At 41.6% G+C, this 109,451-nt stretch overlaps 1 protein-coding gene and 1 long non-coding RNA gene across 2 annotated transcripts; both read right to left on the bottom strand.

The window, feature by feature from the left end:
- Positions 1 to 14,409: 14,409 nt before the first annotated feature.
- LOC106605336 (uncharacterized) lies at positions 14,410 to 15,695 on the bottom strand. Its single transcript, XR_001328832.2, has 2 exons — positions 15,378 to 15,695; positions 14,410 to 15,014 (listed from the first exon to the last, which is right to left on the bottom strand). It is a non-coding gene; the product is annotated as an uncharacterized lncRNA (long non-coding RNA).
- A 25,018-nt stretch (positions 15,696 to 40,713) lies between these two features.
- On the bottom strand, positions 40,714 to 109,139 carry LOC106604920 (heparan sulfate glucosamine 3-O-sulfotransferase 1). The gene is made up of 2 exons (XM_014200059.2): positions 108,829 to 109,139; positions 40,714 to 42,598 (listed from the first exon to the last, which is right to left on the bottom strand). The coding sequence occupies exon 2, from the start codon at positions 42,401 to 42,403 to the stop codon at positions 41,498 to 41,500; it is 906 nt and encodes a 301-aa protein (XP_014055534.1). The 5' UTR covers positions 42,404 to 42,598; positions 108,829 to 109,139; the 3' UTR covers positions 40,714 to 41,497.
- Between the last annotated feature and the right edge of the window lie 312 nt (positions 109,140 to 109,451).

Below are 109,451 nucleotides of genomic sequence, written 5' to 3'. Positions count from 1 at the left end.
AGTAGGCTATATTATGCAATTATGAAACATTATAGTGATTTTGGTGTCCTGATGAGACCGGCGATGAATTAAATTTAGGAACTGCATTAAAGCCTGGTATGGAACATGGTCACCAGTTTCACAATGCGCCGGGGGCTTATAGCAAATGCCTATTCAAATTCACAAGTAAACAGAGATCAAATGTGGTTCTCTCACTTTCCGTTTAGGCGTGCTGCTAGCAATCATACCCACTTTGTCAGAGAGCCAATTGGTCTTCATCAGCAATCAGCTTCACGTTGGCGAGCAGACCGCTGGGCGCTTCTGTCTACATCTGGAACAATGGTCTCACAAAGGCATCGCCGGTCTCATCAGTAGACCAAAATCACTATAATGTTTCATAATTGCATAATATAGCCTACTGTATTTGCCCTCCACATTTTAGCTATATGTCAGTATTTATCTGTATGGGTGGTTTTGTGATCCTAGCCTACCTCCTTAAAATGAACACACTTTAATTGATCCGTTCATGGTCCCATAGAATATCAGTCGCAAAGAGAATTTAACGTATAGAAAAAAGCCCATATGCCAGCATAAGGGTATGTCACATTAAGCAATGCATTTTTAGGTGATATTTGCATTGCATGGGCATACCTTCCCTATAAAAATAAGATGAATGTAGCCTATCAATAAATCATGCCAATGCTATTGACACATTTTATTTACTTTTCCAAATGAAACAATGTATTATAATCATATATAGCTTTGTTCACACCCCAGTCTACTCGAATCTCGTATAGGCCTATAATGAAGTCATACTCTTAAAGAAATGACTGACATACATAAATAATGTAGTTATCAGATGGGCAACTAAGAGGCTATACCTGCACAACGGAATTTGATAGCCTGCACAGACATGGTGGCGCCGGGTGATATCAACGAGGCTATTGAACGTGTGAAAACCCACAACGGCAACATCTATTCATTTCAGTTACACCGACCAAGTTTGTATCGTTCCGTTGAGAACCCTTTACATATGCAAATACTGTGGGGTGTCTCCTATATAGAGCGAGGTCCCGAGTCAAGAGGCCTACAACAGACCACCTGCGAGCTAACTAGACCGCACGCCGCACACCATGGCGAAATTCTCAGTAGAATGGCTATCTCAAACGTTTTTACAACACTTCAACGGAACGAGTGGACGTCGAAGAAGGCACACAATATGGCAGACATGGCATTACAAGGTCTCGCATGCCTTGTGTAGTTGTTCCTCGGCTTCCATCAACCTATAAAGAGGTTTCAGTTGAGCCGAAAGTACCTACTGAAGTGATACTTCATGTCAACATTGAAGAACTTGCTAAAGAGTCGACTAAAGACTACACTCCATCATCTCCAAACAGTAAGTGTACACTTACTCCATCATCTCCAAACAGTAAGTGTATACTTTCCTTGTCAAAACAATCAATTTGAGCATTTCATGGTGGAGTGTGTTCCAATAGGCACTTGTGATTTCTGGATTATTGACAATGTTTTTTTTAAAACCTTTCCAGATAGCTGTGGCTACACGACAGGTTCTGAGAGCGAGGTGGGGGACGATAGTGAGGGCGAGTCTGCACTACACCGCAGGATGAGAACCAAGTTCACCTCTGATCAGATCTGCAGGCTAGAACAGACCTTCAACAAACACAAGTACCTCGGTGCAACTCAGAGGAGAAAGAATGCTGATAAACTGAATCTCTCTGAAACTCAGGCGAAGACAGACGCTAGAGCACGAAAAGCGATGTAATGTCTTCAAGACTTGGATGTATGATATGATCAAGAACAACATTACAAAGTTAGCATTCACCAATGTATCATAATGGTATGCCTTCCTTTCAGGTGAAAACATGGTTTCAAAACAGAAGGATGAAGCTGAAGCGCGAAGTCCAAGACATGGGCCCAGAATTCTTCGCTCCTCCAGCATCTCTGCTTCCACCACTGGTCTACGCAGCCGCTCCGTCATTACAGCACATTGCGCTTGGTGGACAGCTCCCGACCCTCGCCCAGAGCACACAAGTGCTGTACCCGCATCACATTGAGCGAGTTCCCATGCAGCCAATCCACCCCATGATGCTGGCGCCCTTTTACTACTGATTGGACTGCAATCCTAAAGACGGATTCTTATAATTCAACTTCTGTTTTATTATTGAACTTCTGTTTTATTATTTGAGTCACATCTGGTTGATTGGGGGAATTCGTATCTAGAATCTAGATGTGTTTTCATCATTTTCCTTTTTGAGAGGATTTTAGACATTGTTATTAATTGCAAAGAACTAAGTTATATTTATATAATTATCAATATATGTAAACATTTGGAAATGCGCATTTTTACTAGCTTGCTGGTTTTTGCTTGTTTTCGCCATTATGCATGGACTATTCCACATTAGCTTCGGTTCAGTCCTTGAAATAGCCTAATTGTATTTTTACAATCTCCTTAATTCTATTATTACTATCTCCTTAAATGAAAAAAAGAAGTTTGCTTGCATCCTGGATTGGTCGTGTATGAAAGAACACAATGCCTTAGTGTTTAATAAACCCCTGTCATTACCGCCATGAATAAGGTCAAGCAACAAACTGTATAATTTCAGCAAACTTTTGATATGTAATCGCCATAAGTAATCAAATGTATTTATATAGCCCTTCTTACATCAGCTGATATCTCAAAGTGCTGTACAGAAACCCAGCCTAAAACCCCAAACAGCAAGCAATACAGGTGTAGAAGCACGGTGGCTAGGAAAAACTCCGTAGAAAGGCCAAAACCTAGGAAGAAACCTAGAGAGGAACCAGGCTATGAGGGGTGGCCAGTCCTCTTCTGGCTGTGCTGGGTGGAGATTATAACAGCACATGGCCAAGATGTTCAAATGTTCATAAATGACCAGCATGGTCAAATAATAATAATCACAGTTGTTGTCGAGGGTGCAACAAGTCAGTAACACAAGAGTAAGTGTCAGTTGGCTTTTTCATAGCCGATCTTTGAGAGTATCTCTACCACTCCTGCTGTCTCTAGAGAGTTGAAAACAGCAGGTCTGGGACAGGTAGCACGTCCGGTGAACAGGTCAGGGTTCCAGCAGGTCTGGGACAGCAGGTCTGGGACAGGTAGCACGTCCGGTGAACAGGTCAGGGTTCCATAGCCGCAGGCAGAACAGTTGGAACTGGAGCAGCAGCAATGCCAGGTGGACTGGGGACAGCAAGGAGTCATCAAGCCAGGTAGTCCTGAGGCATGGTCCTAGGGCTCAGGTCCTCCAAGAGAGAGAAAGAAAGAGAGAAAGAGAGAATTAGAGAGAGCATATTTAAATTCACACAGGACACCGGAAAAGACAAGAGAAATACTCCAGATGTGACAGACTGACCCTAGCCCCCCGACACATAAACTACTGCAGCATAAATACTGGAGGCTGAGACAGGAGGGGTCAGGAGACACTGTGGCCCCATCCTATGAAACCGCCGGACAGGGCCAAACAGGTAGGATATAACCCCACCCACTTTGCCAAAGCACAGCCCCCACACCACTGGAGGGATATCTCCAACCACCAACTTACCATCCCGAGACAAGGCCGAGTACAGCCCACAAAGATCTCCGCCACGGCGCCAACCCAGACAGGAAGACCACGCCAGTGACTCAACCCACTCAAGTGACGCACCCCTCCCAGGGAGGGCATGGAAGAACACCAGTAAGCCAGTGACTCAGCCCCTGTAATAGGGGTAGAGGCAGAGAATCCCAGTGGAGAGAGGGGAAACCGGCCAAGCAGAGCCAGCAAGAGCGGTTCGTTGCTCCAGCCTTTCCGTTCACCTTCACACCCCTGGGCCAGACTACACTTAATCATAGGACCTACTGAAGAGATGTGTCTTCAGTAAAGACTTAAAGGTTGAGACTGAGTCTGCGTCTCTCACATGGGTAGGCAGACTATTCCATAAAAATGCAGCTCTATAGGAGAAAGCCCTGCCTCCAGCTGTTTGTTTAGAAATTCTAGGGACAATTAGGAGGCCCACGTCTTGTGACCGTAGCGTACGTGTAGGTATGTATGGCAGGACCAAATCGGAAAGATAGGTAGGAGCAAGCCCATGTAATGCTTTGTAGGTTAGCAGTAAAACCTTGAAATCAGCCATTGCCTTAACAGGAAGCCAGTGTAGGGAGGCTAGCACTGGAGTAATATGATCACATTTTTGGGTTCTAGTCAGGATTCTAGCAGCCGTATTTAGCACTAACTGAAGTTTATTTAATGCTTTATCCCGGTAGCCGCAAAGTAGAGCATTGCAGTAGTCCAACCTAGAAGTAACAAAGGCATGGATTAATTTTTCTGCGTCATTTTTGGACAGAAAGTTTCGGATTTTTGCAATGTTACATAGATGGAAAAAAGCTGTCCTTGAAACAGTCTTGATATCTTATGCTGATTTTGTATCGCCCATGGCATCTATAGGTTTAGCAAATATAATGTCCAGCTGGCATGACTGGGTGCCTTCTCAAAGGGAAGAATGAAGTGGGGGGCGGGTGTATGTGGTGCGTTTCTTCAACCCACCTTTTTACGGACACATGAGCATAATTATCCTCAATGGTAAGAGAGGACCTATCAATAACGGATTATATTGATGGATATCTTTTTTGATGTATTATTTTTGTAACAAATTATGTTATGTATTTTAGGAACACATACAAAAACACTAAATATTTGCAATTTCACAGCTCAAGAAAATAGCAATTTGTTACATGATCTAATACCGACTTTAAGGGTGCACTTCAACGTTTGATATATGGCAGTATGGTTCATTCCGTCTGTTAAGAGCAGCATGTAGCTGCATTTGGATGCGTCTGTTTGCCTAATGCTGTAGGCAAATATTTCCCGATGGCGTCGGGTGTTGTGGCACCGAGCCTTGACTGCATCTTCAGAGAGGCTGAAAGAGACATCAAAGAGGAGGTAACTACAAGATCATTGAGCTTTATTGTCTCTCAATCGGAAGATTCGCACTTACTAGAGAGACACCAGGGAACGGCGCCCTAATGTCTGCAAGAGGTATAGGACTATATTGCCTCACCTCAATGTCATTAGTTGATACCAGCTAAATAGGTGGCTGATTGTGTCATTCAGTCATAAACAATTCTGGACTTATTTGATTGTCCAAACCATTCACCAATGGAAAATGCATGTTGAAACAGGTCTCATTAAGTGACCTCTTATCGGATGATGCTTAATGTATCTCAACCAGTTCTGAGTGGAGTTGTTTTAAAACACCCAAACATCTTACACTACACTCAAGGCGCGCAGTGCATCTGAGGCCAAACATGACCAGATAGGAATCAGGGCCTACCCAGATAGGAATCAGGGCCGGGGGCTATGTTTAAGGCATGCCTAGGTACAGTGCATTCGGAAGGTATTCAGACCCCTTGTCATTTTACAGCCTTCTTCTAAAATGGATTAAATAAAACAATTTCCTCAGCAAATCTACACACAAAACCACATAATGACAAAGGCGAAAACAGGCTAGAAATGTTTACAAATGTATTAAAAACAAAAAACAGAAATACCTTATTTACAATGTGGAAAAAGTCAAGGGGCCTGAAAACTTTACATTGGTTTTGGAAAGGACTCAGACCACTTGACATTTTCCACATTTTGTTAGGTTACAGCCTTATTCTAAAATTTATTAAATTGTTTCCCCCTCATCATTCTACTCACGATACCTCAACGACAAAGCAAAAACAGGTTTTAGAAATGTTTGCAAATTTATAAAAAAGGAAAAAATATGAAATTATCACATTTACAAGGATCGGACCCTTTTTTTCAATTTCCGCCTAAAATGTAGGAGAATATAACACATTAGATCTGGTAAAAGATAATACAAACCAAAAAACATGCGGTTTCAATTTTTTGGGGGGGTTCCATCATCTTTGAAATGCAAGAGAAAGGTCATACATTGAGATAGGATTATAGGTGTCATTTAGATGTTGTCCACAAGATGGCAGCAATGTGTGTGCAACGTTTCAGACTGATCCAGGGAAGAATAACATCACTACACAATATTTTGTATCAAGTCTGCCAGGAGTTTGCCCAAATGTGCCGAATTGGTCAATTTATACATTTTCAAGTACATAACTATAGAGAACATACAACAATGCTATGGTAATAAAAAAAATGAAGTTTACACACTCCCAGGAATATCATTCATAATGGATCAAATCAAATTTGTGGCTCAGTTAGTAGAGCATGGTGTTTGCAACGCCAGCATGGTATATGCAACGCCAGGGTTGTGGGTTTGATTCCCACGGGGGGCCAGTACAAAAAAAGAAAAAAAATGCATGAAATGAAAATGAAATGTATGTATTCACTACTGTAAGTCGCTCTGGATAAGAGCGTCTGCTAAATGACTAAAATGTAAAATGTACATTTTATTAGTCACATTCGCCAAACACAACAGGTCACCTTACAGTGAAATGCTTACTTACGAGCCCCTAACCAACAATGCAGATAAACATTTAAAAAAAAATCTGAATAACAAATAAAAGTAACAAGTTTTTAAAGAGCAGCAGTTAAATAACAATAGCAAGACTATATAGAGGGGGGTACCGGTACAGAGTCAATTGGTGTTTCCTGTCTCTCTGTGCCAGTTCGTCTTGTATGTTTCCAAGTCAACCAGCGTTTTTCCCTTTCTCCTGATTTTTTGCATTCTCCTTTTTCTAGTCCTCCCGGTTTTGACCCTTGCCTGTTTTCTGGACTTTGTACCTGCCTGCCTGACCATTCTGCCTGCCTTGACCACGAGCCTGTCTGCCACTCTGTACCTCCTGGACACTTATCTGGTTTTGACCTTTTTTGCCTGTTCACGACCATTCTCTTGCCTACCCCTTTGGATTAATAAACATTGTAAGACTCCAACCATCTGCCTCCTGTGTCTGCATTTGGGTCTCGCCTTGTGCCTTCAGAGCAAGATTACTGAATGTAAGTAGATTATTTACCTTCAGAGGTGAATGTATCAAACCAGTTGCCATGATAAAAGTGATTTGTTGTTGTGCACTATCCTCATACAATAGCTTGGTATTATTTTTGCTGTAATAGCTACTGTAAATTAGACACTGCAGTTAGATTAACAAGGATTTAGGCTTTCTGCCTATAAAATACATGTCTATTTCCCGGAAAGTTAGCTGTTGTATACAATGTCATTCTAGTCTCATTGTCACATATTGAGCAACAACTGTCCCGGGTTAGGGACACCAATCCCGTAGAGTATAAGTATTCATACCCTTTACTCAGTACTTTGAAGCACCTTTGGCAGCGATTATAGCTTCGAGTCTTATTGGGTATAACGCTACAAGCTTGGCACACCTGTATTTGGGGAGTTTCTCCCATTCTTCTCTGCAGATCCACTCAAGCTTTGTCAGGTTGGATGGGGAGCGTAGCTGCACAGCTATTTTCAGGTCTCTCCAGAGATGTTCGATTGGGTTCAAGTCCGACCATGGCTGGGCCACTCAAGGACAATGATACTTGTCCTGAAGCCACTCCTGCATTGTCTTGGCTGTGTGCTTAGGGTCGTTGTCTTGTTGAGAGGTGAACCTTTGCCCCGGTCTGAGGTCCTGAGCGTTCTGGAGCAGGTTTTCATCAAGGATCTATCTCACTTTGCTCCGTTCATCATTCACTCGATCCTTACTAGTCTCCCAGTCCCTGGCGCTGAAAAACATCCCCACAGCATTATGCTGCCACCACCATGCCTCACTGTAGGTTGGCATTCAGGCCAAGGAGTTCAATCTTGGTTTCATCAGACCAAAGAATCTTGGTTCTCATGGTCTGAGAGTCATTTAGGTGCCCTTTGGCAAACTCCAAGCGAGCGGTCATGTGCCTTTTACTAGCAGTGGCTTCCGTCTGGCCACTCTACCATAAAGGTCTGATTGGTGGAGTGCTGCATAGATGGTTGTCCTTCTGGAAGGGTCTCCCATCTCCACAGAGGAACTCTGGTGCTCTGTCAGAGTGCCCTGTCAGAGTGACCATTGGATTCTTGGTCACCTGCCTGACCAAGGCCTTCTCCCCTGATTGCTAAATTTGGCCGGCCAGGCCAGCTCTAGGAATAGTCTTGGTGGTTCCAAACTTCTTCCATTTAAGAATGATGGAGGCCACAGCGCTCTTGGAGACCTTCAATGCTGCAGACATTAGACATGTGTGTGCCTTTCCAAATCATGTCCCATCAATTGAATTTACCACAAGTGGACTCCAATCAAGTTGTAGAAACATCTTAAGGATGATCAATGGAAACGGGATGGACCTGAGCTCGATTTCGAGTCTCACAACAAAGTTTATGTAAATAATATGTTTCTGTTTTCTAATTTTTAATAAATGTGCAAACATTTCTAAAAATCTGTTTTCGCTTTGACGTTATGGGGTATTGTGTGTAGATTGATGAGGATTTAAAAATATATATATATTTTAGAATAAGGCTGTAATGTAGCGAAATGTGGAAAAAAGGAAGGGGTAGAATACTTTCCGAATGCACTGTACATTTTGTAGCCTACATATGATGTTATGGACAAGTGGGCAGTCCTGCAAAATCACAGCTCTGGTATTGAGTCCCTGACTGTGCACTCAGTTAAACAAACACATGTTGAGTTTCATGTTTCCAAACAATAGGCCTAAATGATATTTTTTGCATAAACCATTGATGGATCTGAGGGATACTGACACCTATTGCAATTGGATATTGGGCCATTAAAGACAAGACTGGTATTGGGCTCTGCAAAAAAAATCTCATAAACAGTTTTCTATAGTTCAGCTTCTTGCATTCGTTTGGATTGACACAGATAACAACCAATGAGTCAATCTTTTGTTCCTTTCCCCTCTTGTCTGTAGACTGAGAGTAACTATTTTTGTACATGACTAAAATGGCAATTGTGATCTGCAGATAAGAGTGGTGTTGCGGCACTCAAGGAAAACTGGCTAGCTACTGAAAGTAACTTTGATTGACATTCATTCGCAGCCATAAAATATGATAGTATTGTATTGGCTAAATGTAAAGCGTAGGTCTTTAGGTAAAAATAAAAGTGACTGTATTTGTATTGTTAGTTTTGATAAAATTGTTTTGATAAAATTGCGTTATGCACACACGCAGGGTTGGGTAGGTTACTTTCTAAATGTAATTTGTTACATTTACTAGTTACCTGTCCAAAATTGTAATCGGTAACGTAACTTTCAGATTACCCAAACTCAGTAACGTAATCTGATTATTCAGTTACTTTTAGATTACTTTACCCTTAAGAGGCATTCGAAGACAAAAATGTATGTTACCAATTGACCGACATCTATTGCAGGATAAATCAATGTTAAAGTTCACATAGCTGGCCATATATGGATGTACAATTTTACTTTATGGGTTGGTTATGTAGGCTTCTTCTAACTCATCGCTTTCTACTAAATATAATACGATTAAATTCTATATTTACATAAAAAAAAACAGAATTCCATGTTATACCTCTTGATCTTCAAGAATAGCACTTGGAAATTAGGGATTCGATCCAGCAACTTTTCGGTTATTTCCTCAACACACTATCCACTACGCTACCTGCCGCCCCAAAATGTAACCACTCTCAGATTAATAGAGTGGTCAGAGCAGCAGGTAGCCTAGTGGTTAGAGTGTTGAACAAGTAACCAAAAGGTTGCAAGATCGAATCCCCGAGCTGACAAGGTTAAAATCTGTCGTTCTGCCCCTGAACAAGGCAGTTAACCCACTGTTCCTAGGTTGTCATTGAAAACAATTATTTGTTCTTAACTGACTTGTCTAGTTAAAGAAAGGTAAAATAAGAAAATAGACATAGCTATGGATGCAAGGACTGACCATCCATGATATCAAAATTATTGTTTTAATCATGTTATGAGGCAATACAGTGTTCTTTACATTTACAACGTTTACAAACGTTGGAGGAAAAACAAACTTATTTTTGGGGTTCTTATGGAGTGTGACAGTTGAACTAAGCTCATGAGGCATTTATAAGTTATATTCTTCAAGAATAAATGGATATAAATATTATATATATATAGTTGAAATCAGAAGTTTACATACTCTTAGGTTGGAGTCATTAAAAGTTGTTTTTCAACGACTCCACACATTTCTTGTTAACAAACTATAGTTTTGGTCGGTTAGGACATCTACTTTGTACATGACACAAGTAATCTTTCCAACAATTGTTTACAGACAGATTATTTCACTTATGAGTCACTGTATCACAATTCCAGTGGGTCAGAAGTTTACATACACTAAGTTGACTGTGCCTTTAAACAGCTTGGAAAATTCCAGAAAAATGTCATGGCTTTAGAAGCTTCTGACAGGCTAATTGACATCTTTTGAGTCAATTGGAGGATGTATTTCAAGGCCTACCTTCAAACTCAGTGCCTCTTTGCTTGACATCATGGGAAAATCATAAGAAATCAGCTCCACAGGTCTGGTTCATCATTGGGAGCAATTTCCAAACGCTTGAAGGTACCACGTTCATCTGTACAAACAATAGTACGCAAGTATAAACACCACGGGACCACGCAGTCGTCATACCATTCAGGAAGGAGACGCATTCTGTCTCCTAGAGATGAACGTACTTTGTTGCGGAAAGTGCAAATCAATCCCAGAACAACAGCAAAGGACCTTGTGAAGATGCTGGAGGAAACAGGTACAAAAGTATCCTTATCCACAGTAAAGCGAGTCCTATATCAACACAACCTGAAAGGCCAGACTACAGTTTGCAACTGCACAAGGGGACAAAGATCGTACTTTTTGGAGAAATGTCCTCTGGTCTGATGAAACAAAAATAGAACTGTTTGGCCATAATGACCATCGTTATGTTTGGAGGAAAAAGGGGGAGGCTTGCAAGCCAAAGAACACCATCCCAACTGTGAAGCACGGGCGTGGCAGCATCATGTTGTGGGTGTGCTTTGCTGCGGTTGGGACTGGTGCACTTCACAAAATAGATGGCATCATGAGGAAGCAAAACCATGTGGATATATTGAAGCAACATCTCAAGACATCAGTCAGGAAGTTAAAGCTTGGTCTCAAATGGGTCTTCCAAATGGACAATGACCTCAAGCATACTTACAAAGTTGTGGCAAAATGGCTTAAGGACAACAAAGTCAAGGTATTGGAGTGGCATCACAAAGCCCTGACCTCAATCCTATAGAACATTTGTGGGTATTAATGAAAAAGCGTGTGCAAGCAAGGAGGCCTATAAAACCTAACTCAGTTACACCAGCTCTGTCAGGAGGAATGGGCCAAAATTCACCCAACTTATTGTGGGAAGCGTGTGGAAGGCTACCCGAAACGTGTGACCCAAGTTAAACATTTTAAAGGCATTGCTACGAAATATTAATTGAGTGTATGTAAACTTCTGACCCACTGGGAATGTGATGAAAGAAATAAAAGCTGGAATAAATCACTCTCACTACTATTATTCTGACATTTCACATTCTTAAAATAAAGTGGTGATCCTAACTGACCTAAGACAGGGAATTTTTACTAGGATTAAATGTCAGGAATTGTGAAAAACTGAGTTTAAATGTATTTGGCTAAGGTGTATGTAAACTTCCGACTTCAACTGTACATGGTCCAATATGTTATTTGGCCCATTTCTGGAGGTGGAAATTTTATTTTGACTTCAACTGTATATATATATATATATATATATATATATATATATATATATATATATATATATATATATATATATATATATATATAACAATATATAAATCCAATAATGGACTTATAATTGCAGATTGCCCCTTAATGGACAGTGCGAGTTTGAGCATCTGTCCATTAGGCCTGTGGATAATATTTTTTTATCAGCATTAATTAGATTGAGCAATAAAATCCCCACTTTAATTCCATATGCTGGGATCCGCACTATGCAGCTGTTGCAAGAGCGCATTTTTCACTGGCTGTCCACTGGTTTCAAAAACAATGATTGATAGGCAACTTAAACGACTTGAATTCAACCATCATTGGGTTCAAATACACATTAAGATTTGTGAATAGCCATCCACAACAACCACAATCCTTAAAGCGCAAATAACTAAATGAGAGAGCAGCAGTGTGATTCACATCAATACGCTATGTAGACATTAATAATAAGTTAAAGCCGTATCGCTGTAGACCACACCACTGCTGTCATCCTTACCTCCAAGCGTTAATTCAAGATGGATAATCTTTGAAAGCAGTCACACCATTGGAAGACATGCCTTGGACTGTACCCTACAAAAGCCTATTCCTGCTCTTTTCCCGTGATCCATCAAACACATTTGGTGTGTCATCATAGTGGTCTCTGACTTGTGTTAAGACTTGCTCAGGTGGAACAAATGTAAACTTTTGGCTTTTTTCAATGCTGATTTGAATGTCACCGAGAAGACAGAGAAGTGTCAAAGATTTTTTCCCCCAAACATCCTTTCTGAATTTAAAAGTAATCCTCGAAATAATCTAGTTTTTCTAAAGTATCTGTAATCTGATTATAACATTATGCTGGTAACTTAATGGATACAGTTACCGTTTTTTTTCTATCAGTCAAATGTATTTATAAAGCCCTTTTTACATCAGCCAATGTCACAAAGTGCTGTACAGAAACCCAGCCTGAAACAGCAAGCAATGCAGATGTAGAAGCACATTGGCTAGGAAAAGCTCCCTAGAAAGGCCAGCACCTAGGAAGAAACCTAGAGAGGAACCAGGCTCTGAGGGGTGGCCAGTCCTCTTCTGGCTGTGCCAGGTAGAGATTATAACAGAACATGGCCAAGATGTTCAAATGTTCATAGATGACCAGCAGGGTCAAATAATAATAATCACAGTGGTGGTAGAGGGTGCAACAGGTCAGCATCTCAGGAGTAAATGTCAGTTGGCTTTTCATAGCCAATCATTCAGAGTTAGAGACAGCAGGTGCGGAAGAGAGAGAGTCCAAAACAGCAGGTCCGGGACAAGGTAGCACATCCAGTGAACAGGTCAGGGTTCCATAGTCGCAGGCAGATCAGTTGAAACTGGAGCAGCAGCAGCATGACCAGGTGGACTGGGGACAGCAAGGAGTCATATCAGGCCAGGTAGTCCTGAGGCATGGTCCTAGGGTTCAGGTCCTCCGAGAGAAAGAGAGAGAGAGAATGACAATGAGAAAGAGAAAATTAGAGGGAGCATACTTAAATTCCCACAGGACACCGGATAAGACTGGAGAAATACTCCAGATATAACAGAATGACACTAGCCCCCCGACACAAAATATTGCAGCATAAATAATCCCTTACACGTGATCCGTTACTCCCCAACCCTGCACACACGTTACAATATAGTGAAGTAAATGACAGATACTACAAACTGCCCTCCACCCTCCCAAGCAGGGACATGATGTCCACAATTTTACATAACTAATTGACAGATTAGCGCACAGCCATACACCGAATAAAATATATGGTAGTCCATACTTCCCATCCACATGTATGAAGGCATACATTGGGCATGTTTGAATAATAACTGTTTCAGTGATCCATAGTTAGGGAATAATCAGACGATACATTGCAGGTAAAATACCACAATACCACCTTGTACTTAAAGCATGCAGAAATGACCTTAAGGTTTTTAACATTATTTAAGATTTTGAGGAATGGCAAGCCTTTTAAGGTCAAGGGCTTTGCAAAAGATGGTTTAGATTCCAGTAAAGTCCCCCAGTTGTTATTCAAACATGCCTAATGCACGCCTTCATACATGTGGACGGGAAATAGGGATTACTGTACATTTTTATTCAGTGAACGGCATGTTAGTGGCAATCAGGTGAGGATGTGCTAACTGCCCTGCTAAGAGCTCTGTGGCTGATAGACCCAATGATAGACCCAATGGCTGTTTGCTGCATAATGTACACTTTTGTCTTTTTCCCATCATTCACTCTTCCATCTTATCCTAGGCTACAGATGCTCTGATACAGGAGACATTCTGCAAGTACAATCAACTAGTGCCATCGGAATTATCAGAATCAAAAGGCAAGATTCTGAGAACCATGCATAGTTCTTAGAACCTCGCATAGTTTTTAGAACTTCACATCATTTTGGCAAATCACTGAAATTCCTGTTTTGTGGGAAATGTGACTGATAAGATCAGAACCACACTATTTCAAACGTTTCTCTTTACCATTACCTCTTTATGTGGGTATGCTTCCTAAAATCTCATAGGATTGAGGAAAAATGACTGTATAATTATTCAAGTATAACCTTTCCATAGCTTAGCTAATGGGGGACTTTACTGGGATCTAAACCATCTTTTGCAAAGCCCTTGACCTTAAAAGGGTTGCCATTCTTTGAAATCTTGTTCGGTAAAATGTTCCGTTAAAAACCTTATATCGTAATTCCTGCATACTTTAAATACAAGGTCGTATGGTGGTATTTATTTTTAAGTCATAGAATAACTACAATGTAAATCTTTTAAAGATTTTATTATCACTAACTATTCAGGGTCATTCAGTTTAAAGGATACATCTGTACTATAATAGAAAATAAGACAAACATTTGAAGATCATTAATTGTTTTTTTTTTTTTTTTTTTTTTACACACTTTGTTACTGAACATCAACAGGCAGACAATTCCACCCACTAGGTGGACAACAAACACTGCAAAACATTAATTCGTATAAAAAGTCAGCAATACAGCAACAGCTTGGACAGCTACGAAATGTACTACAGCACTATCATCATAAATAAAGGAGCTATCCGATGACAACAGAACGTTTCAGGACATTGTAAAATCCAGTCTCTCCTTACGAGGTATGGTCTCTCCACTGAGTTCAGGGTGTGGTCTTGTTGCGGTCTTTTTATTCTGGAGTCCTCTAGATCAGGTCCAACAGGGAGAACTCGGGGCTGTGGTAGTTGACCAATCAGGGGTAGTTTGGTCGGTGAAATACCTCTGCAGCCCCATTTTCCCATGCCCTATGCCTCTTTAAAGCTAGATCTCAAAGCGGTATATGCATAGGAAAAAGGAACAGCGAGTGCAGATACCCCTCTCGAATCCACTGCTGTTGTGAACCTGAAAGGGAGAGACACAGACAACCTCACAGAATGAACACTTTGAATATTAAACCTTATACAATGATATTTAAAGAAAAACATTAAAACAAGTCATTCCTATTTTATCATGTACAGCTGATTTTGCACAAGTAACTTATACTTTAGAATACGCAAAACAATATTTTCAGGACTTCAATCATTTGGATAAGACAATAACTGCAAATTGACAAATTCTTAATCATTTAATAATTATACTTTAATCATTTGCTAAACAGCAAATGTGAAAAACATTAAAGAGACTTTATATTCTGTGTGAGCCTGTTTGAGGTTTTAGTTCTATAAAATGCATCAGGTGAAGATCCTATAAATAAAGCTGACTTACCCTGTACAGCTCCAGAGCTGTCTCCCTAAAGCAAACACCTCCTCAGGGGCATTTATTCCTCCCCAGAGACCTTGAAGATGTTTGAGAAAGATAGAGTAGCTGTTTTTTGTTCTCTGTCAGCACTCAGCCCACCTCCTTGGTTTCAGGCCATGGCATATCATGCACTTGCAGGGGCCAGCGCAACCCTCTAAAAAAAAATAAAAAAACATTAGAAATTAACAAGCAACAAACATGACAAAGCCTCAGTGTCTCGGCTAAGGTTGATTGGCTGTCGTTGCTCACCATTGTAGCGCAGGGTGAACTTGCTACATAACGAGCTGCTATCTTCTTCTCAGATGTCAACAGCACAGTGAGGAAAGAGGGAAAAAGTTAGAACACCTAGTTCCTACCAGTGAAAAGTTTCTTATCGGTTCAGGGTCTCTTTCTCTCCCTCTCCCAGGAGGGGCCCCATGCTTTAGCCTCCTCAAGGTCTTCAGACAAGGACTCTCAGGGTGTGCTGAAGTGAGACATTCACACACACACACACACACACACCAACTTAGTACACACAAGCATACACAGACACACACAGACAAATGTACACTCAAGCATACACAGACACACATGCATTGCACACGCACTGAGGCTCTCACACACACACACACACTGTAAAAGTGGGATGTTCTGGCATGTCAAGGCCAGAGGCCAGTACAAACCCTCTTACCAGCTAGAAATGAAACTGTGTGAAACCACACTCCTCTTCTGATTTTGCACTAAGGGAGGTGGACATGTATCATAGGAGTTAATAAAGGAAGTCCTGTCATACATGACCATATCCTTACATGACCATACCCTTGCCTAACCAGTCCAGTAAAGTATGTCCAAGTTTAGCTTCTGAATCGCAGTGTGGGGAACTCTTTAGAATTAACTCTGTCAGACTAAGAACAGGGTTTAAACAGTTATGGGCATACCATGTCTTGGAGTCAATATATTAAGGCCTATTGTAGTGATATGTAGATTTATTCGATTTCACAGTGGACATTTGTGTGCATCATAACAAGCTGGGAAAATATCCCCATATAGAATAATACAACTACATTGTATCTGAATACCTTTTTCAGATATGAATGTGTCAGTCTACTCAGGAACTTAATAAGACCCTTGGTAAGACACATATACCATGTTGTGAAAACCACTTGGCTGAACTCATTCTCCACCATCCACAATGTTCAACATTTGACCCAGCTTTCCACGAGCACCACTAGGGGGCAGCAGCTTCAAGCCCTGGATAACAGCGTTGCTCTTATGCAGAGTGTAAAATTCTCTGGAAAAAATTGCAGCGTTACAGTTCTTTTTTTTTTTTATTGCTAGGACCCATTCCTCAATACTTAGGTCACTTTTTCAAAACTCTTCACACAGCGCGCACAACAGCAGTCTATCTGGGCTAAACTGTGGATCATTTTTCATTGCTTTGGCACAAAATGCATTCAATGACTACATCTTTCAAATGTCATGAATTATTTTCTCACTCAGACACAACCACCACCAAAACTCTATGTACCTACATGCCAATTTGCACATGTTTACATACTCTTTTCAAAACTGTTAAACTTAAGTTCAAAACCTAACATTATACAAAATTGAATAAGACAGCAATCTGCTACAGTAATATCGTATTGAAATCTATTCAAATATAAAAAATTAAATACTATCAAAACAATTAGACCAACCACGGCTGATTCCCATTGTAGCTGAACACCTACCCAGGTGTTACTCTTTCAATTTCATTACCATCTATACAAAAGGGGACATCTTAGGAATAATGCTGTACTGTAATGTAAACATGGACCCAGACAGAGATAGAGAAGTGGCTGCCAGAGGAAGAAGAGTGGCTGGGAGAGGGAGAGGAGTACGTATGCGTGGTGGAAGAAGACTGAGAGGAAGATCAAGAGCTGTAGTCTCAGGTGAGATTAGGGCTACTATAATTTATCATGTAATAAATCATGGTCTATCAATGAGCGACACTGGTCTGAGAGTGCAATCCAAATCTGTAACGCTCAACAGTGGCATCTATTGTGAGAAATTTCTGGCAAAACAACAAGTAAGATGTGCATTTTGCAAGGGCATCTGACTGAACTGCACATTACAGAAGTAAATTGAGCAAAGCCTCCAAACCCACTTGTGTGTAATTGTTTTTGCATTTCGGCTTAGGACCCAACAGTTACCTCCCATAGGCGGGAGAGGTAGGATTTTCACTGCTGTGCAGGAAACTGCAATCGTTGATATGGTCATCAGAAAGAATGGCATAAAACTCACAGAGATTCGGGACAGTTGGCAGCCAACATTACATTTGGAAATATTCACAATGTAAGCATAACAACTATTTCTAGAGTCCTGAAACAACATCAAATCAGGATGAAGCAGTTGTACACTGTCCCCTTTGAGAGGAACTCTGAACGGGTCAAGCAACTCAGGTCCAATATGTCCAGGTAAGATGACTATAAAATACACAACTGGTTTTGAACAAAACCAAACAGGGCAGAGACACACAATGGCATTGTTTTAGGTATAATGTAAACTACCATAATAGCCTAACTCTTATGTTGCCTTGTGGATTTATTTTAGATAGTCATGGAGATTGAAGCCAGGCAAACACCCCACATATTCATCTTTGTGGATGAGGCTGGTTTCAACTTGGCCAAAACATGGCGGCGAGGAAGGAATGTGATTGGGAAAAGAGCCACAGTGGATGTCCCGGGCCAGAGGGGTGCCAACATCACAATGTGTGCAGCAATATCCTCTGATGGATTGCTGTTACACAAACCGCTAATTGGGCCATACAACACCGAGCGTCTCATTTCATTCCTGGATGACCTCTATGGAAGAGTTGTGCCAGGTGAGGAAAGGATTGCTGTGAGGCGAAATTGGCCAACGTTTGTAATTGTATGGGACAATGTGGTATTTCACCACTCCCGTGCAGTCACAGAGCAGTATGCAGCCCATCCCAGAATGGTGTCACTTTTCCTCATGGGGCAAGGAGCCAACTGCAGTAATGCTTAGAGGGAAAAGTTGAGAGTGGACAGAGACTAGGGTGCCCGAGTCAAACCTGGTAAAACATTGTTCTTCTTGAAGTCTTGTTCAGAGAGAGAGCAATTGTACTTAGGTGAAAGATCAATAGGAGAACATGTCAACCTCTAACTTTAGGCTAAGCTTCAGTGATTAAGCTGAAACTCATGACCTCATGAAATTAAGTAAATGAGGGGTGGTAATGGGTACAGTGTTCTCATAGCTCGGCCTTTCGAGTGAACCGTTCTTAAACTCATTATGCAGTCTGATGAATGGGTCACTGACTTAATATATTAATAATGTAGCTGCTTTCTTATAAATACTTGTCCTTTTTCATGTCCCTTCTCTGTTGGCCTCATTGTAGTTCATTGAATTTATGCCGCTAGCAGAAGCTTTTATCCAAAGCTACTTCCAGGAAAGTACATTTTTATTTTATGTGATCCCTGTGGGAATTGAACCGACAACCTTGCTAGGCCATGCTCTTACCAACTGAGCCACATTAGTTCACTTCATGTTGAAGTCGAAATAAGGCAATGTCTAACCCCTGGCTGTGTTCATGATATCAGCAACACTGATACTGTATACTCCCCTTGCTAACATTGCAGACAATACCTTCTTTCTCCCTGGCTGAGTTAATGTTACTACTTCTTGTCCACAATACCCCTATTCCCTTCTCTTCCTCCGGTCCCCTCTTTCCTTAGTTAACAAAACATTGTTACCCAAGGCTGTAAGACACATTACATGTAATATTAATTTAACCAAAGGCCTTGCCTGAGGGAAAAATATTTGCAGGCCCTCATTTAGATAGGTCATGGTCAAGTTTGGTTTCTGGCTCATTCACTTGACATTGGTCCTCACCACCACTACCAGACTAAACCAAATCCCTGTCTGTACACTACCGGTCCAACTGTGTTCAATTTGGTGGAGGATGTTGTGATTTGTGAAAGCAGCTCGGCGGCTTGCCTTTCTCACACTTCCTGCCCAAAGGTGGTTCAGACAGACAACACTTGTCAGTCACCAGTCAGACATTTACATTTCTTCAAAAGGCAGTGGGTCCCCAGGTTTCACCTGGAGCACAAGGCTCGGTACACTGTCTATCTCCTCCCACTGTTCAACAATGCTGAGGAGTGCCTTGGCACCCCTGTGGCACAACTGTCGGTCCCCATCCAAAACAAAAGACTCTCAGATGGAAACAGGAGCACACCGAATTATTCTGTATGAATTGAATAACATCTCACTTGTACTGTACCGCATGGAATATTTCTGACGTTTTACAGCAAGAAATATACATGTGGAGACAATTTGAATAGTCAACATCTTTATTATGTGATCGATAGCGGTGATTGCTGTATAAAAGTCACATGTTGACCATGAAATACATGTGAGGTTGTCTCTTATCTAATGTATTATTCAATCAAAACCTGTAACCAGATTTCTGGAAGAACTCAATAGCATCGTCCTTCCTGTGCAGTGAGAAATAATATTTTCTCAATTACATGACAGTCTTTGCTTCACACAGCAGATGTATTTTTGAGGAGATAAATTCCAACTTTTTGCGATTGAACAAGAGCCTCCGATGCTACAGTGTGAGAGAGATGGGAACGACCTTGCCACGAGTGTAGTGAAGTGCGAACATGTGACTACTTGGTGTAAAATGATAGACAGTAGCCGTTCTACACCATCCCTTGGTTTACACAAGAGCAAAGGGAAGCTCCAAAATGCTTATACATTTTTATTTAACTAGGAAAGTCAGTTAAGAACAAATTCCTATTTACAATGACGGTCTAGCCGGCCAAACCTGAACGACGCCGGGCCATTTGTGCGCCGCCCTACGGAACTCCCAATCACAGCCGGATGTGATACAGCCTTGATGCGAATGCTAATCCATAAGGTTCCCAACACAGGCCTACCAAATGAATGAGAACACAAAAATACAAAAAAAAAAAGCTTTTATTTGGGATGTAACTGATGAGCAATAGTAAGCTGTTTATATTTGATTGGTTAATCTTTTTAAAATGACAACTTTATGTTTCAGTACTAAAAACAGTGGATGGCATTTCACTTCTAAAATGAATGACATGACATGACAACAAAAAAACATCAATACATTTGACCATTTACACCATCCAAGCTTGCAAATGTTTTGTAAGAACTATTAGATAGTTACAAAATAAATATTTTTTATAGTTACACCAGTCACAAGATATTTCTTAACACCTAGGAAAGGACAAATTAAATGAATTTCCTTTACCCTCTCAATAATATAAATTAACCTGTGGGAAATTGTAAGCCAACCTTCAAGAAGACACATTCATTCAACAAACAATTCTGGCACATGGCACCACAGGAGGCTCTCATGTAAAAAGGCTTACTTCCGCTTCCCTTATAAAGGCTGGCCCAATACCTGAAACAGTGCCACCACTGGTAGACCTCTCATGGTTCAACATGCTACATTGGCATGCTATGTAACTGAACGATAGATAGTTTGTGAAGGTATCCTATTACATCAGATTCACCATGCTGCCTGTGTTCGTTCCTGTTCAACTAGATGAAATGGTTTGATCTTTGCTAATAGCACTGTAATGCTACAATTAAAGATAAAACATTGATTAATGAAATATTAAGTGTTCACAAGTCCTACAGTCTAGCTTGCTCTTTCCGCCTGTAAGCCTTTGACTAAGCGACATTATATTGCAAACACCCCTGTCCTATGATCTCTCATTTCCCTCTCCCTATGCAACATCATTTTAATAGTACATTATTTGAATGTATTCTGTTTCAGATGTGTTCAGTGCACTAAAGGTATGTGAATGAAGACATCAACAGAACAATCAAGTGGTTGTTGGAAATATTTCTCTCTCTGCATGTATCCCTCTCTCTTCCCTCCTGTGCTGGGGTTGAAGAGGGGAGATGTGAAGGTCGCAGGCTGTTTTGACTTTTTTTTCTCTCTCTCAGAATGCTGGAGTACAGAGTCAAATTGTAATGTTAACTTCATTGTCCAAGTACATATGGCGAGGACTGTAGAAATGAAAATGCTTCCTTCATTGGTGGGAACCTGGAGGTGGCAGAGATAAGGGTGGTCTGGGTGGTCTCCAGGGAACAGGGCATCCTGGGACTCTGATAGTGGTGGTGCTTAGAGGAAGGCAGGCCTGGATAGGTGGTGACACCATTCCCAAGTGTGTGTGTGTGTGTCTATGCGTGTGGGTACATAACATTATCAGGGCTGTTTCACAAAATAAAAGAGATCACTCTTGCAGTTCAGTTCATAACATCGTTCCCTCCGCTTTCTGCGGAGCTGCACAGACTTGACATTGCCCATCAAATCTGCTTTTGGATTGAGGAATTCAGTCCCATATCCTTGAAAATACACAACTGGCAACAACTTGTGAACTTACATAACCAATCAAGGCTAGTCAAAGCATAGGTCAGGATGACCCTGCACAGAACAACCTCTCGAGGCCGGCCTCAGTGTGATGTTCTCTTTTCGTCTCTCTCAATAGCCTCGTTTATACTTGGCACTAACATGTGTACTGTGTCTTGATCTTGTCCACATTGTGATTTTGCAAATGATTTGACAGATATTCTTTCAAAATAATATGTATTTATTCTAAGACACATATTGATGCCATAAGTCAGTAATGCTACCTATCAATGATTTTGTCGGACGGGATAAAATGGTTTCACTGTTCAAATCCATCTACACGTAAGATATCCAGACACAATGGTTGCATTTACACAGGCATCCCAATTCAGTTTTTTTGCCCAATCATTAGCAAAAGAGCTGATCTGATTGGTCAAAAAAACTATTGATGGAAAAAGATCTGAATTTAATTGTCTACACCTGTCTAAATATTTGGGCACAAATAGATTGTGGACAAAACCAGGACAAAGGATGCATGTTAGAACCAGGTATAAATGGGGATAATGTTAAGTCCTTCATGTAAGGCATCTGAAAACCTGTCAAAAAAACATTACTTTGATTTCAGATGCTTTCTCCCTTTCCAATGTTGTTAATGAGCTGTCAAATTACCAAGTTTGATCCACAGCCTACAGTTTCAGGGATGTATGTGTTATTGCTCTACTACAGGGATAATCTAGTAAATTGAGCCGCGTGCTGATTTTTTCTTGAGCGGCTTGGCAGGGGGGCGAAACATAATTACAAGTTGACTGCAAATTCACCCCAAGAAGCCCACAACAATTAATCTGACTAAAACTTAAGAATTTCAAACCTTGCTTACATTTGTACAGTGGGGGAAAAAGTATTTGATCCCCTGCTGATTTTGTACGTTTGCACACTTACAAAGAAATGATCAGTCTATAATTTTAATAGTAGGTTTATTTGAACAGTGCGAGACAGAATAACAAAAAAATCCTGAAAAATGCATGTCAAAAATGTTATAAAATGATTTGCATTTTAATGAGGGAAATAAGTATTTGACCCCTCTGCAAAACATGACTTAGTACTTGGTGGCAAAACCCTTGTTGGCAATCACAGAGGTCAGACGTTTCTTGTAGTTGGCCACCAGGTTTGCACACATCTCAGGAGAGATTTTGTCCCACTCCTCTTTGCAGATCTTGTCCAAGTCATTAAGGTTTCGAGGCTGACGTTTGGCAACTCGAACCTTCAGCTCCCTCCACAGATTTTTTATGGGATTAAGGTCTGGAGACTGGCTAGGCCACTCCAGGACCTTAATGTGCTTCTTCTTGAGCCACTCCTTTGTTGCCTTGGCCGTGTGTTTTGGGTCATTGTCATGCTGGAATACCCATCCACGACCCATTTTCAATGCCCTGGCTGAGGGAAGGAGGTTCTCACCCAAGATTTGACGGTACATGGCCCAGTCCATCGTCCCTTTGATGCGGTGAAGTTGTCCTGTCCCCTTAGCAGAAAAACACCCCCATGTTTGACGGTGGAGATGGTGTTCTTGGGGTCATAGGCAGCATTCCTCCTCCTCCAAACACGCGAGTTGAGTTGATGTCAAAGAGCTCCATTTTGGTCTGATCTGACCACAACACTTTCACCAGTTGTCCTCTGAGTCATTCAGATGTTCATTGGCAAACTTCAGACGGGCATGTATATGTATTCTTGAGCAGGGGGACCTTGCGGGCACTGCAGGATTTCAGTCCTTCACGGCGTAGTGTGTTAGCAATTGTTTTCTTGGTGACTATGGTCCCAGCTGCCTTGAGATCATTGACAAGATCCTCTCGTGTAGTTCTGGGCTGATTCCTCACCGTTCTCATGATCATTGCAACTCCACGAGGTGAGATCTTGCATGGAGCCCCAGGGCGAGGGATATTGACAGTTCTTTTGTGTTTCTTCCATTTGCGAATAATCGCACCAAATGTCACCTTCTCCCCAAGCTGCTTGCGATGGTCTTGTAGCCCATTCCAGCCTTGTGTAGGTCTACAATCTTGTCCCTGACATCCTTGGAGAGCTCTTTGGTCTTGGCCATGGTGGAGAGTTTGGAATCTGATTGATTGATTGCTTCTGTGGACAGGTGTCTTTTTTACAGGTAACAAGCTGCGGTTAGGAGCACTCCCTTTAAGAGTGTGCTCCTAATCTCAGCTCGATACCTGTATAAAAGACAACTGGGAGCCAGAAATCTTTCTGATTGAGAGGGGGTCAAATATTTATTTCCCTCATTAAAATGCAAATCAATTTAGAACATTTTTGACATGCGTTTTTCTGGATATTTTTGTTATTCTGTCTCTCACTGTTCAAATAAACCTACCATTAGACTGATCCTTTCATTGTCAGTGGGCAAACGTACAAAATCAACAGGGGATCAAATACTTTTTTCCCCCCCACTGTATACAGTCACATGTGTCTACCAAACCTGCAACTGGAATGACTTCTGGCTTTGTTCACAAAAACCAACAAAATGTGTGTCTGTTTAGTTGATCTCGTATAGCATATTCACAGTGTAGGTGGGAGGCATTCACAGTGTAGGTGGGAGGCATTCACAGTGTAGGTGGGAGGCATTCACAGTGTAGGTGGGAGGCATTCACAGTGTAGGTGGGAGGCTGGGTGGAATTAACACTGTTGGAGTCTCCCTGTCTCTGACACATCCTCTCATTATTACATACAAGGCCTCCTGCTGGGTAGGCCAGGTGTTACTGGGGCTGTCACAGAGACACATCAAATAGAGCTACCCTCATCACACACATGTGCATACACACAGTAATAGTAAGAGGTGCTGGTAAGGACAGCTGCCATATCTTACGTATTCCATCATTTCCTTTGCCTAAAAAGGTTGAATTGCAAGATCTTGGTTGGAAAAATGCAGTCTTCAACCAGCACATCCTAAAATAGGAGCACAGATAATACTATTTTTCTGTGTGTGCGTGCGTGCATGTGCGTGTTTTTGTGAGGGTGCATGCATGTGCACATGCAGACGTGCACATACGTGTGTGTGCGTGTAACTTCTCAACCTGGCTGGATCGGGTTGAGAAGTCAGCAGCCTGCCAAGCGTATCTATTAATCAGAGGAGAGTAAAACAGAGGCTAACTTCGAACTCCCTGGCTGTCAGATGGGTTTAGGGCCCTGGATCAGTGGTGTGATTAACAAAATTCTCTCCTCTTCTCCTCTCAGCTCATAAAAGGGGAAGAGCCTGCTTAACCACAGCTCAGCAATAAACAGTAAAGTCAGGCAGTGAGACGTTTTTCTGTCTGAGCTTTCTTTTCTGGATTTTGATAATTAGCGGGTATTGTATTCTCGCTCTCTCTTGTTAACGCGGAGAAGGGAAAATAAATAAACATGAATATGGGTTGTATTCACAATGGTGTTTGTTCTTCACCGTTTGCCCTTTTCTTGTGGCAACAGGTCACAAATCTTGCTGCTGTGATGGCACACTGATATTTCACCCAAATGATACGGGAGTTTATCAAAATTGGAATTGTTTTCCCGAACTCTTTGTGGGTCTGTGTAATCTGAGGGAAATATTTTGTCTTTAATATGGTCATACATTTGGCAGGATGTTAGTAAGTGCAGCTCAGTTTCCACCTCATTTTGTGGGCAGTGTGCACAGAGTCTGTCTTCTCTTTAGAGCCAGGTCTGCCTACAGCAGCCTGTGTCTGTACATAGTCAAAGCTTTCCTTAATTTTCGGTCAGTCATAGTGTTTAGGGCCAAATAGCATTCTAGTTTGCTTAGTTTTTTTTGTTAATTCCTTCCAATGTGTCAAGTAATTATCTTTTGGTTTTCTCATGATTTGGTTGGGTCTAATTGTGTTGCTGTCCTGGGGCTCTCTTTGTGTTTGTGAACAGAGCACCAGGACCAGCTTGCTTAGGGGACTCTTCTCCAGGTTCATCTCTCTGTAGGTGATGGCTTTGTTATGGAAGGTTTGGGACTCGCTTCCTTTTAGGTGGTTGTAAAAATTAACGTCTCTTTTCTGGATTTGGATAATTAGCGGGTATCGCCTAATTTTGCTCTGCATGCATTATTTGGTGTTTTACGTTGTACACAGAGGATATATTTGCAGAGATCGGCTTGCAGAGTCTCAATTTGGTGTTTGTCCCATTTTGTGTATTCCTGGTTGGTGAGCGGACCCCAGACCTCACAACCATATAGGGCCATGGGTTCTATAACAGATTCAAGTATTTTTAGCCAGATCCTAATTGGTATGTTGAATGTTATGTTCCTTTCTATGGCATATAAGGCCCTTCTTGGCTTGTCTCTCAGATCGTTCAGCTTTGTGGAACCTGTGGTGCTGATGTTTATGTATAATTTTTTGTGTGCTCTAGGGCAACAGTGTCTAGATGAAATTTGTATTTGTGGTCCTGGCAACTGGACCTTTTTTGGAACACCATTAGTTTGTCTAACTGAGATTTACTAATCAGGGCCCAGGTCTGACAGGGCCCAGGTCTATCAGGGCCCAGGTCTGACAGAATCTGTGCAGAATATCTAGGTGCTGCTGTAGGCCCTCTTTGGCTGGGTACAGAAGCACCAGATCATCAGCAAACAGTAGACATTTGACTTCAGATTCTAGTAGGGTGAGGCTGGGTGCTGTAGCCTGTTCTAGTGCCTTTGCCAATTCGTTGATACCCTGTACCTGTCAAAAGTTTGGACACACCTACTCATTCCAGGGCTTTTCTTTGACTGGTACTGTATATGTTAAAGAGGGTGGGGCTTAAACTCTGTTCCTGTCTCACACCACAGCCAAGTGGAAAGAAATGTGTTTTTCTGCCCATTTTAACCACACACTTGTTTGTGTACATGGATTTTATAATGTATGTTTTCCCCCCCCCAACACCACTTTCCATCAATAAGTATAGCAGACCCTGCAAATCTGGTGCAGTCCATGAGGAGGAGATGCACTGCAGTACTTAATGTAGCTGGTGGCCACTTATGTTCATACAAATATTTACACATGTTAAGTTTGCTGAAAATAAACGCAGTTGACAGTGAGAGGACGTTTCTTTTTTTGCTGAGTGTATGTGTCTCTATGGTCATACATTTGACAGAAGATTAGTAAGGGCAGCTCAATTTCCACCTAATTCTCTCTTTCTTTAGTTTTGTTACTTTTCATTCTGATGAGCCAATGCGGAAAATGATCTTTTGTAATATTCTCAAAGCGTGTGTGTGTGTGTGTGTATGTGTGTGTGCGCGCGCTTAGTAACATAATATGACATCCTCCTTCTCCATGACAAAACAACAGGGCAAATCAGTTCGTTTTGACAACACTCCTCAAGTCACTGGACACATTTTGGGCAATGTATTTTGGTCCTGTGTGGCTCAGTTGGTGGAGCATGGTGCTTGCAATGCTATGGTTGTGATTCCCACGGGGAAACAGTACAAAATAGTATGAAAAAGCTACGCATGAGTGGAGATCTGAGAGCAGCAGGGTAGTAATCTGAAATGCAGTGGGAAAAGGAAATCATACAACTCACATGAGAACGTTTCAACTTAATCAAGTGACTCTGTTCTAATAACGAAGCCAGCTCAGAACTCCCTTGATTTCTAGTCCAATACAAAAGGTCGCAGTTGTAAATGAGAACTTGTTCCTAACTGGCCTACCTGGATTAATAAAGGTGAAATAAAAAACAAAACGTTAGAGGGCCCTCTTGTGTCCTGACTGTAATTGCATCTAGTACTGCATAATTAATGCCGCACTGCATAGGAATGGATAGACTTAGTCCAGCAAAATAAAAAAAGTATCCCCTGAATCCCCTTTACTGGTAGGTCTAACTCAAGGATTTTCAACCCGCTAATGTAAGTCACTCTGGATAAGAGTGTCTGCTAAATGACTGAACATTGAAACTGTTATTTTGTCATAGGAACAACAACGGGTGGCTTTGATGGCTACTGGCCCAGTTATAAAAGCAAACTGAGTTCCTTTCCTCCCATCAAGTTCAACATGTTCATCTTTTAGATGACCAATGAGGTCAATCAATGCTGGGTTGTGTTGACAGTGAAGCCCACACTGAGATTCATTGTTGGTAGAAAACATGTCAGGGTATGTTTGATGTGTATGAGACCAAACTAGTGGGGGTTTGTTTGTAAGGCCATGAATATCTAGATGTTTAATGTCTCATGTGCTTTAGTGGTTGTGTAATACAGTGGTCTTCTGTACTGCACTAATCTGCGCTGATCATTGATGCTAGGACACCCTCTTGTCATTTTAACCCTGATATATGGCTGTAGACTCCCATGGCTTCTAACAGGAGGGTCCATGGAGTCTACAGCCAGGTGTCAGTATCAGTGTTCTTTATGCCTGTGTAACACCTTTTATTTCCCTCCCTTTCTGTGAGAGAGTATAACCTTTTGTTCACTTGCCAATTTCCTGTCTCAAAACGTAATGCCATGCCACCTAGTCCAGTGGATAAGTGACCTGCCTAGGAGAAACACTGACAGTTCACTTTAAAAAAAGACTACATGGAGCCAAAGATGTTATATCATCCAAAAAGCATTGATGTTTCCTTTGAACATACTATATCTTCATACAAGAAGCAGGGGTCTAAGTTTCTGGAAAAGCTTAGTAATTGGAAAAACAACCATACAGAATCAGATATAAACAGAAAGCCGACCACATCTGACCCCTGTTTACACCCAAAGACAGTGTAATATCCAGACAGTGACTAACAAAATGTCATAAGGATGAAAATCGCAACCTAACCCTCACAGGCTTCAGCCGAAGAACCTAAAAAAAAAGGAGAGTAGAAAGAGAGAGAAAAAAACATTGACAGAAAGGGAGGTAGACCTGGGGAGTGTCTCAGAGTAGAAGTGCTGAACTAGGATCAGGTCCCCCTTTGTCCATGTAACCTTATTAATTGTGATCTTAAAGGAAAAACTGATCCTAAATCAGCACTCCTACTCTGAGATACTTCCTCAACAACTTGGATGGAAAATTACTGAGGATAATAGGGGACACTATTGCCACTCCTATTTTCCATATCCTCAATTTAAGCATACTAGAAAGTGTGTGCCCTCGGGCCTGGAGGAAAGCAAAAGTCATTACCCTACCTAAGAATAGTAAAGCCCCCTTTACTGGCTCAAATAGCCGACCAATCAGCCTGTTAACAACCCTTAGTAAACTTTTTGAAAAAATTGTGTTTGACCAGATACAATGCTATTTTACGGTAAGCAAATTGACAAGACTTTCAGCACGCTTATAGGGAAGGACATTCAACAAGCACAGCACTTACACAAATGACTGATGATTGGCTGAGAGAAATTAATGATAAAAAGATTGCTGGGGCTGTTTTGTTAGACTTCAGTCCAGCATTTGACATTATCGATCATAGTTTGCTGCTGGATGTATGTGTTATGGCTTTACACCTGCTGCTATATTGTGGATAAAGAGTTACCAGTCAAACAAAACACAGAGGGTGTTCTTTACTGGAAGCCTATCCAACATAATCCAGGTAGAATCAGGAATTCCCCAGGGCAGCTGTCTAGGCCCTTTACTTTTTTTCAATCTTTACTAACGACATCTCACTGGCTTTGAGTAAAGCCACTGTGTCTATGTATGCGGATGACTCATCACTATACACTATATCAGCTACTACAGCGACTGAAATGACTGCAACACTTAACCAACAGCTGCAGTTAGTTCCAGAATGGGTGGCAAGAAATAAGTTAGTCCTAAATATTACAAAAACTAAAAACATTGTATTTGGGACAGATCATTCATTAAAATGAATAATGTGGAAATTGAGCAAGTTGAGGTGACTAAACTGCTTGGAGCAACCCTGGATTGTAAACTGTCATGGTCAAAACATATTGATACAACAGTAGCTAAGATTGGGAGAAATCTGTCTATAATAAAGCGCTGTTCTGCCTTCTTAACAGCACTATCAACAAGGCAGGTCCTACAGGCCCTAGTTTTGTTGCACCTGGACTACTGTTCAGTTGTTTAGTCAGGTGCCACAAAGAGGGACTAAGGAAAATTGCAATTGGCTCAGAACAGGCCAGCACAGCTGGCCCTTGGATGTACAGAGAGCTAACATTAATAATATGCATGTCAATCTCTCCTGGCTCAAAGTAAAGGTATTGACATGTTGAATGTACCGAGCTGTCTGTTTGAACTACTGGCACACAATTTAGACACCCATGCATACCCCACAAGACATGCCACCAGCATTCTCTTCACAGTCCAAGTCCAGAACAGACAATGGGAGGCGCACAGAACTACATAGAGCCATGACTACATGGAACTCTATTCCACATACGTAACTCATGCAAGCAGTAAAATTAGATGGGGAAAAAAACAAAAAGACACCTTATGGAACAGCGGGGACTGTGAAGCAACACAAACATACAGTATGCACAGACACATGCATACAAACACACAATAACATACGCACTATACACACACACACACATACAAATTGACTTTGTATTGTAGATATGTGGTAGTAGAGTAAGGGCCTTAGGGCACACAATGTGTTGTGAAATCTGCTGTGAATGTATTGTAATGTTTCTACATTTTATAACGGTCCTAATTTTGCTGGACCCCAGGAAGAGTAACTGCTGCCTTGGCAGCAGCTAATGGGGATCCATAATAAATAGAAATTCATAAAACAATACATTTGAGAAGCACTCACACTCTCCCTACTGTATTACCTCATGCTTCACCTTCCCATTCACAGAACCTTCTTCCAAGATATACACGAAGCAAAAATGTTACTTCATAATTATCAGCTAGATATGTGAATTCTAATAATCTAGCTAACCAGTTAGTTAAACAGGCAAAAATGAGAAAAAACTAAATGTTATGCAAGGTAAATGTACATTTTCATGGGACAGCTACCAATTCTTCATGGCTAGCTAGCTAGCTAGCCAGCCAGTTAGCCCAATTGACTTACCCATTCACTGAACCGTCTTCCAGCCAGGACAACAATGGCAATAGAGACAAAGAAAGATATACACAAAGCAACCGTTTTACTTCATAACTATCAGCTAGCTATATGTGAATCGTAACAATGTAGCTAACCAGACAATTTAACATGCAAAAATGACCTAAAACTGATATTATGCAAGATAGATGTCAATTCTTCGTTCTTCTTACAAATCTTCGTGGCTATCTGGCTAGCTAACAGTACTAGCAGCTAGCCCTATTGACTTATTATGGGCTTGCGATCTATGGTACGTAGGCAGATAAACATGCCAAAATAAACAGCATATTTTTATTAATGTATCAAAATAAAATATTGTAGTCAGGCAACATATGAGATGTGACTAGATAACATTTAATTTTGAAGTCGGAGTGTTTCTCTCTTCAGCTCAAATAAGTAAAATTACTTACGTACACTACCATTCAAAACTTTGGGGTCACTTAGAAATGTCCTTGTTTTTAAAGAAAAGCAAATTCTGTCCATTAAAATAACATCAAATTTATCAGAAACAGTGTAGACATTGTTAATGTTGTAAATGACTGTTGTAGCTGGAAACGGCTGGTTTTTAATGGAATATCTACATTGGCGTACAGAGGCCCATTATCAGCAACCATCACTCCTGTGTTCCAACGGCACAATGTGTTAACCAATCCAAGTTCATAATTTTTAAAGCCTAATTGATCATTAGAAAACCTTTTTGCAATTATGTTAGAACAGCTGAAAACTGTTGTCCTGATTAAAGAAGCAATAAAACTGGCCTTATTTAGACTAGTTGAGTATCTGGTGTATAAGCATTTGTGAGTTCGATTACAGGCTCAAAATGGCCAGAAACAAAGAACTTTCTTCTGAAACTCGTCAGTCTATTCTTGTTCTGAGAAATGAAGGCATTCCATGCGAGAAATTGCCAAGAAACTGAAGATCTCGTACAACGCTGTGTACTACTCCCTTCACACAACAGCGCAAACTGGCTCTAACCAGAATAGAAAGAGTGGGAGGCCCTGGTGCACAACTGAGCAAGAGGACATTTTTTGGAATACATTATAGCTTTACAGAAACATAGCTTTAGACATATTCCAAACAACAAGGTTTAATTAGACCATATTGCTGCAGAACTATTATGTCATGTCTGTTGCCAGTTCATCCACTGTGCTCATTTAAACTCAGCAAAAAAAGAAACGTCCATTTTTCAGGACCCTATCTTTCAAAGATAATTCGTAAAAATCCAAATAACTTCACAGATCTTCATTCTAAAAGGTCTAAACACTGTTTCCCATGTTTGTTCAATGAACCATAAACAATTAATGAACATGCACATGTGGAACGGTCGTTAAGACACTAACAGTTTGCAGACGGTAGGCAATTAAGGTCAGTTAAGAAAACTTAGGACACTAAAGAGGCCTTTCTACTGACTCTGAAAAACACCAAAAGAAAGATGCCCAGGGTCCCTGCTCATCTGCGTGAACGTGCCTTGGGCATGCTGCAAGGGGGCATGAGGACTGCAGATGTGGCCAGGGCAATAAATTGCAATGTCCATATTGTGAGACGCCTAAGACAGCGCTACAGGGAGACAGGATGGACAGCTGATCGTCCTCGCAGTGGCAGACCACGTGTAACAATACCTGCACAGGATCGGTACATCCGAACATCACATCTGCGGGACAGGTACAGGATGGCAACAACAACTGCCCGAGTTACACCAGGAATGCACAATCCCTCAATCAGTGCTCAGAATGTTTGCAATAGGCTGAGAGAGGCTGGACTAAGGGCTTGTAGGCCTGTTGTAAGGCAGACATCACTGGCAACAATGTCACCTATGGGCACAAACCCACCGTCGCTGGACCAGACAGGACTGGCAAGAAGTGCTCTTCACTGATGAGTTGCAGTTTTGTCTCACCAGGGGTGATGGTCAGATTCGCATTTATCATCGAAGGAACGAGCGTTACACTGAGGCCTGTACTCTGGAGCGGGATCGATTTGGAGGTGGAGGGTCCGTCATGGTCTGGGGCAGTGTGTCACAGCATCATCGGACTGAGCTTGTTGTCATTGCAGCAAATCTCAACGCTGTGTGTTACAGGGAAGACATCCTCCTCCCTCATGCGGTACCCTTCCTGCAGGCTCATCCTGACATGACCCTCCAGCATGACAATGCCACCAGCCATACTGCTCGTTCTGTGCATGATTTCCTGCAAGACAGAAATGTCAATGTTATGCCATGGCCAGCGAAGAGCCCGGATCTCAATCCCATTGAGCACGTCTGGGACCTATTGGATCGGAGGGTGAAGCCTAGGGCCATTCCCCCAGAAATGTCCAGGAACTTGCAGGTGCCTTGGTGGAAGAGTGGCGTAACATCTCACAGCAAGAACTGGCAAATTTGGTGCAGTCCATGAGGAGGAGATGCACTGCAGGACTTAATGCAGCTGGTGGCCACACCAGATACTGACTGTTACTTTTGATTTTGACCCCCCCCCCTCCTTTGTTCAGGGACACATTATTCCATTTGTTTGTCACGTCTGTGGAACTTGTTCAGTTTATGTTTCAGTTGTTGAATCTTATGTTGATAAATATTTACACATGTTAAAACCTGTTGGGGCTAGGGGGCAGTATTGAGAATTTTGAAAAAAATATGTGCCCATTTTTAACTGCCTCCTACACCAACTCAGAAGCTAGAATATGCATATTATCGTTCAGGTTTGGATAGAAAACACTCTGAATTTTCTAAAACTGTTTGAATGGTGTCTGTAAGTATAACAGAACTCATATGGCAGTCAAAACCCTGAGACAAATTCTGACAGGAAGTGGATACCTGATGTGTTGAATTACCTTTAAGCCTATGCCATTGAAACACACAGGGGCTTATTAATTGTTGAGCACTTCCTATGGCTTCCACTAGATGTCACCAGTCTTTAGAAAGTGTTTTGAGTCTTATACTGTGAGAACTGAACGAACAAGAGCCTTGGAACGGTGGTGGCCGATTAGACTCTGACGCGCGAGTTCATGTTGGGTACTCTCGTTCCAAAACGTTTTAAAAGAGAATGCAAACGTCCGCCTTGAATATTATTCATGTTCTGGTTAAAAAAGGCACTAATGATTTATGCTATACAACGTTTGAGATGTTTGAACGAACGTAAATATTTTTTTTCCCCTCGTTCATGACGAGAAGTCCGGCTGGCATAGATCATGTGCTAACAACACGGAGCTTTTTGGACATAAATTATGAGCTTTTTCGAACAAAACTACATTTGTTATGGACCTGGGATTCCTGGAAGTGACATCTGATGAAGAGAATCAAAGGTAATAGATTATTTACATAGTATTTTCGATTTTAGATCTCTCCAACATGGCGGTTAGTCTGTATCACAAAGCGTATTTTTCTGGGCGCAGTGCTCAGATTATTGCAAAGTGTGATTTCCCAGTAAGGTTATTTTTAAATCTGGCAATCCGGTTGCGTTCAAGAGATGTAAATCTATAATTCTTTGAATGACAATATAATATTTTACCAATGTTTTCGAATAGTAATTATTTAATGTGTTGTGCTGCTTGACTGGCGGTTATTGGAGGGAAACGATTTCCTCAACATCAACGCCATAGTAAAACGCTGTTTTTGGATATAAATATGAACTTGATAGAACAAAAAATGCATGCATTGTCTAACATAATGTCCTAGAAGTGTCATCTGATGGAGATTGTCAAAGGTTAGTGCATCATTTTAGCTGGTTTTCTGCTTTTAGTGACGTCTGTCTTTGAATTGACAAAACATTACACACAGCTATTGTCAATGTACTCTCCTAAAATAATCTAACTTTATGCTTTTGCCGTAAAGCCATTTTGAAATCGGACAACGTGGTTAGATTAAGGAGATGTTTATCTTTCAAAGGGTGTAAGATAGTTGTATGTTTGAGAAATTTGAATTATGACATTTAATTGTTTTCAAATTTGGCGCTCTTGATATTTCACCTGTTGTTGATTGGGTGTACCAGGGGTGGGACGCTTGCGTCCCACATAGCCCATAGAGGTTAAGTTTACTGAAAATACACGCAGTTGACAGTGAGGACATTTCTTTTTTTGCTGAGTTTAGTAACATCGACAGGGCTGTAGTGGAGCGGGTCGAGAGTTAAGTTCCTTGGTGTCCACATCACCAACGAACTATCATGGTCCAAACATACCAAGACAGTCGTGAAGAGAGCACGACAAAACCTTTTCCCCCTCAGGAGACTGAAAGGATTTGGCATGGGTCCCCAGATCCTCAAAAGGTTCTACAGCTGCACCATCGAGAGCATCCTGACCAGTTGCATCACCGCCTGGTATGGCAACTGCTCGGCATCTGACCATAAGGCGCTACAGAGGGTAGTGCAAACAGCCCAGTAAATCACTGGGGCCAAGCTTCCTGCCATCCAGGACCTATATAATAGGCGGTGTCAGAGGAAAGCCCATAAAATTGTCAGAGACTCCAGTCACCCAAGTTGTAGACTGTTTTGTCTGCTGCCGCACAGCATGCAGTACCGGAGCGCCATGTCTAGGACCAAAAGGCTCCTCAACAGCTTCTACCCCCAAGCCATAAGACTGCTGAACAATTAATAAAATCGCCACCGGACATTTTACATTGACTGACCCCCCCCCCCCCAATCATTTTGTACACTGCTGGTACTCACTGTTTATTATCTATGCATAGTCACTTCACCCCTACCTACATGAACAAATTACCTCAACTAAACTGTACCTCCGCACACTGACTCGGTACCGGTGCCCCCTGTATATAGCCTTGTTATTGTTATGCCTCGTTATTGTTATTCCTATTGTGTTACTTTTTATTTTACTTGGTAAATCTTTTCTTAACTCTTCTTGAACTGCACTGTTGGTTAAGGGCTTGTAAGTAAGTATTTCACTGTAAAGTCTACACTTGTTGTATTCGGCACATGTGACAAATAAAGTTTGATTTGATTGACATGGAGGTCATTAATTCACATGAAGGACACGGCAGTATTAGACTTGTATCATGCATTTACAGTGTGGCGGTTGGTGTGCAAACAGCTTAGCTAGCAGTGAACGCTACCTTGCCGTTGATTCAATGGTAAGTACTATACATACATCACAATTCAGGATTGATCATTAGAGGCCTCTGAAATGATTAAATAGGCCAAGGCAGTTACGCCAAAGAAATAATGATTATCTTATCAAATACTCTATAAACCTCTAATTACACTGGAGGTGGACACTGGACGGTATAGATTTATTTTAAACATCCAGTGCTAATTCATTTGCATCAATAACTTTTGTACCTTTTCATGTCACCCGGATTTACCAAGCATTTGCAACAGGTAAAAAGTTTAGAACAAAATAAAAAAATAAAATAAAAAGTACATTCAAGTTAGAATAAGGAATACTACATTAGGTAACATGTAAATAAATATAGTTTTATGTTTAAGATTTGTTTAGGTGTTAAATCCCTTCCAAAAAAACAGACACGTAGTATATCTGGACGACTACAGACCTAGTACAGTACCTTTTTGCTGTGAGACATCACAAAAAAAAGTATGTTAAAAGTGATCTTCACACTGTGGAACCAGTGTATTCCCTAAGCGTGACACAGTGAGTGTGTGTCTACAGTCAGAAATGGGGTTGCTGGGCGGGTGCTGGATGGTCTGGAAGCATGCATACACGGCTGAGATGGCTCTGTGACCTGGACAGCACATCCCTGTAAGGAAGGATGGGGATTTTCTGGCAAGTGACCAGACACACACAGGACGGGGCAGGACTTGGCAATGGTCAGATCCCTGTCGCAGCCTCTTAACCTGCACATACTTATAAAGGTAGAATCCTCGAAAGAGCATGTCCAGACACATCGCCTCATGCTATTCTTGAAGGACCTATATGCCCCCTAGTGAATACAAAACAAAGGGTAATAACAGCCCTGGGCCTGTCACGCTAAATAGTGTCCACTTGCCAAAATGTGTCCACCCCTGCGTCACAATGGGATTAGATTAGTGTCCGTGGAAGAATTTGGCAAATTCTGCCTGGGCTATGTAATGACAGAAAAAAAATTGATCGTATTCGTTTCTATGTTCTGAGGTGCATGGAGAGAGAGGCACATGCAGTCAAAAGACAGCGGTAAAATGCGATCGAAGTTACAGGTTATTTACGAGTTGTTTTAGCTTTTAATCTTACCGATTTTTGTTGGATAAAGTACTAAACATGATCCATGCGCGGTCATTGATGTTTGGAAAAGTGGTCTACCTCACAAACCTTGATATAGGTAGTACGAGCATGCTGCAAACGTTGGATGCAAACACTATTGCGAGGTAAAACCACTTTTCCAAATCTCTTTATTTAGCTCGCTAACTAACTAGATATGATTTATTTTGTATTGTGTCATTTGTTTTTGTAGAAAATCAGTTGAGTTAAATAGCTAAGGCCCATTACTGTAATAACAAATTACATTTGTAACACTACCATCTCCTCGAAGACAAAAGAGCATGCTGAGTTGGCAACTCTTTAGTTGAAGCATAGCGTCATAACACCTTATAACAGTCATAACAGCTGACATAACTTGTCAATATTGTCATAACACTATGACACATTTTTAGAATTGTGACATTTGCATTATTTTATGACTGTTATGACACCTACATAAGAGTGTAAAACCATAGAATTAGGAGTTAGAATACTAGAATGGACATGAACCTTCTTATGATGGGATAAAGATCAGCCATTTTAGTCAGGGAGTTGGTCAACCATGGTTTGCCCGTGCTGTGATAAGATAGTGTAAAATAATGAATTTGAAGAATTTATCTGCACTGTATGTTTGTTAGCTAGTAGCAAGCCAGACAGTTCCATACATTTTTCAAATGAACTGCCAATATGCCAACATTCCACTCAAACAATGCAGTCAATCCACAGCCATACACTGGCTGAAATCAGTTGATGATAGGACATAGACAAGTTGTAAATGCAACAAGTTCTGATATTGTATCATATAATAGCACTTACAGCTTTACAAGAAAACACTCTGATATTTATGGTCTGTTTACATATATTTTAGAGACCATTTACACAGAACGTGTATAAAACCTGTATAAACTGTATTTATAATTATATTACACCATTTCTGATACATCACATACCTTACTTTTATTTTCCTGCATAAGTCAAATCAGGATTCTGCCTCTACTGCCATTAATTCCAATTAGACTGGTTTGGATTTCTCTGACCAATGTGGTTGACATTTTTCACTCCAGTCTGGAACTTTGAGGGTTTATGTTGATGACATAGCCCCTCTAGTTTGGGGGGGGGGCAGGTAGCCTAATGTTTAGCGCGTTGGGCCAGTAACCGAAAGGTTGCTAGAACGAATCCCTGAGCTGACAAGTTAAAAATCTGTCGTTCTTCCCCTGAACAAGGCACTGTTCCTAGGCCGTCGTTGTAAATAAGAATTTGTTCTTAACTGACTTGCCTAGTTAAATATTTTATTTTTTATTTAATAGGATCTCTATGGTCAAAACCCACAAGCACACCACCCACAAAAAAAAGGCTTCAGAAAAGGTGTTTCAGGAAACAGATCCGCAAAGTTTCAACATCATTATGTAGATCATTTTATGAACATGAACACTGTGATTCAAAACTTGTAAAAAGGTTGCACATTAATTAAATATTATAAATCAAAGGTAACATTTCTATATCATACCGCATTTTGGGTAATTCCCCTAGCAACATTATGAGGTTGCTAGGTTACATCTTCGTTACAATTTTTACAGAGATTCCATTCTCTATGCGTGCAGAAAGGAAAGTATACTGAGCTCCAAAAGTATTGGGACAGTGACATTTGTTGTTTTGGCTCTGCACTTTGGATTTGAAATGACATTCTATTCTTATTGTAAATAAGAGTAGAATATGTTTTCAAATACTTCTACGTTTAATGTGGATTTTACCATGACTACGGATACTCCTGAATGAACTGTGAATAATGATGAGTGAGGAAGTTAGACGCACAAATATCATACACCCCAAAAATGCTAACCTCCCCTGTTATTGTAATGGTGAGAGGTTAACATGTCTTGGGGGTATGATATTTGTGTGTCTAACTTTCTCATCATTATTCATGATTCATTCAGGACTATACGTAATCATGATAGCATTCACATAAATATAGAACTTTTTAGAAACATACTTGATTCTTTAGAAAAAAAAAGTGACTCCAAAATGACACTGTACATTATTTACCATGGATTTCTATTATGCACAAAATAATCTGAAACAACCAAAACAAACAGCAAATGCGTCCAACAGACGTGTAGAGTCACAAACTTGATGTAGTCATTGTGTGCTATGAATATGGGACCATATATTACACTTTCGAGTACTTTAATACACATAAGTGAACTTGTCCCAATACTTTTGATACTCTAAAATGGGGGGACTGTGTACAAAAAATGCTGTAATTTCTAAACGGCTCACCAGATATGGATAAAAAAATACACTCAAATTAAAGCTGACAGTCTGCACTTTAACCTCATAATCATTGTATAATTTCAAATCCAAAGTGGTGTAGTAGTGCCAAAACAACAAAACATTTGCACTGTCCAAATACTTGGAGCCCACTGAATGTACCGGACGAATCCTGAAATATTATGAGATAAGAAGCTATTGAAACGTGCTAAATAGATTTTTCTCAGATGCTAGAACAGCTGTCGGGACCTTGAATGTTTTGAGCGCTGTGTTAGCTAGCAAAATTGTGCTGTCTTTAGTTTGGCTAGCAGGCAAAAACAAGGATGGCCCTATAGGCTAAATACATCTGCCAAAACGTCTTCTATTAACTGAGAAAACCACTGCAAATGGTTCAAACATATTTCCTCGTTTAGGGGCTCATCTGGATCAGTGAAGGACTGATAAAAATGCAAGGACGAAAATCAAAACGCACAAATCGTTTTGTGTTCTGTACGTCAGATTACAACAGAAGTAACCAAGGTGAAACTACCTAAATGCGCTGTAATTTCGATGCTTAATATCATGACTTTGATTAAAGATAAAAAATGTATGTGCAACTTTTACAAGTTTGGAATCAGACAGTGTTACTGTTCATAACATTATCTACATAATGTTTACATTTCGCAGATCCGTTTTCTGGGTCACGGAACAACAGAGTTTTGGTGGGTGGCCCTTGGACTATTATGTCAGTCATCGTCAGTCACAAAGAGGGTGTCTTGTCCTGCTCCTGCTCCCAAATACAATCATCAGCAACAGAGCGTTAGGTAGGTACAATTCGGACACCAATGTGTGTGCAATTGCAACGGTAATAATATGGCTAAATGGTTTGCCTTGAGTGGTAGGTTTTGACACCCTTATGTAGGTGTCATAACTAGCCATAAAAGAATGCATGTAACAGGTCTAAATGTAGGCGTCATGACATTGTTATGACAAGTTATGTCAGCTCTTATGACATGGTTATGACCGTATTAGATGTTATGACACTATAAAGTAAAGTGCTACCGCTGAGTTTAGAGTATTCTGATGTGCTGGATGGAGCCGTAGAACAAAAGTATGGCTGCATAAACTAATATGACACATCAATAAAACATAATACAGCATCAGTAAATAGGATATGGCAAGACGGAGTGTGAAAAACATTGCTTGTATCGAACTTCATATTTTAGTGTGGACAGACCAACATACCCCTCCTGCTGGCAAGGGATAGAGCCGGCAGCATTGATGTCTGACCCCCTTGGAGAACGGGTGCACTCTTTTAGCATCTGACAGAGCCACCAGACAGAAGGGAGATCACATAAGCACCAGTGGTGTCTCTCCAGACAGGCAGCTTTGGCTGCTGTTTAAAGCCTGATCAATGAGGAAACATGACCCGTGACAATCTGAAATGTGCCGATTCTCTGTGGCATGGAATGGCAAGTGATCTGACAGAATGGTTCTAAGAAAACACAAAGTATCCATCCATAATAACCATGATGAACATAGTAATATGTTTCTCTGCTGTTTATGTTGAATAATCACACTTGTGAAACGGCATCTTACATACAGCACAACTCCTGTGAGAACTGCTACGATAAGCATATGATTTACTGGCTGCCTCTACAGCCTAATCAAACCGTTGAACACTGAACAGTGGTAAAATACAGGAAGAGCTCTTTGACTTCAGCTTGCTGACTCTTGTGATTTCGGCCCCTTTTGCTGCAGGCACTACCTTCAACGTCCAAATCCATTAGTGATTTCTGTACTACTAAAGCGGCGCTCGAGGGAAACCATTTCCCTGCATTAATGTCCTTCCACCGCAGCGAATCAAACGCTTTGCCTAATGCCTCAGTCTACCTTAGCATGCTCTCTAAATAACTCAGGTTAGGAGCTGGAGAGCAGCACAAAGAACCAAGGGTGAAAAAGATCCCATTCCACCGTTACATTTTTAAAGCAAAACTATTTATTATCAAGTACAGTAATATCAAACGAAAGTTAAATCAGGTTCACAAATGAGTTTTTCCACAATCTGCATCACTTCACTTTTGGCAGGTACAGTACAGAGAACTACTTCAATCTTGGGGATTTTTCCATGTTAGTTTGTAAGTTCTTGCTTCGTAAATGTGGAACTGCTCTGCTGACACCAGAGCAGAGTAAAAGGCGATTGACAGGGGTGCTTGGGTGTCAGAGTTCGTAAAGTGCTTCTCCCCCTATAACACTGGTCAGTCAGTCCTTGAACAGTCATATGTGGGCTAGGGGAAACTAGTCCTCATAGGTAGAGGGGTGAACTGCCTTACTGCCAGTCAAAGGAGCGCTTCACCAGCCGGTAGAAGTTATGGTTGTGCTCCCGTAGGAAGGAGCGTAGCTGCTGCAGCACGGTACCGTTGACGGCCGGGTGGGGACGCCCTTTGGACTCGTGCAGGCAGCGCTCTCGCCCTTCACTCCGGATGCAGTAGAACCCCTTGGTCTGGTTGAAGTAGAAGTTGGAGGACATTATCCTGGGGGCCAGGTTGAGAAAACGCTCCACCTTCTGTAGCTCAGGCAACGGGTCCCGGATCAAAGTATCCCCATCCACGATGTGGATCTGCTCTAGGGGGAAATAGCGCAACCAGTTGCGCATGTGCATGTCGTAGAGGCTCCGCTGGATGGCCTTATAGCGGATGTTGAGGGCTCCGCTGCGCACCAGCAGGTTCTCAATGGCCTGCACTGGCTTGTGGTTCTCCAGGCGGTTGAAGTAGACCTGGGTGTAGTCTGAGATGACACGTTCAGTTGGGTCCCGCAAGATCAGCAGCAGCTTGATGGAGGAGTTCATGGCACGGATGCGTTCTGGCGCCAAGGCAGAGGTGAAGTAGCCTGGCGTCTTCTCCACTGTGATCTGGTGTGGGTAGGAATATGGCATCAGCTCACGGTACCAGTCAAAGCCCTTAGCGTAGTTCTCGTCCCAGTCGAAAAAGTGCACCTCTGTGGCAGCGGCAGCGACCTCAGGGTGGATGTCCAGCATTTCCAGCAGGGCGCGTGTGCCCCCCTTGCGCACCCCAATGATGATGCTGTGGGGGGCACATTTACTAGTCCCCAGGGGTGGAGACAGAGTGTCATTAGCTGCGAGTCCAGGGCCTAGATCCAAACTCTGAAGAAAATCTAGTGGGGCAGCATATGCCTGGAAAACCAAGAGGAACACTGCTACCAGCAAGCAGGCCATGGTGAGGGAGGGTGATGAGAAGATGGTCAGAGAGAGAGAGGAGATCAGAGAAGGATGTCCTGTTGTTTAGCTGTGGATCAGAGCCATCTCTCTGAGATCAAAGATGACAGGAAAGGAGAAGGGAGCGGTTTTCATCTGCCATTGAACATCAGAAGGAGGATGAGGAGGAGAAACCACAGCCAGTCCGAAGCACATCTGGAGAGACAGAAGACAAGAAGAAAAGAAATGGACTTAGATCTTCCCATCTGAATAGCTAGCATAGGCCCAAAGCACTTTCTTATTTTACCTGACAAAGCTTTCTAGTAATTCATAGAATGTATGTCTGACTCAAGTGATTCCTCTCCTTCGGTTATCATTATTCATCTCCCTTCGCGTCTCTCATTTTGTCCTTCTATCTCCCTCTCAGATCTCTCCTTCCCATATCAAGAGTCACTTACGTTTAGTTCTATGCTGTAATTTCACAGGAATATATCATTTTTTTGCTCATTACAAAATGTGGGCCAGATATGTGAGAGCGTGACTCGGGGTCAAAACACAGAGGTCACACTACTTCATCTTGTTTTACCGGGTCATAATCCTCACTCAAATCAATACAGTCAATATCCGCCCTGGAACATTTCAATCCAGACAGCTGAGGTAGGTTTTAAGGACAAATTGTGGCTGTAGAAATAAGAGGAGTTTTCAGTTCTGGATAACTTAGACTTTCCATACACGTGAAGCAAGATCAAAAGCAAGGCCAAGTGAAGGATGTTATGTATTGGGACAAAGTATTTATGTTCTAGTGGGTTTCCGTAGCCTTAGTTCTAACGCTAAGTATCATGGGCATTGAAGTGGGTTGTTGAGAGTAGACTTCCTGAAGTAATGTAAGATGCACAACTTTCCAGTACATACGCTCGTTGCATCTAAAACGATTTCTCCATCCTCATTCCTGCGTGAGTCTAAACTTAATCTGAAGAGTCAAGATACCTTTTTGTTGTAAGACTAGGACGGGAGGACTAGGATTTAAAATACTGGATATACTGAACAGTTGAATCCTTCTGACCTTAAAAGTCTTCTCAAATACTTTCACGAGGAAAACATTTCTCCATGACAGTCAAAATAACTGCTCTGCTGCATAAACATCCAACAAAAACCAAAAGGTCATGGTAAGTCTCTATAAATATTACTTTATTATTTCCACTTTGCTGTTTCCCAATATTTAGTCAACCACTACCATGGCTATGATTGAATAAACACAAAGCTATTGCTAAGGAACAACAACAGTCACAGCTCACTCTGGATGAAGCCTCCCACTCCCTAAACAGCAGAGGACAAATCTGTTCCCCACTTCCCAGAGGGTTGTCTGTTCCCACAGAGCCACTACCAGCCTCCCCCTCTCTCTAATCAGCTCTTCCCATTGCAGACTGAAGGGAGTGATACCTGGACCGCCATAAAGCTCCAATCTCTGGCCAGGGGGCTGTGGATGTTAAGTATGGGGCTGGGTATGGGGTTATGGATGGAGATAGAGCTGGGGCTAGGTAGCTGTGGGTATGGGAATAAGGCTGGGGGCTCGGCCAAGATGTGGAGTTGAGGGCTTGGGCTAGGTATAAGGTCTGGGGCCGGGGTTAAGAATGAGGGCTGGGGCATGGACTAGGTATGGGGGCTAGGGCTATAGGGGATGCAGCCCTGGGGACTGGACCTTCCCAGAAGCACTGTGGATAAAGAAAAGGTGCTCTACTCTGAATGTCAGCGCAGGGAGCCACTTACGCGCTGTGACAGGCACGACTGCCTGTCAGCGCTTCCATGGCGGAGAGCTGCCAAGTCCAATGCTAACAGCCAGGCAGTCAGGCGACCTTCCTGTCTTATCCAATTCCCCTCACTCCCTCAGCACACCGCCACCTGGAATGAGCCATTGTTTCACATCCCACTGAGCCGCATTGCTTTATTCAAGACTTGATGCATATCTTCAGGTTTTCATTCATCACACAGCCGGCCCGGCACACTGTCAGCATCTGGCAGAGCCTTTAACTAAAAATATTGGACTATTGGAGATAGAAACGGAATACCGGCAGATTACAGACAAGAGACTGGCAATATACTTAGTACAGAACTAAGTAGGAAGTCACATTGCAGTTGGCTGAATAAAACAAGATATTGAATATACTTGCCATTGTAAAAAAAATTAAAAAAAACATGAAATAAAAATGCCCATTAACACCTGCATGCTTTACATCTGCAATCATTTAGCTATGCCTACCTACGTCTATCACACACGCGGCGCTGATCTTCTGTGATCTCAGGCTTATTACCTCATAGCATTATCACGGAGAGCCTGAGCTAGTGTAGGTCATGGTTCGACCCTATTATTCATCATCCTAGGAGGCACAGAGGGAGAAGCCACAGGTTTCCTGCTCCACAGGAAGCCAACTCCCACTAATTAGTCAAACCAGCCAGTCATCTATATCTAAGGCACGGTCTAGAATAGATCCCGACCGATATGCGATTTTTGGGTCCGATACCAATTTTAGGGAGGCAAAAGTCACCGATGACCAATGTATCTCCTGATATGTTTTTTAGAGGTGGAATGAAAAACCTCTATCAATTGAGCTCTAAAGGATTAAAATGTATATTACATCACCAAATGTATGTGGACACCTGCTTGTCGAACATCTCATTCCAAAATCATGGGCATTAATATGGAGTTGGTCCACCCTTTGCTGCTGTAACAGCCTCCACTCATCTGGGAAGGCTTTCCACTAGATGTTGGAACATTGCTGTGGGGACTTGACACCATTCAGCCACAAGAGCCTTAGTGACGTTGGGCAATGATGTTGGGTGATTAGGCCTGGCTCACAGTTGGCGTTCCAGTTCATCCCAAAGGTGTTGGATGGGGTTGAGGTCAGGGCTCTGTGCAGGCCAGTTGATTTCTTCCACACCGATATCTACAAAACATTTCTGTATGGACCTCTGCACGGGGGCATTGTCAAGGTGAAACAGGAAAGGGCCTTCCCCAAACTGTTGCCACAAAGTTGGAAGCACAGAACCGTCTAGAATGTCACTAATTTGAAGGGGTGTCCACATACTTCTGCATATACAGTATAGTGTACACTAAATTATGATTTCAATAGTAACATATTTGTGGTTTACAGGATATACACCAAAAATAAACTATATCCTCTATAAATACGACAGTAAAAGTTTAGTGCACCTTCTTAGGTACAACTTAAAGATGTGTCTTTCTATGGTAGTGGATAAGAAGTATCCAAAAGTCTTTGTGCTAAACCACCACAAGGGTTGGTTGGCTGATTGAATTAAACTGTCTCAAAGTAAATCTGCACTGCTCACAAATAAGCATAAGCATTGAAATGCAGTAACAGCCTCCACTCATCTGGGAAGGCTTTCCACTAGATGTTGGAACATTGCTGTGGGGACTTGACACCATTCAGCCACAAGAGCCTTAGTGACGTTGGGCAATGATGTTGGGTGATTAGGCCTGGCTCACAGTTGGCGTTCCAGTTCATCCCAAAGGTGTTGGATGGGGTTGAGGTCAGGGCTCTGTGCAGGCCAGTTGATTTCTTCCACACCGATATCTACAAAACATTTCTGTATGGACCTCTGCACGGGGGCATTGTCAAGGTGAAACAGGAAAGGGCCTTCCCCAAACTGTTGCCACAAAGTTGGAAGCACAGAACCGTCTAGAATGTCACTAATTTGAAGGGGTGTCCACATACTTCTGCATATACAGTATAGTGTACACTAAATTATGATTTCAATAGTAACATATTTGTGGTTTACAGGATATACACCAAAAATAAACTATATCCTCTATAAATACGACAGTAAAAGTTTAGTGCACCTTCTTAGGTACAATTTAAAGATGTGTCTTTCTGTGGATAAGAAGTATCCAAAAGTCTTTGTGCTAAACCACCACAAGGGTTGGTTGGCTGATTGAATTAAACTGTCTCAAAGTAAATCTGCACTGCTCACAAATAAGCATAAGCATTGAAATGCAGTAACATGGCGTTCATAATAGGTGTCAGCATCAGCATTTGCTTCGAGTAGATCTACTACAGTTTTCAAAACAGCCAAAGGTCATGTAAACACAGTGGCGTGTATTCATGAATGCCAAGGGAAGCCAGGCATCTCCAAAAAATAAAAAAAGAATGTATATCGTCTATCTGTGTTTCATACATTTCCTTCAATTCGCAAGAGGCTGAATGTACCCCACTGGAGATAACATCCAGGCTAACGAAACAGCACCCCTCTGTCTCAGTATGTGTTGCGTATCTGATGCTGTCTGGCCAAAAAGAGGATGACATTGCTGCTGTCCATAGCATTGAATTCAAGGGAAGCCAGCGGGCATTTGGCCTCGCTTGATAAAAAAAAAAAAAAAATAACAACCAATCAGCATTGGGGCAAACTGAGTGTGAATTTAGCTGTGAATGATCCTGGCGCACAAAAAAAAAAAAAAAAAATATAACTCAAGGGAAGCCAGTTTGGATTCAGACCATTGACGACATATCAGAAGTCAAACGTCATTAACAGAAAAAAAACGTGAATTGTTGCATCTCGTTGTGTTGTTGTACACCGGAGGCTAGCTAAAATTGTCCCTTTCCTAAATTAGCCATGGATGGAGATAGGGATTTGGACTTGTGGTTTTACTTAATTCTCCATACAGACCAATGATTATAATGGCGATTCTGAACCAACCATTACATTCATACACTGTTTCCCTAACCTGAGAGGATGGAAGTGCAACATGTAGCTAGATGTAGCATGCTAATTTAAACTAGTTGGCCTGGCGCATCGTTGCCCATGAAAGGAAGCTAGGCTTGTGAGCAAGCATTTTAGCCAGGTAGCCTAGTACAACAAAAATGTAAAGCCTTTAAAGCCTGTAGTCCTAGACCATTTAGGCAACATGACACACATATTGAACTTATGTTGACTGGACTAAATTGTTTTTGGTATATTTTAGTTGTCACTATTAGACTAAGCAATAGTTGTTTAGTAGTCCGAAAGTGTTGGAAATATTACCTTGCTTGACCATGCTGTAGGTCAAGTAACTGTTTGTTACATGCAAAATGTTTTGTGGACTTCACCAGACAGATGTTTCTCTCCAGTTTTGTAATGAAACAAATGTGTGGATGAATTTATTCTGCCACTGTCTTCTTATTGTCTCCACCTTAGGCCTGTATATCACGGTGTCAAGGCATATGAACACATAGCTTGTACTATGGCTTTTTTTCTGGCTTGGCTTCACCAGTGATTTTACCCACGCACCGCCACTGTGTAAACAAAGACTTTATGCAACCTTGCAATGAGAGGGTCAGTGCTATGCGGGGTCCTTGGGAAGTACCCTAAACCCTTACTCTAAACTTAACCCTTACCTAACCCTAACCTTAACTATTTAAAAAGTCAACTTAACGAGTACCGTTTGGAACATCCCAAGGATTCCGCATAGCACAGACCATGAGAGTATGCTATGACAAGCTAGCGGTTTATTACGACAATGTTTTCTTACAGAACCCATGTGTACTGTACATTAAAATGTTTAGCCAATACATTTTGTATTGAATAACAGTGCATCTTCAAATGACGTGTTGATGACTGAAAATATTTATGTAGGCAAATGCTTGCCACACTCCTTTAAGTCACACGTTCTAATTAAGCTAGCTAATTTTCCCCCAACACCGGACTAACTTCGGACACTCTCTAGCGGTTAAAGGTTTAAATCACCTCGAGCTCAACATTTAAATGGACTGGAAAATAACGGTAAGTTTTGCGACTAAAGACACCCTTCTAGCTGGCTGACCACTGATTTTCATTGCAATTAGTGAGACACACAAAGCATCCAATGCTGCTTTTTGACTAACAACAGTGTTACACCAGTGTATACACCCTTATATTATACTAGGGAAATCGTTTCCATAGCTAGTGCTGGCAGTGAGGACTTGTGAAGAGCAGAATCAACAACCTCTGCATAAATCAAAACAGCTGCTTTGTGAGAAGATATTCAAGTTCACAGTTAGCCATTTTTATGTAAATGCAGGCTGAAAAGTACCAGCGGCCTGACTGACTGCAAGTGAGAGCAGGTCCTGAGCCTTTTGGGTAACACACTGAGATAAATCCTGTATGGAAATAGGCCACATAAGTAGAAGTGCTGATCTAGGATCAGGTCGCACCAGGCAAAATAATTTGATCTTTTATGATCTAAAATTAAAAACGGATCCTAGATCAGCACTTTGTGCGAACTCTTTGTGAATACTGGTCTAGATAAGACAAGTTGACCCTAGAACCCTGGCACATAAACTATTGCAGAATAATTACTGGGGACTGAAACAGGGGAGTTGGGAGACACTGTGACCCTGTCCAATGTCACCCCTGGACAGGGCCAGCCAGGAAGGAGCTTACCCAACCACTCTGAGGTAGTGGCTGTGTGGCTAGCAGAGCCAGACGTCTGCTTAGCAGATCTGATAGAGGCACAACGTTATTTGAATGACAATTCAGTCCACTTGACAATTCAAACAGAATTAGGTATCCTTCATGCTGATGATTTGTAAAATTTGAGACAGAAAACAATACAGTACAAATACATTAAAACAAACTTTGCAATGTAACAGATACAGATGTGCATGAGGTGGTTTAAAATAATACAATTACAGATTGTTACAGTGGTTCTTCCTTTAAAAGTTGCATCATACTGCAATACACCTTGCAGGCTGCAGCAGAATTCTATGGCACGTTATTTAAGTGTCAGCCATTGTTGCCATTAATGCTAGTTTGACCACCAGAGGGCATCTTTGAGAACTATTTGACAGTTTTTAATATTGGCTGTACTAGAGAATTTAAAACCTTTTTTGTAAGAACATAGTATATGGGATTGATTTTAAGAAATGTAATTAATTTTATTAATATTATAGTGTTTCTATTCCAAGAAAAACGAAACCATTAAGGGCTGTACAATGTGACCGTTCGGGAGTAGGCTACTAAGAGCAAAATACTACTACTATTACCACACCCTGATTGTAGGCTAACCAATACCCAAACAGAGATTAATAAAAAATAAAAATCTAATTGATTTATCAAGACCAGTCCGAAATGGTGCTGAAATAGTTGACCACACGCATGTAGGCTATTGCTTCAAATCCTATTATAACAATTGGATGACTTTGGGTGTTCCAGTCAGCAACAATTTGTTGCCTTCACTAGCCTACTTTACTCTGAAAAATTCATCTGTAACTTGAGAAACTGACGATACAACAACGCAACAAATACATTGATCTCAGCAAGGTTTTACTCATGGTCGTGGAGCTGAGGGAATGTGCAACTTAAATGTAGCTGAGATGTGCTGTACAGGAGTTGAAATAAACATCTGCATTTTGAAAGTATTTATCGTTATTTTATTAACGAAAGCATAAAGATGTCGATGAACAGATACTGTGTAAAACTTTAGAGCACTTAAGCATCGTATACATTGCAAGTCGGGGGGATTTTCACCCCTATAGCAGCCAGGCTATTAAACTAATCGCTGGATAACAGATCGGCCCTCGGAACTATCTTCAATATGCTTTAAATTCCACAATGTCACAAATAATTGAACACACAACATGAGCAGATTAACTTGATTAAAAAAATAACTATATTTTGGAGAAGATTGTTTCAAATAACCGAATGTGAGAGTTGGAATCTGAATAAAGGGAAAAAGGCCATTCTTGAACATGGGGTGAGACATTCTTATTAATTTGTAAATAAAGCCAGTTGGTTATTTACAATAATTTATGTTTTTAGGGGGAGAGAAACCAAAAGTCATCCGTGCCTATTTAAATTTTTTTTTATAATTGTCAGTCCACATGTCAAGTGAGATACCCCATTGCATTTACCCAAGTTCTCTTAACTCCAGGACCACCGACAGTTTTTGTTGTTGATGCCTGATGCAGGACTCTAGTGCCAGAGGAGAGACTCAGACTGAAAACTCCTCCATTAATTGCCACAGTTTAGACTACCGATAGATGAGCATTCTAACTCCCTCTTGTGATAGTGTGGTGCAATGACAGAATGCCACCATCTACTACAAACGGTCGCGGCATAAGCTCGTAACTTTTAAAGGAAGAACCACTGTAGCTCTATCCATGCTTTACCTGAAAATGTTTATCTGATATTATAGCTAGCTAATTGATGTTGTTCTAGCTAGCTCACCCAATGATCATGATGTTGTGGCTGTAGCATTTAACAGACACTAGAAAAACAACAAGCTAGCTGTAGCAGACAGACATTTTCAAAAGCAGCTCATATAGCAAGCCAATAAAATGAACAGCATTGGTTTGACATTGACATCTCAGGGCCATTCAAGATTAAAAAAAAAAAAAAGATTTCTCAGATTCTATTTCTGTAGCAGGTAGCTTATCTCGTCTGGGCACTGCATCAGCCAAATGAAGCAACTGCACATTTAATGTTCTTCCCCATCTCCTCTCGTCTTGATGCTACAGGGAGCTAGCCTGTTCTCCTCAAAAACATTATTAGCAACCTAGATAACATTAGCTATCTTGAGCACAGATCTCAGCTTGCTAACTAGCTAAGCCAACCAACTACACACCACATATACACAGAGCAAACAATTATTTTCTAAACTAATTTGTCTCAACCAAATGACATGTACATAGCCAGACCTATTGCACTGTTACACAACATAAGAACCACTAGATACAGGCTAGCCAGAAATCTCTAATGCTAGCTAACTAAAGGGATACTTTGGGATTTCGGCAGAGGCCCTTTATCTACTTCCCTAGAGTCAGATGAACTAGTGGATACAATTTTTGTGTCTCTGTGTCCAGTATTAAGTAAGTTAGAGGTAGTTTTGTGAGCCAATGCTAACTAGCGCAATGACTGGAAGTCTATGGATATCTACTAGCAAATACCCATAGACTTCGTCATTGCGCTAATGCTAGTTAGCAATTGCACTAACGCTAGTTAGAAACATCCATCAAAATCCCAAAGTATCTCTGGGGTATTACTATTCATATGTAGGTATGCAGATATACCCTTTTCAATGCAAAGACTAATCAAACAGTGGAATCTGACTGGAATAGGATCAAGGACCTCATTGTTGTGGTTCCGGAGCCGTCTTGGAGCAGAGATACAGATACCTTCCCTGAATAGTAAAGTTCGTGGACTTGTATTGTTAATAAGTCTGCAGCAAAGCAAAGTCTTATTAGGGCAGAGGATCCTGTGTTGGACATACAGTGGCTGAACAGAGAGTGATATGGGGAAACGCTCTGTAACACACTGCTAGACTGACTTACGCTTTACATTTTACTTTACTAGCCCTCGGCCTGGCTCCGGGGGCTTGTTACAGTGTTGCCGTGGTGAGCAGTAGCCTAGCGGAGTGGACACCAACTGATTATAGATAGGTGGGACTGAAGTCCAATCAAACGCACCACTGCTCCTCCTGCTGAGGAAACCAACTGCAGCACACACACAGTGAGGTAAGGCCATGGAGCTATCCTTCTTCATAACTCCATCTTTCTCCCCCTCCATCTCGTTCATTTTGTCGTCACTCTGTCACCTGCATTGGGAGTATTAGTATTAGGGAGTATTAGACCTCAAACCCACTGTCCCTTTACCTAGAGTAAAAGAGACTCATCCTCAGCTTTCTCTATATTTCAAACACCCTATTGTTCTCCCTCTCAAATGCCTGATGGCCGGTTCAAACACATATGGAAATCCCACAAACACGCAATGCCTTTATCTGAGATAAAATGCAGTCCTTGACCCTAACTGTCTATTTTCAATTGCCGTCGCTCCCTCTGTCTCCCCTCGTCTCTCCGTCTATCCCATACTTTAACTGCATAAACAGGGTGGAACAAATTTGACTCCACTCCAGTTATCCCTCCCACACTCTTTCACAAACTCTGTGAGACCATATCAACAGTATGGCTTTTAAATAATGGATACATTATTTGCAGAGCGATCACTGGGTATAATAAACAAATTCTCTATGACCTCCCTAGCTTAAATTGTATGATGTAGAACGAATCATATATTCTTTCTCACACACACACCGAATGTGTTCCTTTATATGAATATATACAAATAAAAAATAAAAAACTTACATTGGCAGGCAAATCTACTTTGTTCTGCCAGTGATGTCACAAATTCCTCCTAAACTGGGTACAAAACATTATTCAAAGCACAATGAATAATTCAGTTTTATTTTCCAGGTTTATGACATTTTCATTTGGATATGGTATTGTAAGGCAGGACTTAAAAAGCACTTCATGAAACACAGGACTTACTCCTATGTAGGTCCCTCCTCTCCACACAAAGACAGTTAACACTACAGAACATTTACAAGAGTTATCAAAAAAAATACCTGCGGATACAAATCTCACTGTGCACAGACATCAATTCAACGTCTATTCCACATTGGTTCAACGCAATTTTATTCAAATGATGCGTGTGACCAAATAGGATATTACCGAAGTGTTAAGCTGCAAATTTCACACATCTCGTACCGCTTTCTCATACCACCTACTGTGCGTAGGTAGCGTCCGAGAATAGCCTACTTCTAGATTTACCTCCCTCCGAGTAGAAGAATGTAAGCAGCTCTGTTTTCTTCCGTTTGGTTCCTAATGAACAGCGCATTCGGAAAGTATTCAGACCCCTAACCTTTCTCAACATCTTGTTACGTTACATCACTCTAAAAAAAATGTTATCCTCAACCTACATACAATTCTCCATGAGAAAACATTTTACATTTTTTTTATTTATGCAAGTCATAAACAGAAATAACTTACTTGCATAAGTATTCAGACCCTTTGCTATGAAACTCGAAATTGAGCTCCGGTGCATCCCGTTCCCATTGATCATCCTTAAGATGTTTCTACAACTTGGAGTACACCTGTGGTAAATTCAATTGATGGGACATGATTTGGAAAGGCACAGACCTGTCTATATAAGGTCCCACAGTTGACAGTGCATGTCATCTCATGAACAGCGTTCATCCTCCACTGGCCTGCTGGCCCCCCTACCTCTGAGGAAGCACAGTTCCCGCTCAGCCCAGTCAAAACTGTTCGCTGCTCTGGCACCCCAATGGTGGAGCAAGCTCCCTCACGACGCCAGGACAGCGGAGTCAATCACCACCTTCCGGAGACACCTGAAACCCCACCTCTAAGGAATACCTAGGATAGGATAAAGTAATCCTTCTAACCCCCCCCCCCTTAAAAGATTTAGATGCACTATTGTAAAGTGGTTGTTCCACTGGATATCATAAGGTGAATGCACCATTTTGTAAGTCGCTCTGGATAAGAGCGTCTGCTAAATGACTTAAATGTAATGTAAATGTAATGTCAGAGCAAAAACCAAGCCATGAGGCCGAAGGAATTGTCTGTAGAGCTCCGAGACAGGATTGTGTCGAGGCACAGATCTGGGGAAGGGTACCAAAACATTTCTGCAGCATTGAAGGTCCCCAAGAACACAGTGGCCTCCATCATTCTTAAATGGAAGACGTTTGGAACCACCAAGACTCTTCCTAGAGCTGGCCACCCGGCGAAATCGGGGGAGAAGGGCCTTGGTCAGGGAGGTGACCAAGAACCTGATGGTCACTCTTGACAGAGCTCCAGAGTTCCTCTGAGGAGATGGGAGAACCTTCCAGAAGGACAAGCATCTCTGCAGCACTCCACCAATCAGGCCTTTATGGTAGAGTGGCCAGACAGAAGTTACTCCTCAGTAAAAGGCACATGAGAGCCCACTTGGAGTTTGCCAAAAGGCACCCAAAGGACTCGCTGGTCTGATAAAACAAAGAACTGAACTCTTTGGCCTGAATGCCAAGTGTTATGTCTGGAAGAAACCTGGCACCATCCCTATGGTGAAGCATGGTGGTGGCAGCATCATGCTGTGGGGATGTTTTTCAGTGGCAGGGACTGGGAGACTAGTCAGGATCGAGAGAAAGATGAACAGAGCGAAGTACAGAGAGATCCTTGATGAAAACCTGCTCCAGAGCGCTCAGAACCTCAGACTGGGGCAAAGGTTCCCCTTCCAACAGGACAACGACCCTAAGCACACAGCCAAGACAACGCAGGAGTGGCTTCGGTCTCTAAATGTCCTTGAGTGGCCCAGCCAGAGTCCGGACTTGAACCCAAACATCTCTGGAGAGACCTGAAAATCCTCATCCAACCTGACAGAACTTGAGAGGATCTACAGATAACAATGGGAGAACCTCCCCAAATACAGGTGTGCCAAGCTTGTAGCGTCATACCCAAGAAGACTCGAGAATGTAATCACTGCCAAAGGTGCTTCAACAAAGTACTGAGTAAAGGGTCTGAATACTTATGTAAATGTGATTTCAGTTTATTTTTAAAACATTTGCAAACATTTCTAAAAGCCTGTTTTTGCTTTGTCGTTATGAGGTATTGCATGTAGATTTATGAGGGAATTATTATTATTTTTTGAATAAGGCTGTAACTTAATTTTTTGGGGAAAAAGACAAGAGGTCTGAATACTTTCCGAATGCACTGCATCTTTGTTAGCCTTTGGAATTCTAAAATATGGACCTTGTAGCATTCATAAGGGCATGAAATCAGCTGAAGACAAGGCAGGTTGACGTACTCAGAGTCGATTTATTCACAGGTCTTGGTGATCCAAAAGGTGAAAGCGCCATATCATACAAAATATTCAAGTAGAATTATAATTTTCTGTTATTCAACATTCTGACTCCAAAGCATAAAGCGTAGGCCACGTAGCCTATTTCTGTGTGTACTGGAGGTGCGCACGCTCCTATTATGCACAACAAAAATGACAGACAGGAATTACGCCGCGTTCAAAACAACTGGGAACTCTGAAAAATACGAGATCAAATCATGACGTCAGTGATCTTCAGGTCGGAGCTTTAGAAAGTGGCCCGAGTTGGATGACCATTCAAAAGTGATTTTGCCCAGGTTCCTGGTTGTTACGAACACACTAAAGTTAGAGATTTCTGAGTTCCCATTTCTGAGTTTGCAGTTCTTTTGAACACGGCAACAGACAGTGAACTACGACATAACCCAGGAAAGAGAAATATGAAGGAAACCATACATTGAATTAAATTAACAGAACTTCTACCTCATGAGTCTTTGTGAACGTTCATGTGCCCTATAAACATCGCGCCCACTCAGAGGGTAGCATATTGACCACACCGTTCGCGTTACGTGCGCTGCAAAATAAAATGTACACATAGGAATAAATTGTTGAATAACATCTAACTGCTCTCGTGCATCAACGAGTGTCTGCGTTGCAAGTCCCGCCTCTCCCATCTCCTCATTGGTTTTTAGGAACATATACCCACATGGGTGATTGAAAGATGAACTGAGGTCCACACTCCAGTCCAGTTGGTGGTGGTAACGCACCTTAAAGTTGGTTGCCAACCACCATATAAAGTCCAAAGAAGAAAGAGACTGAAGGAGGAGAGATTACTAGAAACTAACTAGGTTTACCCTTTTATCTGTGAATTAATTGTCGAAGTAGAGGACCGTGTAAATTTCAGGTAAAATAAAAACCCAATGTTTATATCCCAGAACAAATTAGCTAGCAACAGCAAGCTAGCTAGCTAAATTGGCTTAAAAATATTTAATACTTTTTGACCTGTCCCCAAATGAATATAGTTGGTTCAGAGTTAGTTTTGATATTTCAATCTGCATGTCCTGATCATGTCTGGATGGACAAAATCAACATGCATGCGATATCGCACGCAGACGCATGCGTGCACCCGGTCTAGTCAGCATTTAAGAAAATGGTTTGCTATAAAATGAAAATGTATCGTAGGCCTATCAAACACTAAATGGAAATGTCTTCGTGTTCCGATAAACGGTACGGGGTGGAATGACAAAATGCTAACAATTATTGTAGTAATAGATGGAATATAGATTTACCACATAGGGCCTATGAATTTAAATGTGTGAAAGCAACAGAAAACATTTCAACAAGAGAAAAATTGTTACTCTCCGCCCCTATGGTGTGTCATCATCACAGTAATAATTCATTTTAACAACAAATTCCAAAGTAAATTATACATTTCAAGAAATTGTTACATACCAAAAGACCAGTAGGCCTATGCTAGTATTTGTTACCCCATCGCTGGCGAGTTTGCAAAGTAAACAGTTAATATTCTCGAGCACCAATTTTCTTTGGAGACGCATATTTATTTATTATGGCAATCCTCTCCCCCTAAAATTTGATGTTTGCGCTGCACACCATCCTATAGCTGTAGAGCCAATCAGCAATCTGTTCGCTAGCTCACCTGACCTGTGTTGATTGACAGTTTGCTTGTCCAATCAGAGTGCGCGTTTCACTAGCCAATCTGTTGCAGGTTTGGGCGATGCTGTGGCTACGGTCTCTGGCGGCATGTAAGGTAATCCAAGTAGACTCAGTGCCACAAAATTAGTGACAAAACATTACAAAACCTGGACAGATAATTTCAAGTCAAAGTCCCCAAGTCAAGTGAATTTATATTCTGTCAAGTCGAGTCCCAGGTCATTAAATGTGTGACTTGAGTCAGACTCGAGTCCACAACTCTGTTTACTTGATATTGCTACATTGACATTTGCCAGTAATGAGGAATGTTTAAGAATACAGTAAAACCCAATTAACATAAGAGTTCTGTGTAAACAAGGCCACATTAATTTCAATGTTTAAAAAGGCTTTGTGTCACTCCACCATTCCTCCCATAATAGCTCTCTATTTTCGAGAAAATGATTAAGCGCCAGAGAAAGAGTACATTTTCATAGGAAGTACAGACAACCTGTTCAACAGGCCAGGTACTTGAGACATTCCTTGAATACATTATTTGCAAGCAGCATATATTCAAAAGGTCACACAAGAAGGGGCTTAAGAGATAAGGAAGGGAGGTAGGAGACTGCTGCTCTCTCATCAACATCATCACGTTAGAGTTGGACAATGTATACCTACAGGGCCCCCTGGTGGTCAACAAATAAACCTTTGGCCATTTCTACCCACCCGTCACTCACCATTATGTGAAACCTGGCTTGTCAGACTAGCATTAATTCAGAAAGACCCAAAAATCGATGCATGCCTTGCTGCAACTCAAACCCACAAACAACTAACTTGATCCCAGTCTTCAAGTTTCACCCCTCTGAAGCAACCAGTATCTTAAGATGTCCATCTCTTGATGAAGATTGCACCACAGAACACACATAAATAGAATGAATAGATTGTATTTCTATGGCACCACATACAGACTTCCAACACCATATGCTGAATTCTGAATGATAATGGCGATGGAAGAAAATCTTGTTTGGGCTGAAATTGGCGAGCTGTTGGCAGCGCTAGCTTGGAAAAAACTATTTGGCTATTTCTGGAGCGCGTGAGTAAGGCAATGACCTAATCCAAACCCACTTGTCAGCCGAGGCATTCATTATGTGATGCCGAGAGTGGGTAATCTGCCATTAACTGGTACACTCAGATACACATGTCCTCAGCGCAGACACTAATTGTGGCATTTTAACTAATCTTTTGCTCTGCTCTTTGTTCAGTTCACTGCAATGGACTTTACTGTTGAGAGCAACATCTCCCAATTAGACACCTGTCTACCCACCACCATCTGTAGCTATCAGCACTTGGCTGGTTCTCAGTATGTGTGTGTGTGCATGCATGTGTTTGCCCACAACATAGATCCATGACGATCCATCTAAATGCCAGAAGGCAGTTGTAGGGATAGTCTACAGCACTTTAAGGTGTACAGTATTCCAAATGAGTATGCCCCCAGCAAGCACTAAACTTTTGTGGGTTTGGAAACTGACTAGATAACCTGGCAGCCAATATGACCCAACATATCCATGCCATCGAATCACCCCTTACCAGTGGTGTAAAGTACTTAAGTAAAAATAAAGTACTACTATTTATATTTTGGACAACTTTTACTCCATTACATTCCTAAAGAAAATAATGTAATTTCTACTCCATACATTTTCCCTGACACCCTAATGTACTTGTTACATTTTGAATGCTTAGCAGGACAAGAAACTGGCCCAATTCACAGACTTATCAAGAGAAAAAACCTGGTCATCCCTACTGCATCTGATCTGGCAGACTCACTAAAAACAAATGCTTTGTTTGTAAATGATGTCTGAGTGTTGGAGTATACCCCTGGTTATCTGTAAATTTAAAAAGCAAGAAAACCGTACCGCCCGGTATGCTTCATATAAGGAATCTGAAATTATTTATATTTCTAGTTGATACTTAAGTATATTTTAGAAATTACATTTACTTTTGATACTGAAGTATATTTAAAAACCAAATACTTTTAGACGTCACTCAAGTAGTATTTTACTGGGTGACTTTCACTTGAGTCATTTTCTATTAAGGTTTCTTTACTTTTACTCATGTAGGGAAATTGGGTACTTTTTCCAACACTGTCCCTTACTCTAAAACAATGGAGATATATATATATGATAAACAGACATGGAAATGGATGATAGGTCTACCCTGCATCACATAGAATATGCATGCTGTACCATATACTCCCAAAGTTGCTACGACATTTGTCAAATGTCTGACGATTTACATTTAACATCATCAACTGACATAACCCACATTTCCATCCACAGTTTTTACGCGAGCAACGTCATACCATATAAAAACTAATTACGACAGTTGTGATGGAAACAGGAAGTTTCAGTACAATTTTAGAAAATGCGACTGTTGGGTCGGTAAAATTACTTATGCGAGAAATGGCAGTTAAATCTTTATGCGCAAATATTGATATAATAATAATCATCATATCGAAGACAACTTGGAGTCACGCTATGATACGGTGTGTGGTTCTCCCACTACAACTCGTGAAACCATGCAGTTTATTAGGCTACAGATTAAATAAATTATGATGAACTTCACAGGGTGGTGAAAGTCATTTTGGAGACGAGGATCTTATTCTGGTGACATAATGATCGATGCTTGACTGCAGTTTGAGAAAAAAATTAAAATAATTCCTCGCTCTTATCCATAATAATCTCATTATGTAGATTAGCCTACCCCCACTTGTATCTGCGAGCTGTTGGTTAGAGCACCCATGCCAAGACCAGAGTAGGCACATTTGCAATTGAACACAACGGTTTGGGACAAAATTAAAATTGGTAGAGTTGAAAATGCGATGGAAACACTTTGAACTTTAGACTTTTATTCGGTACATGAAATTGTAAGTGAAAATGTACATTTAGAATTAGAATATTTGCATGAAAATCAGGTCACCAATTGGATGGAAACCTAACTACTGTCTAAATTCCCCAGAGGCATTCTGGCAGTCAAAAACAGGCCGATTTACTCATCACCCCTGGATTGGTAGAGGCAGCTATCAGAACCCACGCGGACACACTCATGGAATCTGTCTACAGTCGGTCAGACATAGTGACACTGAGGAAAGACTCCAATAATAGTGGTCAGATGAGCTTCATTCTACCTGGCAGTTCTGATAAAACATTTAGGTAAGACGAAGACGCAAGCATGCACAAAGATACAAGAAGGCACACAGAGACAAAGACAGAGACACAAGCATTTAAACAAACACACATTATCGCATCATGCATCTTTAGGTCTTTTCAAAAGAGTCTTATCTCCAATTTGAGGTTCTCATATAGTAATTGGTCCAAAGTTTTCTAAAAGTTAATAAAAAAATCTGAGTCGCAGACATGTACTCGCTCTCCCTACTTAATTAAAACATACATTTCAGCTTAATCTCTCCTTCCCTTGTTCATTCACTGGAAGGCTGAGCCAGGCTTTTTCTCCAGACCACTGGAGGCTGCTGAGGGGAGGATGGCTCATAATAATGGCTGGAACGAAGCAAATGGAATGGCATCAAACCATGTGTTTGACGCATTTGATACTATTCCACTTATTCCACTCCAGCCATTACCACGAGCCCATCCTCCCCAATTAAGGTGCCACCAATCTCCTGTGCTACAGGCCTCCCACAAGCTGCAATACGCACATTCATTCTGGATGAATTACTTCATCAAATAAAAAGCAGGGCATCTTGTTATGAACTTCAGGGATACTCTTCAGCTTCGATGAATAGTTTAATGAGGGGACTATAGCAGGGCCTGTTAAGTGTTGACAAAGATTTCAAAGCAGCAGGAAATCGCAGAAAAGTGTAAGATAATCATTTAGGGAATGCGTTTCGTTTTTTGTTTATCCTCCATCCAACGGACTCTGTTCATAAGCTGCACAGAGCAGGAGTATGTGGAGCAATTCTGTGTCGATCTCAGAGTAGGAGTGCTGATGTAGGATCTGGGCCAGTATCTATAAATGCTCTCAGAGTAGGAGTGCTGATGTAGGATCTGGGCCAGTATCTATACATGCTCTTAGAGTAGGAGTGCTGATCTAGAATCTGGTTTGCCTTGTAGATCATAATGCCTAAGATTATATGGACAGGGAGCACTCCTACTCTGTGACAAGGGCCCTTCTCTCCTGTCCATATACTGTATACTTGTTCATTAGGATTCAAATTAAATACTGATCCTAGATCAGCACTCCTACTTTGACAAGCTTTATGAATACAGGCCCTGAACTCCCCAACTCCGTGGATGTTCTGGAGTTGCTTCTTCCTCAACACAGCTCGCATGTACCATTCTGGAAAGTAGGCCTACCAAATTCTCTAGAGGGGTAACCAGTAACCACAGACAGCCATAACTTCTGATCCTCTACAACTTTACAGCTGGTCTATGTCTGTGTTCTCCACATATTAGACTCTGTTCCCTGCTCTGGCACAATAGCATTCTATTGGACGACATACACAGTGCAGTCCCGCCAGAGTTTTCGTCATGACAAATATGTACATAGCAGGCAATGCAGACAAACATTTCTTGGGTTTGGAGCTGGCCCTTCTGTGATCCGATGCCGAATGCCAAGCACTAAATCACTTCGACTGCTGCTGCAGCTGGGAACTCCATTGGATCCATTTTTCCACAGAGTGTTAGGACACACTGCACTAGATACCTATCTGTAAACCATTCTAGCCTAGACTGAGATATGCAGATCAAAAAAGTGGTATGGATTGGTATGGACATCAGCACTGGAAGCACATTTGCACACAGCGCGTGACCTTGATCTCATGCAAAAACAAAATGTTCACAAGACGATCCCAGAAGTAATAGCTGTTGCACTACTACATGCAGGCTGCCTTTTGTCCTATATTTATATTGTATTTTTAATTAAAAAAATTTATCCCAGGCCCCCGTCCCCGCAGGAGGCCTTTTGCCTTTTGGTAGGCCGTCATTGTAAGTAAGAATTTGTTCTTAACTGACTTGCCAAGTAAAATTTAAGGTTAGGTAAAAATAAAACATTGATTGTAACCCAATTACTCAGCTCCAATGATGTAGGTCAAGGTGGATAAGGTCAAGTCTGTCTGTGCATAACCTAACGTAGCAGGTGTAAAATAAATGCATGAAACTAGATCCTCGACTATTGGTCTTGAAAAGAAGAAAAACAACTGGTCGGGAGAGGTTCTTTTCAGCACTGTTCAGTCAATCCAGGAAATGTGGAGGAGTTAAGATGGAGTGTCACCTTGTTAACGTTTAAAAGCGTCTCTTTCCATTTCCCTTGAAAACCAGAACATCCAGTTGTTGGGGACACGGCAGAGGCTAGTCTGTGCATAATGTACAGTACCAGTCAAAAGTTTCGACACAGCAACTCACTGCAGGGTTTTTCTATACTGTAGAATAATAGTGAAGACATCAAAACTATGAAATAACATATGGAAACATGGAGTAACCAAAAAAAGTGTTAAACAAATCAAAATATATTTTATATTTGAGATTCTTCAAAGTAGCCACCCTTTGCCTTGATGACAGCTTTGCACACTCTTGGCATTCTCTCAACCAGCTTCATGAGGTAGTCACCTGGAATCCATTTCAATTAACAGGTGTGCCTTGTTAAATTTGGGGAATTTATGTCCTTAATGCGTTTGAGCCAATCAGTTGTGTAGTGACAAGGTGGGGGTGGTACACAGAAGATAGCCCAAAGTCCATATCATGGCAAGAACAACTCAAATAAGCAGAGAGAAACGACAGTCCATCATTACTTTAAGACATGAAGGTTAGTCAATCCGGAAATTTCAAGAACTTTGAACGTTTCTTCAAGTGGAGTCGCAAAAAAACATGAAGCGCTATGATGACTGGCTCTCATGAGGACCGCCTCAGGAAAGGAAGACCCAAGTTCATTAGAGTTACCAGCCTCAGAAATTGCAGACCAAATAAATGCTTCAGAGTTCAAGTAACAGACACATCTCAACATCAACTGTTCAGAGGAGACTGCGTGAATCAGGCGATGGTCGAATTTCTGCAAAGAAACCACTACTAACAGACATCAATAATAAGAAGAGACTTGCTTGGGCAAGGAAACACAAGCAATGGACATTAGACTGGTGGAAATCGGTCATTTGGTCTGATTAGTCCAAATTTGAGATTTTTGGTTCCAACTGACGTGTCTCTGTGAGACGCAGAGTAGGTGAATGGATGATGTCTGAATGTGTTGTTCCCACGGATTAGGTGGTGTGTTGGTGCTTTGCTGGTGACACTGCCAGGGATTTATTTAGAATTCAAGGCACACTTAACCAGCATGGCTACCACAGCATTCTGCAGCGATACGCCATCCCATCTGGTTTGCGCTTAGTGGGACTATCATTTGTTTTTCAACAGGACAATAACCAAATGCACCTCCAGGCTGTGTAAGGGCTATTTGACCAAAAAGGAGGGATGAGGGCTGCATCAGATAACCTGGCCTCCACAATCACCTGATCTCAACCCAATTGAGATGGTTTGGGATTAGATTTACATTTACATTTTAGTCATTTAGCAGACGCTCTTATCCAGAGATCTTATCCAATGCATACACATTTTTTCCCCCGTACTGGTCCCCCGTGGGAATCGAACCCACAACCCTGGCGTTGCAAACACCATGCTCTACCAACTGAGCTACACGGGACATAGTTGAACCGCAGAGTGAAGGAAAAGCAGCCAACAAGTGCCCAGAATATGTGGGAACTCCATCAAGACAGTTGGAAAAGCATTCTAGGTGAAGCTGGTTGAGAGAATGCCAAAAGTGTGCAAAGCTGGATCAAGGCAAAGGTTGGGTACTTTGAAGAATCTAAAATATATTTGGATTTGTTTAACACCTTTTTGGTTCCTACATGATTCCATGTGTTACTTCATAGTTTTTTTTTTCTAACATCAAGGCGGTGACCCGATCCTGTAGGTTCATGCTCTACAACATTCGCAGAGTACGACCCTGCCTCACACAGGAAGCGGCGCAGGTCCTAATCCATGCACTTGTCATCTCCCGTCTGGATTACTGCAACTCGCTGTTGGCTGGGCTCCCTGCCTGTGCCATTAAACCCCTACAACTCATCCAGAACGCCGCAGCCCGTCTGGTGTTCAACCTTCCCAAGTTCTCTCACGTCACCCCGCTCCTCCGCTCTCTCCACTGGTTTCCAGTTGAAGCTCGCATCCGCTACAAGACCATGGTGATTGCCTACGGAGCTGTGAAGGGAACGGCACCTCCATACCTTCAGGCTCTGATCAGGCCCTACACCCAAACAAGGGCACTGCGTTCATCCACCTCTGGCCTGCTGGCCCCCCTACCTCTGAGGAAGCACAGTTCCCGCTCAGCCCAGTCAAAACTGTACGCTGCTCTGGCACCCCAATGGTGGAACAAGCTCCCTCACGACGCCAGGACAGCGGAGTCAATCACCACCTTCCGGAGACACCTGAAACCCCACCTCTTTAAGGAATACCTAGGATAGGATAAAGTAATCTTTCTAACCCCCCCAACCCCCCTTAAAAGATTTAGATGCACTATTGTAAAGTGGTTGTTCCACTGGATATCATAAGGTGAATGCACCAATTTGTAAGTCGCTCTGGATAAGAGCGTCTGCTAAATGACTTAAATGTAAATGTAATAGTTTTGATGTCTTCACTATTATTCTACAATGTAGAAAATAGTCCAAATAAATAAAAAGCCTTGAATGAGTAGGTGTGTCCAAACTTTTGACTGGTACTGTATGCGTTTGTTCAGCTGCTGTCTGGACACACTTTGTAACCCTTCGGAAGCTAAACTTTCTGCGGTATCCTTGTAATTTCCCACTCGTAAACGGAATAGATCGGAGGGGAATGTTTATCTATAATGACAATCTCTAGCTCCATTTCCCTACATCACAGCTCTGGCTCTCCAGCAGAGGAGAGGAGTGCTAGAGATATCTGATTGGGCAGATGTAAACAGCATCTGAGCTTCGTATTCTTGGTAGTGAGCAGGGCTAGATTATTCCCAGCATGCACTCCCCCTGCGATGTCCACTATGCTGCACCCCAGTGCCCATCTCCACCGAATGGCAACGTTGCTCCAGAATCTGCCTTCAGCAGAGCGCTCGACCAGCGTTTAACCTCAGCGAGACATTGGCCAAGATGCATGGCAGATCTATAGGTTCTCTCACTTTCTCAGCTCCTAATAATTCCTCTTTCGTTCTCCGTTGGGACACTGTTTTAAGGGAGGTTTTGGGAGTGTGAAAAACAATCTAGCACTTTACTTAGAGGGTATCTATCTAGAGGTGGCCATGTCATCAGTTGAAATCAGTGCAGGGTGAGCTGCAGAAAACAGCTGAAGGTGTGAAACTCATGGTAATTACTTCTGACTCAAAGTAAACTTAATACCCAAGAGGGAATTAGCTGTCTGATGTGATTTTAAAACATAAAAGGCAGTCGTAGAGGAAATTACAGTGATTCTGTTTGTATAGTTTTTAGTGTCTGACAGAATCACGTTAGAACTGTGTAATCAGGAATTGCTTGGGGCGGGATATCTTTTACAATATCAATAGCCTTCTGTTGCTGGTTGTCTATTAGGCCAGAGCTACAAGTCCATGTCATAGTTATCCAAGCCCCAGAACTCTCACTTTCCTCTCTATGTTATTTGAGCAACCCAAAGCAATACATTTGCAAACATATAAACATGTCCATAATATTGCTTCAGAACAGTGCAAAAGCGCATCATCTGTAAACTTTACCATAAAGTACATGTGAAGACACAAAAGTTGGCCCGGAGTCAAAGCTTAATCAGCACACAAGTATTTTTGAGATGCCTTATCATAACTGTAATGACTTATCGTCCTAACTTCTCTGTCACTTTCATCTGTGCCTCTTGTTCTGCTCTGCCCATGAATAAGTCATCAGGGCCTTTGGCTTATTGCTCATCGTTCCGCCGCCTCCGTGGCCCTGTAAAACCAACTGAAGAAGTGTTTATGGGAGATAAGAGGCGATGAAGGTCGCACGCCCAATAACACCTTTTTATCACTTCCACGTTCTACTGCGAGAGACATTTTACTTGAGAGCCCATACTGAAGATGAATCTTTAATTAGAGAAGTTTCCGGACCCAACATAAGAGGCATAACAGGAGAATAAAAACAGCCATTGAAAAGGGCAGCATCTGCCGGATCTCGTTGGCCTGGTCTGGCGCTGTGCTGTGTCTGCCAGCCTCAATGGAGAGATAGAAGCTCTGTAACCTCAAAGCAATATCTGTAAAAAAAAAAACATTTTTGGGAGAAGCATGGTAAGCTTTTCTGCAACGCCTGAATGTCATGGTTGTCTAGACTTCAGAATCGTCTCGGAATGAGTTCAGTTAATCGATTTTCTTTAGCTTTATCTGCTCAAGTCATTCTACATGTCTGTCAAATTAGTGACAATGGCATTAATTTAGTCTGCTCTCATTTCCCGCATGTCTTAACACTACCCATAGAGCAGAAAAGGCTTACCAATGGAGGGGAAAAAAAACACGTACTGTATATTTTAAGGTTACTCTTGACATGAATGTGACTTGTTGGTCATGGTGACCATACTGAGGACACAGATGAGATGACAACTAATGCCATGACAACTACTCAGATTTCATGCAAACAAAAACATTTACCAAGCCTTGGATCACCACCAACATAATAGCCAAGCCCAGGATTCCATAAAAAAAATATGTCACCACCATACATGACCAGACAGACAGACTCCAAAACATCTAGCACAAACATCCTCTACTTCTAGCCACGCTGCACCAAGTCATCCCTCTTGACAGCCTATAATACTTAACGTTTGATGATATTCAACAGAAATGTTAAAAGGCTGGAATCATAGGCCGTTCTATTGCTACTCCATACAAATGTTACCTTTCAGACATCTGACTAGGAGTTAGTTAAAAGTTATAATTTGCGAAGTTTCACCACCCTAAAATAATGACTGCCGCTCCTATTCCCAGTTGTCTGAATAATCACTGTCGAAAAAAAATAGAATTCATTACTTACTCTACCAGACTGAGGAAGAGCGATTGTGGCCTTGATTGCATAATTTACCAAACTCCATAATTATCTCCACTCCACAGCGAATATGTAGTAGTCAAGGGGACTCGTATATGGTTCGTGTTCGTCCCTTTGACTGTTCAAAAGCATGATCATCATCTGTAGAATACTTCATGACAAAAAAAAACATGTCATGAAGGACTAATTTGCTTTGATATTAATCACAACCATCCCAATGTTCTTTTTGAACACCTACAGTGGCAAGAAAACCCTTTTCGAATTACCTGGACTTCGGTATAAATTGGTCATAAAATTTGATCTGACCTAAGTCACAACAAGACAAACAGTCTGATTAAACTAATAACACACAAACAATTATACGTTTTCATGTCTTTATTGAACACACCGTGTAAACATTTACAGTGCAGGGTGGAAAAAGTATGTGAACCCTTGGATTTAATAACTGGTTGACCCTACTTTGGCAGCAATAACCCCAACCAAACGTTTTCTGTAGTTGCGGATCAGACCTGCACAACGGTCGGGAGGTATTTTGGACCATTCCTCTTTACAAAACTGTTCCAGTTCAGCAATATTCTTGGGATGTCTGGTGTGAACTGCTCTCGAGGTCATGCCACCGCATCTCAATCGGGATGAGGTCAGGACTCTGACTGGGCCACTCCAGAAGACGTATTTTCTTCTGTTGAAGCCATTCTGTTGTTGATTTACTTCAATTGGTGGACAGATAGCCTTACATTCTCCTGCAAAATGTCTTGATAAACTTGGGAATTCACTTTTCCGTCAATGAAAGCAAGCTGTCCAGGCTCTGAGGCAGCAAAGCAGCTCCAAACCATGATGTCCCCTCCACCATACTTTACAGTGGGGATGAGGTTGGTGTGCTGTGCCTTTTTTTCTCCACACATAGTGTTGTGTGTTCCTTCCAAAACAACTCAACTGTAGTTTCATCTGTCCACAGAATATTTTGCCGGTAGCGCTATGGAACATCCAGATGCTCTTTTGCAAACTTCAGACGTGCAGCAATGTTTTTTTTGGACAGCAGTGGCTTCTTCCGTGGTGTCCTCCCATGAACATCATTCTTGTTTAGTGTTTTACGTATCGTAGACAGAGATGTTAGCTAAAGACTTACAGAAATCTCTGGAACATGCTAACACTAGGATTCTTCTTAACCTCATTGAGAATTCTGCACTGTGCTCTTACAGTCATATTTGCAGGATGGCCACTCCTAGGGAGAGTAGCAACAGTGCTGAACTTTCTCCATTTATAGACAAGGCTTTTAGAGATACTTTTGTAACCCTTTCCAGCTTTATGCAAGTCAACAATTGTTTAATCTTGGGGCTTCTGAGATCTTTTGTTCGAGGCATGGTTCACATCAGGCAATGCTTTGTGTGAATAGCAAACTCAATTTTTGTGTGTGTTTTTATAGGGCAGGGCAGCTCTAACCAACATCTCCAATCTCGTCTCATTGATTGGACTCCAGGTTAGCTGACTCCTGACTCCAATTAGCTTTTGAAAAAAATCATTAGCCTAGGGGTTCACATACATTTTCCAACCTACACTGTGAATGTTTAAATGATGTATTCAATATAGACAAGAAAAACACAATAATTTGTGTTATTAGTTTAAGCAGACTGTCTGTTGTGACCAAATTTTGCCAAAATCCAGATAATTCCAAAAGGTTCACATAATTTACTAATACACCGTGGCAAGAAAAAGTATCAAGCAGGCCTATGCCCCATAGAACTGCCTAACGTTCAAACTCAAACAAGGTCAGATGCCACAGGTCTAAAACAATAGGAAAGACAATAATAGCCTGGTGGGAACAGGGGAAAGGATTTTTAATGCGGTTATCTTCTTCACAGACTCTTATAAACCCCAAATGAGCCATTCTTCAGTTACTTCAGGCTCAGGGGATTCTTCCTGGTTCACCTGATTATATCTATCACAAGCAGGCACCAAATCTATATCGGTATTTAACGAAGATTAGCTTCACATTGATGATTAACCTTTGTAATCCTGTGTGCACATGGAGAATAGCTCCGCTTGTCGTTTACAAGAGCCACACTAAAGGAGCTGCATGATCGTTCTGGGAAAATTGAGGCTCAGCAAGCAAATGACGCAGCAGCGTTATCTGTAAATGCCGCTCCGGTGGATAATGAAGACGAATCTTCAGCATGGAGAGTCCTCTCATAATGAATAAGAACAGAATAGTTTATTTCTTGTCTAGCATTGTGTATCTTTTAATAAAACTTATACTACATACCTTGACAGAAATTGCGCCCCTTATCTCATCAAGGAGCGTAATTAACATCAGGTAATGAATGCCTGCCATTGTTTATACGGCTGCGTCAGTGACTAAAAATCGACCATAAAGAGAGTAATTTCTCCATATTTACTCTAACTCAGATTGGGGAGGTGATAGTTTAATTTGCTGGGCAATGAGTCTCTCCCTGTGGCGTTTGCTTTGCCTGCCACAGCTACAATCTGCATCCTCTTGTATACAACTTACTGGACTACATGCTGTATACACTTCTCTCAACCGCAGGACACATGTTGAAGTCTGCGTCAACAAGGTACAGCCCTGGCATTGAATGTGCAATTATCAAATATAGGAGTGATGCCGGGAGCACAAGTGGTGGGGAGAGAAAGGCATAGCCCAAGGCTAAGACGGAGCTGTCCATACAGAACCGCAGAAAGTGACTTAAAATCTTTCAGGACCAGGGAGAGCACCAAGTCAGTATTTTTTAGACTCACTCTGGCAAAGGGTAAACAGTTTGAAGCCACAAAGCCTACAGTTAGATACTTTACAGGATACTTTCTCACCCTGTGCACCTCTATCAACTGGTCTCTCTTAGTGTAGTAGGCTGTGTAAAAGCGATACTTCCAACACACTACATACAACTTTCAATTATCAATTCATTTTAATTTGAGGCCTTTATATACAGAAGGATTGCCCAATGTGGCTTCAGCATTCTCATTGTCCTGCTTTTTATGCCCCCATCCCAATTGCACTGTCACTACCCCATACTGTGCCACAATTCGGACTTCAATGACAAGGCGCACACACACTCTGAACTACAAGCCATTCACAAGAGCACTGCATGTATGTGGTCTGGATTGCCCTTTAGTTGACTGACCTTTTCACCTACATCAACCTCAATAAAATGCCTAGAAATAGCAATTTTCAGTCAAACTCAAATCTTTCATTCAAGTGTCAAATGCCACTCGTGTGAACCAGTAGAAATGATTGACAACAGCTTGAAGCCCAACAGTTGCTATGACTCGGTCTAACAAAATGCATAATATGTGCATAAAGTGACCCTCAAATGGAGTCCCTCATCACCTTGTCAAAGCGCCAAGAAAAATGAATGCACTCATCTTAAAATCTCCTTAGAGTAAAAAATAAATAAAATGCCTCTGTGCCGAGCCTATTTACATATTTAAATTAAAATAACGTTGCTAAATTATTTCTTAAAATATTCTACTCTGAGGCAGACACACAATAGGGGCATATTTTATAAACATGAGAACAGTCAGAGATCACTAAATAAAAAATATTATCTTACAGCCTCCAGCACAAGGGTAGAGTATATGTCTAGAGTCTACTCTAACACACACACACGTGAGAACCCCCCCCCCCACACACACACACACACACACACACAAAGGCCAGTTTATTAGGTACACCACCCCGTTCATCATGTGGCCGTGGTTTGTATATAAAGCAGGGAGACAGGCATCGAGGCATTCAGCTACTGTTCAATTGAATGTTGGAACGGGCACAACTAGCGACCTATGTGACTTTGTGTGATATGATCGTCGGTGCCAGGCGCCAGATCCGGTAGCTCAGAAATGGGCGCCCTCCTGGGCTTTTCACGCACGACAGTGTTTAGAATGGCATGACAAACAAAAAACATCTAGTCAGCGGCAGTCCTGTGGGCGAAAACAGCTAGTTGATAAGAGGTCGAAGGAGAATGGCAAGAATTGTGCAAGCTAACAGGCTGGCCACAAACAGAGCAGTAAAACTGTGGTGTGCAGAACGGCATCTCGGAAGGCACAACACGTCAATCCTTGTCACGGTTGGCAATTGCAGCAGACGACCACACCGGCTTTCACTCCTATCAGCTAAAAACAAGATGAAAGCGGCTCCAGAGGGCACACTATCAACAACAATTGACAGTTTAGGATTGGAAAAACATTGTTCGGAAAATGACAGCGAGTTCAGTTTACTTGAGTGGCCTGCGTAGTCCCCAGACCTGATGCGTGATGCCATCGCATCAGCATGGACCAACATCCCTGTGGAACGTTTCTGACACCTTGCAGAATGTCCTGAAGAATTCAGGCTGTCCTGGAGGGAAAGGGGGTCCGACCCAGTACTAGATGGGTGGACCTAATAAACTGGGCCGTGAGTGTATATTTTATCATGTATGTACATGTATTCACATATGTAAATGACAAAATATATGTTTAAGCCTTATATGTACTTATATTAAAAAAAATATATGGACATATTTAAATGTATAGAAATATGAAAATATATATTTTGACTTTACAGTATGCTGCTGTAGCTAGTAAAACATTCCAATATATACCGTACCAGTCAAAAGGTGACACACCTACTCATTCAAGGGTTATTCTATATTTATTATTTTCTACGTTGTATAATAATAGTGAAGACATCAACACTATGAAATAACACAAATAGAATCATGTAGTAACCAGAAAAGTGTTAAACAAATCAAAATATATTTTAGATTCTTCAAAGTAGCCACCCTTTGGCTTGATGACAGCTTTGCACACTCTTGGCATTCTCTTAACCAGCTTCACCTGGAACGCTTTTCCAACAGTTTTGAAGGAGTTCCCACATATGCTGAGCAGTTGTTGGCTGCTTTTCCTTCACTCTTCGGTCCAACTCATAGCTAACTTTTGACTGGTACTGTATATTTAATTGAAATATATTCCAATATATATTTTTTCCGAATGAGACACCTACCAGCACCCCAAACACACAACAAAAATGCACATGAACAAATAACACTTAAACTTAAGACCAGAACCCTGCTGAAATCCAAACACCCCCCCCCCCCCTCCCTCCACATGACAGGTCTAAGATCGCTCAAAACTTGATCCCTCCCATTTAATGTGACAGAAATCACAAGGTATGACTGCAACATAAATAGCTATGTATGCTTCACAATACCCTTTAATGAGGGATCTGTTAACATGTGCCTACTCACCTGACGGAGGAAGGTAGGGAGGGAACAAAAGGTAATGAATAAAAAAATATGCTTGTCATCAACAAGGGGAAGGAGAAATCTACTTCATAACACATGGAAATTATGGCGTCTGCCTCTCTCCTCCGAACCCAATTAAAAAATGCCCCATAAAATCTATTCTGAATTAGGTGTCAGAGCCTCTTCCTGTCTACTGCGCTCACACCCACTCCCTCTATCCCATTATTCTAAAATGACAGCAAATTGAGCAGAACAAAGCTCATCGTCTGGTAGCATGGATGGTAGAATGTATCTAGGAAACCTCATCAAATTCCCGTGCCTTTAATAAGGCTTTGCTCAGGCAATAGTTTAGACTCTGGGCTTTTGATGCAATAGCATCGCAGCTTAAATACTGCTTTTTCATACGGTGTTTCCTGGTTACTGATGCAAAGGCAGGCAGGGAGGCAGAGTGGGATCAGCCAGTGAGATCTACAGTAGGCTAGGTAGCTTTACGATCCACAAAGCCCTGCTGTACTCATGAATAATGAATTCTGTACAAATATGCAAACATGAAATTAGCCTAGTTATGCCCCTGTACTGTAACGTATCTATTATTTATGAGCCCCCGATAGGAAGAAAGAAGGCCTGGCAGCTAACTTCATACAGTAGTCTCCACACAGTCACTAGCTAACTCGCGTCATGGAAGGGGGCAGAATAAAAGGGGAGGTGGCTCCACATTCGGTTACGCCGCACTAGATCGCTGAAGACGTGCGGAATTAGCATTGGGTTCCACCACCATGCTCAATTGCCAAGCTTTACATTTTTTTTATTTAAACTAGGCAAGTGAGTTAAGAACAAATTCTTATTTGCAATGACGGCCTACCATGGCCAAACCCTAACCTGGACGACGCTGGGCCAATTGTGCACCGCCCTTTGCGGATCCAAATCACGGCCAGTTGTGATAGAGCCTGGAATCGAACCAGGGTCTCTAGTGACGCCTCTAGCACTCAGATGCAGTGCCTTAGACCGCTGCGCCACCCGGGAGCAGATAAAGGCCGATGATAAAAGCTTCCTGTTGACTAATAGCCCTATAATGATTGGTACAGTATGTAGAGCCACAATCAGCACAACAAGGTTCTTCAGGATGTTACTTGGTCTACGAGAGGTTGAAATCACAGGCGGCTACTGCCATATGCAGCAAAGGCCAAAAGCACAATGAATGAGTCACCATGGCCCTATGATGAGCAACACAATCATTAGCTTCAATCAAAAGTAAATCGTTGAAGACATATGACAGCTTAGATTCGAGAGGAAACCTGACATAGGATACCTGTCCTCTTGCCATGGCAACAGAACAGGCCACGCCCCCACTCCATCTCTCTCTAAATGGCCAAATTAGGACGATAGGCCTGCTTTTAACTGGAGAATATGAATTAACTCAAGATATTAGGGTTTGGAAATTGAATCTGGCACACATTACTGCTGAAAACGCTGCTGCTTTCATGATAGCTACTCCACCTCCTGAGGGAGAATCCAAAAATGTTTTCCCATAAAAGAAATGTGGAATACATTTACATGTTTAAAAATGTTCCATCTGCTGGTATGCTTCTTTTAATTGAGCAAACATAACCTCATCTAATATTAATATCATTCTTGTGCCGTCTTATTGGTGTTGATGAAGAAAACATGAAAAAAAAACTGGCAATTTCCACGGTAACGGAATTACGTTATGACGGCGATTTTTTCACTTAACAGTTTCACTTAACAGTTTAACAGTTTACACTGAACATTTTACTAAAACACATTTACTGGAAGAACTGTGCAGATGCAAAGTTTGGTAACCGAATTTCGGTAAAATCTCCCTAATTTTGTGACCATGTTTAATAATTATGGATATGAATGTCATTCTCTTCATGGTGATGTATTCTAAATGGGTACACAAAAGGTAGACAAATGCAATATCCTCCATTGCAAATTTCTGTATTATTCTACACACTGACTATTATTTTAATGAGCTCCGCCACCGAACAAGACAAAATTTGGTTGTCTAGACCGGACCAAATAGAAAAAGAAAAAGTCAGACATCAACAGGCTCCTGAACAGCTTCCATCCCCAAGCCAAGCCACACTAGTGGTGCGCGGGTCAGCTATTTGTTCACACGCAGCCACAATTGCTAATAACCCATCAGAAACTTCCCAACTATATGTGAAAAAGTGAAAGGCCCGCACCCCGACCCTAACATTCAAATACAGAAAATGCGCTTTAGGTCTTCAGTCAAAGACGGCGGAACGAGGGCCTCCGGAGTAGCGCATCGGTCTAAGGCACTGCATCGTCACTACAGACCCAGGTTCCATCCCAGGCTGTGTCGCAGACGGCCGTGACCAGGAGATTTTTTGACAGGTGTGCATTATTCATGGGGCCCGATTTAAATATGTTTCTTCTTATAATTTCCGACAGTTTGGTAGACTATTTGTTAATCAACATGTCTATAATTAGATATATAGATCTATATATATAGCTTCCCAGTTGATGTCTGGCCGGGACGGTTTATAACCAGATTAAGACGTCTTTTTGACATCATGAAAAATACCTCTTATTTTGATTGAAATCTGGTTTATGGTTGAAATCGACTGACCAGTTGTCCAAATGCTGCTCAATTAATAGACACCAATCTATGCTGTGTGTTTTTGTGAGTGAGAGAGACAGAGAGATGATCACAATAACTTTGTGAAAACATTGTCATGCTAGCTGTGTGTTCTGTGTGAGAGAGATGATAATCACAATCATTTATAGAAAAGATTGTCATCATGTCAACATTGTGTCATGCTGTGTCTGTGTGTGTGACATCTTAAGCTAGCCTAATTCTTGAAACGTGTACACCCCAATATGGATGTGAAGCGTTTCTTGATTCATCAGGGATAATTGTATTTTGTATTTGACTATACATTTTGCCTATCCCTGCTCCCCCTCAACAATTATTCTAACGTTAAAACTCTCAGCTTCCTTTTTCAAATCTGGATTCTTTTTTTGCAGGAATCTTCTAGCTTGGAAGGAAGGAAGGAGGGAACAAAGGGAAGGAGTACAACAGTTATCCAGCCTGCTGACTAAGAAATGTAAATAGACAGCAAAACATAGGCTCTCTCTATCCCTCTCTGTATGTGTCTGCCTGACTGCCAGATTGCTGAGGGGCAATATAGTCAAATGTACTTGCTAGGCTAAGTCCAACTTAGTGAAGACCTTAGGTAAAGGTTAATCATGAGTCGTCTCTGTCTATACAGTTCCTGAAACACGTCAATGACCTGATGCATGGCCTCTACATCAATGCTTGGCCACCCACTCAGTTACCAGTGAGAGTGCAGAATCAACACTCCTGAAATCCATATTCAAGTTGTGTGCAATTTTTTTTCTTCTGTTTGATACTCTGATCTTCAATGTGTATTGATTCCAACTAGCCAGCTTTGTAAGAGCTAGGTTTGTACTAGCTATGCTGATGATCATTAATGTTTTTTCTCATCATGAGTTCTCACTGAGACTGGATTTCCCTAGAGACATGCTATTCAGCTGCCCATGATTGCCTGATGTTACACTCTTAGGGAGTGAACGTTATTTATAATAAATGGTTACATGGAGAGAAAAAATATATATAATAATTTGGATCTCTGAAATGAAAATGCATGGCCCTCCTTTCAGCAAAATATATTTTACCTAACCCCTCCATAAAAGCTTGAAAAAAAAGTAGATAGCAGAGAACATGTCTACTGTTAACCCTCACTTCTTGGACAGACTAGTGCTTTTTATATGCAGTTTTAGAAACTGTTCATCCTGTAAGCAGTACATGGCAATACAGATTCATTTTGATAGCCCATAGGGCTGCGGGGCTAGAAGATTGTGTGTTCGCAGACCACCGTGGACAAGAGTAGGGGTGGAAAGATCTCCTTTATAGTAAAAGCATTGCATGAACTTATCATATTTGCAGGTCCAAGAAAAATTGCCTTTCATAAACATTTCATGCAATTGTATGTCACTTTAAAAAAGAAAAACAAATTATACCACACAAATTACAGGCTAGGCTTATGTGTTCATCTTATATATTTTCTCAAATGCCAAATCTGTGTGTCTTGAAATGAAACTGTCCCCATTTGCAAATAATAAAATCTGAGAATGGGCGTATAACGTGAACATCTAGCAACCCAAAAGGTTGTGAGTTTGAATCTCATCACGCACAACTTTAGCATTTTAGCAAGTTTCCAACTACTTTTTTAGCTACTTAGGATGTTAGCTAACCCTTCCCCTAACACTAACCCTTTAACCTATATCCTAAACTTAACCCCAACCACTAGCCTAGCTAACATTAACTAGTATTCGTAACATATCATACGTTTTGCAGATTAGGAAGATATTGTACATTTTGCTAATTTGTAACACTAATACGATTTGTAATTCAAACTAAAAAGAGTGTCTCGGATTTAAGTACAGAATAATTCTAAATGTTCTGAGACCAGGTTGCTCAATTTGAGTCTTGGTTTCAACTTAGCCTACCTCTGTGTCAGTGAAGAGTTATGGTGGGTAGAGGAATTAACCGACAAATCTAAGGATATAGCAGCCAATAGCCTAATTTCGTCTGTCAAACAGGTAGGCCTCTCTTATTTCTTAAATAGGAAGAAATAAGCTCCAACAAAGCCCTCTTGTTAGTAAAGTCTAATAAAAATGAAGACGGTTTAAATGAATTATGCCCATCAGCTGTCCATTTCCAATTGATTGTGTTGCTGAAACTTAAGGCAGCACCTACGGCACAATGTGAGTTACTAAAATCTGGCTTAAAGTAAGATCAATAACTTAAATACATCATGTGCAAAAAACATATTGTTTTTAATATAATCAATAATAGTAGTAGCAAGCTATGAAAGTTGACCTCCGGTCCTCCTTCTCATCTTTGTGTGTCCCTTTTCAAACTGAACATAGGTTAGTCCTCACCAGTAGCGGTGCGTGGGTAGAATTACTGGGGAAGCCAAGCCCCTCCCAAACTATTTTACCTAGCTAACCACCAGAGGACAACACAACGAGATGTAACAATTCAAGTTTCTGTCAATGGCGTATGCTCTCAATGGGATTTGATAGGAGTGACGCCAAATCCAAGACGGCTTCCCTCGACCCTTTGTTTTGGTGTGCAAGGACCGCTCACTTTAGCTCAACGCTGATTGGCTAATGTTTTATACTTTTTTTTGTCATCAAGGCAGGCCAGATGGCTTCCGTTGCCTTCAATGTTAGGGGTGTCAAAAATGTCAGACTCTTTTGGACCAGACAGCATCAGATAGGATGGCCTACACAGAGAAAGGGGCGCCGTTTCGCTCGCTTGGATGCTTTCTCCTGTGAACTACATTCAGCCTCATGCGAATTGAAGGAAAATTATGCTTTTTTGGGAAGCATGTCTTCCCTTGGCATCCATGAATACACGCCACTGGTCTGCACGCAAGATTTCTGCATTTTCTGTACTTGGCGTAATCAAAAATTGTTTTTGGAAGACTCCACCTGAACTGCCACAGTGGGCCTACACAGCACAGCCATTGGGTAGGCAGCAAACAAAAACGTTTTTGATCTGCAAGAGCAAAGGAGGCCGAGGCTCAGGGTTGTTATATCCATTGCCGTGTGTAGTACAGCCTAGTTTTATTTACACCATCCCAGCAGCCATCTTAGAAATATAACTTTGCCCTGTGCTTCTCCGAGCATGCACTTCATAGCAGGCTATAGGCCATCATCCTCTTATCACTTCACCAAATCTTTCACAATCATTGCTTTTCTGGCCCTGCATTCTATTTTTTTCAACTCACCTTTCACTGCTTTTCTCTTATTGTATTAAACTCCAACATTGTCCTTTTTGCCTACGTGGATTGACATTACCCTAGTCAAAAACTCCTATAGGATTAGCAATATTTCCAATAGAATTGTATAGGATTCTCTTAGTCTTATAAGATTGTGTAATCTCTACAGAATCCTATTAGAATACTTTTTCCCTATTGGAAATCAAAAGTAATCTGTTTGTAATACGTTTTGTAGGATTTTGTCACCCCAATTTGAAACCATTAAATTATAGTTTGCCGTCATTAGTTCCAGTACAATAAAACATCAATTAAAACTTGATCAGAAACTGTTCAATATTAATTTCTGTTTTATTCACCTAAGAAAGCTTGTCCCTTAACTGACTGAAGACGTCACAGCTAGCACGAGCTCAGTGTTAATTATTCTAACTCCCAAGTTCAGCTCGCCACCTGTGCAGAGAATCACCGGTTTTCAAACATTTATTCAAACTGTTTTATCCTTCACTGCTCGTGAACAAGAACAGTATTTGTTTCCTTATGTTTGCTGACGAAATTGTCAATGTTTAAGTAATATTTTCATCATTACACAGCATTTTATGCAATCGTTTTTATTTTTATTTCACCTTTATTTAAACAGGTAGGCCATTTATGACTATTGTTAGCCACATTTTTCCTGTCAGCTGACTAAGTTGTAGCCATTTGTATGTCCTTTGAGTCACTGTATTGTTACAGCAGTTTATAAATGTTTTATTCTTTGTTATTGCTTAATATACACCGAGTATCCAAAACATTAAGAAAACCTGCTCTTTCCATGACAGACTAACCAGGTGAAAGCTATTCTCCCTTATTGATGTCACTTGTTAAATCCACTGCAACCAGTGTTGAAGGGGAGGAGACAGGTTAAAGAATGATTGTTAAGCCTTGAGAGAAGGATTGTTTGTGTGTGCCATGGGCAAGACAAAATATGTATGTGCCTTTGAATGGGGCATGGTAGTATGTGCCAGGTGCACCAGTTTGTTACGAACTGCAACGCTGCCGGGGTTTTTCATGTTCAACAGTTTCCTGAGTATCAAGAATGGTCCACCACCCAAAGGATATTTCAGCCAACTTGACACAACGGTGGGAAGCATTGGAGTCAACATGGGCCATCATCCATGTGGAATGCTTGACACCTTGTAGAGTCCATGCCCCAACAAATTGAGGGTGTTCTGAGGGCAAATATTCAGAATATTAGGAAGATGTTCCTAGTGTTTGTTATTCTCAATGTATATCACTGGTTAGTTGACAAAATGTAAACTTGTAGCAGACAGCCAGGTACACTTTGGATTGTTGCATTGTGCTTCAAGTGGGTCACCATCGCAGAAAGTTACACTTATGTTATTTACTCATACATTTGAAATCAGAACAGGGGCAAACGTTTGGGGTGTATACACTGTTTAAACTAACTCTAATCAAAGGCAACACTGAAACGGATCATTTTATAATCTATGGTTAAAAGACAATTTGCTGAAGCCATTCATCTAAATTCTAGAATGTCGGATGGAAGTTGAGGCTGCCGAAACAGGGAAGGAAACAAAATCAGTTGCTTTGATATTTAACTCCAACAAATCACAACCCGCTATAGCATATCAATAGTGACAAAGGATGGCTGTTATGAGTGATAGTTCGACTCGATAGGTGTGAGGCCAGCGACGTTTATACAGAGAGCACCCCTGCCATTTGAGTTTGAAAATGATAGAATTCTAAGTCCGACAGCAAGTATGACAAAATCAACAGTACAACACCAATGATATTGATCTGATTTAAGCAATCGATTTTGTAATTCCTATAAAACATTTATACTAACATCACTAATCTGAGGTAAAAAGCATGTGCAATTACCCTCAATTTGATGTAGTCAAATCATGACGATGTGCAATGTAGTAAAACACTGTCGACGTACAGGAAATTACTGCAATATAAAATGATTGAATATGTAAAAATCAAAATCAACATTTCAATTTAGGCTGATTAAGTACACATACAGTACCAGTCAAAAGTTTGGACACATCTACTCATTCAAGGGTTTTTCTTTATTTGGACTATTTTCTACATTGTAGAATAATAGCGTAGACATCAGAACTATGAAATAACACATATGGAATCATGTAGTAACCAAAATCAAAACATATTTGCCTTGATGACAGCTTTGCACACTCTTGGCATTCTCTTAACCAGCTCACATGGAATGCTTTTCCAACTGTCTTGAAGGAGTTCCCACATATGCTGAGCACTTATTGACTTAATTTCTTTCACTCTGCAGTCCAACTCATCCCAAACCATCTCAATTGGGTTGAGGTCTGTTGATTCTGGAGGCCAGGTCATCTAATGCAGCACTCCATCACTCTCCTCCTTGGTCAAATAGCCCTTAGACAGCCTGGAGGGGAGTTGGGTCATTGTTCTGTTGAAAAACAAATGATAGTCTCACTAAGCACAAGCCAGATGGGATGGTGTATCGCTGCAGAATGCTGTGGTAGCCATGCTGGTTAAGTGTGCCTTGAATTCTAAATAAATATGGACACTACAATTGGATAAATACAGCTTTATTGGACAAATTTCACAGCTAAATATGGCACAGAAACCTGAACATTTATGTTCAAACGTAAAAGACCTGTAAACTGAGGAACATCCTCCGGAGCACAATCTCCATATCTTTGCCTACTCACACCAGTGATAATTCCCTGAGGTTTTCAACCTCTTCCAAATACCATCACAATATGAGAGTGATTCAAGGCTGCAAGTTAATTTGCAGTATGGTTAATTTGCAGTATGGTTAATATAAAAAACCTATCACATTTTAGAACCAGTCCTTTTGGACTCCTATATGATAAAATCTTATAGGATAGGATTCCGAAATCTGATAGGATTTTTATATTAGATTTTTTTGACTAGGGTAACTTTCTGCCCGTTCCCGAAAGCATTTGGCGATTGCCGTGTAGGCTATTTGGCAAGCGCACAGTTAGGCCCTAAAGCTTAGCCTAAAATAATGAAAGAAAAACCTCAATGTAGCCGACAGATATAAATGATAAATTGCACACGAATGATAAATCCATGAATGTAAGGTATTGTTCTCTCTTTATTCAACCCGCCCTTCATCCATACAATATTTATTTACCCTAAGCCCGGCCGCCCCGTGGATATAACCGCAGGTTATGAGTCAACCCACGCATCACTAATGCACACATCATCATCTACACTGCTGCTACTCTGTTGATCATATATCCTGATGCCTAGTCACCGTACCCCTATACACATCTACCTTGCACTCCAGTATCCCTGCACATTGTAAATATGGTATTGGAACTGACCCTATATAGCCTATAGCATCTGTACATCCACTGTATTGTACTCTACTGAAATGTAATGTACTGTCCAAACTTGTTAAACATAAACGTCTATGATTGGTTCAGATTTGGTAACAAATTTTCGGGTTTTAATCACTTAATTCATAAACTAAATTGGTCTACCTTTACTTATTACTTCTGTAAATTCATGAAGAGAAATGTGAAAATGTCTTAAACAGTCAGGTTAGGGCAGTGTACACTTTCCCCTCAATTCTTTTTTGGGCAGTTGGTGGGGGGACTTTTTGCTATGAGCATGGCCTTATTTCTATTACAGCATACTGAATGACCGTCATTCATATTCAATTCACCCAGCCCAATGTAACATCGAGAAGTTTAGGCTATTACATAAAGTGTTCCCTATACCCAGCATGAGGTTGCTACAACCTAGCAAATGAATTAAAGTCGACACAGGTGACAGAAAAATGTGCTTAATAAAAAGGTGACACTCTTGCCTGCATCTAGCTGGTCTAGGGTGTAATCATTACGCCAAAAGGTTTATATTGGACACATTCAGGTACAGTTGAAGTCGGAAGTTTTACATACACCTTAGCCAAATACATGTAAAATCAGTTTCACAATTCCTGACATTTTAATCCTACTACAAATTCAGTTTTAGGTCAGTTAGGATCACCACTTTACTTTAAGAATGTGAAATGTCAGAATAATAGTAGAAAGAATGATTTATTTCAGATTTTATTTCTTTCATCACATTCCCAGTGGGTCAGAAGTTTACATGCACTCAATTAATATTTGGTAGCATTGCCCTTAAATTGTTTAACTTGGGTCAAATGTTTCAGGTAGCCTTACACAAGCTTCCCATAATAGGTTGGGTGAATTTTGGCCCATTCCTCCTGACAGAGCTGGTGTAACTGAGTCAGGTTTGTATGCCTCCTTGCTCACACACGCTGTCAGTTCTGCCCACAAAATTTCTATAGGATTGAAGTCAGGGCTTTGTGATGGCCACTCCAATACCTTGACTTTGTTGTCCTTAAGCCATTTTGTCACAACTTTGGAAGTATGCTTGGGGTCAATGTCCATTTGGAAGACCCATTTGCGACCAAGCTTTAACTTCCTGACTGATGTCTTGAGATGTTGCTTCAATATATCCACATTTTCCTCCCTCATGATACCATCTATTTTGTGAAGTGCACCAGTCCCTCCTGCAGCAAAGCACCCCCACAACATGATGCTGCAACCCCCGTGCTTCAAAGTTGGGATGGTGTTCCTCGGCTTGCAAGCCTCCCCCTTTTCCCTCCAAACATAACGATGGTCATTATGGCCAAACAGTTCTATTTTAGTTTCATCAGACCAGAGGACATTTCTCCAAAAAGTACGATCTTTGTCCCCATGTGCAGTTGCAAACCGTAGTCTGGCTTTTTTATGGCGGTTTTGGAGCAATGGCTTCTTCCTTGCTGAGCGGCCTTTCAGGACATGTCGACATAGGACTCGTTTTACTGTGGATATAGATACTTTTGTAACTGTTTTCTCCAGCGTCTTCACAAGGTCCTTTGCTGTTGATCTGGGATTGATTTGCACTTTTCGCACCAAAGTACGTTCATCTCTAGGATACAGAACGCGTCTCCATCCTGAGCGGTGTGACAGCTGCGTGGTCCTGTGGTGTTTATACTTGCATACTATTGCTTGTACAAATGGACGTGGTACCTTCAGGCATTTGGAAATTGCTCCCAAGGATGAATCAGACTGGTGGAGGTCTATAATGTTTTTTCTGAAGTCTTGGCTGATTTCTTTTGATTTTCCCATGATGTCAAGCAAAGAGGCGCTGAGTTTGAAGGTAAGCCTTGAAATACATCCACAGGTACACATCCAATTGACTCAAATTATGTCAATTAGCCTATCAGAAGCTTCTAAAGCCATGACATTTTCTGGAATTTTCCAAGCTGTTCGAAAAAAGCAACAGTCAACTTAGTGTTTGTATGTAAACTTCTGACCCACTGGAATTGTGATACAGTGAAATAATCTGTCCGTAAAACAATTGTTGGAAAAATGACTTGTGTCGAAAGAAATGCACACCTATGTAGGCGAGGTGCTGGCTAGCGGAGTAGAACACTTAAAAAAAATAAAGGAGAGCCTGATGAAGACAGCTTGTCTGTCGAAACTTTGGACATAAATATTTTTGCATCTGAGCTCCAAGAGTGTGCGGCTCTCCTTTATTTTTTAAGGAACAATGACTTGTGTCATGCAAAGTAGATGTACTAACAGTCTTGCCAAAACTATAGTTTGTTAACAAGAAATTTGTGGAGTGGTTGAAAAATGAGTTAATGACTCCAACCTAAGTGTAAGTTAACTTCCGAATTCAATTGTATGTTTGTTTCATTCCCTTTGCTACCGTTTAAGAAATGTTTTTCAACAGAATTGGCAGAATGAATACACCCGTCATCACACGCAAACACAGTTCACTTTTATAGCAGCCACATACAAACAGCATGTTCACTTTGCTTCTTGTATAATTCCTTCTCCCATCTACGCGCTCTCCTCTTCACTTGTGGACAACATCAGCTGTCTGTTACCAGACGAAAAACGTTTCCAAACCAAACCTTCCTATCATGACCGCTATACACAGCCTACATTGTCACCATATTAAATAACGTCATAGTCAACATAGCTATTAAAACTAACCCGTTAGTAAACCCACTACAGTCATGCAGTACAGTCAGCAAGCAGTTTAGCAGTTACACTGGCAGGCCCTGGTGGAAATACATTAAGTCTCGCTCTCATTTTGTTGAAAACTGTTCAACTATTTTCTCTTTTGAGTCAACTACTAAGTGATGGAAAAAAGTACCCAAATGTCATACTTGAGTAAAAGAAAATATACCTTAATAGAAAATTACTCAAGTAAAAAGGTGAGTCACCCAGCAAAATACTACTTGAGTAAAAAGTCCAAAAGTATATTTAAAAACCAAATACTTAAGTATATTTTTCACAGTTACTGCAACACTTAAGTATCAAAACTAAAAGTATAAATCAATTCACATTCCTTATATTAGGAAAACCAGACAGCACGGTTTTCTTATTATTTACGGATAGCCAGGGGCTCCAACATCATTTACAAATGAAGTATGTGTTTAGTGAGTCCGCCAGATCAGAGGCAGTAGGGATGACCAGAGAGGTTCTTTTGATACATTTATTTCACCTTTATTTAACCAGGTAGGCCAGTTGAGAACAAGTTCTCATTTATAACTGCGACCTGGTGTGTGAGTTGGACCATTTTCCTGTCCCGCTAAGCAGTCAATATGTAACGAGTACTTTTCAGGGTCAGACAAAATGTATGTAGTAAAAAGTACATTATTTTCATCAGGAATGTAGTAGAGTAAAAGTTGTAAAAAACATAATAGTAGTAACCTAAAGATACTACTTAAGTAGTTGTTTTGGGGTAAGTCAAAGTATTTTTACACCAGTGCAACACATTTTGTTCTCTGCAGTGCTAGCTAGCTATAGCTTATGATTTCGGTACTAGATTCATTCTCCAACCCTTTGATTGGGAGGACAATGTCAGTTCATGCTGCAAGAGCTCTGAGAACTTATGGAGGACATCCTCCAACCTGTCATAATTACAGTGTAAGTCTATGGAATGGGGTGAAAACCCATGAGCCTCCTAGGTTTTATATTGACGTCAATGTACCCAGAGGAGGATGGAAACGACCTGTTCTCTGGCTATACCATGGTGCTACCCTACAGAGGGCTGTTGAGGCTACAGTAGACCTTAATTGCAAAACAGTGCGTTTTAATCAATTATTTGGTGACATACTGTATAGTTACCATTAAAGTTATCCTTTTTAGTTTCACAATTTTTATGAAGTTAAATTAAGAGAATGGTCCTCTCCTTCCTCCTCTGAGGAGACTCAACTGATCTTAAAGATGTGGACACCTGCTCATCGAACATCTCATTCCAAAATCATGAGCATTAATATAGAATTGGTCCCTCCTTTGCTGCGATAACAGCCTCCACTATTCTGGGAAGGCTTTCCACTAGATGTTTGAACATTGCTGTGGGGAGTTTCTTCCATTCAGCCACAAGAGCACTAGTTAGGTCGGGCACTGACGTTGGGCGAATAGACCTGGCTCGCAGTTGGCGTTCCAATTCATCCCAAATGTGTTCAATGGGGTTGAGGTCAGGGCTCTGGAGGCAGGGGCGGAGCCAGAGGGGTGTCTGAGGTGGCACTGGACACCCCTGACATCTGATTGGCCACCCCGGGTGCCAACCCAAAATGTATTTCGCTACTGGCAGTTTGATGCTGATTGACATCTCATTTCACCTCGTTGAAAGAAACATTTATTTTGACATTCGGCGGCGCATTTTTCAAAGTGAGGACGAGAGAATATTAACGGTGGTTGCGAGATACAGAAGAATAAGAACATACAGAAGAAAACATTTCCACAAGCTCTTTTCGCAATTGGAAAAAGCATCATATTTGAAGTACGTTTTCAGGTTTATGTTTCCTGTACAACTTTTACGAAAGTTGAGTTGCTGTGTAAGTTAACGTTAGACCTTAGGCTCCATTAACAGACAGTTAAATCAGATGAGATCGGTTCCCAATTTAGCCTAACATTATGTTTACATCTGTGCTAGTAATGCACGCATATACAGTGCAGTGTTGTAAGTTACAGTATACAATTGTTTAGCTAATGTGGGGCAACTAGTAGGCTACAGCTGTCAGTGTTCAGCAAGTTAACATTCAGCAATTTGAAATCAATTAAAGATCTGAGTTATTGGAACTCAAAACAAACAATTGTTATTAATTATTCCAGGTTGTAAGGCAACAAAATTGAAAAAAGCCAAGGGGGGGGGTGAATACTTTTGCAAGCCACTGTAGCATTGCCACATGCATTCATCCTTTTCTCTATGAGAGGGTCATGCTTTGCTATTTCTTCTAATATTGTCAAAAAAATTACCCTGGTTGTGAGAGTCAGACTCTCAATGACCTCCTCTGCACTATATGTTGAGTGGCAGTTAATAGGAGCACATCTGTAATTGTTTGAATATAAGTAGAGTTTTCCTCCTTTCTTTATCCGGTCCTCATTTATGAATCTAACATTGATGAGTTGCTGTCAATAGCCCTTTTATGGTGATTCCAAGCATACATAGCATTGATATGATGCTCGGCCTTCAAATGGAGCTTAAACCCAGAATCTTTAAAACGGCACCTTTTTCCAGTTACAAAAACCTGACTGTGATGTGAAGGCAGATTCAGGGGTATTGGGCAGAGAAAAATGCCTACAGGCGAAACAATAAATTGAATCTTGACTTACAGAAAATTCAAGCCATGAATTGTCATCATACCAGGAGCTGTTGAAAGGCCTTTTTTTTGCCTTTATTTAAGCAGGTAGGCCAGTTGAGAACAAGTTCTCATTTTTCAACTGCGACCTGGCCAAGATAAAGCAAAGCAGTGCGACAAAAAACAACAGACTTACACATGGGATAAACAAACGTACAGTCAATAACACAATAGAAAAATCTATGTACAGTGTGTGCAAATGTAGAATAGTAGGGAGGTAAGGCAATAAATAGGCCATAGAGGCGAAATAATTACAATTTAGCATTTAATACTGGAGTGATAGATGTGCAGACGATGACGACGTGCAAGTAGAGATACTGGGGTGCAAAAGAAAATAAATAACAATATGGGGATGAGGTAGTTGGGTGTGCTATTTACAGAGTCACTGTACATAGCCATCGGTAAGCTGCTCTGACAGCTCATGCTTAAAGTTCGGCAGGGGGATATAAGACTCCAACGAATAATTTCATTGTTTGTTTTTGCAATTTGTTCCAGTCATTGGCAGCAGAGAACTGGAAGGAAAGGTGACAGGAAAAAAAAATGTATGAAATTTATGCATTCACTACTGTAAGTCGCTCTGGATAAGAGCGTCTGCTAAATGACAAAAATGTAAAAAAATGTGGCCAAAGGAAGTGTTGGCTTTGGGGGGGATGACCAGTGAAATATACCTGCTGGAGCGCGTGCTATGGGTGGGTGCTGCTATGGTGACCAGTGAGTTGAGATAAGGCGGGGCTTTACCTAGCAAAGACTTATAGATGACCTGGAGCCATTAGGTTTGGCGACGAATATGTAGTGAGGGCCAGCCAACGAGAGCATACAGGTCTCAGTGGTGGGTAGTATATGGGGCTTTGGTGACAAAACGGATGGCACTGTGATAGACTGCATCCAGTTTGTTGAGTAGAGTGTTGGAGGCTATTTTGTAAATGACATTGCCGAAGTCAAGGATCGGTAGGATAGTCAGTTTTGCAAGAGAGTATGTTTGGCAGCATGAGTGAAGGTGGCTTTACATTACATTTACATTTAAGTCATTTAGCAGACGCTCTTATCCAGAGCGACTTACAAATTGGTGCATTCACCTTATAATATCCAGTGGAACAACCACTTTACAATAGTGCATCTAAATCTTTTAAGGGGGGGTTAGAAGGATTACTTTATCCTATCCCAGGTATTCCTTAAAGAGGTGGGGTTTCAGGTATCTCCGGAAGGTGGTGATTGACTCCGCTGTCCTGGCGTCGTGAGGGAGCTTGTTCCACCATTGGGGTGCCAGAGCAGCGAACAGTTTTGACTGGGCTGAGCGGGAACTGTGCTTCCTCAGAGGTAGGGAGGCGAGCAGGCCAGAGGTGGATGAACGCAGTGCCCTTGTTTGGGTGTAGGGCCTGATCAGAGCCTGAAGGTACGGAGGTGCCGTTCCCCTCACAGCTCCATAGGCAAGCACCATGGTCTTGTAGCGGATGCGAGCTTCGACTGGAAGCCAGTGGAGAGAGCGGAGGAGCGGGGTGACGTGAGAGAACTTGGGAAGGTTGAACACCAGACGGGCTGCGGCGTTCTGGATGAGTTGTAGGGGTTTAATGGCACAAGCAGGGAGCCCAGCCAACAACGAGTTGCAGTAATCCAGACGGGAGATGACAAGTGCCTGGATTAGGACCTGCGCCGCTTCCTGTGTGAGGCAGGGTCGTACTCTGCGAATGTTGTAGAGCATGAACCTACAGGATCGGGTCACCGCCTTGATGTTAGCTGAGAACGACAGGGTGTTGTCCAGGGTCACGCCGAGGCTCTTAGCACTCTGGGAGGAGGACACAAGGGAGTTGTCAACCGTGATGGCGAGATCATGGAACGGGCAGTCCTTCCCCGGGAGGAAGAGCAGCTCCGTCTTGCCGAGGTTCAGCTTGAGGTGGTGATCCGTCATCCACACTGATGTCTGCCAGACATGCAGAGATGCGATTCGCCACCTGGTTGTCAGAAGGGGGAAAGGAGAAGATTAATTGTGTGTCATCTGCATAGCAATGATATGAGAGACCATGTGAGGATATGACAGAGCCAAGTGACTTGGTGTATAGCGAGAATAGGAGAGGGCCTAGAACAGAGCCCTGGGGGACACCAGTGGTGAGAGCACGTGGTGCGGAGACAGATTCTCGCCACGCCACCTGGTAGGAGCGACCTGTCAGGTAGGACGCAATCCAAGCGTGGGCCGCGCCGGAGATGCCCAGGTCGGAGAGGGTGGAGAGGAGGATCTGATGGTTCACAGTATCAAAGGCAGCAGATAGGTCTAGAAGGATGAGAGCAGAGGAGAGAGAGTTAGCTTTAGCAGTGCGGAGAGCCTCCGTGACACAGAGAAGAGCAGTCTCAGTTGAATGCCCAGTCTTGAAACCTGACTGATTAGGATCAAGAAGGTCATTCTGAGAGAGATAGCAAGAGAGCTGGCCAAGGACGGCACGTTCAAGAGTTTGAGAGAAAGGAAAGAAGGGATACTGGTCTGTAGTTGTTGACATCGGAGGGATCGAGTGTAGGTTTTTTCAGAAGGGGTGCAACTCTCGCTCTCTTGAAGACGGAAGGGACGTAGCCAGCGGTCAAGGATGAGTTGATGAGCGAGGTGAGAAGGTCTCCGGAAATGGTCTGGAGAAGAGAGGATGGGATAGGGTCAAGTGGGCAGGTTGTTGGGTGGCCGGCCGTCACAAGACGCGAGATTTCATCTGGAGAGAGAGGTCAAAGCACAGGGTAGGGCAGTGTGAGCAGGACCAGCGGTGTCGTTTGACTTAGCAAACGAGGATCGGATGTCGTCAACCTTCTTTTCAAAATGGTTGACGAAATAGGAAGTCGATTCTAGATTTAATTTTGGATTGGAGATGCTTAATGTGAGTCTGGAAGGAGAGTTTGCAGTCTAACCAGACACCTAGGCATTTGTAGTTGTACACATATTCTAAGTCAGAACCGTCCAAAGTAGTGATGCTGGGCGGGCGGAGGCAGGAATCGGTTGAAGAGCATCCACTTAGTTTTACTAGCATTTAAAAGCAGTTGGAGGCCACGGAAAGAGTGTTGTATGCATTGAAGCTCGTTTGGAAGTTTGTTAACACGGTGTCCAGAGAAGGGCCAGATGTATATAGAATGGTGTTGTCTGCATAGAGGTGGATCAGAGAATCACCAGTAGCAAGAGAAGTCGGCCCGAAAATTGAACCCTGCGGCACCCCCATAGAGACTGCCAGAGGTCCGGACAACAGGCCTTCCGATTTGACACACTGAACTCTGTCTGAGAAGTAATTGGTGAACCAGGCGAGGCAGTGATTTGAGAAACCAAGGCTGTTGAGTCTGCCGATAAGAATGCGGTGATTGACAGAGTCGAAAGCCTTGGCCAGGTTGATGAAGAAGGCTGCACAGTACTGTCTTTTATCGATGGCGGTTATGATATCGGGACCTTGGGCGTGGCTGAGGTGCACCCATGACCAGCTCGGAAACCAGATTGTATATGTGGAGAAGGTACTGTGGGATTCGAAATGGTCGGTGATCTGTTTGTTAACCTCTTGGGGCTAGGTGGGACGCTAGCGTGCCACCTGTGGTGCACTCCATCAACAGCAGGTGCATTTCAAGAGCGGCAAATTTGAATCCAAATAAATGTCAAAATTCAAATTTTTCAAAAATACAACTATGTTACACCATTTGAAAGATAAACATCTCCTTAATCTAACCACGTTTTACGATTTCAAAAAGGTTTTACGGCGAAAGCATAAATTTAGAGTATGTTAGGACAGTACATTTACAAGAGTTGTGTGTAATGTTTTGTCAAGTCAAAGACAGGGTCACCAAAACCATAAAACCAGCTAAAATGATACACTAACCTTTTACAATCTCCATCAGATGACACTCCTAGGACATTATGTTAGACAATGCATGCATTTTTAGTTCTATCAAGTTCATATTTATATACAAAAACAGCGTTTTACTATGGCATTGATGTTGAGGAAATCGTTTCCCTCCAATAACCGGCAGTCAAGTCAGCGTCAGAAATTAAATAATTAAAATTAGAAAACATTGGTAAAATATTATATTGTCATTTAAAGAATTATAGATTTACATCTTTTGAACGCAATCAACTTGCCAGATTTAAAAATAACCTTACTGGGAAATCACACTTTGCAATAATCTGAGCACTGTGCCCAGAAAAATACGGCGTTGCGATACAGACTAGACGTCATGTTGGGGAGATCTAAAATCGAAAATACTATGTAAATAATCCATTACCTTTGATTCTCTTCATCAGATGTCACTTCCAGGTATCACAGGTCCATAACGAATGTAGTTTTGTTCAAAAAAGCTCATCATTTATGTCCAAAAATCTCCGTCTCGTTAGCACATGATGTAAGCCAGCCGGACTTCTCGTCATGAACGAGGGGAAAAAATATATTTCCGTTCGTTCAAACATGTCAAACGTTGTATAGCATAAATCATTAGGGCCTTTTTTAACCAGAACATGAATAATATTCAAGGTGGACGAATGCATAGCCTTTTATAACGTATTGGAACGAGGGTACCCAACATGAAGTAGCGCGCCAGGTGTCTAATGGGACATCACCGTTCCATGGCTCTTGTTCGGTCAGATCTCCCTCCAGAAGACTCAAAACACTTTGTAAAGGCTGGTGACATCTAGTGGAAGCAATAGGAAGTGCCAAAATATTCCTAAACCCCTGTGTTTTTCAATGGGAGAGGTTTAAAGTCAATACAACACATCAGGTATCCACTTCCTGTCAGAAAATGTCTCAGGGTTTTGCCTGCCAAATGAGTTCTGTTATACTCACAGACACCATTCAAACAGTTTTGGAAACTTTAGAGTGTTTTCTATCCATATATAATAAGTATATGCATATTCTAGTTACTGGGTAGGATTAGTAACCAGATTAAATCGGGTACATTTTTTTTATCCAGACGTGCAAATGCTGCCCCCTAGACCCAACAGGTTAACTTGGCTTTTGAAGATTTTACAAAAAGGCAGGATGGATATAGGTCTATTACAGTTTGGGTCTAGAGTGTCTCCCCCTTTTGAAGAGGGGGATGACCGCGGCAGCTTTCCAATCTTTGGGTATCTCAGACGATACGAAAAAGAGGTTGGACAGGCTAGTAGTAGGGATTGCAAAAATTTCTGCGCATAATTTTAGAAAGGATCCAGATTGTCTAGCCCAGCTGTTAGCCAGGAGTAGGCACTCGGATAGCAGCTAGCTAGCTGCAATGAGCCGATGTAAAGGTTCGGAGCTTGCGGTAGGAATTTGGGGATGTAGTAGAGAAAAAGCAGTCCAATATGCTCTGGGTTCATGTCGCGCTGTGCAGACTGGCAGGAATTGACCGGGTTGAGGCTGGCTGATGTCAGAGTTAACGGTGAGGACGGCTAGCAGTGACTGACTACTAGCTAGTTAGCTGGCTAACTGCTGATGGGGGTTCCGGTTCTAAAGTATAAAAATAGCAGATCCGTACCACATTGGGTAAGGCAGGTTGCAGGAGAGTATATTCCGTCCATAGATGGAAAGTGAGATTGAAATACAAAACGGAGAAAACGATATATACACGGGACGGGACAAGACAAAGAAAACACACGTCCGACAGCTACGCCATCTTGGATCTGACTTTTCGTAGTACCATGCTGACTTTTCATAGTACCACCCTCTTCTCTGGATCTTGAAATGTCTGAAATACACATTAAATAATGTGTCTCATCTCTATGGAAATGTATAATTAAGGGATCCAGAAGATTAGATACTAACAGCTGCTAACTAAAATATGTAGTTTAAAGTATAGGCCTGGCCTTCCATTGGGCCCTTTTGGAACAGAAGTCTGATATCCCTCCCTTTTCATGTTTAATTGACCCTAAGACCATAAACAGTCCTATTTTTGCATCTAAGCATCCAATTACCCACATTTTAGTCTAATCTCAATTACAAATCCCCATTATCATAACTGTACCTTAAAATCAACTACCAGCCTACTGTAAATTACTAGTTAGATCATGGCTAGCCCTACTCTGCAGTAAGTAACTTAGCTAGCTATAATTTCTTACACCTTTACGATAGCAAACATGCTATGTGCAAATTGTGCTAATCTTTTGAGTAACGTTAACAGACTTTAGCCTCTACAGGATCGGTGTCCCCCCCACTGGACGTTTGAGCTAACGTAGGCTAATGTGATTAGCATGAGGTTGTAAGTACAATTTTTTATTTTTTTTATTATTTTTAATCACAGGACATAGACATATCTGATATGGGCAGAAAGCTTCAATTGTTGTTAATCTAACTGCACTGTCCAATTTACAGTAGCTATTACAGTGAAATAATACCATGCTATTGTTTGTGGAGAGTGCACAATTATGAACTTGAAAATGTATTAATAAACCAATTATGCACATTTGGGTAGTCTTGATACAACATTTTGAACAGATATGCAATGGTTCATTAGATCAGTCTAAAACTTTGCACATACACTGCTTCCATCTAGTGGCCCAAATCTAAATTGCGCCTGGGCTGTAATAATACATTATGGCCTTTCTCTTGCATTTCAAAGAGGGTACAAAGTGGTTTTTATCTTTTACCAGATCTAATTTGTTATATTCTACTACATTAATTTCACATTTCCAAACTTCAAAGTGTTTCCTTTCAAATGGTATCAAGAATATGCATATTCTGCTACAGGCAGTTAGATTTAGGTATGTCATTTTAGGCAATAAAAAAATAAATTAAATTTATTTTTTTTTTTAAAGGGTCAGATCCTTAAGATGTTTCAATGAAGCTCCCGACGAACAGTTCTTATGCTGACGTTGCGTCCAGAGGCAGTTGGAACTGTGAGTGTTGCAACCGAGGACAGACTATTTTGACACACTATGAGCTTCACCACTCAGTTGACTTGTTGGAAAGATGGCATCCTTTGACAATGCCACATTGAAAGTCACGGAGCCCTTCGGTAAAGCCATTCTACTGCCAATGTTTGTCTATGGAGATTGCATGGCAGTGTGCTTGATTTTTTACACCTTTCAGGAACAGGTGAGGCTGAAATAGCCAAATCCACTAATTTGAAGCGGTGTCCACATACTCTTGTATATATAAAATGTACATGGGTTTTTGATAACGGAATTTGAAGGCACAAGGCAAGGTTTATTAAAACCCTATAAGGCAGAAAATTATCAAACTAAATTTAAGGGTTGATATTAGTTGGTAGGGGTCTTTAACATTGTGTTTATGTATTTTTAACACCTTTAAAAATACAGACTTTAAGATCCTTTTCCATCTGTTTGACAAGAAATCAAAGGCTTCGCTTATTCCTAATTTTTTGGATGGAAAAATGGTTGAAAAGTGTATATATGCCTTAATTTCTGAAAAATATGGACTCTTAGCTTTCATTTGATACCCAATTTGACATGCTCCTATTAACTTCACATGTTGGTGCTCATGGGTCCTTTTACATGGAAATTACCATACTTTAGATCTAGTGAAATGGAATACAGTAACATGGAAAACACTCAAACCCTGAGATTAATTTGAGTACACCAGAGATGCCTTCACTCCCAATATCCCCCTCTCTGCATTGCTGGTTATTTGGTAGGAGTATTTTCTCCAATGACCTATTTTGGCATTGCTCGCTTGTGCATTAGCCAAGTCTCTGTAGACTGCATTTGGCCAACCATGTGTTAATGTGACATCCTGACACAGTGGGCTTTAGGCTGTCCCTCGTGTGTTGTAGGCCAGATCACAGTAACATATTGTTGGTAATAACTGAATTCCAAATAGACCCTAGCCCATCCGATTTGGAATTCAGCATCTGAATCAGTCACCCTCCAGCTATTCTCCCCACTTACCATTCCCTCTGCCTACCCTGTCCTTGGCTACTATAGAAAAAAGAAAGCAAACAAATAAACGTGACAATGATTCAACAATGAACCATTCGTGGTAAATCAGTGAAGTATGAAGATAATGATCTGAGCCCTCCCCCTACGGCCCCGTCGACCCTCCGTCCTGAGTGATTGTCCATGTGGCGAAGCCTTGTCTTCTCTGACCTGCTAGAGTTTCAGGGAGCTACTAACAATCCTCTCATAGTAGTTATATTACAATACCTTGAGTGTAATAAATGGTCAATGGACACTGTCTTTTTAAGTCATACAGGACTGGATTGCAGTTTTGTATCATCTGGCTGAAGCGTTGGATCTTAATGAAGACTTGCTTTTACACCAGGGATGAGCAACTGGCAGCTCCCTTTTGTATGCCCGTGGATCAATATTTTTTATATACCATTACCAGTCAAAAGATTTAGAACACCTTCTCATTTAAGGGTTTGTCTTTATTTTTACTATTTTCTACATCGTAGAATAATAGTGAACAAATCAAAACTATTAAATATGGAACACATATGGAATCATGTAGTAACCAAAAAAGTTTGATAGATATATATCTCAAATAGCCACCCTTTGCCTTGATGACAGCTGGATTTTACTGTTTTTCTTATTCACACTTTAAAAAAAAAAAATCACAAGACTACCATAATTACAGTCACACCAAAGGATTCTCAACTGTCTTCCTCTTTCAGCCACTGGAGCTGGGTCTGGGAGATGGGGCGGAGGTTGATGAAGTTGCAGGGCAGAGAGCAAGGGTGCGCCTGGACGGTGCGTTGGGTGTTGGTGAGAAGGGCTTGGGTGTTGGGGAGAGGGTCCGGGGAGGTGCTGAACCAGGCCGGGGAAAATAATGAACCACCAGTAGACGGGCCCTCGCCGCTCAGCTCCGTCTCTGGGCTGTCCAAAAACCACAACCCCCCCCCACCTACAGATGGCGAATACATTGCAAGCAATCTTACACCATATCCATGGGCTCCTTTAAGTTAAAATGCTTACTCAAAATAACTGATTTCGTAAACATCACAATCTAATTAGCACACACTACAGGTGGTTGGTGTCACCTTAATTGGGGCTTGTGTTAATGGCTGGAGCGGAATAGTATCAAATACAGCAAACATGGTTTAATGCCCTTCTATTTGCTCCGTTCCAGCTATTATTATTATGAGCCATCCTCCCCTCAGCAGCCTCCACTTGCACACAGTTTTCAGATGTTTGAACTAGCCCTGCTAATCATTATGATAAATATAGGCACTGAATTTTCCCACTCACAATTTCTTTCATCCAGAAAACAACTGATTTCACATGTTCTAACTAGGTCTACTTATCACACACACGAACTTGGCTGCATGAAAAGAGTACATACTGTATCTGGCATATTGGTGTCTGACGATGTTTCACGTAAACACGAAGCCAATCAAGTTGTCGGAAAAAATCTGCGGGACTCACACCAGCGGCATCCCTATCATCTCCTTCACCCTTTTCAGAATGCGAACATATCAGTCCCGAATCTTTCTCAATATTTCCTTGATCTCACTATGGGTGTTCAAATGTCATAATATCAGCTGTTGTCTTTTGCGTGCTTGTCCGAATACAACCACATCCAAGGTATTGTTTAATCCTACAAACTCGCGTAGCCGCTCCTCAAAACTGTACACAGACATAAGTGCGCTCATAGCAAATCTTGAAATAAAGCTTGCAAGTAGTAGCATGTCCCACATTGTTTGCGTGTTTATACCAGAAGAGATACCGGAAAATATGCAATGTAAACATAAAATGTGGGACTTCTGTTGCAAAACTCACTTTCCAGGTAGAAAACAAAATAAAAATAAATCCGATTCAAATGCCAGAACGTATTACAAGGAGACGCACGGCCCTTTTGTGACTAAAAACGATATTACATCACGGCACTATGCGCCGTAGGGTCCCCTTCCGTAGGGTATAAAATTGGTCTTAACCCTTTCCCTAACCGCTTTCCCGAAACCTAACTTTAACCAGGGGGGGGAGAATAGATTTCTTCTGGGTATGGGGCCTTCCATGTGTGCACACGCTTGCATGAAAACATTTCATGGACCCATATCACAGAATTACATATAGAATTCCTATTAACTTACATAGGATCTCTATAGGTGTAGTAGTAAAGATTTGACATTTAAGTTAATATATTACCTTTTAATTTGACTTGTGCTGCATGAACAGTCAACAACAAGCTATAGGACACGAATGAATAAATGTTCTCTAACCAATTTTTCTGGAATTTGTCTTTCAGCAAACCTGCCTCTCCTCCACCAGTACATGATCCAGTAAAAATGGAAGAGGTTCTAGAGTATAGACAATCAGGGCTGTGTATGTAAATACATAAACATTTGCATCAACATGCCCACATGATGAGACTGAACATTTCAATGACAAAAGCACGCTCAGGGAAATGAGTTTTTTTTTTTTTTTCATGAAAATAAAAAAAAAGTGTTTATAAGACATACAGTGATGATTTAAAAATACAATTGAAAACATTGCATGGGGGATTTAAATTCCAGGATGTCATACTCATTTCGGCTTTTCATTTAGTAGAATTCGCTGCACACTATTGAGGAAGAGAATCGTCAGAGAGAGTTTCTAAACCCAGAGACCCAACATTACGAGACTTCCGGGAATGCCTATGAATCAGACTCCACATACCAGACCAGGAAGTGGGGTATGAAAAGTCAATGAGAGAAGTAAACAAATTAGTTGTTAAATTTTCCCTAAATCTAAAGGCACAACCTAGATTCGAGCCAATGGTTTAAGTAGCTGAACATGTTACTCCAACCTTGTGACAAAGTCATTTTGGTCAAAGACAACTTCATATCGAAGGATTGCCTTTGATTTGACGGCCTACACATGCTCAGTTCGGCACGGGACGACCGTTAGTACTGATGTTTTGTTTCTGTGCATGACATCGCTTACAAGCGTGATCATGGATTTCTCTTGGAGAAGCAGGTTTCCACATACAGTTTAAGTCAGAAGTTTAAATGTATTTGGCTAAGGTGTATGTAAACTCAGTTTCACAATTCCTGACATTTAATCGTAGTAAAAATTCCCTGTCTTAGGATCACCACTTTATTTTAAGAATGTGAAATGTCAGAATAATAGTAGAGAGAATGATTTATTTCAGCTTTTATTTCTTTCATCACATTCCCAGTGGGTCAGAAGTGTGCACACACTCAATTAGTATTTGGTAGCATTGTCTTTAAACATTTTAACTTGGGTCAAACGTTTCGGGTAGCCTTCCACAATAAGTTGGGTGAATTTTGGCCCATTCCTCCTGACAGAGCTGGTGTAACTGAGTCAGGTTTGTAGGCCTCCTTGCTCGCACACACTTTTTCAGTTCTGTCCACATTTTCCATAGGATTGAGGTCAGGGGTTTGTGATGGCCACTCCAATACCTTGACTTTGCTGTCCTTAAGCCATTTTCCACAACTTTGGAAGTATGCTTGGGGGTCATTGACCATTTGGAAGACCCATTTGCGACCAAGCTTTAACTTCCTGACTGATGTCTTGAGATGTTGCTTCAATATATCCACAACTGTCCTGCCTCATGATGCCATCTATTTTGTGAAGTGCACAGGTCCCTCCTGCAGCAAAGCACCCCACAACATGATGCTGCCACCCCCGTGCTTCACGGTTGGGATGGTGTTCTTCGGCTCACAAGCCTCCACCTTTTTCCTCCAAACATAACAATGGTCATTATGGGCAAACAGTTCTATTTTTGTTTCATCAGACCAGACCACATTTCTCCAAAAAGTACGATCTTTGTCCCCATGTGCAGTTGCAAACCATAGTGTGGCTTTTTTATGGCAGTTTTGGAGCAGTGGCTTCTTCCTTTCTGAGCGGCCTTTCAGGTTATGTCGATATAGGACTCATTTTACTGTGGATATAGATACTTTTGTACCCGTTTCCTCCAGCGTCTTCACAAGGTCAATTTCTGTTGTTCTGGGATTGATTTGCACTTTTCGCACCAAAGTACGTTCATCTCTAGAAGACAGAACGCGTCTCCTTCCTGAGCGGTATGACGGCTGTGTGGTCCCATGGTGTTAATACTTGCATACAATTTGTTTTTATACAGATGAACGTGGTACCCTCAGGCGTTTGAAAATTGCTCCCAAGGATGAACCAGACAAATGGAGGTCTACAATTTGTTTTCCGAGGTCTTGGCTGATTTATTTTGATTTTCCCATGATGTCAAGCAAGGAGGCACTGAGTTTGAAGGTAGGTCTTGAAATACATCCACAGGTACACCTCCAATTAACTCAAATGATGTCAATTAGCCTATCAGAAGCTTCTAAAGTCATGACATCATTTAAGAATTTTCCAAGCTATTTAAAAAGGCACAGTCAACTTCGTGTATGTAAACTTCTGATCCACTGGAATTGTGAATTAGTGAAATAATCTGCCTGTAAACAATTGCTGGAAAAATTACTTGTGTCATGCACAAAGCAGGATGTCCTAACCGACTTGCCAAAACTATATTTTGTTAACAAGAAGTTTGTGGAGTGGTTGAAAAATGAGTTTCAATAACTCCAACCTAAGCGTATGTAAACTTTCAACTTCAACTGTAGTATGATTAGTACACAGTTTTACTAAGTAGTAGGCAAGAAAGATTTCGGACACGGCCAATCAAAAGCCTACTTTTGCACGTTCGTCAACTCACAAAATAATTCCAGCATCCAAACAATGCACTGTGCACCTGCCATTTGATTAATGTAAAGATAGATCTATTACGAACGGTGGCAACGCATAATTATTTTGTTGTTGCCTGTTTTACATGTTATTTTGGCATTAATTCCAGTCACATATCAGTTGGCAAACAATATAAAAACAGTGTTCCGTCACTCATGGGGACACTACGTCACCGCAGAATCTACAGGGAGAGCTAGGCAGTTCAAGCTCCCTTGGGTGCTGCCATAGATTTACATTAGAAGTGCCCATCCAAGAAGGTTCAAGGTCATTGGCCACAGATAAATGTCAAATCACATATCTACCGTAGGTTTGATTGGACTGATCATGTAAACATCATACTTTCAAAATCTTAGCTATCAAGCTAGACAAGCAGTCATCATCATGAATCAAGTGGACAATCTCCTTGCAAATCCTTGTCATATTAAGAGAAATTATAGATAAACAGTATCGGTGTTCATCGGCGATTGGACTTTAACATTACACAACAAGTTGGAAATCGCAAATTCAAGCGTTGCAAAGCAATCACTGCAAGCGTTGCAAAGCAATCACTGCAAGCGTTGCAAAGCAATCACTATTTTGCTTCCCCTGCCTGCTATTCGGTGGAAAGGGTGTGAAGTTTGGGTTTAAGGATTTAAAACATCTGCCTGAACAGGTCTTTTTTCCAAGCTTAAAAGGATAAACATTCTCTCACACACAGTCACCCTGGGCCAGAAAAGGTTGAATATCCTGGCCATGCTGTCAATCCAGCATGACTTCTGCTGTGTTCAATACAACTGGAAACTCAGAACTGGGGAAATCGCAGACTTCAGTGAGTTCAAGACAACTGGGAACCCTGGGGGGAAAAAAAACGAGCGACGACTGGGGAAATACGTTTTGAACTCGGACCTCTTTCTATAGCTCCAAACCTTAAGATCACTGACGTCTTGATTGGACCTTGTTTTTTCCCAAGTTCCCAGTTGTCTTGAAAGCACCATAATTCCAGAGAACGCCAGATTCTGATAACCAAATAGTAATTGTTTTTTTACCCCTTTTTCTCCCCAATTTATGTGGTATCCAATTGGTAGTTGCAGTCTTGTTCCATCGCTGTAACTCCCGTTCGGACTCGGGAGAGGCGAAAGTCGAGAGCCGTCCGAAACACAACCCAGCCACAATGCCTGCTTAACCCGGAAGCCAGCTGCACCATTGGGTGTTTCCTCCGACAACACCTGGCGACCGTGTCAGCGTGCATTGCGCCAGGCCCGTCACAGGAGTGCACGATGGCACAAGAACATCCCTGCTGGCCAAACCCTCCCCTAACCCTTGAGGACGCTGGGCCAATTGTGCACCGCCCCATGGGTCTTACAGTCGTGGCAGGCTGCGACAGAGCCTGGACTCGAACCAGGATCTCTAGTTGCACAGCTAGCACTGCGATGCAGTGCCTTAGACCACTGCAACACTCGGGAGGCCCCCTGATGACAACATTTGCACACAAGGACCGCCGCACCACATTCCTGTTCAATTGAGCACAGCACAACAAGGTGAGTCCAAAAATGTCTAGTATGCTGCTGCATAAATTATGTACTATGCCAGGGAGATATGTATACTGTAGCTAAGAAAGTAATACTACGTGTATGTTGTGTAGTAAGCTGTTAGTAGCCCATGTGTGTCACCCTAATAAGTTGGTCCCCTCCCCCCTCAGAACTTAGCCTACTGTTCTGACGTGGTGGTGCACATGTAGCCTATAGCCTGTTCTATAGAAATGTCATCATTGAATATTGTAAAAGCTGTGTCTGCTTATATGCCCCCTTTATTTATCCTATGGTCCTGACTTGGTGTACAGGGAGAATACTGTAAGAAGGCCCATGTTCTGAATTCTGCCACTATATATTTCAAAAGGTGCTGAACTAATAGTTATATTGACTAAGTCCATCTTAGCTCGCTCAATGTCTTAATCGAAATTACGGATTGCCTCTCATCCGCTCATCGTTCCCTTATGCCATAGTTTGTACATCAATTGTTATAGGCCTATTGCTTATATACACTACTGTAGGTATCTCAGCATCTTAATCATCATTTGACACAATCTTGGAATGATTTTGTTGTAGGGAGGAGGAGATACTATATAAATGTTGTTCTGTAAACATGATTGCCAGAGAGTCTCTTCCCATGCAAATATTTGTTGTCGACAAAAAGTTCACTAATGGACCCATGTTATTCCAGTTAATATAGCGAGGGTTGTTTTGTTTGTGCAATGCGCTGTCTGGCAGCATCATTAAATAGTACCCGCAATACAGTAGTCTCAACGTCAACAGTGAAGAGCCGACTCCGGGATGCTGGCCTTCTAGGCAGAGTTGTAGAGAAAAAGCCATCTCAGACTGGCCAATAAGAAGAAAAGATTAAGATGGTCAAAAGAACACAGACACTGGCCAGAGGAACTTTGCCTAGAAGGCCAGCATCCCAGAGTCGCTGCTTCACTGTTGACGTTGAGACTGGTGTTTTGCAGGTACTATTTAATGAAGCTGCCAGTTGAGGACTTGTGAGGCGTCTGTTTCTCAAACTAGACAATCTAATGTACTTGTCCTCTTGCTCAGTTGTGCACCGGGGCCTCCCACTCCTCTTTCTATTCTGCTTAGAGCCAGTTTGCCCTGTTCTGTGAAGGGAGTAGTACACAGCGTTGCACGAGGTCGTCAGTTTCTTGGCAATCTCTCGCATGGAATAGCCTTCATTTCTCCGAACAAGAATAGACTGATGAGTTTCAGAAGAAAGTTCTTTGTTTCTGGCCATTTTGAGCCTGTAATCAAACCCACAAATGCTGATGCTCCAGATACTCAACTAGTCTAAAGGCGGCCAGTTATATTGCTTCTTTAAATCAGGACAACAATTTTCAGCTGTGCTAACATAATTGCAAAAGGGGTTTCTAATGACCAATTAGCCTTTTAAAATAATAAACTTGGATTAGCTAACACAACGTGCCATTGGAACGCAGGAGTGATGGTTGCTGATAATGGGCCTCTACGCCTATGTAGATATTCCATAAAAAATCTGCCATTTCCAGCTACAACAGTCATTTACAACATTAACAATGTCTACACTGTATTTCTGATCAATTTGATGTTATTTTAATGGACAACATTTTTTGCTTTTCTTTCAAAAACAAGGACAAAACAAAACAAGTGACCCCAAACTTTTGAACAGTAGTGTATATAAAAGTGGATCCTCATGATTGTATTTTCCTTTTTAGACCACATAGGCCTAATAAAATACTTCAAATGGTGGGCTAACCGAGTCCCTCTCTCATATTTTGGCATTCGTTATTATTGAAAGAATGCGGTTCTTATCGACTTACTGTAAACAAATCCACAAGAAGTCAGAATTGGTAAGGAATCCCTCTATGGTGCTGAAAGGAAAGCTCTGCTATTGGGACAGCTTCATGTAGGCCCTAACAGTTTGGGGGCAACGTGTGTCACAGTTATAGTCAATTCAAATTGTATTTGTTACATGCGCCGAATACAACAGGTGCTTACTTACAAGCACTTAACACTTATTTTTCTTAACTGCATTGTTAGTTAAGTAAAAAACGAAGTTAAAATTAAAAACAAATAATTAAAGAGCAGAAGTAAAATAAGTGGGGCTATATGCAGCTGGTACCGGAACATAGTCAATGTGCGGGGGCACTGGTTAGTTGAGGTAATTTGCACATGTAGGTAGAGTCATAAAAGTGACTATGAATAGATATTTAACAGAGAGTAGCAGAGGCTTAAAAGAGGTGTGGGGGGGGGGGGGGCAATGGAAATAGTCTGGGTAGCCATTTGATTAGCTGTTCAGGAGACTTATGCCTAGAAGCTGTTAAGAAGCCTTTTGGACCTAGACTTGGCGTTCCAGTACCGCTAGCAGAGAGAACAGTCTGACTAGGGTGACCTGGAGTCTTTTTGGGCCTTCCTCTGATACCGCCTGGTATAGAGGTCCTGGATAGCAGGAAGCTTGGCCCCAGTGATTTACTGGGCCGTAAGCACTATGCTCTGTAGTGCCTTGTGGTCGGAGGCCTAGAAGTTGCCATACCAGGCAATGATGCAACCAGTCAGGATGCTCTCGATGGTGCAGCTGTAGAACCTTTTGAGGATCTGAGGACCCATGGCAAATCTTTTCAGTCTCCTGAGGGGGGAAAGGCTTTGTCGTGCCCTCTGCACAACTGTCTTGGTAAGTTTGTATCATGATAGTTTGTTGTTGAAGTTCCTTGGTGTCCACATCAAGCTCTCAACCTGCTCCACTACAGCCCCGTCGATGAGAATGGGGGTGTGGTTGGTCCTCCTTTTCCTGTAGTCCACAATCATCTCCTTTGTCTTGATCACGTTGAGGGAGAGGTTGTAGTCCTGACACCACATGACCAGGTCTCTGACCTCCTCCCTACATGGTGTCTCATCGTTGTTGGCGATCAGGCTTACCACTGTTGTGTCAGCGGCAAACTTGATGGTGTTGGAGTCGTGCCTGGCCATGCAGTCATGAGTGAACAGGGAGTACAGGAGGGGACAGAGCACCCGAGGGGCCCCCGTGAACAGGATCAGTGTGGCAGATGTGTTGGTACCTGCCCTTACCACCTGGGGGTGGCCCATCAGGAAGTCCAGGATCCAGTTGCAGAGGGAGGTGTTTAGTCACAGGGTCCTTAATGATGAGCATTGAGGGAACTATGGTGTTAAACACAGTTGTATTCAATGAATAGCATTCTCACTCAGTCAGGGACAGGTTGAAAATGTCAGTGAAGACACTTGCCAGTTGGTCAGCGCATGCTAAGAGTACACGTGCAGGTAATCCGTCTGGCCCTGTGGCCTTGTGAATTTTGACCCGTTTAAAAGGTCTTACATCGGCTACGTGTGATCACACAGTTGTCCGGAACAGCTGATGCTCTCATGCATGTTTCAGTGTTACTTTCCTCGAAGCGAGCATTGAAGTAATTTAGCTCGTCTGGTAGGTTTGGGTCACTGGGCAGCTCTCGGCTGTGCTTCCCTTCGTAGTGTGTAATGGTTTGCAAGCCCTTATAAGCTTCTGGGTTAGAGTCCCGCTCCTTGAAAGCTGCAGCTCAAGCCTTTAGCTCAGTGCGGATGCTGCCTGTAATCCATGGCTTCTGGTATGTACGTATAGTCACTGTGCGGACGACGTCGTCGATGAATTTATTAACAAAGCCAGTGACTGATGTGGTGTACTCAATGCAATTGGAAAAATTCCAAAACATATTCCAGTCTGTGCTAGCAAAACAGTCCTGTAGCTTAGCATCTACTTCATCTGACCACTTTTTTTTATTGACCGAATCACTGGTGCTTCCTGCTTTAGTTTTTGCTAGTAAGCAGGAATCGGGAGGATAGAGTTATGGTCAGATTTGCCAAATGGGGGAGAGCTTTGTACGCGTCTCTGTGTGTGGAGTAAAGGTGGTCTAGATTTTTTTCCCTCTGGTTGCACATTTAACATGCTGGTAGAAATGAGGTGAAACGGATTTAAGTTTCCCTGCATTATTGTCCCCAGCCACTAGGAGTGCCTGCTTCTGGATAAGTGTTTTACTGTTTTCTTATGGGCGCATAGAGCTTGTTGAGTATGGTCTTAGTGCCAGCATCGGTTTGTGGTGGTAAATAGACAGCTACGAAGAATATAGATGAAAACTCTGGGTTAATAGTGTGGTCTACAGCTTATCATGAGATACTCTACCTCGGGTGAGCAAAACCTCCACACTTCCTTAACCTGTTGGGTCTAGGGGGCAGCATTTGCACGTCTGGATAAAAAAAATGTACCCGATTTAATCTGGTTACTAATCCTACCCAGTAACTAGAATATGCATATACTTATTATATATGGATAGAAAACACTCTAAAGTTTCCAAAACTGTTTGAATGGTGTCTGTGAGTATAACAGAACTCATTTGGCAGGCAAAACCCTGAGACATTTTCTGACAGGAAGTGGATACCTGATGTGTTGTATTGATTTTAAACCTATCCCATTGAAAAACACAGGGGTTTAGGAATATTTTGGCACTTCCTATTGCTTCCACTAGATGTCACCAGCCTTTACAAAGTGTTTTGAGTCTTCTGGAGGGAGATCTGACCGAACAAGAGCCATGGAACGGTGATGTCCCATTAGACACCTGGCGCGCTACTTCATGTTGGGTACCCTCGTTCCAATACGTTATAAAAGGCTATGCATTCGTCCACCTTGAATATTATTCATGTTCTGGTTAAAAAAGGCCCTAATGATTTATGCTATACAACGTTTGACATGTTTGAACGAACGGAAATATATTTTTTCCCCTCGTTCATGACGAGAAGTCCGGCTGGCTTACATCATGTGCTAACGAGACGGAGATTTTTGGACATAAATGATGAGCTTTTTTGAACAAAACTACATTCGTTATGGACCTGTGATACCTGGAAGTGACATCTGATGAAGAGAATCAAAGGTAATGGATTATTTACATAGTATTTTCGATTTTAGATCTCCCCAACATGACGTCTAGTCTGTATCGCAACGCGTATTTTTCTGGGCACAGTGCTCAGATTATTGCAAAGTGTGATTTCCCAGTAAGGTTATTTTTAAATCTGGCAAGTTGATTGCGTTCAAAAGATGTAAATCTATAATTCTTTAAATGACAATATAATATTTTACCAATGTTTTCTAATTTTAATTATTTAATTTGTGACGCTGACTTGACTGCCGGTTATTGGAGGGAAACGATTTCCTCAACATCAATGCCATAGTAAAACGCTGTTTTTGTATATAAATATGAACTTGATAGAACTAAAAATGCATGCATTGTCTAACATAATGTCCTAGGAGTGTCATCTGATGGAGATTGTAAAAGGTTAGTGTATCATTTTAGCTGGTTTTATGGTTTTGGTGACCCTGTCTTTGACTTGACAAAACATTACACACAACTCTTGTAAATGTACTGTCCTAACATACTCTAAATTTATGCTTTCGCCGTAAAACCTTTTTGAAATCGTAAAACGTGGTTAGATTAAGGAGATGTTTATCTTTCAAATGGTGTAACATAGTTGTATTTTTGAAAAATTTGAATTTTGACATTTATTTGGATTCAAATTTGCCGCTCTTGAAATGCACCTGCTGTTGATGGAGTGCACCACAGGTGGCACGCTAGCGTCCCACCTAGCCCCAAGAGGTTAAATTTTGTGCACCAGCTGTCTTAGAGACTGGTGTTCTTTTTGAAAAAGCATAAAACCCGCAAACTGTATGTTATTTGTTTTATCGTTCAGCCATGACCTGCTGAAACATAAGATATTACAGTTTAATGTCCCAATGGTAGGATATACGTGCTGGTAGTTTGTCTATTTTATTATCCAATGATTGTACGTTGGCTAATAGGACCGATGGTAAAGACAGATTACCCATTCGCCGTCGGATCCTTACAATGTCCCCGATATCTCTGTCTCTTTCTCCTGCGACTGACGGGGATGAGGGCCTTGTCAGGTGTCTGGAGTAAATCCTTCGCAGCCGACTCATTAAAGCAAAAAAACGTTTTTCCAGTATGGGGTGAGTAATCGCTGTCCTGATATGTAGAATCTCTTTTCGGTCATAAGAGACGGTGGCAGAAACATTACGTACAAAATAAGTTACAAATAACAATAGCACAATTGATTACGGGACTGTAAAACGGCAGCCATCTCCTCCGGCACTATTATAAGTACAGATAATGTATTGTTTAGTGCTGTGTAGTGGCTTCGGTGGAATGCATCCAAAACATTGGTGAGTTTGCCCCACCAAGTTTTATATGCTAAAATTGCCAATGGTTACAAAACACCAAAAAGTCTAATGACATTCAGCGAGTGTAGCCTGTGTCTACGCACGTCGGTCTCAGCCGCTCATCTCTGCCTCATCTCTGGTAAAAAATGTCAGTGTTCTCGTTGATCCACACATAATTTTGGAGCGTATACCACCCGTTTTCAAGTCCATTCGCTCATTTTTCATGCAACTGACATGCAGTAATGACAAATAATAGTGTAATAGCATACAGTTTTCTTGGTATTTAGTTTCATATATTGTGTTGGCTCATGTTTGAACCAGTATGGCGTACCTCCACTCTTTATTTTGTCAGTACGTGGTACCGGACCAGCTTACTTTCACAGACCGGCTTACACTGCCACTAACCCTAAACCCTAGCTTAGCTAATGATAACCACCTAGCTAACGTCAGCTACAACAAATTGGAATTTGTAACATATCATACGTTAATGCAAATGTTTAACATATTTTATGAATTGGAATTCATAACATGCACCACATGGCTGCACATAAGCCTAAGATTACCATGCGCAATGCCAAGTGTTGGCTGGAGTGGTGTAAAGCTCGCCGCCATTGGACTCTGGAGCAGTGGAAACGGGTTCTCTGGAGTGATAAATCATGCTCCAAAATCTGGCAGTCCGGCGGATGTCATGAGAACGCTGTCTGCCCAAATGCATAGTGCCAACTGTAAAGTTTGGTGGAGGAGGAATAATGACCTGGGGCTGTTTTTCATGGTTCGGCCTAGGCCATTTAGTTCCAGTGACGCAAAATAACGCTAGAGCATACAATGACATTCTAGATGATTCTGTGGTTCCAACTTTAGGGCAACAGTTTAGGGAAGGCCCTTTCCTGTTTCAGCATGACAATGCCCCCCTGCACAAAGCGAGGTCCAAACAGAAATGGTTTGTTGAGATCGGTGTGGAAGAACTTGACTGGCCTGCACAGAGCCCTGACTTCCACCCCATGTAACACCTTAGGTATCAATTGGAACGCAGACTGCAAGCCAGGTCTAATCGCCCAATATCAGTGCCCGACCTCACTAATGCGTGTGGCTTAATGGAAGCATGTCCCCGCAGCAATGTTCCAACATCTAGTGGTTCCTGTTATAGGAGCAAAGGGGGTGAGGGGACCAAATCCATATTAATGCCCATGATTTTTGTAATGAGATGTTCGACGAGCAGTTGGCCCCATACTTTTGGCCATGTAATGTATCACACGAATTTCAGGACAATAAATACATATCAAACGAATAACTATATCATAAACAATGGAGGGATAGAAATGCGATTTGAATATGTTACGTTGACCCCTGAGCCCAGGTTGCAATTGAGAACCCAAGAGGCCCCCCTCTCGGGGGAATGAGAATTACTTCTGCCCCAGAAAAATTGCTGATAGATTTCTGTGATTCAAGGCTCAAATCGCTGATACAGACATGACTATTTACCACGTAATGCCTCATTATCGATGTAAGTGAAAAATCAGCGGCAGTGCAAAATCAGATCTGGGGTCTTCAAAGTTGAACTACATTGTTTTTTAAGACGCAAATGAAAAAAGGCCTCAGTTTACGTCAGCATGTATTAAATCATTTCCATGGAGCCAATATCCAATGTCTATGATTAAAGTTAGCCTATGATACAGTGTATGTGCACTCCAGAAAGGCTGGGATTAAATAAATAGAGAATTAGGCATGGATATAAAATAGTTGATGTGCATAAATTATGTGGAGCTTTCCTATTAATATAATTTATATGGAATATTAAGTGTGCAAACATGTTCTTATCTTTGAACATGATAGAAGATAACATTTCTGGTTTCAATATAAGGTTAGATTGGTAAAGTATCGAAAGCCATTCGAATTGTCCAACGAGAAACAATGGTAGATTACCAGAATATGACTTTACATATTTCACAAATAACTCGGACATACATTGAGCTGGAACTTCTCCTGGCTGATCCAAAAACAAGAAAAAACACTATTTCAGAATGCAATCACAGAGCAATAAGACAGCGTCGCAAATGAAGAGAAAGATATTCGACTACAATGTACGGAGAAGTAGACTACGTCCTGGGAGACAAAATCTGGTTACCTTGCATGAGGTCGGTGATAGTTATGGAATCTCCGGGAGTCATCGGTCTGGCTTGAGTTCAGTCGCAGATGAACCAAAGGATCGCACTTTTAAGCCCAGCAGTCGAATCTCTTATTGAAGCGCACCCGGAGCATCAGCCACTCTTATCACTAATTGATTTGAAGCCAGACATGGTGCAAACAGAGCCCAGATTTTTTTTTCAGAGCTTGGTTTGACTACATCCCCTCTGTTTAGCAGCCACAAACACACCACTCTATCGGGAACGTGCTAAGATTTGTGCCTAGCGCTGCCTTGAGTAGCACTGTGGAAGGAGGAGTCTTGTCAGGTGACCAGGTAAATCGCTGTTGTAGCCTACCAATTCAAAGTTGATATCTTTCAGAGGAGGCTGGTATGGTGAGCTATAGGAGGACGGGCTCATCGTAATGGCTGGAATGTAATATTGGGGTGGAGTCAAACATGTCGTTTCCATATGTTTGATACATTCCATTAACTCCATTCCAGCCATTACAATGAGCCCGTCCTCCTATAGCTCCTTCCACCAGCCATTCCTCTATCTTCATAAATGTAAACCGTTTAGTCTACTATTAGGAGCTCTGAATGTGAACTCATATATTATTGTAGGC

The sequence above is a fragment of the Salmo salar genome, chromosome ssa01, assembly GCF_905237065.1.
Source record: "Salmo salar chromosome ssa01, Ssal_v3.1, whole genome shotgun sequence".
Classification (NCBI taxonomy): domain Eukaryota; kingdom Metazoa; phylum Chordata; class Actinopteri; order Salmoniformes; family Salmonidae; genus Salmo; species Salmo salar.
Note: the sequence above shows the minus strand (reverse complement) of the source record. Positions and strands in the feature narration are given on the sequence as shown.

Excerpts from the sequence above, each read along its gene's own strand:
- LOC106604920 (XM_014200059.2), bottom strand. The coding sequence starts at position 42,403 with ATGGCCTGCTTGCTGGTAGCAGTGTTCCTCTTGGTTTTCCAGGCATAT.